At 38.0% G+C, this 144,179-nt stretch overlaps 2 protein-coding genes and 1 long non-coding RNA gene across 4 annotated transcripts; 1 reads left to right on the top strand and 2 right to left on the bottom strand.

Annotated features, from left to right (window-relative positions):
* Positions 1 to 30,438: 30,438 nt before the first annotated feature.
* LOC123864261 (sodium/potassium-transporting ATPase subunit alpha-like) lies at positions 30,439 to 33,559 on the bottom strand. The gene has a single exon (XM_045904566.1). The coding sequence runs from the start codon at positions 33,481 to 33,483 to the stop codon at positions 30,439 to 30,441; it is 3,045 nt and encodes a 1,014-aa protein (XP_045760522.1). The 5' UTR covers positions 33,484 to 33,559.
* A 21,435-nt stretch (positions 33,560 to 54,994) lies between these two features.
* LOC123864479 (T-box transcription factor TBX20-like) lies at positions 54,995 to 114,851 on the top strand. Of its 2 annotated transcripts, XM_045904959.1 has the most exons (7): positions 54,995 to 55,530; positions 59,217 to 59,502; positions 97,891 to 98,164; positions 98,915 to 99,079; positions 113,000 to 113,076; positions 113,892 to 113,966; positions 114,046 to 114,851. In XM_045904959.1, exons 1-7 carry the CDS (start codon positions 55,326 to 55,328, stop codon positions 114,479 to 114,481), a joined length of 1,518 nt encoding a protein of 505 aa, XP_045760915.1. In that variant the 5' UTR covers positions 54,995 to 55,325; the 3' UTR covers positions 114,482 to 114,851. The 2 variants fall into 2 exon arrangements, with proteins under 2 accessions (XP_045760915.1, XP_045760923.1); XM_045904967.1 differs by lacking the exon at positions 113,892 to 113,966.
* LOC123864503 lies at positions 104,733 to 125,008 on the bottom strand. The gene is made up of 4 exons (XR_006795798.1): positions 124,998 to 125,008; positions 123,886 to 123,889; positions 122,312 to 122,319; positions 104,733 to 104,801 (listed from the first exon to the last, which is right to left on the bottom strand). It is a non-coding gene; the product is annotated as an uncharacterized LOC123864503 (long non-coding RNA).
* Between the last annotated feature and the right edge of the window lie 19,171 nt (positions 125,009 to 144,179).

Raw genomic sequence — 144,179 nt, 5'->3', positions numbered from 1 at the left:
AACAACTATAATTGATAATAATTGTAAAAGTGCATGAAGTATTCACAGAGTTGTGACTTTAAAATCGCCCGCCTTTTCTTGGATTTTAGACCACAGTCCCGTAGCTACTGTTTACCGCCCGGAGGCCCTTGAAGACGTTTAACAGCACTCACTTCGGCATAACCATCTTTGATCTTTGACGACACTTCAGATTCGGCGTAATTTTAAAATGTGTCTGTTTCTACGGGTAAATTCTGATTAAATTATTAATATTATTGTGTACGTAACCATTAGTTCTTTACTAGGAATCAAGCTTCTCTATGATTGATCTGAGGAAATAAATGTTAATGTTTTAGTGTTGTGGCAGTTAATGAAAAGCAGGTTAAAGTTTCACTTGATATTCTATTCTCTCCTGAAAGAAAATCAAAAGAGCTTTTTGGCTACTTTTCGCTGTCTAGAAAATATACTTGCCTAAATTATGGAAATATAGGTAACTACCTACCTGACTAAATCTGACTAATGGCCAAATACCAAAATATCAACTTATGGGCTGTTTTACTATTACGTGTCTGTAGCGCCTGTATTTTGACAACGAACTGCTAAAAACAAGTCAAAATTACTTTTGAGCTTTTTCAGGATTCAGGAGTTATATGCATATGAATTTAGTAAAAAATAGTACATATTAGGAAGTCTTTGTTTTAATATAACGGGTCCCATATTCCAAACACATATCAATTCCAAATACGCCAATCAAATAAATCAAACGAACCCATATGAACAGAAATTCAAATGCTTCACAAGAAGTGAACACTGAAACCAAAGAGAGACTTATCTCGCTAAAACGATTCCCACATAAATAAAGCTCATCGGATATGAAACCGTATTTACATAAGAAAAATATAAAGAGGCCTAAACGATAGGAGCATAAGGGCGTCGTATCGGAACCCGCACTTGCGACTCAGCGCACGTCCGCGGGGAGCGCTTCTAATAACAATACGAAATATCAGTTCGTTCCTCCGATCGCAAATCTTACGTCAATAACATATCCAATAGTGGCGCTCAATTCATTTCTCCATAATCTAATATGGCAGGGCACGTTTCCCGCCTAAATCTCCCGCCACATGTCGCCAAGATGGCCGCTCGACCAAAACGCGAAACTAAAGAAAAAGGAGATCAGGAGGAGGAATCGGTAATATCTTTCGAGTCCATAAACTTAAATGTTTATTTGCAGCTATATTTTGTCCTTTTGCGGATATTGCTTTACTAAGTTTAGTGTTGGGGTATTGTTCACATGTAACATGTGGATTGGCGCTTGTCTGATGTAATATGCGTATGAATTCAGATTGAGCAAAACAGAAAATACCTAAGTTAGTACAGGTAAGTACTTACTAACAATAAAAAAATTCCTTTTGTGATAAGTCAATTAAGAGGGCTCTCTCCGTCATTCGTTTCATACAAACGTAGTTCCAATTTCATTTGAATATTAAGCAACCAAAGTCCATGAAATTTTGCAGACATATTCTAGAAACTAATATCTATGTCTGTGGTTTTCCAGATTTCTGTTAAAATATTCGGTTTCAAAGTTACGCGGTCTTAAAAATTTACATACAAATCTTTGAGCCCCTGTAATTTTAAAACTACATATTTTTAGAAAAATCTAAAACACCACAGACACAGGTATTAATTTCTAGAATATGTCTGCAAAATTTCATGGACTTTGGAACTACGATTGTATGAAACGAGTGACGGAGAGAGCCCTGTTAAGAAAATTGAACTTACGATTCTTTGAATTGAATTGAATAAAGTGATTTATAAGAGTGGACCAATCATAATAAGATTGCAAACTGTTTTACTAAGTTTAACTTACTTATAAATTAGCTTTCAGTGTCAAAGTTTATCTGAGCGGAAATAAAACAATTAAATTAATATTGGTACGCGTGTCGCATAACATTGCAAGCGGGGCAAAATAGCCAGTAGGTATTCTTTAAAAATAACATATTTTCAGTTTTTTTAATAGGTGCACTGTATAATGTATATAATACATCCATATAAGTATCTAATGATGTACAACAAAGAACAGAGAAGTACATACACTTACAGGAATGTAGGTATATAATACTATCCTTACTCCGTGCTTACACTAGAAGTACAAATAAATCGGAATTGGCACAATTAAGCCCCTTTCTAATGCTCGATTGATCAATCATCGGACACCGACGATCGAAGGAGCGCTGCTTTGTCTGTACAACCGCATTGTCCGCGGACGTGTTCACTGAACATTTCCAATGCGTCATAGACTAAATTATTATTCAAGACACAGAATGGATACACTAGATATTATAATGCTTGCGAAATGAGATCTCACTCGCCATTTTGACTTTGTTTCAACTGTCATGTCAAGTACGATTTTAGTTCTTATTTTAAAGGTGAAGTACTCGTATGTTGTGCTCATAAGAGATCTCAGAGTTTTCAATATGCGCTGAGGGTTGCCACCGAGTAGGTTTAAGTAGGTGACAATACTATAAAACTGTGTGTTTCCCAGAAAAATCTGATATCTTAATCTGATATCCCCCCAATAAAAAAAAAAAAATGATATAGTGAGACACGACAGAGGCACTAAAATCTGTTTGGTTTTCATTTTTTTTTTGCCATTGCAGCTAACCAAACAAGTGTTAAACACCGGAATTAATATGTAGGCGAAATTGAGGCGGACATTTACTTAAAAATCCTTACTCTCTCATCATAGTTTTCAAATCAATGTTAAAAATTATGTTTAGAGTTTTTTAACCTTTCGTTAAAACAATGTTAAAAATTTAACGAAGTTAGGTACTGAGTAGGTATTGTAAAAAATAAATTATAATTAAAAGAAAAGACGGTTCTGTTTTAGTACATTTTCGTGATCTATGGTTGTAATCGCTAGCGATTTGGATTGATTCCGTCATTGTGTTCGAGAATAGTGATTTCAGCAGGAATTGTTCCATCGGACTCCCGTACAGAGATCCGTCTAATTCGGTCTTACTGCCAATTTAAATCAATGAAGTCAGGCGGTATTGGGTTTTATATTGATATACAATTTGAAAAAGAAACTTACAAAATAATGTTCATGTTTTGTTGCTGATGTCAGATTTTTTTAAACTTGTATACATATATGGTGAAAGTAACTAAGTTTTTAAAAGCTTTTCATCTTTTTTTTGTATAAACTGTTTAAATAAACTGCGTTGTATGAATTTATCAGAAATTTCCATTCTTATTTCTTATACCATTGTATAACTAACTTTGGCGGTGTTCCCTCACATGAACTTATTCAAGGAACGCAACACATCTACAAATTCCTGAAAAGTCGCTTGCTCGTTTGTTCGCTAAGTATTTATATTTAAAAAAACTGTGTACCTAATGCAGAGACTTGGCTTTAGTATTTACACGACTGCCAAAAAAGGAGTGTAATGTTTTTGAGTTCATATTGTATGCATGTGTGTGAGTGTTTTATTCCACCAGAACTTCTAAATGCTGAAATGGCTGAAATAGATTAGATTTGGATGAATGCGGTTTTTCAGAATCCTCAATCCATCCCGAATAGAGTCCTACTACATCAATGATCCTGAATGTCACTGTCTATATAAATTTTACATCTCAATTTTACTACTCTACATCTTCGCGACTAAAGCTTCTTTTTACTCACAATATGACGCTAGACCACAAGTCTTGGTACAATGTATAAAGCTAATCTTCAGTATTTCAACCTAATTATACCCCACATTTTGTTGAATAAATTGATTGATTCGATTTAGATATTTTGAATGATTGTTTGATTTGAATGTTCTTTAACTTTGCAAGCACGGCAAGTTTTACCAACTTTATTAGAAGACAGTTTCCTTATATCCAGCTGCAGAGTTGTAGCGTCGGCAGCAGCGCTGGTAGCAGATGATGAAGGGTCGGCGGTCACGTCGGCGATGGCTATTGATTTCCATTTAATCCGGCGCGTGCTGCCGTCCGCTGCCCGCAGCCGACAAATTGCTCGCCGCCTTCATTATGACTGATTGGAGGGCGTACTATGTATTGAGATTTGTTCGATCTGTGGGCTTCCATTTTGAAGCTATGAAAGTCTGTAATCTTTTAGGGTTCTGTAGTATGTACCCGAAGGAAGGAAATACCAACTACAATTCAACTACAATCCAATTATATTATTATAAGACCATCGATCGGCCATTGTGAATTTAGTAGACTACGTTTTGGAAAATTTTAAAATTGCATTGTACCTCAATGACAAATCATGTAAAATAGCAGACTTGGGGTCCAGGACTCTTATTAAACCTGCGTTATTCGTCCGTCTGTCGAATCATTTGCAACTTTAATTTAACTAATAAACGCTGATATTTAACAGGTGGTTTTTCACTGAAAGTTTATATTATGTATTTTCACACTTATGGCTGCAAATTGTTAGTGCAGAAATTCACGTCAAACGTTTGTTTGCTACGTATCACGGATTAATTTTTAATGTTCAAGTTTTCAATGCATTATTTAACTAGATGTTTGTTTGTTTCTAACACAGTGATGAGAGTGTACTCGCTCACGCGTTCTTTATCTGCCATGCTTTGGGTCGATAAATAACGCACGATAAATAACTTTCAAACTTTGTAAAGTTTTGCGTTGTGATTTTTCAAGGCTATTTGAAGTGAGGTAGCTAGTTTTACATAATATGAAAAGGCTTATTTTTTACATGCTAAATAGGTATTTTTGGCATGCTAAATATAGGTACCTGTGCTGGTTCATCTTTACATGACTCATGACTTGAAAGTATGTCTATATTTAAAGTTTAAGGGAAAACTGAAGCCGGAAGGACACTGGAGCTGGAAGTGCAGTGCAGCAGTTTGTACTAGGAACTAGGAAGCAAATTGCTTCGTAGGTAGGTACTTATTAGGTACGTGTCCATGAAAAGAGGAAGAAGAATGAGTGGGAAACAAAATTCAAATATGTAGTTTCAATATCGTTATTTTCGTCATCGTTAATTCGTGTATCGACTTAATAATAGGTAAGTAGGTAATCCCAGATATAGTATGATTCAATATAGGTTTAGAAATATTATGTGTTATTGAAATCGCTTCATTGTATAAACACCTAAACTGATTGTTTCATTCAATAAACTTTAGACCACTCGCCGCTACCGAACTATTTTCTAAGACAATCCTCCATTGGTAACTATATTATTAAGTATATCGCCATTATGGGTTGATTGATACCTTCTAAAATCAATGGTAGATACAATCATCATTCACGTTTTTTTTTAATTTTATGTTACAAAACAAAAAAGTTTTCCAATTAGACTGATATATTTTTTCATGTTTATTACATCAATTACACTTCAATGTCTTTTTTTCGGAAGCAAAATGGTTTTTTAGTAGCCTTTAAATTTGGAGGCTTACGCTGCCGAAAAATTAATTGATCGAATCTCGTTTCTGAGAGGAAACAGCGCGGAAGAGTTTTAATTAGCGAGAAAAAAAGGCACCACAAAACTTCCGACGTAAAAAAAGCTGGGAGACAAGGGTGGGCGTAACGAAGAATAAAAATCTCCCGCTCGTAATGCGGGCAACATTTGTGTGAGGAAGACGCTCGGTAATGGAAGACAAATTTCAATATAATTTGCAATACATAAGCGTGTTACTTTAATAGCCCAGAACCACCCTTCAAATTAAACGGGGCTTAAGTTTTATTTTATTTTTTCCTCCCCGGCTGGCGCGGGCGGCTGGATGTGGCTGGATGTGGCGCGATCGCTCGACGCGACGCCGCGGCAGGCGTCTGGAAAAATATAATCCGACCAAATTAATTGCTGCAACTGGCAATAGTGGCGGGCCGCGATGCCGCCAAATCAAATTAAGGACGCGCTATAAAAACCAAATTAGTACTCGCTTTAACCGTGAGGGGGTATTTAGTTACAAGACGTTAGTTCAAATCCCGCCATTTTCATTAACAATAAATATCCCCTCGCAGCCGCACGGAATCCTTATTGTTTTACTTTTTACACCCTTGTGTCCCGAGCGGGATAGCGCGGACGTCTTCTTCTAAGGCTCCGGCTAATTTGTTCTTTTTGTTTACTTATAGGGCGTAGGTAATAAAAATTTGTGTTGCGCGAATTGTGTGGACTTTAAACTTTATATAACCACCGCCGCGCCGGTGCCCCGGACGAGTTTTGCATTTAATTGGAGAAAAATTTAGGGTCGGCGAAGCGCTTCTGTGAGGATTCTTAAACTAATTGGATGGTCGTTACAAACTTTTTTGCTTTAACTGTTTACGCAATCGAAAGTTGGAAAGAGATTTCCTAATGCCATTCGTTGTGCCGCTAGCGCACCGAGTAGATTTTGGGGATTTAAATTACAATAAACATGTCATAATCATAGCCTTTGCTTAAGTTTACCCCATATATTATACAGATGACTTAGTGAAGGGGTGAATGTGATATTTTTTGTCCGTTTCTGGTGCGGCGGTTGCCATAATTAGAGGCGATGCTCGGAATTAGAGGCGGCGGCGATTTAAAACAATAAGCTGGCACTGTCATTAGTTCGCCGCTACGTATTACTGGCCCGGCGCGGCGTCCTAATGTGACGACATTATGTATTTATTACGTATTACTACTCAGATTGATTACAAAGATAACAATATAATATATTATTACAAATTAATATTAAATATACAATGGTAGGTGCTGTCTTTTGTAAGCTTTGAATTAATTAAAGACGGTTTTGTCTACTTACCTGTCTATAAACTCTCAAAATCTTTACGTAGGTACATTTTTTTATTTTTCAAAGATTTTTCTTTTCTCGACAAAATATTTATTCTACAAAATCACTCAAACCGTTTAGTTGTTGTGAGCATCCGAGGAATCTAATTTGGTGGATATAGAGACCGTGTCTAAATGTAAATAAATGTGCTAAGGGTGTTCTTAAATGATTTTATTTTTTAACAAAAAGAACCATAGTTAAGTAGGTAACTTAGCACTTATCATGTGGTGAAGATCCGAATAAGAATCAATCTACCTTGGTTAGATTTAAGTACCTACCTAGCTATATACCTAAGTACTTAATTGTTTCTTCAGTCCAACCAACGGTCTACAGTTGATTTTTTTGAATCTAATATTCAGGGGTTTTTATAGGTAACCTATATGCCAGCTCCATCGTTGCACACCAAATTCAAATCAAACTACGAATAAATCTTAATCTGTAACAGTTTGAATTGAGAGAAACACTTTCATTGTCAGAAATCCTGGATACAGATGTATAGGCCCTATCCTATAATATATCCTATCCCTATAGGTATATTTTATCCCTGAAAATCAAAGAAAATAAAAATGATAATAGGATTTTTAAAAACGTAAATCCTTGCAGACGAAGATGCGGCAGTCATCAACCTCGAATTCGAAACTACTTATGATAAAATTTAGATTCTTAGGTATAACTTTACAGCAAGACGTTTTCTATTTCCCTGGGTCTTTTCTTAACGTTAGTCAAATGTCACGTAGGTAGGCGTGTTTTGCATGTCCCAGGATAAGCTTTAGTTAGGTGTAAGCCGGGTGAGGTCGGCACATTCGCCGTAAATCAATCCCGGGCAGTTGAGACGACGCGGCAAAAATAAGGCGCTTCGCCGCAACTTCGCCCCGAAAATCCGCTTACACGTCCGCTTTCCTAACAATGCGGACTTACGGTCAGCTGTAGCATAGTTTAAATTGCTTTTGGAATTGGCTACAGATTCTGACGCGTGAAGGCTCTTAAATTCCCTACCACTGTTCAAAGTTCTATTTTACCGTTAAATAAAGATTTCACCCATACCTACTAATATTTTAGATAGGTATAAAATGCTATTATAAGTGGGTTTGTTTGTTGGTTTGTCCATAAATAATGTTGCAACGGAGCAACGGATCGACGTGATGTTTTGTAACTGGAGACAGTTTTTATGCCGGAAAACAAAAGTTCGTAATATGGATTTTTTAAAAACCTAAATCCACGCTGAGGTCCATCCAAGTCATAGGTAGGTCGTTAAAGCAAGTGATACTTAATTGCTTAAAACGCACATGCTTAATTAACTCTGAAAAGTTAGAGGTGCCCGCCCGAGTTCGAACAGCGGATCCCCGACTAGAATATCGACGTCTTGACAACTACGCTATCACCGCTTTTATCATAAATAGGACATAGAGATAGTTACTTAGGTCATAGTATAATTACTGTTTTAGGTATATATTATGTTTTTCTTCACTTTTAACCGACTTGTAATAAAAGTAAGATATTATCTATTTAACGTGATTTTACAATGACATTATTAGATACTAGCCGATGCCCGCGACTTCGCCCGCGTGGATTTAGGTTTTTCGAAATCCCGTGGGAATTCTTTGATTTTCCGGGATAAAAAGTAGCCTATGTGCTAATCCAGCATATTATCTATCTCCATTCTAAATTTCAGCCAAATCTGTCCGGTAGTTTTTGCGTGAAGGATTAACAAACATACACACACACACACATACAAACTTTCGCCTTTATAATATTAGTGTGATCAGCTATTCTTATATTCACAAATAAAGTGATTCTGATTATATTTCCTTATTAGAAAACGTGTACCTACCTATCTACCATCAAAATAATTATGTAGATATAAGACGATACTGCAACAATAACATTATTGAAACTGAAAGGTTTGCGCTAGGCTTGCCCTTAAAAAATATACTTAGTATAAGAAGAATAGAAGATCTAATAATATTATGTAGAATGCAGGCAATGAGCATACAAAGCCAACAACATAATTATCAGTCCATTGTCTGTTAAATTATTCACGAAATGTATGTAGGAAGGCACTCAGTATCCAGGGCGTTTTGGAGATCGTGCGATATGTGAAATTACATGCGTTTCTATTAATGACATGATGAGTGAAACCCATCTGATGACAGTCGTGATGTCGTCATATTTATCCCATTGTACCTACTAAATTACTTTACCAGATTTTGTCTGCTACTACGCCCGTGCTATTACTTTCCAATTTCATAGTGGTTCATCATCATCATCAACCGACAGAGGTCCACTGCTGGACATAGGCCTTTTGTAGGGACTTCCACACTCCACGGTCGTACGCCGCCTTAATCCAACGGCTCCATGCGACTCACCCGATGTCGTCCATCCACCTAGTGGAGGTCTTCTAACGATGCGCTTTCCGGTGTGAGGTCGCCTTGAACCCCTACGTTTATGGGTTTTAATTGCAACCGTTTCATAAATTTTAAAAAAAAGAAAAGAATATTAGCCATGCTATTCATGGCTAATACTCCCCTTTACCCTCCAATTAAGCGTAAAGCTTGTGCCAGGAGTGTGTACAACAATAATAGTGCAACGGGTGGGGTTTGAAGCGCTAACCTTTCGGAATTCAGTCCGCTCCTCAACCGTTGAGCTATCGAGGCTCTTCACTAAACTACTATTAGCAACCTACTAAATATGGAAAAATATGGACTAAGTAGCGTGCAAGACTATAGAATGACACAATTAGATACATGTGATATTATGTTTAAAATATTTACAAAGAACCTGTAGATAAAGATAAAATGTAAGCGCTTTTCTACTGGATATTGGATATTCAAGAGAAAAGACTATTAAAAATTAATCGTACATGCATCGATATGTGGATAATGCGAGTGCGGGCATCCGGCGCGCGCGCAGGTCTTCATTACGCTCCCGGCGCGGGCGATTCAATTCGACACATCTTCGGGGTTTCACCTCGCCCAATAATTACTCGCACTATCATTAAGCCACCAACAAAACGTAATAACCTCGCAATTAGACGGTGGCTGTCATTAGATTGTAATAGAGTTTCGTACAATTTGTGAGTAAAATCGTCAAGCGTGTCACATTACCGGCACCCATTAGGGCATTTACACAACATGGAATTGGAACGAGCAGTCCACAGATTATCGTGATAGACAAACAAAGCGCTTTGTCCTGATAATAACACCTTATAGTGGGTGTTCCTTTCTTCTACTCGGTTGATGTACTCGTAATGTCATAATGACACTGTCGCATTCCCTGTTTATTTAGCGTCTTAATATATATCCTCCATTCAAGGTAAGTCTTATGACCTCATGTGAATCCGAAATGTCCAAGCAAAGTAAAATCTATCAATATGATTCGGTCGAACTTAATCATCTTCTTCTTTGTCTTCTTATTCCATCAGTTGAATTCATTGAATATATCTGTCTAAATTAAATTTGGTATATGTTAAGCCTGACTCTACTACTAATAACTAATTCAATATTTATTTAACTGTCCTGTAATCACTGTGAATTTGTAAGAATATAAAGATCAAATAAAAATATAGACCTAACCTTATAGTTTTCTAATTGTATTTTCATACCAGATTTGCCCAATAAATTTTAGCTTCAATTATTACATGTCCATAAGCAACTTTTGCAGAAGTCGCTGTCATTTATATGACAGTCAATTTCTGCTTACTTGGCAAATCATTATTATTAAGTTAACTTGCTGCGAATATTTACACAGTGCAAGTGACTTGCCAGAGCTAACTTCTGCGTGTTTTATTGTCAGTGGATTCTTTCTTAGTATGACAATGCTGCCGATGTCATTAGGATCACGCTGTATAAGAATATTAAACAAAATATCGGATATCCATACGCGACCACTTTTCGGCAACTCTATAATACCATACTTCGTGAATTAGGATCGTCCGATAAGATACTATCTGCGTGTTAAATAACACGTTTCCTGTAATAATTGCGGTGGTTCTATAATATAATTACCATTTTCGGACAACGTTTCATAGCGACTGATATCTACAAATTACCTGTCGATTAAACGCAATATGTTTTCTATTTTTAAAATTACTACGATGAAAAGGTCAACAAATACGAAACACGAGGCAATCCGGGGATGTAAAATCTTGCTTTGCTTACAAATTTTGTAATATATAGATAATTAATAAAGTGGTAAGTGAATCCGACAGATTTTTAGTCTGGTCACAGGCATTTAGTAGTTATGGTGGAACAAAGAAACTCACATATAGACAGACATACATAGGTAGGTAAAGGTATACATGAACCCTGAACACATTACACCTTTTGGGGCAGTCGTATAAAAACAGAAAATAGTCTCGATATATATTGACGCTGTACTTTGATTGGTGTCGAGACGATTGCCTTGCTTGACCGTTCTATAATAATACCTACTGGTAACATTCAGCTTTCGAGGGTCCTCCATAACACCCCTGAAACATCACGCGCAATTCATTATTTAAAGACTTACCGAATAGAATAGATACGGAAGGAAGTTTAATTCCAAATCTTGAGATTTTATTTAAGTTATGACACCTATTAAGCACAAAGTGGAAAGACACGTTCGGCCATTAAAGAGGTCTGGAGGCGGACGAGGAGTAGGATATTATCGCACCGCTTGTTGCCCGCGTAAAATGTAGCACAAGAGATGGCCCGAAGAATGGTTTAAACGTCCTGATATGAGTAGATGGATCAAGGAATGGAACATCAGGTATGTTGATTACTGCGGCCTATGAACATTTGCAGCACCAAATGAACCGCCAATACATTGCCGGCTTTTGAGCAATTTGTTTTAATTGTGAAGTCCTGAAATGAGCAGGTAGATCCCCTGATGTTAAGTGGTTACTGCCGCTCATAATGAACATTTGCAGTATCAGAGGAACCGCGAATGTGTTGCCAGCTTATGAGTAATTTGTTTTTGCTTTTGTATGTGGGCAAATAGCAGGTGCTCTGGTCCAAAGGTGTGAACCGTGAACTCCTCAGACTCATAATATGGGTCCAAACTTGCGCTTTTATATAACAGAAGCCTGTGCTCGAGTATGAAGTATCTTCGAGGTTTTTTTAAACATGTTTGCCTTTTCCTTCCCGTTTACAAAACTAGAATTCGTTCAATATCTTAAAACAAAGGATCCTAACTAAGGAGGAAACTAAGGAGCTGTTGGGAATGTTCTGGATAGGTGTGCTACAAGAGGTTAAGCGGATAGATTAATTAATTAGATTTTGATACAATACTTATTGTGGTTTTAAGCTCTAGTGTCTTAAGATAGTGGTGATATGACATAATCGACTAAAGTGTTTTTGAAACTAAGTTATAGTGTTAAAAAAGGTTAACTAAACCATGTTATCTTATTTTTAAACTAGGAAGTATCTTCTAGGTTTCACCAACTATTTGTCTTGTATTCTTTCCATAGGAAATTGTATACCCGTCTCTTGCTCTAGTTATAATAATGGCAGAACTTCCGGCCCCGGCAGCGTGGAAAACTTAAGCGAAAAAAGCGAACTGCCCCCAGGCCACGCTTAACTTTTTTAACCACCCGGATGTAACGTCACTTAATTTATTAACACGTTTCTACCTGGAGAGTTAATTTTTACGGCTAATGACAGTTTTCACATTGCGTTTAAGAAGGTAGTTGATATTTTATTTTGTAAATTATATAATTATTTATCCACTGATGCAGCAGAAGAACCATAGTAACCGATTTAGCTCAACGGGTTGCGAAGCTGAATGTGAATGAACCATGGGCATGGCGCATATTAGTGTATCAAGCTAAATGATTTCTATGCCTAGTATCTAATGAAAAACCGAAATTTGAAGCCTCAACAAAATGATTATATTATAAAGGAGTACTTAAAGCATTTTCCTAATTTTATATACGGTGTCCCTTAGATAATAATAAATTAATCACCTGTCGTTCGAAGAAAAGACTAATGTTCAATACGTTAGTGTCACATTGTTGTACAATACCCAAAACAAGCAAAAGTTCAGTTGTATTTTTCATTCGAAGTGTCCACCGACATTACTCTCAGCTTGGCATTAGATGTTGCAATAGATCATGTCACGCGTCGAGTCCGGCGCGATATCGACAGGTGAAACTTAAAACTGCGACTCACAACAAACAGGCACGGAAAATCAATAAACGAAACCGCACTCAGTGCCACCCAAATAAATACGGGTACGACTATCCAATAAAACACAGCAACGGTTTACAATTAAAGCTTTAAATCTGCAATAGGTGTTGCCATAAATTGGACGAGAAAACAATCAGCGGGCCAGCGTCGTTCGCAATTAGCGCTGCGCGGCTCGATAAATTTGCATTAATGCTCTCGAAAAATCCGAACGGCAATAATTTTCACGTGCCGTGTTGTGCGCTGGCTGGATGGAGCGGCCTCGCGCCCGCGGCCCATCTACTGTGGAAAACATATCATACGTTTTTCTAGTTCGCCGGTGTCCCGGGGAATTGATTTTGTTTATTGTTCGAGCTTTTGAAAAAATAAAGCCTTTTTAAACCGTTAGAAGTTCATCCGAAATGAACGTCGAGTTGGTTTAGCCAAGGCTTATTGCAATTTATGATGATATCAAATATTACTTCATGTTTTTTTTTTAATTGGTATATTTAATGAATTGAAAGGTGGTTTCCATGACGAAACTAATAGCTTACCTATCTATTGTAAAAAAAAACACTGAAATAATGAATGACTTTTTATATAGGTATGCGTATATTATATTCATATTACATATAGATTATAGGTACTTACATGTAATAAAACCAATGATCTTAGAAATCACTAACAGTTCAAAAAATCAATCATAAATTCGATGTCTTTAGAACGTCTCTATCTAAACTCGACGGATTTGGCTCTTTGGAATGAAGATAGATTATATCTGGATTAGCACAGGCTACTTTTTATCCAGGAAAATCAGTGAGTTCCCACGAGATTTTTAAAATCCTATATCCACGGGAAGGAAGTCGCGGGCATCGGTTAGTTGTTCATAAAACGAAACCTATCACTGACTTTACTAGTTAGTGACTATAAAAACAAAACTAGTTATAACATAAACCATGTAGAACTGTACCTACCTATCTACCTATACTTACGAACACCGAGATTATAATAAAGAAAACATCGCAAGAGCAATATTGTAATTTTTTTTCGTATCAACTTACGTTAATATCGAGCTTTTATGGCACGTTTAGTTTCTTAATTGAATCGTCACTCTGTGTTAATTCCACCCACATTAATATTATAAATGCGAAAGCTGTCTGTCTGTTACCTTTTCCCGGCCTATCTACCTAACCGATTTGGAAGAAAGGAATATTTATTCGAATATAATAAATATAATATACCAATATAAGTATTCGAATTCTCGTCTATAATTATTATTATTGTGAAAGTGTTTCTGTCATCTGTTAACTTTTCAAGCCCCATCTGCATTTAGTAGGTACATTTTATAGAGATAGCCTTACATCCTGAAGACGGACAATAGGCTACTATTTATCCCGGAAAATCAAGGCTCTTACGGGATTAAAAGAAAAACTTAAATTCTCGCGAACGAGTCGCGGGCGCCGGGCATTTAAAAAAATCTAAAAATTATATTATGTTCTAAGTTTCACTTAAAATCCAAATGGTTTTCACATGCGATATTTTACATTCCGATTGCGGTCACAACTCAGGGCGTAGGCGTTGAAACCCATTTAGCAGACAAGTCACACCAACTCCCGCCGCGAAAATGTTTAAACAATGGTAATTATTAACTTAGTTTCTAAAAGGTTTCTAATTAATTACCATAATATACTTATCTATACTAATATTTTAAAGAGGTAAAGTTTGTTTGTAGAAAGTAGTCTATGGAACTACTGAACCGATTTAAAAAAAAATCCTTTACCAGTAGAAAGCTACATTGTTTCTGAATGACAGACTAAGTATTATTCTTTTATTTAAAAAAAAATGAGATCCCTACGAAAGTTATAATAAGCTACCCGTGCGAAACCAGGGCAGAATAGAATTAGTATTCTAACAAGTGTAAATTAAAAATTTATTGCACCCCCGACAAGTGAAGGTTACAGGAACTAGAAAAGAGCTGATAACTTTCAAACGGCTGAACCGATTTTCTTGGATTATAGCTAAGAACACTTTCGATCAAGCCACCTTTCAAACAAAAAAAAAACTAAATTAAAATCGCTTCATTAGTTTAGGAGCTACGCTGACACCGACAGATACACAGATACACACGTCAAACTTATAACATCCCTCTTTTTGGATCGGGGGTTAATTTAATAAATGCTAAAAAATAATAATGTGGCATCTGTTACAATATGCGCTTATTACGCAATAAGTAGGTTTGTTGTAGGCAACTTTCGATTTAGAAATACTGAGGACCTTTATTCACTCTTAATGGCGTATTTATTTAAAGTGCTATTTCATGGATTCCATTTAATTGAATCCTATAGTGACAGATAGAGTCCGTCATGCTGAGAGCCTACTGCGATACGACATTACTTTTAGGGACCCTTACTTGCGTGGTATTACGTAGGTAAACTCTGAGTAAGTTCGATTACAAAACTACATGACAAACTTCTCTCATTCAGTTTAGTACGTTAAAAAAGTATGTAATCGATTCTATTGATTGTGTTTCCATAGAATCGATATCTTTACAAATTACTAATTGAAATCTATTGCTCGATATCATACCTACTTAAAATACTATACTCATCTGTGTATAAACTACTTAGTTTTTTTCGTAATTCAGTTATGTTAGGTAGGTATATATATCACTTGTAGGTATGTAATCCAAAAATATGGAGGCAATGAAAACAAAAAATATAAATACTTACCTATTTGATCGTTCAAAACCATATCTTTCACCTCGATGTGGTTTATGGGGTTGTTTGGAGTAATGTCTTGAAAGGGTCACCATACACGTCAAAAAGTTATACGCCGTGTATTCTTTTATATTCCAAATATTTATTGGATATCATAAAGCTAGAGTGATATGAGCTCGACAAAAATAGTACAAAACATCATCTTTCAAATTTTGTGGAGACGTTAACAACGATATTAAATAACGTCTCTATCCACATAAAATGTATCATAAAAGTCCGAGTATGGACGGACATGACGTCAAGCGCCGGAAGAGCTTCGCTGCGGGGACACCCTAGTAGGTGCTTAATATATGAAAATATTCAATTTTATAACATTCCGTTGAGATAACATCTGAGCCTGTCGATTTGATATTTTCGGCGGTAAGGTAATTTTATACTGGTCGTGAATGGAGGCTGGAGCCACGCTGCGCGCGCGCTGCTCGCCTCGTAACTTAGCACTTAATCATTTACATGGACACTTTATACGACCTAAGGCCAGATAGAGCGTCGGCTGTAACGTCACTTCAACTAATATAGGAGCAGTAAATGAAATTTGCTACATCGTCTCCAAGATTTTCCAGAAATAGGTACACGGCTTGTTCTAACTCGTTTCTTACTGGTTCTCCTCTGTATGTCTCAGGGCATTTCGATCCAGATGGTGGATTCACTTGACTATTTACAAGAACTTAACAGCATCCTTCACTTAATTAGCATTTACCTAAGAATGATTTAGGATATGAGATATACTATATTGTGTATTATACTGTGTTTTAAAATTCCTGCAATCTCATTATACAAGTACTTCGATGAGAGTTTGGCCAATACTGTAAGTATATTCTACATAGTACCTATAGTCTATCTATACATGCAAAAAAGTCGAGAGTTCACAATCGGCGATCGGCTACATACCACATAATACATGATTTACATATACCTACGTAGTTATATATCTTTTATTGACGTGGAACCATATACATCGATTGTACGTTTCTTGAGCGAGAAAATAGTTGATAGTAAGTCGCTTCGTCGGTGGCGCGGCGGTGGGAAAACTGCCATAGGTAAGATAAAAATATAAACAATGGCTTAAGAGTGTAAATTACACATTGTCGATCTTGAAGGTGCCCAGTAGCAGCAGTACCACGACAATCGGACATTGCAACGCAGATAGGTACATAAAGGACTGGCAGAGCGGTTGTCATAAGTCAGCGAGCTGACTGAGGTAGACGATAAATAAGTGGTTGTTTTGCTTGTGAGGTAGTTTTGTTCCGTGAGGTTATTTTGCCCTGTGTTGCGAGTAGAGACTCCAAATATAAGAATTTAACGAAATAATGATTTTTTAGGTTTTATACCTTTTACCTAATATTGAAGCAGAACTTGAAAGAGTGGGATTCTCGTGGAACCATATCAAGGCAGTAGCCAAAGACAGGGAAAACAACTGCTGCAGCCCTAAATTCCACAATGGAATAAAAGGACATACCTACCTGATTATCATCATATTAATCTCTAGTTTAGTTAGGCTTAAATGCGATCTTTACCATTGTTTGACAGTAATATAAATGTGAAAGTGTGTCTGTCTGTCTATCTGTTCACGGCCCATCCGCTTCACCGATTTTCAGGAAAGATATAAGTAGAGTCGGCTTGAGTTTCGGGGACGGACAGGTAGGTACTTTTTAGCGCGGAAAATCGAAGAATTCCCGCGGGATTTATAAAAACCTAAATCCACTTGGATGAAGTCTTGGTGAAGATATGTACTTCATCTATTTGGTATAAAGATAGCTTGCATCCAACCGTCATCCATCATCCAAAACAAATGGCTTTCTACACACCATCGACACTAAATTTAAAACATAAAACTAAGTAAAAAGTCGTAATAATATTGGCAATAAATTACTATGACTGAGGCTTGTTGGGTACAGATGACAGCTTTGCCCAGCAAAAAAAAGCTGAACTATATGACGAAGACAAAAATGTGTTTTTGTCTTTATCACTCTTCAGAGATTTTCCATAAAAATGGAATAATAATAATTTCCATGCTCCGGGATAAAAGTTGCATGTCACTCTCCAGGTCTTTAACTAAATCCATGCAAAAAATCACGTCAATGCGTTGCTCTGTTGCGACGTGATTGAAGGACAAACCAACAAGCCAAAACACTTTCTAGTAGTGATGAGTTTAGATCCTTTTCCCCTTGTAACGAAGCGTGAAGTTTGTCCTAAAGGCTAAAGGTTAGTAGGAATGACAATGAAATGGACGCAGAGAATAAATAGTTGGTTCGGCCTTTCAGCTTACAGTTAGATAAAACTTGTTATGCCCGAGCTCCAAAAACGGGCCTAAAATTGACATCTCTCACGATGTATTTTAGGTTATCTACTGAAAAGAAAGGTCAATAAGAGTGAGTAAATGCTGTGGCTGTTGCCAAAAGTACCGACAAAGTACCCGTACTTCGCTCGAAGCAACGTTTTATCCAAACGTGCACCGGGCGCTCACTTGCAGCGCCACATATCATGGCACAAACTGAATTATACGTCTTGCGACAAAACGCCTGTTAGTCAACAAAACGCTGCCCACCGCAGACCATAACACAGTTCATTATTTATATTAACAGTTTAGCAGTCAGTGGCCAGAGCTCTGGATCCGGAATTATAGCTGCGTGAATACGCGTGGGCATTATTTGTACCCTTGTTAAGCGCTGAGGATATTATAAAAATGATTCCTTTATCCGCGCTGTGACATTCGCTGGAAATTGGTCCTTTAATTTATGATCACCATAAAAAAGGATTCGAATCCGTGCCGGTTGGAATTTCATTCATAAGAAGGCAGAGGCGTTTGAGGCTTTATGAGTGGATGTTTTCATTAATTCAACGTGGATTTGGAGAATGTGGAAGGTATCGGGTGTTCCATGATGGTGGTCGGATGATCTTAGGATAGGTTGCCAGCTACTGACTACTGTTTGCAGTCTTCTTTTTTTTAACTAAATAGGCATGCGCTTGATTGCTATCACACCAAAGTAGGTGTGATGACGCAGCCTGAGGTGGAGCGCGCTTGCCTAGAATGTGCAAACTTTTTCACTTTTTTTGTAGTTCTCAAAGTTTTGAAGGTTTTGCGTCAATGTGTTGAGTAAAAGGTCAACATCGAGCTTATTCTTAATGTGATCTTACACTAGAGAGTGTGCAGTAAGTGCCTTGCCTGATTCGAGTGCAATTTGGAATGAAATATGATTATTGCCATTTGCATATTAAATCGAACATCGTTCCTCGAGAGTCAAATGCGTGACTTAAATGATTACCGCGATCAGTGGTAACATTTGTTAGACGTACAGAAGAGTAGTCATTACTCATTAGTCATCGGGGTATCGGTGGCGACTGGCAACGCAGCCCGCTCTGTGGGAGCCCGCGAGCCGTGTCTCGCTGACCGAGGCGCATCATCAGATAAGCGACAATAAGTCGATACGCGCTCCAAATAAGCTCGGGTGCGCATTAGTCAGCACGGTGACCGACCGCCGTGGCCGACCCGACAGTTCGCCTAATCCACTCAAAACATACGGAGACATTTGTCGGCCCGCCGGGGATCGGGTGATCGATAGCGCGACTCGCCACAAAACGATAGATAAAAGCCGATAAGTCAGAAGAAATATGACGCGAACAAAATCGGGAGATATACGTAATAAGATAAAAGTCAAACAATGATTCGACCGCGGATTCGCCGCGGCATAATTTATGTGACAACGCGTGATGGACGAGCGGCGACTTTCGGTAAACTATTTACATACGGCGGCGGCCGCGCTGTCGGATTGGGTTCCGTTGTGACAGAGGGTGGGGCTTAGTACCGAAAACAAATGTCACTGTTATTTATTAGGTTACAGTGCTATTAGGGCTAAGAAGGGAAATGTGGTTGCCTTCGTTAAAATTCTCTAAAAAAGTGAAAAAGACATTTGCGGTTGGCGTAGCGTTAGATAGCAATCTGAGCACGCGAAAGTGGAGTGACAGGCGTCACTTCCGAGAAGGTCCCGCGGCGATTGTTCTAATTGAATCAAGAGTCGGGCTCGCTCGCTGGCCAATTCCCTTCGCACGTTGACTTGGATTGCTTTCTAAAACTCTCGATGTTTCCTTAATCTTTTATTGCAGATAATAGGTACCTAAACTAGTCTTTTGATCAAATTAGTATCATCTAGCCATTTGCATATAATAAATCAGATTTTAGAGTCTCAGTTTGGATAGCAGTGATAGAGAAGGTAGAGACCATTACAGTCCAACTTTTAGTTATTTTTAAGGGTGACATGATAAAGAAGAAGAAATATTAGGTAGGGAAGTAGTTATTTTCAGATTAAAGTGAGGTTTTAAGTAGGTACCCAGAGTAAAACGAACGTAAAGGACGGGTAGGTGAAAATGTTAGAGCGACAATCCCCGCGGAGACAGCAGGCAAGTTCACTTTTTATCTGCGCTGTGCCGCGCGCTCGACCGTGTAATTGGATGAGAACGACGCGATCCCAATAGCGCGCCCTTATCTGTTCGCGGCGGATCCGACCCCCGCCCGCCCTGCGCCCGGCGGCGCTCGGCAATAAGTTTTTAGTGAGTAATTCAAGATAACCCCTTGATGTTGTTCATTTTCACACTTCCTTCCCCGAGAACAGCTCTTTATTGCGTAATATGTAACTGTCTCTCGCCGACGGGTGTCCCGGGGGCGCGTAGACAACTTCGCCCCTTTTATGATGTTAATGCGATCGCCCTGCACCCTCCTATCCGGATAATGATAATTGCTTTTTCGGAAATTATTGTTTGATGTTGTCGCTTAATGCCATCCGGATGATTTCGGAGCTCGTTCGGGTTTACAGCACTAACAGTTGTTACATTTAATTAAGTTCACCTTAATTCAAGACTTGTAATTATCTATGCTCGATAGAGACGGAGGGTGCGAAAGGAGAGGCAAACAAATTTACGTTTGCAACACCAAAAGTCACAACAGATCCTTAATAATATATGGTAGTCGATTGGAAAATCAACTAAGAAGAAAAAAACAATCAAAGAAGAATAACTAAGTAAGTATATAGCCTACTGCAGAAACTTTTTTGCACTATCTAGAACTAAGGTCCACTTGCATAACAATTTACGATACGGTTACCGTTAAAACTTACGTCGACGAAAGAAAATTGTAATTATTCATATTATTTTATATAGGAATAAGTACTAACTTGTGCATCTTATTTGATTGATACGATTATTATCATGATATTACTTCTACACGGTAGGTACGGGTGTAGTAACTTTTCTTCTAATGGGCAGCTTAGTTACCCTCTTACAGGGGCTAAAGGCAACGGTTCTACAAGGTAAATATTCAAATCGTACGTACAAGTACTTAAGTACTTACGCGTAATCGTAAACGTAGGCCATAGGTATCTAGGTACCCAGTCTTTAGATTTTTAGATGCAGGGTTAGAAAACCATATAATTACTACTGCCTTTATGTATAAGTGTTTACCTAATGTGATAAATTAACAAGGAAGTACCCAAATAAAAGAGAATTCAAATTAAGCGACACAATTAGAGTACTTTCTCACGTACCTTTTTTACAATCAAAACCGAATCAATTAATACCGAAGAGCTACCTAATCGGGAGTTGTTACGAAAATGCAATTTGGCTAGAACGTAAAGGAAGGAAATGGATTAAAAAATCCCAGCTCATGTGGAGGGTAGTCCTTTATTTGCGGAGCGAAGCGGGAGGCTGCGAATTGTCGTCGTATTAGTCGCTATCAGATGGGCGCCGGCTCTCTGACGCGGCTATCTGGCCGCTTCCCCAACCCCTTCGCCCCATCTGTTTTACTTTTGCTTTACTGACTTCTTTAGCTTTCGTTTTACGTGTAGCGTCACAATGTATTTTTAACCCCCGACCCAAAAAGAGGGGTGTTATCAGTTTGACGTGTGTATCTGTGTATCTGTCTATGGCGTCGTAGCTCCTAAACTAATGAACTGATATTAATTTAATTTTTTTGTTTGAAAGGTGATTTGATCGAGAGTGTTCTTAGCTATTATAATCCAAGAAAATCGGTTCAGCCGTTTGAAAGTTATCAGCTCTTTTCTAGTTACTGTAACCTTCACTTGTCGGGGGTGTATTAAATTTTTAATTTACACTTGTGATATAAGTAGATGACCACCTGCTAGAAATTTCAAAAGTATGTAACTATCTTCTAATGTTGGATGCAAACTGGTAGTTAATTAACTAGTAGGTACTTAAGAACAAAATAAAAGAGATCGAAAAAAACCCACTATAAATAGGAATACATTTTTATACTCAAATTGTGTATGGAATAATCTGGAAGCAGGGTTGCAAACTGTCATCGTTCCCAAGCCTTATCAGATAGACCGCGGGACATCACAGGCTCCCACATTCAAACTGCTTTGAGCTAGGTATACGTGAATATTTTTGATAAGGGTTGTGACAATTTCTAAACTGAACCTGGAGTCTACAGTGGCGATGTTTGAAAGAGATACCCAGCTGATTAACCCTGGCTGGCTTACCTATTCGTAATACCTACATATTAGACTAAACGTGAATTACTAATTACCAACGGATATCATAAACTACATACCTAGGTACTTAGATGATGACTGCGTCCGCATGGATTTCAGTTTTTAAAAGTCCCGTGAAAATTCTATTTTTCCAGGATAATTATGTAAAGGATCATGTCCATTATGCAAGCTATCTCTGTACCAAATGCAGATGTACCGTATGTAGCAGATATAGTAATATAGTAGGTACAATAGGTATTAGGAGATGCTCGTATTTTCATCTGCGAGTTTTTCAATACTCCCGCGGGAATTTAGATTTTCCGGCATTTGATTAGCCTATGTCCGTCTCCGGTATGCAAGCTATATCTGTACCTTTCGTCGCAATAAGATGCCCGCAGCTCTTCCATCTGGTTTTTTTAAATCCTGTGGGAATTCGTTGATTTTCCGGGACCAATATATATTAGCCTATGATCTTATCGGGATACAGGCTATCTATGTACCAAATGACAGACACACTTACGCATTTATAATATTAGTATGGAAGTATGGATTAGTAGACACAGGCTAGATGGTAGTAGGATTACAGCTAACAATATATTATAATGGTGCTTTATGGTAGAAAAAAAAAACAAAATAAAAATATTTCGAAGATAATTGTCACTTGAAAGTTGAAACTCGAGAGCAATTCGAAACAGAATATCTCTAACAAATTAATTTGATGCTAATATGTGTTTCAGTGTTCGGGCGGCACCTCTGATTACAAGGCAGCGGGTAATGGTCCCTTCCACCCTACACTCAACTTAATGCTCTCGCAATTTCACTCAAAATAACGAACACAATAAAAAACACCGTTTTCGGCGCATCTCCGAATGAGGATCGGTGGACGTGATCGTCCACCGTGCGGATATTGATTTACTTTTAGACGTTTTTTAAATTTATTCATTCTTGCTTAGATTACAGATGAACGGCGTATGGACGATCTCTATCATCTTTCGGCTTCATTCGCACGAGCGTTAAAAAAGCGTTTTAAAACCCGGCGTTGCGCTGAAAATACAAAGTGCGCGTTGACGTGTGAACAGATACTTGGGAATGCATTTGTTCTATTTGAACGCTTTTTTAACGGACGTTAAAAAAGCTCTCGTCCGAATGAGGCCTTAATGTAGGCACTCGTAATACGCAGAGATGGGTCATTCCGAACAAAAATCGTGTTCTATGAAGCTGTCAAAATTAATTTATTTATGACACTTTTGTAAGCAAAAATGCAGTTCGAAAAAAGATATACCTAGGTACTTATATAGACATCTATTAGTGAATCTAATGCAATTCAGCAGAGGTTTCCAAAATCCATTAGAATTTGTGGTTGTACAAATCTCGTAGTTTTTGATATAAATCTTGGGTGGTAATAATAATTAGTGAACAAGCACTTTATTATGATCTAAATAATGATTATAAGTGGGTGAGAGCGCGGCCGGTGGCGCGTCTTCGGCCTGTAATCTCACGCCGGCCCCCAATCACGCATTTCTCACCCGGACGCGTTGAAAAAATAATACCTCATCGAGATTTGTCTATAATTTGCTGGTGCCGCTCGACTGCTGCACGCAGCCTCTCGCCCTGCCGCAGCAGGTTACACTCCTAATAAAGCTCTGGTCAAACACAAAGCGAGATGGCAACAGCTCAGCACAGCACCAAGCTGATTGCGTGTATAATCTATTATATTTTCCTTAGCTGACTTAAAAGGTAAAATGCCAAGGTAAAGAAACTACTTGTTTCTCTGTGAAATTGCGTAAGAGGCGCACTATATGCAGCTCATAGGAGTCAAAGGACCTTGTCACTGCGAACTGACAGTGAAATCATGATATGAGTGAAAAACTTATCTCCAGAAGGTATCTCGGGAATTTAAAGAGTTCCTTAGGATAAAAAATCTAAATAAGTAGGTATACGCAGATAAAGCCGCAGGCATCTTCTAGTTTGTAATAGTTTGTAATAGCACCAGATGTTTTTTGTGCCGTTTGATAAGACTAATCACTAAACGATAAGATTCACACTTCAAAATCGTCGATAGTTTACGCCAGCTGATAACAATGTTGGTTTAATTCAGTTGATAGTTTAAAAGTAGATAAAATAAGCAGTATCATCGGAAAACCTTCGAGTTGACGACATTTGCGATTTTGATGATGACAGAGCACGACTTGCCGGCGTTTCTCTTATGCACACTCTGCAGTAGGAACGTCTTCATACAGTTCCTTGTTTGTACTTACAACTAACTGTACTGTACCTAATACAATTAGTAGGAGCCGCGATAGATGCCTTATTACTATCGCGTTTTGTCTCTCCAAGTCTTTACTGCTGTTGCCTTTTAACCGGCGCGCACGCAGTCACGGTAACACTTCAAATAACTGTTGAGTCACTGGCGTTTCTCACTATTTAGACAGTAAGTAGCTTTCTAATACGGTGTATAATTTTTTTATTGAAATTCGATACTGCAATCAATATCTTCGCCTCCTTTCCAAAAAAAAATATCAATGGCACAATAAGAGCACAATTTATATTGATCATGAAATAAATATCAAAGACGAACGTTTTGAATTATAGTCATTGTCACTTGGGATTCTGATGTTAGTGATAGGATATAAAACACTTTTATAAACCTTTTTACTTAACTGTTCACTTAATTATTAATTTACAAACAGAACACAATCGACTAACGCTATTCCACGCGTCACCAGAGAGTCTAGACCCGACGAAAAACTCTCAACAAATCCCACCTAACGGTTGGTACATCCAAATCTGTTCAGGCATTTAGAGGCTAAATGGTGGAAAAAATGTTCTCACCTACATACATATAAATTATAAATTTACATGCACAGTACTACATGCACCCTGAAAACATTACCTACACTCTTTTCTTTTAAGCAGTCGTGTAAAAAGCAACAATTGCAAAATGCTTCGGCAATCTGCAAAAGATATTTCTCTGCTAAATTTATAATACGTGTTATGAATGATTGTTATCCATTATTTATTCGCCACAAGCTGTGACCATAGCAAATATTGCTAAATGCCAATGTTACGGAAAATTAACCAAAGCATCAATGGGCGATGTTTTGACGTTTGACTGACGTTTACTTTCAATAAGGAATTACGCGGAACTGACGACGGAAAGCCAGTCTAACATTTTGGTGTCCCATTGTACACGTTTCGATGCAATTTCGCACAATGAAATGTATTTATGAATAACACAACATCTAACTGTAAAAGGACTCTAACCACTTTTCAAGTTAACAGCTTGATAGAATTTCAATCGAAATAAAAGATTTTTAATTTGGTACTTACCTAAGACGTAACAATGAGTAATATGAGTCAAAACTTTTCAGTAAGTCATCAAAATTCTCTAAAAATAATCGGCATAATATTATTATATTTGATTACTAGCTGATACTAACAACACTGACTTCGTTCGCGTGGATGTAGGTTTTTTAAAATTCCCGTGGGAACTCTTTGATTTTCCGGGATAAAAAGCAGCCTATGTGCTAATCCAGGGTATAAACTATCTCCATTCTAAATTTCAGCCCAATCCGTCCAGTAGTTTTTGCGTGAAGGAGTAACAAACATACACACACACACACACACACACACACATACAAACTTTCGCCTTTATAATATTAGTGTGATGTGATGTTCCTTCTCTTGAACTTAAAAGTTTTAGAAAAATAATTACAACTACTTATGTAATATGTACCTACAATAAAAGTTACTATAGACGAACTTTACATAGCAGGTGCGACACTAACATAATGTAATTTTTAAAACAGAGTTTTTTTGCCGCCTCACTAAACTTGCTAAGCCAAGACTTGACAGTTGCACAATGCTGTCAAAAATATTTTGAATGATCACCAAGTTTTTGACCACCAATTCAATATGAATAATTTTTTTATCCTTTTTAACTACGAAGTTACCAACTTAATACTTACTGAATATTATGTTTTAAAGCAGAACAGTAGGTACTTAATATTTTCTCATTTTGTCAAGTCCCTTTTTAACTTTAGAATCAAATAGTTAGGAAATAGTTAAAAGAAGTCCTATTTTACCCGACTGCCAGATTTTTACCAAAAGAAGGGTAATGTTTCTAAGTTTTTAATAAGCCCATTGAAAAATGGGTAGGTTTACCTAGATAGTATGCGGTGTGTTGTTATTTTCTGTTAGGTAACTGTTTTACCACCTATTTGTATTTCGTGTATTTTACAATATGTATATAAAAAGGGGAGCCACGATCCTCAAAATTGAGGAAACGACGCAGGAAGAAGATATTAAAAAAAAGATTCCGACGAATTGGGAACCTCCTCCTTTTTCGAAGTCGGTTAATTAGGTATATGATTATAATTAATTTATTATCTGCACTCGGTTCTTTGGGCATTTGCATGTTGGTTACCTTCCTACTTGACCAAAAGACTTCATCATTTTCTACCAGAGTAATGTTAATTAACTATTATCGAATACAATGTTCCTTTGCGGATCTATTAAACAGAAAAAATTAAAAAATATATGCACTTGCCTAAGTATATAAAAAAATCTATCAGTCTGTGGTGGTGCTTCAGACGGTCTTTTGTGCTCATGTCAAGCATGTCGTGTCGGTCGGTGACGGATTACCAACTGTTAGCCGCTTATGTCTTTTGTATCCGACACCTTTTCCGAGCCGACAATTTTTTTCTTGAATTAATAAGCCAACTTCGAATATATTTTAGGGTGGCATGGCCTAGTTCGGGATAGTTGTTAGGAAATGGTTGTGTTCATGTCATGTTCATGTGTGATGAAATAACCGCGAAATTGAATAGGTAGTTTTAGGTCTTCAACCGACACACATCTTCCTACTGCTGGACATACCCAGGTATTTTGTAGGGATTTCCACAGGCCATGGTCTTGAGCCGACTGAATCCAACGGCTCCCTGCTACTCAGTCCTGTTCATCTAGTGGGTGGATCTTCCTTGCGCCTTCCGGTGTGAGGTCGCTATTTCAGCACCTATGGGGAGGGACCAATGAACGTCTAATGTCTATCGGTTTTTAGGGTCCCATACCTCAAAAGAAAAAGGGACCCTTATAGGATCACTTCGTTGTCTGTCTGTCTGTATGTCGTGTCTGCCAATAAGCCTAAAGGGTAGGTACTTACCTACTTCCCGTTGAACTAGAATCATGAAATTTGACAGGTAGGTAGGTCTTATAGCATACATTAGCAAACAAATTGTAGAGAAATCTAGCTAGTGTATTTTTGAACAACTATAACCCTTGAAGAGTTTTCTGAACAAATAGGTATCTATCTTTTAATCTTTTTGTTTCAATATAAATATATCACAAAGTCACTCTACACAAAATAAGTGTAGAGAGACACTGATCGCGCATATAAGTACTTAATATCTTTATCGTATAAGTACTAATTTCGTTAAGAAAAATGTGTTATAGGCATCGATACGAACATCAAACGTGTTTATGGTATAAAGCCCACCACTTGTTTCGATGACGATTGTTAAATATTTCTTGATTGGGCCACTACTGTGCCAGTCATCCAGGCATCTCGGCGGCGATCACAAATTACAAACAAAAAGCTAGGAGCGCCGTAATCTGACATCGCATCACGTCCGATCAACGGCTGATCATGATTTACGAACACATCGGACGGTGATAGGTGATCTGGTCTTACAATTTCTATTGTCGATAGCCGAATTCGTTGCCACAAAACGATTTTAAATAGAAATCGAACAATGAGGTTTATTTTTTGTGAAATATTCAATTGTTATGTGTTTTCAAGGCTGATAGTAAAATGTGATCGATTGGTTTAATGTAGCAATAATTAACATACCTAGTATATAAGTTATTGTTTTATTGCATTTACATACCTATGTATCGACCCATTGAAGTATAAATAGATATTTCAATGTATCAACTTAAGACGTTATACCTACCTACCTAAAAAATAATAAGTACCATCAAACAAAAATTGAATGTATTGCTTACAACAGACAGGCAATAAAAGTAAGTAAGTACTTTTACATAAAATTCAAAAATTATGAACTCGCACACCAAAGATCGGTCTAAGTAGGTACCTTGTAGGTATGCTAATAAATAATTAGTCAACGTAGCCCCAACTTTCAGCTTTTATCAAAACCTTCTTCAAACTAACGGCCTGTTAGACCATACCTTCATTATTTATATTTCTATAGTACGCACCTCTGCTGTAAAGGTGAGTATTGCAATAGGCTTATTATTTTTAAATTCCGTTGAGTTCATCAAAAATCATAACTGGCCCACTACTGAGCACGGCTCTCTTCTCAGAATGGGAAGGATTTCTTCACGATGTTTTCCTTCTCCGTGAGTTCCCCGTTAAAGCAAGTGATATTAATTACTTAAAACGCACAACTCCGAAAAATAAGAGGTCACAAGGCAAAGGGAACAAAAACCCGAACTCTCCGAATAAGAAGCTGATATCTTAACCACTAGAATGTATAATGATTCCCTAAAACTGCCCTCATTTATAAAATAACAAGCTACGTTTATGGTTCTCAAATTAGACGGAGATACGAGTGGAAGGGCTAACGTCAGCCCACCTGTCCGATTAGTATCACCTACTTTGAGTGGGTCACGGACGAGCATGCCGTTCCACAAATTGAAATCTTTTTCGTTATGCCGTGTCAAAGATTCCAGCCGACGTGAGATGCCGCTGGAAATCTGGATTAGAAGCTGACTCATAGCACTTTACGATACCAAAGCGTAAGGGCAACGTTGCGCGTTTTTTAAATCAATCAAAATGATAGCCAGCACTCAACGGTATCAACATTCCATTATCGTATCATAAATAGACAAGCTGGCGTTTAATTGACTAGAAAACAATGTTTGTAGCGGATGTTAGAGCTTCCTAAGTATTATCATCATCACCTCATCTACTGAGATCATGTCTTCTCTCAGTGTAAGAAGGATTTAGTCCAACACGCTGGCCGAGTGCGGATTTGCAGACCCCATACACCTTTGAGAATATTATAGAGATTCACACTTAGACATGCTAGTTTCTTCACGACGTTTTCCCTTACCATGAAAGCATAATCAGATAATCATGATGAGCAAGCTGTTTAACTTGAAATAGAGAAAATGCGGCACCAACGGCAGCGCGGCGCGAGGAAAACTCCACGACACGAACGGGTATACGATTTGCTGTGATACAAGAAACGATTAAAGCAAGTCTTGCTGAAACGTGTAATGCTCAAAGATGCATTACTGCATGATCGCGCATTTGAACGCCTCCATACAGCTGTTACATAACATCTTCCAGAAGCTGCGATGAATATAAGTACTTAGTTAAATACGTCGCTATCGCACTGCGCTTCCGTCGCGGGTTCTGTTTGGTTTAACCTTTATTCTATCATACATAGACAACCCAGCATTTAATTGATTACCAAAACAGTATCTATAGCGGATGTAAGCGCTTCCTAAAAATGTTAATCTAAATTAAAAGCAGGGACTTTTAGTGAACGGGCCACGGCCCTAGAGACTCCATTACAGGCAATAAAATGCCTATTATTATCGAGGGCCGAAAAGTCGATGCACGCGATGCAATTACTTGATTGGCGGTGTTCTGGCCGGCTCTGGGTGAGCAGTGATTGATGTCGAACATAATTAGAAAACACTTCAGCATGTGTCTTCATTGGTGCAATCTTAATTGTGGGCAGCACTTACCTCGCTGACTCAAACAACACGCGCCAGCCACGCCGTAATCATCTCCGAGTTGATTGGTATAGATAGCATGCAAAGCAAACAAATAAATCTTTTGCAGGGATATTATTTATTGCAACTAAGGCAAAATACTACGATCTATCGGCTATGACTATCCAGGTGTCTAGTTGTATCAGCTTTAATCAGCCATTGCGCTTGCTAAGTCAACATCCAAGTCTAAAACTTTGTGACCGACGTCAACTCCAAGGCACGGAGGAAAGGTTAAGAGCAAATGGTGAGCATCAACTCACAATTTGCTCTTTTATTGCTCCATGCCTTGGAGAAGGCATCGTGTGCTTCCGGTGATAATCGTTAGGGAATAAGAGTTAGATAACTTCAACTATAGCCTATATGAAACACAAAATGATTGAAGCAATACCAATGAAAGAAAGAATAGTTTAAGTTAATTTTATTATTATTCTTAAGTAATAAAAAGAACCAAATTATCATAATATTTTCTATATTAGGTAAAACGAAAACGCAACATCTTTTTCCGTCAAATAAACTATAATTATTTATTTCACTATAAAATTAAATTTTAGTAATAAGTTTCCTGTTCTAACCATTTCGAATACGCACGTCTAATCAAATATCTTCTTAATTCATCACCAAGAATCATCAGAATGAAAAATGGTATTGATAACAAAAAGTCATACCAGGCTATTGGTTCGGTACCGAACACCTCTTGACATATAGGAAGGTAAGTGACCAACAACGCGGCTATAAAATCAACAAGAATACTTACATTCAAAACGTGATTTTTCATTCCTTTTTGGAGCAAAGAAACTCGGCGTGTTTTACATATAATTACATCAGAGACTTGCGTCCAGCACACAGCAACAAAGTAAGCAGTTTGCGCCTTTTTTTCCAATCTCATACGATCTGCATAATACCAAGTACGACCTATAGTGTCCTTCACAGTTGTCGTGGCGGACTCCCATTCCTTGCGAACAAAAAATAAACTAGAGGGGAAAAAACCACTTTGTGCAAATACTACGAAGTAGCAAAACATTCCAGCACAAAACTGAATTAATCCAATTTGAAAATATGCCATAAATATCAGTACTCTGTTGACGAGGTGTTCTGTAGGTTTACGGGGTGGAAGGTTCATTATGTCAGATTCTGAAGTTTCATAGGCAAGGCTCACTGCAGGTAACAAATCTGTTCCAACGTTAATGACTAATATCAAAATAAGAGTCATAGGCAAAGGCACTTCGAAACAGGCATAGAGAACAAACGGTAGCATTTGAGGTGTATTAGACGTGAGTGTATACGCTATTGTTTTTTTTAAATTATCAAAAATACGCCTGCCTTCCTGTATTCCCAGGACTATGGAGGCAAAATTATCATCTAGTAGGATCATATCGGCAGCCTGTTTTGAAACTTCAGTACCGGTAATTCCCATTGCAATTCCAATGTCGGCCTTCTTCAAAGCGGGAGAATCATTAACACCGTCTCCCGTGACGGCAACAACGTGGCCTAAGGATTGATAACATTCCACAATGGCTAGTTTTTGTTGAGGGCTGGTTCTAGCAAATGTAATTTCATCATATCTCTTTTGACATGCCTTTAATTCGTGTATGCTCATTTTCCGTAATTCATCACCGGTAATGACAGCTGAACGGAACTGCTGCTTTATATGAGGTGGTACGTCGGAAAGTTCTATGTGATGTTCAAAAGCATAGTCATATGCAGTAGGATGTGTTATAGTACCACAGGCCTTTGATATCGCTAATGCTGTTACTGGATGATCACCAGTTACCATTATTACTCGAATGCCTGCTTGACGGCAGAGGGCAATAGATTTATCAATATCTTGTCTAGGCGGATCAATCATAGAAATAGCGCCCACAAATCTCAGATTTTCAAGTGGAAAATTACGTTCTTGTGTGTCGAACTTAAAACCAATTGGATATTGTGCCAGAGGAAACTGATAGTCACAATAGCCAATCACACGTTCACCCATATTAGCCAGCTTTATAAAATTTTCCTTAAGTTCTTTTTTTGCTTGTGGTGTCATTGGCTGATCCTCTTCATCGGTAAGCACTTTGGTACAAAATTCTATCACGATTTCTGGCGCACCCTTCATTATTAAATAGTAACTGTGGGTGGCGTGCATTTTATGTATTGTAACTTGGTATTTATAAGCTGAACTAAAAGGTATTTCAGCTTCTTTTGGGTTATCTTGTCTAGTTTTTGTAGCAGATCGATTAATTTCCATATATCTCAAAATCGCAGATTCTGATGCATCGCCAAGAATTTTCCGTTTCTCAATAGGTAAATGTAGCGTGTCAAAAGCAAATGTAGCTTTTAAATTGAGGGATGCAGCCAAGCTCAATGTTGCATACGCATGATCAGAAACGTGTGTATGATCTGTTTTATCGTAAATAGTATAGTCGCAAAATAAATGTGAAACCTTCATTTGATTCTCTGTAAGAGTACCAGTTTTATCCGAACATATGCAAGAGGTAGAACCTAACGTTTCTACAGCTTGTAGAGTTTTTGCAAGGCAGTTCTTTTTTTTTAATTGATTAGCTGATAGCGTCATACATATTGTCAACGTTACAATAAGACCTTCGGGGACATTAGCCAATACAATACCGAGCATATATTGTAATGCTGATAGCCAATTTTTTTGTGTCACATACACCATTATAAAGAAAAGTATACCAAAAGTAAAAGCCACTCCGCAAATAATCTTAATAAAATGAGTTATTTCTTTAGCTATCGGGGTTTCTTCCTTCTCTAAGCCAGTTACTAAGCCAGCTATTTTCCCTATTTCTGTTAGCTCACCTGTAGCTATTACGATTCCTTTTGCACTACCTTCGGTTATAGGACACCCGAAGAATACCATATTTTTGGATTCTAATGGGTTAGCGTTGGTGCACTCTGGGCTGTGTATAATAGGTTCTGATTCCCCTGTTAAAGACGCCATGTCTGTTTTGAAATTAGAGCAAGTTAAAATTCTTACATCCGCCGGAACGATTTCTCCAGCTTGCATCTCCACAATATCTCCCAGTACTATGTGATTATTTGGTATGGATTTTTTTATACCATCTCTTATAACAGTAGCATTTGGTGGTACCATTTTCTCGAATCCACTCATTACAGCCATGTTTTTTGCTTCTTGATAAAATCCAAAAAGGCCAGTACCAACAATAGTAGCTATAATGACGCAACCTAAGTATAAGTATTCCTTTTCAGAATGTCCATCTTCACCACTACTATCATGTATAGCCAGGAAATATCCAACGAAATTTAAAACAGCTCCAAACCAAAGAACACACTGAAACCATCCAAATAAGTTATGACGGAAAATTTTCCAATAACTATTTCCTTTCAGTTTCTTCAATCTATTTTCGCCATGGGCTGCCAATAACTCATTGGCAAACTCTTCAGTAAGGCCAGTGTTTAGGTTAGTCCTGAATACAGCTTCCAACTGAGCCGGTGTAAGAAAATGATCACCTGTATGGGTTTCTTCTTTTAACACTGTAAGTTGGGAGCTCTCAGGATGAACGCGTTGCCCACTTAAACGTCGTCCACCTATTGAAATACTGGAATGACGACGAGCACTCTGAGGCATTGTTATTTTTAAAAGCTTTAAATTCACGCAATAAAATACATAAAATTGATAACACTATTTCTATGAATAACTAAAGTTCTTCGAACTCATCTATCACAGTTGAAGTTGAGCTGTCATTGATACCAAAATGATTTAATCATCTACGACTTTTGAGCATCGAATTAAAAATCAAAATTCAAAACTAGAAGTAGATATTATACTTGCGGATCACTTTCCTCATAGTTTTAACCGGCACAACTCACAAATAGTTAACAGGTTATCAGATAAACATAATATATAGTCACATAATAAATTGCAAAAATCATACAGACCCTAATAATTAAAGGGGAACAAATTTTAAAGAGATTTTTTTGATAAATATAGTTCTCATAAAAAAAAAAACGAAACACTTCCAAACTAAAGGTGTTGGGGTGTTTCGTTTTTTTTTAATGGAAAATATAGTTTGCATATAATATTATATCCGCTCCTGGTGCATTTTCTGGTGGCCTATATTATCTAAATCGTTTTTGGAGTAAGTAAATGTTTCAATAATGGGAAAAAAGCGAAAGCACGATAAAACATTGAAACAAAAATTGGTTAAGTGCGAGTCCGTTCCGTACCATATCGTACAAGATATTATAGAGTGATATATTTTTAATTTTCCTTTTCATGGTTATTTGTTGTTGTAGCTGCAACAGAAATAGGTACACACTGTACAAATTTCAACTCTCTACCTATTATGGTTCGTGAGATACAGCCCGCTGACACACACACGACATACACTCAGACAGACACACAGACGCGACGAACGGAAAAACGGTCGGACTGCGTAGGCTAGTAATAGGATCCCGTTAAAACCCCATAAATGATTTGATTGCATTTATATACGAAAAATGAAATCTCGAACTGTACATGGGTACTTTTAATACTTCGTGTGTTGCTTTGCAAATGATACAAACCATCACGCGGAGAATGAGCGTCAGATAGGGGCCGACACCTCGCAGATTTATAGCCGCAGTGCCGATACGCCGGCTATTTCCGAACAATATTGATATTTTCGACTCACTGCACCTATCAACTTCCAACGCGTTAAAGTACTACAAAGTGAAATAACCAACACGAAAAACAATCAATCTTTTAAATGGGTTCCAAAATTTAAACGCTTCTTTAGTGCTTAGTGCGGCTTTAGATCTGGTAAATGCAGTTGCATTTCCAGAGATTTTCCTAACGTTGTCGCATAAGATTCGTATGGCGGTTTAGCGTCCGTCTTGAGCCGCCGGCCCGCAAGTAATCAACCTATTAATAAGGGGATCAAGTATAATGCGACCAATTAAAACGGCGACTCTCATCTTAAGACGCCCGCAGTTTTTGGGTTCGTTCCAATAGGATTAAGATCACTCTGGCGACACTATAGTATTAAGTCTAAGTGAATCCTGAAAGTGAGAGAGTTTATTTCAGAAGATTAAAATAATATTAATCCTCTCAAACGAGTTCCTTTATTTATTTTACTTTAAGGTTTTAGGTAGGTAGGTATATCAATAGAAATCCGATAGCCTGAAATGGCCTGAAATCGAGTGGCAGCACATCTACACCGTACTACACTTTTAGTGACGGTTTATTTTGCTGTTAAAAGTTTATAATTTGTATCTGTCCGTATTACATCATGTCCACTTCTGTATAAACTGCACCTAAAAGTAAATTAATTATAACATTATGAAAAAATTACCATTATAGGTAATACAAAAACTAGGTAGGTACCTACTCACCTACCTTTGGGCACAATAATTAAGCTCTCAAAAGATTTTTTGCATAAAAATTGATTTCACGCGCATAGAAGATACGCGATTTTTCGCGCTTAGCATCGGCATGGGTATTTTATGCTAAATCAGGTCATTAATATTCAATCGCCTGTAAACTCCGTTTGCCTCGATGTTGGCTGCAGGCAGGCATTACGTATTAACTGTGACCGCGTTGACAGGGCGGGAAGAGTGGCGCGGCGCCTTTGTCGGTGTTCACCTTTGATCCAATGCGCGGGCGCCGGTAGCGAGTTCGAGTGCCAGTTTACGACAACCGATGCATTTTATTACAAGTCTGCCAGCATCAAGGTAAAGACAGACTGGCTTCACATACGCAATACACAAAATACAACGTCTTACTGGTTTACTATTATATACATTGGACCTGAGTATTCCACGTAGATAATAATTATGTTTTGTATGTATTCTTCTGGATTCTGACGTACTGGGATCCAGTGGTCGATTCCGACAAAGCTGCATCAATCATTATTACAACCTCAATTGTTGTGTTTGGCTGAATTTATTGTATTCTTGCTGCAACAATGCATTTTAGCCAATAGCGAGAGAGTGTCAACCAATCAGAGGAGATTGCAATCGCAACACTGGGAACTTTTGACAAACTTCCGCGGCAGGGAAGCTGGTCTTTAATTAATATTTAGGTGGAATATCGTGTGAACTCACTTCTACCTTCACGCTCCGATCTAGTAGAGATCGCAAATCGACATTGCTTGTGGGACGCGGCGGACTGCGTTGCATTTACCTATATCAGTTGTTTCAGTATATTCAGTTCAGTTCAGTTTCAGACATAATGTGTTTCATACGATGCGTATACATGAGCTCAGTCTGTCTTTGCCTTTAATCAACAAGCGTGAACAGCTATTAGCCAACCTACGCAACAGCATTAAGCACCGAGGAGAATTCGCACGCACGTTGATTGCCTTTGATTTTAACCTGCCTAGGTAGGTAGATACTAGAGTACTTAGAACTATTTGTGTGTACCTACATGAAGTGAATTTCTGTTTTTTGGAGATGATAGCTCCTCACTAAAATGTTAACTGGTGAGAGAATGGCTGAGAAATGCATTTAGCGTCATTAAGAAGGCGTATCGTTTATACCACAGGTTTAAAATCGCTGCCGTGGATCAGTACAAAAAGTTACGGTCCGAGAGCTTATGGGAAATAATATGAGAACTTGATAAATCTTGGAAGTTTTATTTGAAAAAAAGATAGAAAACTGATTCCAATGTGCATGAAATACTAGGCATATAGGTAATACACCATGCATGGTTAATTACTGTTTATTAAACTATTACCTATTATCCATTTTGGAGTTCTGTCCTTCATTTTTGAAGATATTCTCCAGATCTTCACGAAATTTCCTTTCAAAAGAAAGAGATTTTTTTGGAATCAGCTTAGATTTGACGAAGATATGGATTAACGACGCAAAACCCCCACTTTTTTGAAGTGAGTTAAAAAGTTTGTACATGGTACCTACTGCTGACTTCCTAGAATTTGCAAACAAAACCTACTAGAAGGTCTGCGATGAAGTCGTGAGCTGTTATGGACATTTAAATTTTTTTCCTGTTTGGAAAACGTTTCTCGATAAAAGCTAATGGTTCACCTTCAGAAAATTTTCCCACATCTCGCTGGCTATTATTTCATCAATGCCGGCAGTGTTCAGTAAATAATAATTAATAATTAGTTTTCATTGTAATGATGGTATTATGCAAGAGGGAATTTGAACTGTCGTAAGAAGTCTTATTATGTGGCAATGTTATAAATCCCACTAATTTCAAAGAATCAAAAAGATGATGATTTAAATTGAAGAATGATCTACTAAATATAAACGTAGATAAAGTCCAACCGCTTACGTCTGGATTACAACAACAGAATTAACCGAGCCTTCGTGGGTGAATTAACGATACTCTCGCACTACGAGACAACATGAAATAGCAACCTTCAGAGGTTTTTTATCTGATAATGATAAGTACTACGATCTCACCTGGTAGTCACTGTTTGATAAGAATGCAGTCTAAGATGGAAGTGGGCTATCTTGAAAGATACGATGAATATATACGGATTTTCCCTTTCCGAGAGATACTAAGTACCTAGAGATAGATATATTTTAGTATCGGTGAAAATCATCGGAGGTGAAAACAGTCACATCAGCTGTGCTTCTAGATGTGGCTAACTTGCTAAGCTTGGTACCAATGGGTAGGTATCCATGAATTGTTATGGGAGAAAATTAACTTTTTTTACACTAGGCACCGTGGGAGGACGACGGCCAAGAAGCCGTTTAACCGCCACAGGCGCGTAAATTGCGATCGAACATAATCGCACTGCTTTTTGCTTTCAACCAAGTAGGTACCTACCAATAATGTCAGATATAGGTACCTACATACTAAACTTGTAAAGTACTTATTAAGGAACGATTAGGTACTGTTTTGTCTACGTTTCGTAGATATCTGCCGTGTTAAACTTTAGTTGACTAAAGTAAAAAACCGGTCAAGTGCAAGTCGGGCTTCACTCTTTTAGGGTTCCGTACATACTATGAACATTCAATGCTAAATATTATATCATATATTTTAGCATTGAACCTGCCTACATTAATCGATACGAATTTTTTTACTAATTCATTGGTTAGGTCTTTCTACTACCTATCTATTGTCTATTAAATAAAAAAAAAATATATTCAATCCACCAGTTTGTCATAATATATATAATTTAATTAGTAAAGTTATTAAAGTAATTATTAAAGTAAAGGAAGACATATTTTATTTGCCTAAATGGAGTGCATGCAATTAATATTTGTTTTCTATAAGGAAGAATACTGGTACAGTATAAAAGTAGCTACTTCAATGGAACCGCCATACTTATATCGCTTACGGCTCTTGCACCAAAATAGACATGTAGAAAAACTGCATATGGCCCGCTTATCTTAAACACCGACCTGCGTGCACTTGCTTACGCATGGATAGGTAGCTGTATGTTATTTTGAATCAATAAGATCTAAATTTAGCTTTAGTCATTGCGTAATAAGTGGAATTATTACAATGTAAATAAAAAGGAGATAAATGTAGATGAAAATGCTTTATTCAAAGAAGGAAACTCTATAAAATGCTAGTTAATGTTGTCTTATTCTTATAATAGGTAAATTATTATGAGTAGGCCACAATATCGCTCCAGCGCAGGTTAGACGGTTACACATTTCAGAATTCACCCCAAAATGAACAATAATTTATCATTAAACAGTGGTGGCGCGCTCTTGGGAAGACCTATGCCCAGCAGTGGCCGCAAATAGGCTGATTGATTGATTGAATATTACTATATGCCCACGACTTCGTCCGCGTGGTTCTGTTCATTTTCCGGGATAAAAGTACCCTATTACTAGTAGTCTTTGGGATGCAATCTAGATCTATAGGTACTCTGTAGCTTTCGTCTCTATAGGATGGACTGTGAAAAGGTCAGGAACAGATACCACTGCCACTTTTGAACATAACAATAGTCCTACGTCAAAATAACAAAACAAATCGAATCAAAATAAGCAACATCTGTTGAGGAAACATCTCTCTTCACTGAATGGTTGATGATCACCATTGTCACCAATTAACGGTCCGCAAAAAAGACCACCAGAGTGGAAACACCTTGGCTAATGTGCGAGTTGACAAACCAAGGAGGGAAAAAAGTTGGAGCGCGCCGCAGGCGGTGGGGTGCGGGCTGCTAATGGTGGGTGACATGTCCAAACAGACCTCCGTAGGCGATCACGCCACGTGGCGAATATTGAGTTCTTATGGGGTAGCCATGTAATGAGGAATCCTAGGACTTGCACGATTGTTTCTTAATATGCGTGGGGAAAAATAATTAAGGAAAACCAATCGGCGTAGTTACACTTCTGATTAAAATAAGAACTTTTTTTTCTTTACTAAATAACTTTCACTAAATATAAACTTGAACTCATCATCAAACAAAACGGCTAAAACGGCACTGAAATAGAGTCCAAAGTTTATGATTTCGATCAAAACAATACAGTAAAGATTCAACAGCTCCCGTTCAGGTTTTTTCCTCCTGTATTTTTTTTTTTCGTATAATTTTATTTACCATTTCACTCTCTAGCTCCTCATTATTCTTCTCTGCGGTTGGTAATTGAATTGATTTTTTTAAAATTTGTGTCATTAAACTTGGTTAGGTTTTAGAGGACTATAGCTGATGAAATTCGATGCTTCTAGACCTCGGTACCTAGGTCTATAAAATATGCTTTAAATTATAATAAACTAATAATTATTACTCTACGGAAACTTTAAACTCATGGTGACCCTATGTTAAGACGTGTGCAAATCTGAGTCGTTCATTAAAAACCTATTAAAAAGGCAAATATCAAAAAAGTTGAATTAGTACGTACAAAGTAAGAAATTGAAATGAGGAGACTTGATACTTTACGAATTAGTTCGGACTAACTATAAACTACGAAAAAATATCTGCAACTACAATACGCCCACCCATATTCATTTCGACCGCAGGGTTCTCTAAAGGCCATTATAATATTTATGGAGTGTGTAGTGAGAAACGCCCTTTATACTTCAAAGTACAATGATATTGTGTGCAAACCTCTTAATTTAGTCTACAGAAGATGAATAGATCTTTGTGGGAGCTAATAGAAAATATACCTACTCGTATGACTGTGCGGATATGTGCGAGTGAATTTGGTGTGGTTCTGTTTCTGCTCTAGACGATTTGATTCGTTGAAACCACCGAAGACATGCTATCGACACTATCGTGGACTTTAGAGACTAAACCTTCACATTAGGTATAAGTAGGTAGGTATGCGAATGTGCCTAGCAAGGAATGTAGGCTTTTAGAATTTTCGGTTCAATGGATGTAGGCGTGAAATAAGACCATTGACTGATACAACTACCGGTACAATAATCGCTGAGTCAACACTCCACATGCCGGTAATCTCGTGAGCCAGGTCCAAGTATTTCGATATTTTTCCTGCTATGACAAGTGCTTTGTCAGTGAAGTGCATAGTTTTTTTTGTATTTGTTTCAGTCTATAGATAGCGAACTTTGAAGTGAGACATAGCCTTTTTTGAGTTCAATATTTCTGCATATATCATGATCAATTGCACAAAACATTACAAACCACTATGTTAAAATGCTATAAATAACAACGACCTCTAGATTGTAAGAAATATATCTTTTAAAAGTTTAAATAGCTTTTAAATACCCAAGCCTCGAAGTGAAATATTCAACAAATCAATCTTGTTTATATTGAGTCACAAAATGTCTGTCACAACACAACAATGAACAATTGTATGAGCATACAATGTTCTTGAGGGTAATTGAGAATGTATTGCGATGTACATGACCACTATAATAAAAGACATCAAGGAATCAAAAGTTGGGAGGAATAGATACACCTGGTGTGAAGTCGTGCTGAGAACGATTTTAATTCAAGGGCCAACCAAAATCAAATTAATCACTATTTTTATGATATTGCTAGCTGATGTTCGCGACTTCGTCCGTGTGGATGTATAGGTTTTTCAAAATCTCATGGAAACTTTATGATTTTTTGGGATACAAAGTAGTATTTGTGTTATTTCGGGGTATAATCTATCGCATTTCTAAATTTCAGCCAAATCCGTGCAGTATTTTTTGCCAAGCTTTCACCTTTAGTATGATGCGATGGGTACGTTCTGCTTATGGCTTCGTTCAAGCTTTGTAAAAAATCAAAAAGTTGGAGTAGGTTTTAACTGCGAAAGATGATCTAATCTGATGATGACTTTCAATCAGTGATGTCAGTGACATTTTATGAATTATTTAATAATATGAAGTAGGCTCCATACAATAATACAGACTGATAATAGAGATACAATATTGTCAGCTGTTTGTTTCTCATTTAGGTTTCCCTGGGAACGGGGATGGGCTCTAATATGGAGCTACGAATCAGCTTAGCTTATGGCAGATGGTTCTATAAATGTGGGACGTAAGGTGCGTTGACACTTTGGCGCCGTATCATATCAGAAAGGCAGCATCAATATAGAAATCCGCAACAGATAAAGACTGAATGAATAAGTGGCGCAAGTAGGTATTAAGGTTGGTAGGTAGGATCCCTGCAAGTTACATTTTTGTTACGTTGGGGACCATGGAGTCTATTAAAAAACTCTTATGAGACATTTCGCCGAGGTTATCTAATCCCTCATTCTGTTTTAAAAATCGTGTGGCAATACCACACGTTTTTTAAAAGCCTCAATCCCCGCGGATAAAATCACGAGCTTCTAGTTAGATAATAAACGTAATCTTGCTGTATCTAAAGGGGAAAAACTTTGAGTCCGTCATTACATAATCATTTAAACAGAAATTGTCGTTGAGGATAGCGAACTTTAACATTATTCATACTGAAAACACGATTTTATAATAAGCACAGTGCTTGTGGTTTAACCAAAGCGGTCATGGAATGTAAGTCGTGTGGAGTGAGCAGCGAGCGAGCTGGCTAGATATGTCTTCGTCACAATTTACATAAATGATATATTTGATCCGCCTAATACTGTACGCTGGTCATTTATTAAGGCAAGAGTAAAAGGTACAGTCGCATAGCGCGCGTGCCTGTGCGCTTGCGCCGACAGCGCCGTGGACCACACTAGAAGCCTTTATGTTAGGGTCTTCATAAACCTATCAGCATGAAATCGTCTTGAATCGGTTCTAACTTTAGAGATGGTTTGTGTTAATCGTATGCTGGAAATTGGAAGATCTTACCGTGAAACGGAACAACTTGTAGACGGCTTAGACTTAGAACATTCTATTCTTATCCTATGGGCTCTACTAAAAACTACTTAAACTGAAAGAATGACCATAAGTACCTACCTTTAGTTTATTTTCTCCGTGCCCGAGCACTGATATGATACCTACCTAGAGTTGAAAGAATTTTAGTAAGTCTTATGTAGTAATTCATGTAAGATCATAGATAAGTAACTTACCCGTGTCCTGCTCTTGCGTAAATGTATTTATTTATTGACAAATCGAATCTATTGTGGTTATAGTTAGAATGAACTGATATGAAAGAATGAACTTAGGATATGATACATTTCGTTTTCAGTCAAAGTCATTATGTACGGATCATCGGTGCTCTTCCGGGAAATGGTCTCTGCAGAAAGGTGATTCCAGTGAGCTTAGTCAATCTGATAACTACGGATAAGTTTGGTGAGACTCCGATCCGAGTGGCGGCTATGAGAACGCTGCAGCGTTCTGGGTCAACCCTGTTGACGTATGTATATCGTCTAAGTGATCATTATCTTAAAAGAGACTGATAACCGTACTTACTTTTGTATTTAACCGTGTGTGAGAACAGGTTAAGCCCGTGAAGCCTTATTAGCAAAATTGTTGTCGCAACATCAGGATTTTAATAGGCATATTATATTTAGATCACGATTGAGATAATACGACGTAGATAATTTAATTGAACTATCATTTGTCAAGTACAATTTATGGATGGTTTAAGCTGCGTTGAGCAATAGATACCTAAATGGGCGTCGAATCACAACTAACGGTCTAGAGTTCTGATTTACCTACACCGTCTATGCTTCTGTACTCAGACTTTGAATTCAACAGATACATAGGTAGGTACATACCTATGAAATAGTCATACCACCACAGTCAAATAAGCGGGAATATCTAAGGGGTTTTACAGACAGGAGAATACCTATCAAGGACACCATTCTTTTTTCGCATTTTGCCTTCTTTGCACTAAATAACCCGATACTTATATTAAGTGCTCATACGGGAGGTAGTCTATAGATTACCTACTACTTACCTATGCGTCGATCAACCTGACTAATCAACACCCAGACCAGGCCCTAGAAAGCTGCAAATGCACAGAGATTCCCTCTATAATGTAGACAAGGAACACGGCCAAATTTTTCCCATGGGATTTCCCATAGGAAAAATACCGAATAAAGAGGATTTATATTTTCGCTTTATGACTGAAGCGTAAACAGACCAATAGCCGGAGCCAGTCTCTAATAAAAAGACTGGTAGATGTGAGATCGACACCTAAATTGATGTTCTGAGAAATGAAATTCAAATAATACTATTAAAAAAAAAAATCGCTAAAAAACTCGCATGTGCTACGCACACGTCGTGCGTCTGCTGGGCAGCGCGGGTGGTCCGCTCGCAAGGCCCGTACCTACAGGCTCAGTTTTACTACAGGCCACTAGGTACAGGCTGTAGCTTTAGTACACCTCTAATACACTACGCTTCAAATGTTATACTTACTACATAATATCTCTGTAGGTATCTAACGCTTCCTGGTTTTCTATAGGTAAGACATGTTATTGCGACAAAAAACATTGAAAAAGTTCAATTCCAATGAAAATGACAATTTTAATCGGAATTTGTACAAGTGCTCAATTTTTGTCCAAAAACTCATGCATTAGATACCAATAATTTGGAAACCGAAACCAAAGAACTTAATTCATACTCACTCGACTGCTAAACTCATAGTCATAAACAGAAACCTCCTGAAGTTGGATTAAAAAGACATGAAATTTTAAATCAAGAAGGAAATCGCCAAGGAGGTCATAAGCAGTAGTGTAAGTAAATTAAGGTACAAATAAGTGTTATTGTGACTCATTAAACGTAATAAGCAAGTCCACTGTCCGCGAGATTTGGAGTGACCACCAGATGGGTGCTAATTACTATCATGAGGCGTCATAATTATTTTTTTGCCATCGATAGTAATGGAAGTTCCGGGCTATGAATGTTTTTGTTGAATATAGGCAGAGAGGTGTCATATTATTAGAGTCTGGATGTTTCATAAAATGGTCTTAATCTGACTAATGAAAAGATTATAATTATTCAATGATTGATGATTAAGATATGATGATTAAGAATGATGAATGATTAAGATATTAATTAATGATATTATTTATTTAAGTATTTAATTCAAATTGTAACGCTACAAATAACAGACTTTCCGCCACACCACCACACAGTGTCCGTTATCATTATTATATTATGATGCAAACTTTAAGCATTCTTCACACGGTACAATTTGGTAGACACTTTACAAGAATGGCCAATCAAATTGTCTTTGAGGAGATCAGTTTTACTCACACACAAGTGAAGTCCTTTTAAATGTATGGGCCGTGTAGGAACGCTCTTTTGACGCCTGATGTTTGCTCCTCTAGTAATGTGAATCATAACACCTCCTTGGATATAATCAACTCGAAATCAGTGGTTTGGCTAGATCGTGTGAGGTACAGAGGGGCCTCAATGTGAGGAAATTATTACTTTAGAGAATCCGTTCCCAGTAGTTTTGTTGGTTTTTAAGAGTTGAATGAAGACATTAGAGTCGATGTTTATGATCCGTTGCGTGCGTTGGTTGTTATAATTGTGATTGCAGTTAAAGTCTCATGACATTACGATAACAATAGATAAGTGATGCATCGAGCCGTGAAGCCTTCAGTAGTTAAAAACTAATATCACTTATTTGAAGGCGATCGTATACTTACCTACTACAAGACCACCTGCAAAAAGCGAAGGAGGCGCATTTTTGACTCCAAATGAGTATTAGCGGTAGAGCAAGATTCGGACGCATAGAATCGAATCAATCGAAGAAATGTAGAGAATATCGATTTTATATTGAGCAAATAATGTTATCCTAAACATTTAATCATTAGTCCACTTGTGTGTGTGGCAAAATAAATATTTCAGTCGTTCTTCCTCTCTGATTGTGTCTATAAGAAAAAAAATTAACGATGTTCCACGTTTTGGAAAACAATTTGTAATGGTTTACGAGGCGTAATAAATCACAGATGAAACTCTTGTTTCGAGGGAACTTTGAATTGCCGAAATATTTGGAATCGTGTCTGTCATCCCGCGGTTTTTTGGTCGCGTCAAGTTTTTGTCAACTTTTGCTACTGCCTGAGGATGGCGCTAATGAGATTACGGAACAGGAGGAAACTGAGGGTGTAATATTGTGCCACATGATATAGCTTTATACACATCATTACATTTCCCTGAGTTGTCTACTTAATTAAGCAAATATTCAACTTAGTTGTTCAGCGCGGAAATGCAGTATTCTTGGTACTATTCCACATAAGTAGATGTAGAAAAATAGGTGCCTAATTAGAGTACTCGTAGGTTAGAGTTAAATACTCGTATTACGTTCTAGCAAAGCGACTAATTTCAATCTTGTCATAAGAACAGTCTTCCATGAACGACTTACTTAGTCTACAAATGTGCAAAAAACATAGGAAGAAATAATAATTTAAAAAAAAAGTGCAAAAGTCATAGGAAGAAGTAATAATTTCGTTGTAATCAAAATAATGGAATTAAGTCCGCAAATTACCTACTAAAAGGTAGGACCTAACTACAGCCCAACACGGTATCTTATGAAAATATGCCTACCTATTTAGAAATATGGTAATGAAAAGATGGCATGCAATCCGCACAAAAACAAGGAAATCATCTTGTAAATAAATTCTGATAGTGCGCGGCGGGTCCCGGCCGATGTAATCGCAAAACCCACTATTTTCCATCGGTGCCAGCCATATTTTTGTCAATTTTTCGTCTGACATATCCCATTTCAGAAAAACACGGAGTAGACATGAAGTTGGAAAACAAGGAAATGGAAAAAAAGGAGCGTCTCGGTCGAAACGACGGATAATCGTGTTAGCTGGGCGCGCGGACGAATAACTGATGCGAGCCGCTCGGTGCACCGACCCAATGAGATTGCGGTGTTTTTTCCGCCGAGACTCCGCGGAGACAAACAAGGGATGCAAATTCGTGTTGACACCGCGATCCATCTTGTTCGCCTCTCGAGAGACCAGTTCGAACAAATAGAACCGTGATTGAGATTCTCGGAGGTTTATTTACCTGAAGAGGTAGATACTAATAATTGTTTTCTATTCATTTGCTTCTGGCTACTTATATTGAACACGGGGTGAGCAGATATTTAAGAAAAAATCGTCCATTTTTATTTCATAATTTTGGCAAGAATCCAGATCAAAAAAAGTGGTTTAGACGACCGCTTTCTATTCGGGGGCACAGGATTTGATCCTAGGCAAGCACCTCTAACTTTTTGGAGTTGTGTGGCTTGCTTTAATGGTGAAGAAAAATATTGTGAGTGATCCCTACAATGTAAGATAGGTATACTTACTTAAAAATGATTAAACAGATGGGCCGGCAAAGCTAACACACAGACAGACTGACACACTTCTTCAATTATAATATTAGTACCTATTGATAGTGATAATACAGAAATTGTGATACTTAAGAGGGCTCTCTCCGTCACTCGTTTCATACAATCGTAGTTCCAATTTCATTTTCTAGAATATGTCTGGAAAATTTCATGGACTTTGGTTGCTTAATATTCAAATGAAATTGGAACTACGATTGTATGAAACGAGTGGAAATGAGTGACGGAGAGAGCCCTGTTAAGTGTTGAGTTTTATACGACAGCAGTTTAGTGAAACAAAACTGCGGTGTATCAAAAACAAGAGCAGCGTTGTCGGACGGGTCACGGGACGACGCGACTCGGCAGCGGGCTGCAGTGCAAACTGTGACCTTCTGGAATGAGGGACGGCTTACGCTCAGCTGCACTACGTACGAGTACTTACTTACCTAGGTAGTACTACTATTAGGTACATGTTCAATTCATATTCTATTCCTAGTATTCTTTTTATTTGCTTCAATATAGCCATATTATTTAGATTATAGATATAGATAGGTATATATAATATAGATTTTCTTGTTCCTGCTTTTGGGAAATAGATTGGTCAATATTTTAGATCATGAAAAAAAAAACCAATTTAAAAAAATAAGCGGAGATAACAAAATCTTCTATTGGTAACGTTACATACAGGTCTAAATGAGGTAAGAAAATATTGAGCTTTTCCATGATCTTGCTATCTAATAAAAGGTATTTATATGAAAGGCTTTACATACCTAGGTAATCCAACTAAGTACTATGCAAAGGTAATTTTGAAAAACGAAAGTACGAAATTAATTTCGCACAATCCTATAGAAAGTTATAGCTAAATGTAAATATATTTGTGCTTTTAAAATATATTTGTGCTTTTAAATATATATATAGGTCTTGTATGGCGACCTGAGTGTAAAATCCAGCCTCTGTCGCGGCGTTCTCTTTGGGAAGTGTGCAGAGAATATATAGATCATCCGCCGCATCGCCGTGCCGCGTGCTACTGTCCAATAAATATATTGTTTCGCGCAGAGCCAGCCGAGATAAAGCAAGCTCGCGCCTCGCTCTGCCTCGCTGCCTTCGCGGTGGCCTCAATGCTAGCGATTTCTTTCAACAAATCCCAAGATTTGTGGTAAGAAGTTCTTACTAAGGACTAATAGCTTATCGAATTGAAATTCGTTCTCTATCAACTCAACCTAAGATCCATGGTAACAGGTTCTGACTAAGAACTAAGTAGTAGCCTGTCGTATAGCTATACTTACTTACGAGAGTTACGAGTAAGTAGATCTGGTCTGTTTTGCGAAGAACTAGCGAAGATGAAGCAAGCTCGATCCTCACTCTGCCTCGTTGTCTTTGTTGCTACCGATGTCTTTCAACACAACCCAAGATTCGTGGTAAGAACCTCTTACTTAGAACTATTAGGTTGTCGAATAAAGTTTATATCACGAAGAGCCAGCCGAGATAAAGCTAGCTCGCGCCGCGCTGCCTGCGTGGTGTCCTCGGTACTATCGATATCTTTCCACATAACCTAAGATTCGTGGTAAGAAGCTCTTACTAGAAAAGTGGTAGCTTTTCGAATATGGTATGTTGCGTGTAGAGCCAGCGGGAAGAGAGTAAGCTCGTACCTCGCTCTGCAGTCGTGAGTCTGGATGTATTTCAATATAAAATTCTGAGGAAAATTATTTTCATAAAATATAGCGCCTCAAATAAGACCCAACCTTACAAGCGACGTGGAACACTGTCAGCCAAACACGGAGAGCTTGGCGTTTGCACATTATGACTATGTGGACGCTGTCCTATTAGAACATTGCTCCTTGGACAAAATGTTTAAAATATTTATGCTTCCGTTGTTGCCTAGCTATGAAAACCTTTATTTAATTATCTAATTATTTTGTTTCGAAAATTTTCGGTACATTTTCCTTGGACCAAGGTACTTACTCTAAAGTCTAATTTTATTATGTAATACTTTTGTTTCTATCAGTTGCTAAGCAATCTTATAATCCTTGAATAACCATTTGTCAGATCAAAAATGCCAGCACCAACCCTCTAAATCTAATTTGTACGAAGGCAGCTATCTCAACCAATAAATTTTGGCTTGTTAAAAAACAAAGTCTTTTTAGGAAGTCTTGGAAAAGTAAAATGTACAAGGGTATTTGCAGGGGAAATAAAAAGGCAAGGTAACCGCTACGATTTAGCGAATCCCCTGGGCGAGGTATGTCTGCCACACCGAATTGTCACCCTGCACGTAAATCCCCAATTCACACGGTAAGCATATGCGAAAATAAATTGTGTTTCCGAAATGTTTCTTAGTGCAATTTACTGACACACACGTGCTGGGTGTAGAATTTAGCGCTTTAACGGTACAACTTTTACGTTAGTGTTTAGTTCCTAAAAGTATGTCCTATGTCCTGGGCACTTTATGTCTAAGTAGTAATAGGAGATTGAACGCAGATAATAAAAATATGTGTAACTCAACAGAGACTCAAAAATTAAATGCTCAATCAAACTCAAAAATTGAATCTTGAGTCACACAAGGTTCCAACTGCCAACCTATACTGAAAATTGGACTCTACAAAGATCTCGATGATACTAAGGTAGGTAGGTACGTATCTACTCACCTTTTTTTCGTTAAAAAAAACAGGCTTAGTTTCTGGTAGTAGTACCTACCTACTTATTCCTGGTATAGTCGTTTCTGGAGTCTGTTATATGGGAATCTCCAATTTTCTTACGGTATAGGAATAATGGTAGGTACCCATATTGGTGATAATACTTAATTATAAATAAGTAGAAAACTGATTAGTACGATGTAACCAGAACGCTAAAAACGAAGACAGGTAAAATAAAACATCTTACTGACGCTAGAGGAGGAGACGTAAATAGGTCACTCGGAGTCAAAGGTTGGGCACTGACCGAGTTTTGCACGCTATAATACAATGCCGGTTTAAAAAATACTAAATCACTAAAACTACAAGCTGGCAAATGGTTATTGGCATTGGTAGTATAACGATAACGCTAAGTTTTTGTTAGCGTTCTGGTTAAGTACACCCTGTATTAATGGTGTTTATTAGGAGTTTATTAATTGTAAAACTGCCTAGAGATGCCAAAATCACTAGATACCTAGTTAGGCAAACTATGTACCTACTTTGTCATTCTTTGGCGTGACATGCTGATTGAACCATAATTTTCCAATGTGAAAGTTAAATAATATTTAAGTAGGTATGTTCCTTTTGAACGAAATAGGTATCTAGGAATGGGTATACCTATATACCTACCTAATATCTATGCTATTAAATATTCCTAGCCACCATCGCGACATCGAGTATCTACCTACTTGGCTAATAAAATTTTAGCACCAAGCATGATATTGAAACAAGTAAATCACATTTAGCTTAAGATTGTGCAATATGCCATAAACATAAAATATAGAAATTGGATATTTTGCCACATAGGAGCCCACCTGCTTCTTAGTTTCTGGTAGATAGGTAGGTAGGTAAACATGTGGTTTATATGAAGGTACCTACCTATTAGATACTAGATGATGCCCATGGTTTCGTCCGCGTTCATTTAAATTTTTTAAGAATCCCGTGAGAACGTAAGATTTTTCGGGATAAAAAGTTGCCTCCGTGTCTAGAATGAAGGCTATCTCTGTCTGCACCATAGAACTGGATGATAATGCAATCTTTCGCTATCTTGTCTCTGCGTTTGTTTGTTGGTTCGTTTGATCGGTACAAAGCAAGAGTGAATAGTCGCCTATGTAAACGCGTCTCATCTTAGGCCACATCATCACTTTCCATCAGGTGTGATTGTGGTCAAGCGCTTGCCTATAGTGAATAAAAAAAAATAGTTTTCCTATACATATAAGTAATGCGTTTACTTACCCCATAGAGGTGCGCACGATTACCCACAATACGGAGCAAGCAATCTTATTCCAAACTCTTTTTAATTGTTTGCTGCCCAAAGAAATATTTTTGACTTCTTGAATTATGTTTTTATTTATTTAAGTGGTACCTATAGATAAATAAATACTCTATCTCAAGAACATGTTTTGGCTGCCCCAGCTTTACGTTGACCTATATTATGAAAAAATTGGCTGTCAAAGGCATTGAAATGGCAAGACGCGTGATTATGTTTTCTGAGCATTATGAATATTTTTGTAAAAGTTTATTTTCACTTTTTATTTATCTATCATACAGCTCTTATTATCTTGAATAAGTAGGTAGGTAGGTAGGTACCTACCTAATAGATTTTTGAACTTTTCGTGGCATCTCTCCCCTACCTACCTATGGAACAAATTATGATTAGCCTTATGGAACAAATTTTTAGCCTTTAGACTTAAAATGTTGAATAATTTAATTAGGCTTGCCAACTAGAAAATTAGTAGTAGAATTAATGAGTAGATATAAATCCAAAATACCCTCATTTTGGTCCCACAATAATAGCAAAACCGATGTCCATCCAACCAAAGGAAAATCCTGAACATTACAATGGGGGTGCACGATGATATCGCGAAAGGCTAACGAAAAAAACTCTACCAGAATGCTTATTACGCTACTTAGCAAGACCCTCGTTCCAACACAGCTTGCACTCGATGCATCCACTTTTCTACAGCTATATTAGCTTTTCAGCACATAAGTATAGAGTTCTTTTTTGATTGTTATACCCCTGGACCGCCTCTAAGGGGCGTCGCTCCCCTCTCCGGGTATCGAGTGCGTTCACACAACTTGCTTACTTTAAAATTTTAATCACAAATCGGCCGTTGATTTGTATAAAAAGTGGAATGGACGTGTCCAGTGACAAGATAAAAGCTTGGCTGAGGACTTGCCTCTTATTAAATAGTAAATAAGGTTATGCATGGCATCTTTCTGTATTGATAGGGGAAAATTACAGGCTCTATACCCTCTACGAGCTCTACAATGTGAATTCAATTATAACGATAGTTTGTAAGAGACGTTTTATGTTCTTGTCTGTAATTATAATACCTAGCTAGTTTGTCCATCAATCTGTTATGTTGCCGTTAATAGACTGCAATTTTTTTAATCATTGGACAATACTTAATTGTTTATTAAAAGGTTTTGTGTTCTGAAGTCCTGTATAAATAATAATAGTTTTTTCTGTCTATTGTTACATCAATCCACCTAATTATCTAATTTTTTCTATTTAATTTGTGATTTTGACGAAATTTTGTACTTACAAAGACAGCTCGCATCTCGCAGATGGACATATCCGTAGATAGATAGGTAGGTACTAGGCAAGTACCTACTTCTACGAGGTTTTAAAAAAAAATCATTTGGACGTCAAGTTTTTATTTTGAAGTACCTAAGTAAGGTTTTACTTACAAAACTAAAAAAGTAAATTTTTCAATCCTACTTTAACAAAATTGAATTTGAAATAAAAATATCAGATAAGTAGGTACCTATAGAGGAAAGTCTACTAATTTGGACCACTTTTTTTCTGACCGCGTTTTTAGTAGGTATACTTACTAATTTAAGGTTTACCTAAGCACATAATTTTTATATAAAATGAAACAGCCATTTATAGACTCTGTTTTTATTAAGTCTCAACCTAATACATAATTATCACAAAATATTACAAAAATCCACAAAATGTGAGATCGGAGCTTTGTTTCAATTTAGCCAACTGGTGCTGTAAATTGGACCACAGGGTCGCTAAATTGGACTTTAATAGAATCTTAACCACAAAACAAAAAAAGTAGATGAGTATTCCAGACTATCAAAAGTTAAATATCTATTACTTAATAGGAATAAAGTTGAAAATTAAAACCCGACTGCGATTGTCTTAATAAACGCTAAATATTATACTAAAATTGTTTTTCTGTGGTTTGGTATATTTTAATGTTGTAGTACACATGTACTTATTTATGAACTCAGAATGTTTAGGTACCTCTTTCATTTGACATCCCACTAATAGCAAAAAAAAATTTTGGAGACCCCGATCTTTTTTCATGTAACATCCGTTAGGTCATTTTTTTGGTATAAAATATAGCCTATGTCACCCGGACCTTTACGACGAATGGATTGACACTTCATTCATCAAAATCGGCCCAGCAGTTTAGGTGCTACGGTGGAACACACAGAATCTGGATACAAACATACACACATACATACATAAATACATATAGGTATATATCGACTGCGAAAATCATAACCCTTCCTTTTGACTTTGCCACAGTCGGGTAAAAAATAAGAAAGTAAGTACAAAAAATCAGTCATTATTTCAATGACTAAAAAGTAATAAGTTATACGAAAAACAATCATCACATTTATTATTATGTCAGGATTAGGGATAGGTACAAGTAACAAGTTTCACGATTCCAGTTGTGGCAATGGACACACCGAATCCTGACTGGATTCGGTTTGTCCACTTTAGGCCATGCTTCATCAGAATAATTCCCTTTACATTTTTTTTATTTTTGTTTTGTTTCCTTAAATTGGTCTAATTACAGATTGTATATTAAAAAAACATAAAAAACTACTCTATGAATTGTTGTTTTGAATACCTATTTAAAAAAACTATTTCTAATTCAATATTCAGTTTCGGGTCAACGTTCTACACTAAACACCATAATAATTTCAGGTTTGTAACTCATTACGTCTACGAGCTACCTGTGACATGTGGATTTAGACAGACAAACAAACGGAGAGACAGACAGTAGAGTGACATTATCTAAGTATTTATAAGTACCTAGGTACTTAGGTACCTACCTAAAACAACTTTTCCTGACTGATTGACCGATCTATCCAGAGCCTTTCACTGAGGTAAGAAACTTAATGGCATTACTTAGGCGAAGGGCGTTCACTAAAAATTAAACAGTTAAATAGGGGATGAAAGTTTGTAAGAAGGTTCGTAATTTTTTCAAGTTAAGTATCCATAATAAAAATTGGAATTTGGTTTTCCGGTCAAAAATTAACCTACCTACGGGATTCAGGATTTTTGGAAATTCAAATCCCTCACCAATTTTTAAAAATTCCACTCAAGTGAAGCCGTGGCGGTTCAACTAGTAAATTAATAAAGAAATGCCTACCCAACTCTTGAAGTAATCAACTCGATAAATAATTACCGTGATTCGTCACAATTCGCATCGTTCGAGGGCGACCATTTGAACGGCATTACCTACCTACCTTCATAACTTCCGATAACAGTTTACTGCAAAACGACATGGTTAGTTTGCACCCTCACATACTAAATTATTATAAACATACTCTACAAGGCATGTTGTCCAATTTTACGCAATTTTCATTTAAGTACTTACTCTTATAAATACGCAGAATTGATTGTAGTAACTCATAAATTGTTTTCTTTTGATGTTTAAATGCCTAACTAAAGGTGAAAATGTGACTTTTCTAATACAGCACTGATTGTTAGACAGTTTAGTTAAATTTACCTACTTAAAGAAAAAGGTACTTATAGGTAGGTACACTATCGAAAATATCTACCAACTAATTAGCGCCAATTGGGGTAAAAGGACGCAGGGGTAAAATTGATGACTTTGCTACTTACTTTTTATTCCAGAAATCAAAGAGTTCCCACAAGATAGTCTTAAAACTTAAATCCATGTGGACGAAGTTAAGGGCATCAGCTAGTATCGATAAAGATAAATATGTGTATCACTGTTACCTATGTAGGTACCTACTTATAAAATATGATAGTAAATTTAGGAATTTTATGAAGTAATTTAAGCAAGCTTTAGATGACAAGGAAAATGAAAATCGAGTACCTACCAGTAGCGGATTAATCTTTATGAACATGAGGTGCTATGCTAGCCTTGGGCCTCTGCTTCTTTGGGCCTCAAAGTCCAAATTTTGAAAAATCCCTTTTAATTAAGTCTCAAATCAGGGTGAAAAATAATGTTATTGCTATTGTACTTACTAATAAGTAGATAGGTATAGTACCTATGGCTATTTTACAAATAGGTAGGTAGGTAAGTAGTTTTGCAATTCTTTGTTCGTTAAAAACTTTTCAATTTCTATTTTTATAGGGTGTAATACTGGAAGCAGATTTTATACATATTTTTAATGTAAAATAACGTAATATGATAAATAAGTAGGCATAATAGCTTATTTATGATATACACAGAGCACTCAAAATATTTTTAACAGACAACACATTTGATCTTTAATGGCCAATAATCTCAAAGTGCCGCCATACATTTCGTATAACATCTAAGAGGCTATTAATTTGATCATAATATAACTGCAACGCTCGAATCAATCGCAACCAACCGATCGGCGAGCTTTTAAAATGCATAAATAGTGACGTGAACGAGAATAAGTACTTCGATATTGGCTCACTGTTTAACCAGAGCCTTTTCAGTGCCGCGGTGAGCCATTTAGCGAATTTCAATAGTTATCGCGCGGAGAAAAACTCGCGACAGAGACGGCGTACGAGTGAAGAAGTCAGTGGAAGCGAGATGCATGTAATAAGAAAGAAGTAATAAAAAAGCGGTTGTGTGCGTGGTCGGAGTGTGGTGGCATAGGGCGGCATCAGGCCCCTCCCTGTGGCGCGTCGCCGCCTCACGGTCGTCAGTCGGGTTCAAATCGCGCGGAGTCGCACCGGTCCGATCTATCGACTTGGTTTCGCGTAAAAAGTTTCACCCACCACGAAACTTCCGAACGCTGTGAAAACACTGAAACTTATTTTAATTATGGCTTCAAAATAAGTTGCTTAAAGTTTGTAGGCTGTATTTTTTGTTGTGTAGAGTTTTTATTTCTTGGTGATTGTTTTACAACTTTGTTTCTAGTAAATTAAAAATTTGACTGTAGGCGTAACGAGTATTAAAATAATCAGAAAAAGCGAACAGTGGTCGCCAAATAAGACACATATTTAGGCCCCCTGATTATGGTCTGCTCCACCGATGGGATGTTCAGTTGGTGAGGCGTGGGGCCGCAGGTTCTTGATGCTGCTGCAAGGTGAAGGCCGAGGGCCTGTCATGGAGGAGGAGTGCTCGGCGCGGCCCTGCGCCACGGACTTCTCCATCGCTGCCATCATGGCCAGGGATCGCCAGGAGCGGAGGGCGCGGAGACACAGGGACCCAAGGGAAGACACACTTACACCTTTAGGTTTGTCTCAATCTCCATCTATAAAAATTGACATTACTTACCGGTGCTCAAATCGCACAAACTACTTACTGGACCGATTGAGATGAAGTTTTTGCAACCCAAAAGAATAAGTTTGCAGACGTGTACTTACTCTTCAAACTTTAATCAAAATTGGTTAATTAGAAACCTGAGATGAATTAGAACCTACCTACATAATTTGAATTTCAATACCTAGAGCAAAATTATGAACCTTTTTCAGAGAATAGCGTAGAGAAGCTTTATTTTACTGTACCTAAAAGAAACTAAAATCAAAATAATAAAATAGTAGAATGTTTTTGTAAGTTTTTTAACATTTTACATTACAACTATTGAATAAGTACCTACCTATCTTAAGTAAAATACCTACATATTTTTATCTGGTCAGAAATTTAGGGCAACTATGCGCACTTTTGCCTTTTAAAGTATGACTACTTAAGTACCATGTTTTAAATATTAAAGCTAACGAAATCAAAACATATTCCTTAGATAGAGCATTTATTTGTATGTAGGTAAATGTAAATTGAAAATTGTGGGTAATCCTACGGGGTAACGGGTAAGTAAACGCACACGAAGTAAACACATTCCCTAGTGAAAATCGATCACAAAGTTTGTACCAAACAGACGAACAAACAAACACACACAGAGTCAAGAAAGCGAATCAATATTGCATATTGTCACGTTTCAAATCTATATTTTTAAAATTTTAAGTCTCCATCTCATCGGGAAGTTAGTTTAAACGATTGCAAAGATTTTACTGAACAGACGAACAAACAAACTTACTAACTAACAAATAGAGAAGCAAGAAAGCAAGCTTATGTTTATTTTCACCTACTTAGTTCCCACCTATGATTAAAATTTCAAATTTATTTCGAACAGACCAACAAATAGACAGACCGACAAGAATAGAAGGTTAGCCAAGAAATCAACTAAGTCATTACCTATTTATTTTTTACTGAAATATTGAACATGGGGTAAGTGTACGCATACTTACCCGCGCACACTTTCCCAGGAAAGCAAAATACAAATTAATTTTGATACTGGTTTAGCAACAAACATAACCTCAATATTAAATATTTGTCACATATCAATAAATATATGCTCCTAATCAAAGAAAATATGACTTACCAGTATTGGATTAAAACTTAAACATGACAGGATTTGCCAAAATGCTAAAAATTACCAATGAAAGTAGTTTTAATTAATTGTGAATAAAAAGTTAGCGAAACAAACATACATCACACGGTGCAGTGTGATGTCAAAACTAGTTCACCACTCCGGTGTCATTAGTCACTCAAACAACCCCCCCCCCTCTCCACCCCCACACTTATTTGTGGAGATATACCTAAGCAGTTCGCTCACTTACCTACCCACTGCGTTCAGTTACCCCTGCGTTTTAGTTAGAATGACTATCTAATGTTTCTTAGTTTCTTAACAGGGCTCTCTCCGTCACTTATTCCATACAATCGTAGTTCCGATTTCATTTGAATACTAAGCAACCAAAATCCATGAAATTTTGCAGACATATTCCAGAAACTAATATCTGTGCCTGTAGTGTTTTAGACTTTTCAAAAAATATGTAGTTTCAAAATTACAGGGGCTCAAAGATTTGTATGTGAATTTTTAAGACCGCGTAACTTTAAAACCGAATATTTTAACAGAAATTTGGAAAACCACAGGCATAGATTTTTGAATATTTCTGCAAAATTTCATGGACTTTGATTGCTTAATATTCAAATGAAATTGGAACTACGTTTGTATGGAGCGAATGACGGAGATACCCCTCTGCTTACCTACAAATACAATTTTATTATGGCAAACGGTCAAAAAGAATGTTTTTATAGGTTAGTTTTATATTTTGTATAGTTTTATATTGCTTAAAATTACACCTAAGTAAAAGTAGGTACCTACCTACTTACTTAATTGCACAAACTTTGTCGAACTACCTTATAGTCTATACTTTGTATTATATACTTTCAACTATGATTAAAATATGAAATGAAATGACATAGGTATTGTGGTAAGTATCTGAAATTTTAAGACTAGTTGAGGTGACAAATCACAAAAAAAAATATTGTTTGAGTAGGAACAGTTGGTATTTAGGTAGGTAGATAAGTAACTATCTCAATTTTGCATACAGTCTATGCAACTCACCTACATAACATAGTATAAAAAAACCGGCCAAGTGCAAGTCGGACTCTAAACAAAATTACGTGAAAATAATAATAATTTTTATCATATCTAGTTATTTAAATAAATGGTCTAGTAAGTACCTAATACCTCTTCAACTACCTACCTGGTTGAACCGCCCGCGCCCCGCGGACTCGTGCGAGTGGAGTTTTTCCAATTCTTTCTAATTCGAAAGGGCTCTACCAGATGTTATTGAGAAAAAGTTAACTACGTAAGTACCTACATATACTTACCTAGTTTTGACGACCTCCCTGGCACAGCGGTAAGCGCTCTGGTCTTATTAACTGGAGCTCCCGGGTTCGATTCCCGGCAGGGATTTGGAATTTTATAATTTCTAAATTTCTGATCTGGTCTGGTGGGAGGCTTCGGCCGTGGCTAGTTACCACCCTACCGGAAATGCCGTTCCACCAAACAATTTAGCGTTCCGGTGCGATGTCGTGCAGAAACCTAAGGGGTATGGGTTAAAGAACTGTCATACCTACCCCGTCCAGGTTAGTCCACTTCCATCTTAGACTGCATCATCATTTACCAACAGGTGAGATTGTAGTCAAGGGCTAACTTGTATCTACTTAAATAACAAATATAAAAAATAGCTAAGTATAAAATAGAATCAAGTTTCTGGAGGTAGGTAGGTAGGTACATTGATATGACTGTCAGTCAGTGTATCTTTTATATCGAAAAGTCTCAAATTATAGTTAAGTACCCACCTATTTCTAATTTATAACTTAGGTAGATGTTTATTTTTTTAAATATCGTACAATGTTCATTTTTTTTTTTAAATCTTACAAAATAATCTAGTCGAGGTGGGCAGGTAGGTGTAGGTAGGTACGTACACTACGCGGTGTTTCAAACACGCCCGGATATGAAAAAAAGCCCACAAGAACCTCAGCGGGTATTATATTTAACTAGAGGATGCCCGCGACTTCGTCCGCGTGGATTTAGGTTTTTAAAGATCCCGTGGGAACTGTTTGACTTTCTGGGGTAAAAGTTGTCTATGTCAATTACAGGGACGCAAGCTACCTCGGTATAAATTTCATACAAATCAGTTAAGCGGATGGGTTTTTGGGAATCCCGTGGGAACTCTTTGATTTTCCGGGGTAAGAAATAGCCTATGTCCGTCCCCGGTATATCAGCTAACCCTATACCAAATGTCGTCAGAACTGGTTAAACTGTTGGGCAGTGAAAAGGTTGCAGACAGACAGACAGACACACTTTCGCATTTATAATATTAGTATGGATTTTAAAGCTCTCAGAGCTACATACTTAATATAATAGAGCAACTCGTTCCCAAACTTTCTTGCCCTTTGTCTTAGCATATTAGGACAGATATTAGTCTTACCGCACAGTAGTTCTAGTCGGCATGATGCTGAAGTGATTTTCAACGTAATATTTTTAGTGATTGGTGGATTTCTTAAGATACCTACTCGTAGGTATGTAGGTAAGCTTCTTACTCATAGATAAGCTTAGTTTCTTTCTTACAGAAAAGTTCGTGGATGCAGCCGCATCCGCCTCCGGGTCCCCATCACCACCTCTCCCCGAATACGAGCGGGATTCCCCCGTCGATGTGTCATCTACCTCAGAAGCAGGCTCGGCGAGCGGCGCCCCGAGCGGCTCGCGAGCCGTCTCCCCCCCACCCCGCAACCCCCAGCTCGCCGAGCGCTGGTCTAGTGAAGAAATGAGGCATATACAGTGCCATCTTGAGACTAAGGAGCTATGGGATAAATTCAACGAACTAGGCACGGAAATGATCATCACGAAGACTGGGAGGTAATAAATTTTTTTTAAAAGTAAAGATGCATACTTTTTAAAGAGATAAATTCATTCTGCATCTATGTGCAAAAAAAAATGGGACTAACTGGTCTCACATCATAATATGCAATGAAAAGAAAGAAAGGGAAAAATAGCACTCTTCATCATTTTACCTTCTTTACGAGTAGGTTTTTAATTAGGTAGAGATATCAAGAATAGAGCTTTAAATTATGATCACTTGTATTTATATTTCTTTAAACTAAAATGTAAGTAGGTACCTAGGCAATAAATAAATGTTATGTATTCCATACTTTTTAAGTACTTTAAAGTCGTGCCTAAAAGCATACTTAATTTTCGCGTTAAATCACTGCTCTGTTAAGAAAGCACCATTATAAAACATACCTACCCCAAATTATTCCCGTGTATAAAATTCGTGGTAGTAGGTAACGAAAAGTAAACTTATTGTTTAACGAGATGAGGGTAATATTAAAACTGGTAATATCGAATTGTCGATAAGGTAGGTAGCACACGGTCGGCCGCGCGAGGCGTGTCGGTCGCGCCTCGCGGCAGAACAATGGGTAATCGCCGTCGCGACACCAACATCGCCCGCCCGTGCACTTCAAAATAGAGTACCTACCTACCTATGTACTTTATTTGGATTTCTACTATATCTAGGTACATAAATCCTACTCTGATATGTGAAGGCTTTAAAATAATGCGTCAAGTGTTAAAATAATACAAAAACTTATTAGCTAGGTCTAGGTACTCAGAATATAAGACCTTTAGCCACAGCGATCATCAATCTCTATCCCTGCTATTAGGGTTAGCTCGCACTGCGCGATTTTGCCCGCAAAATGCTTTGGTATAATGGAAATTGTAGTTATGAAGTCGTACGCAGTGGCAAAAAAATTAGTCCCGTCTATAAAACTCGTGGTGGTAGGTAACAAAAAGTATGCTTATTGTTTAACAAGATCAAGGTAATATATCGAGTTGTCGATAAGGTAGGTGGCACACGGTCGGCCGCGCGAGGCGTGTCGGTCGCGCCTCACAACAGAACAATGGGTTATCGCCGTCGCGACACCAACATCGGCCGCCCGTGCTCTTAATGAATAGAGTATGTACTCTGTTGAACTTCTACTGTATCCGCGTAATTATTTGAATGTCTTTGCTTTGTGAAGGTTCTTGCTTTAGGAAGGCCTTTGTTTTATGAAAGCCTTTGTTTTAAAATCTTGGTTATAGACTTTAGAGATTAGACCTTACTGACCAAATGTCAGCCATGATGATCAATTTCAGTCTCCGCCCCCTTTTAGGGTAAGGCCGCATTGCGCGAATTTTAACGGAAAATTCTTTGAAAATATATGGAAATTGTATGCAGCTGCACGCAGAAAAATTATTCTCTTCTATAAAACTCGCGGAGGTAGATACCTAACGAAAAGATAAATTATTGTTTAACAAGATGAGGGTAATATCGAGTTGTCGATAAGGTAGGTGGCACACGGTCGGCCGCGCGAGGCGTGTCGGTCGCATCTCGCGGCAGAACAATGGGTAATCGCCGTCGCGACACCAACATCGCCCGCCCGTGCTCTTAATAGGAAATAGAACTCTGTTTGATATTCTACTGAATACACGTAAATCTTACAGGATTATGTGAAGGCGTTTTAAAATATGTGTCACTATAGCTGATGCACAAAAAATTCCGCGTTAACTCTTTGATTTTCCGAGATAAAAAGTGACCTATGTCACTTTCTAGGTCTTTAACTAAGTACATATTTCCATGCAGTCACGTTGATCCGTACCCTTGCGGCGTGATTGAAGGCAACACCAACAAAGAACACACTGTCACATCATCATCATCCCAACTCATCGTTGGCCTACCTAAGTACCTACTGGCACCTCTCAAAATGGGCTCAGAAGCCTCTCACAATGGGCCCAGAAGATGGGATAGGCCAGTACCATAGCCCACCACCATGCCATCGTACTGGCACAGTGCGGATTGACCAACTTCACTCACGTTTGAGAATATTATGAAGCACTCTCAGACATGACGGTTTCCTCACGATGTTTTCTTTCACCGTGAAATCATGTGAAAACCCCATAAGTAGAGGCATATGAGTAGATGTAGAGTTGCGTGCCCGTCTTTATTTTAAAAATAAAATTTACCTAAATGAAAGTTACATCCATGAAAATTAATACTTAGGGTTTAGATTAAAAATATTCAGGATTTTTGAAAATTCCACCCTTCCATCGATTTTCAAAAAAATCTACTCGAGCGTTGCCGGGTCGAGTCAGATAGTTTATGATTCAAAGGTAATCGGGCATTTTGGACCCACTTTGCGAAAAGTTGATGACCTGAACCAAAACAGTTATAATCAAAGATATTATTCTAACCTTTCTGGGGAAAAAAGTTATTGTTATTAAACATTGGAAAGAGGTTGAAATCAATAGGTTTGTCTTTCATGGTACAAGAATTATTTCAATTTTTTCGTGATTCCCATGACCCACAACAATTAGACTACGGGCCCATGTACAAAAATGGATGGGTCATATGAACCACCAGATGACGTATATAGGACGATATAAGAGCATAAAATAATACGATTCAGCACTATGCCGTCACTTGTAAGCTGTCCAACTGAGTGCTGGTGAGAATTCAAAAGTGCAGGTAGAGTGAGTACATTTTGGTCATATATTTTTGTACGGCATTTTTACCATCGATAGATCCATGAAAAATAGTAAGAAAGCGCGCAGTGCCGTAAAAAAATGGTGCGCCACAAAGTCGGTAAATTTTTTGATTTTCTGATAATTTCCGGAGTAAATTTGGTCATTTCATTCTGTACGGCATTAGTTTCATACTGTTTCAATACAGCCTCTAATCCATTATTCCGCAACGCCGTACAAAAATCATGCGACAAGGGGAAAAAATCGAGGGTTGCAACCGCCTCTCTTTCCGTGCTCCAGGGGGTGATTTGAAAAAGAACGGCTTTGGTTCCAAAACATTATCTAGCACTCAAAAGTACTATTAAAAATAATGCCGTCAAAAAATTAGTGTTCATTTGAATGTGTATCAATAATTATCTTAATTTCATGGTATACTTGATTTTTAAAGCTGTAAAATCATTTGACTCTGTACGGCAACTTTTTTTTTAACATGATAGTGTAAAATACTATTGTTATATAGTATTGCCGTTCAAAAGAAACTGTTCTAAAAAAATTTATTGAGAAATACAAAAACTGAAATTTTTCAAATTATTGCAAAAGTTTAAATATTCATAGATTAATAAAATATAGCAATTTTCTTCATTCTCCCCTTGTTTTAAATACTTAGTATTAAGATAAATGAATTAGGAAAAAATGATGCCGTACATTTTAATGCAGTCCATATCTTTTAGGCTGATGAAAATGAAACAACTATTTTTTAGATAAATTCGATATATTTAAAGATGATAATACAAAATAAGGTTTTTATTTAAATTAATCAGTATCGGAATCAGCCGCTGAGTTGTTATCGGAGTCAACGTCTTCATCGACGTCCGAATTATCTAAAAAAAGTATATATGTATAAAAAGAACAGCATACTAATCGAACTATGTGTGAGCGAGCGCAAACGAACACCTTACTCGGGTCCAAGCCGAATACATCCGAATAAAATACGTTATGACCCACGACTACTTAGCACACAGTACAGTATAGGCAGGTGTACTGTATATTTCTACAAATGCTAAACGTCATAACAGAACGTCGCTCCGTAAACGATATATATGTAAATTATATTTATTTCATATTTTTATTACTTTTTTATCTATATGAACTTTCAGATTTGTACGGCATTAACTTTTTATAAATTACTAGAGGATGCCCGCGACTTCGTCCGCGTGGATTTAGATTTTAAAGATCCCGTGGGAACTGTTTGATTTTCCGGGATAAAATGCCTATGTCACTTACAGGATCGCAAGCTACCTCGGTACCTTTCATACAAATCGGTTAAGCGGATGGGTTTTTGGGAATCCCGTGGGAACTCTTTGATTTTCTGGATAAAAAGTAGCCTATGTCCGAAATTTGGTACAGGGTTAGCTTATGTCCCCGGGATATAAGCTAACCCTGTACCAAATTTCGTCAGAATCGGTTAAACTGTTGGGCCGTGAAAAAGTAGCAGACAGACAGACAGACTGACACGCTTTCGCATTTATAATATTAGTATGGATTGCATTAAGTACAAATAAACTATCTAAATGCCGTATAAAAAAATATCGTCATAAATTTCACTTTACATTTCGTTCTATGGATTTTTCCTTGAGTTTTTTTCCCCTACAAACCTTTGGACCAACGAAAATGTACGGCATGTAAAAAAATATTATCTATGCATAAAATACTTTCAAAATAAATTAATTTTATGTTGTTTCAAATCACCCCCCGGAGCACGGAAAGAGAGGGAGTTGCAACCCTCGATTTTTTCCCCTTGTCGCATGATATTTGTACGGCGTTGCGGAATAATGGATTAGAGGCTGTATTGAAACAGTATGAAACTAATGCCGTACAGAATGAAATGACCAAATTTACCCCGGAAATTGTCAGAAAATCAAAAAATTTACCGACTTTGTGGCGCACTATTTTTTTACGGCACTGCGCGCTTTCTTACTATTTTTCATGGATCTATTGATGGTAAAAATGCCGTACAAAAATATATGACCAAAATGTACTCACTCTACCTGCACTTTTGAATTCTCACCAGCACTCAGTTGGACAGCTTACAAGTGACGGCATAGTGCTGAATCGTATTATTTTATGCTCTTATATCGTCCTATATACGTCATCTGGTGGTTCATATGACCCATCCATTTTTGTACATGGGCCCGTAGTCTAAATGCGACCTATGTCAATGTAGATCGTTGTAGATGTAGTTCCATACTAAAGCGCCGTGTTTACCTTTGAGGAGATTTTTGCAAAGACAAAAATAAAATAAGCTTTGGGTAGGTAGCTATAGTACCTACTTATTTGATTTTTCGTGTTTATAATAAGTTATTATTAGTTTAGCCTTATCATATTTAATCGTTTTGTTCTGGTATATCGAATCGTCGATAAGGTAGGTGGCAAATGGTCTGCTGAGCGGAGCGTGTCCGTCTCGCCTCGCGGGCGAACAATAGCTATTACTTGTGGGTAATACCAACAATACCCGTGCAACCGATCGACAACGCGACCAACCGCCCGCCCGCGCGCCTGAAATTATGCTGTAGTAATAACGAACTTACCTGTAAGTGAAGTTCGATCATAATTATACGAAGGATTCGTCCGAAGAGATTAAATTAAGTATATAGTAACGTGAAGAAAACTACCTAGATGTTGAAAAAAAAAAATTCTAGACTTACCGTGATCCATCCGTGATTTAATCACAGATTGCTTATTTCAGGTAGTACTAAAACAATTTTTTGGCCCATTTTTGGGAATTCCCATGTTTTTAGCCATAACAAAAAAAAACCTTTTTTGCACTTATGCTTTAGGTAGATAATAAAGGAGGCCAGGATGGGTACAAATGCTATTGAATAAGTAGTGCTTGTCCAACTTTATTGCAAATGGAACAATTTGAAAAATGTTTTGATTTTCACTGCTAAAGGGGAGGTTGAAATTTTAAAGTTTGATAGTTACTGGATCAAGTGGGACATCATATTTATTATGGAAAGAATTTCATTTGCACATTCTCATAGTAGTTTATGAAAACAATAAAATATCTGTAGGTATTATACTTAAATATTTTTATTTAACTAGGCACAGTAGGTACCTGGGTTATTTATACCTTATAATGTACTGGCGACGTCAGTTTTTTCTTCCATGCGCCATAAAAAACGACATTCGGAAATATTACAGTTCCATTATTTATTCTCAAGCTAAGCAGTGCATAACAATCGCAATGCTTGTTTAATGTTGTGTTGATTCGCAATAAAAAACTATAAGTAGAAAAATCATGTTTTAGGTAGGAACCTTACCTACCTATCACTAACTGCTCACAACTTCGCTTGCAAAAAATATTCTAAATGTGAAAGTCTGTCTGTCTGTCTGCCAGCTTTTCAAGGTCTATCCGATAAGCCGATTTTTACTAAATATGGTACAGATAAGTACCTATAGCTCTCACCTCAGGGAAAGGACATAGGCTACTTTTGGTCACGGGAAATCAAAGAGTTCCCATGGGATTTTTAGAAACCAATTTTAGTTTTTTTTTATTTAGTTTTTTTTTTTTTGTTTGAAAGGTGGCTTGATCGAGAGTGCTCTTATAACTATAATCCAAGAAAATCGGTTCAGCCATTTGAAAGTTATCAGCTCTTTTCTAGTTACTGTAACCTTCACTTGTCGGGGGTGTTATAAATTTTTAATTTACACTTGTTTCAGTAAAGTTTTATGTAAAACAGTGCAGAGTTAATAACACTAACTTTTCAGAGCTAGGTGCGTTTTGAACAATTAGAAATAGCATGATTTAACGGTGAAGAACAATATCCTGAGGAAACTTGCCTGTCTAAGAGTTCTCCATGATGTTCTCAAAGTTTACCAATGCGTACTTGGCCAGCGTGGACTATGGCTTATATCCTTCTCATTGTGACAAGAGACCCGAGATGCCCGTGTTTAGTAGTGAGCCGACAAGTGAAATGGAAAACCTCTTCTTTTTGGAAGTCGGTTAAAAAGATTAAACGCTCAGAGGGGCTTTCAAAACTCGTATCGGGAGACAATTTGCCACACGCCGTCACGCGGACTTATCCGAGTCGGCCTCGTCGATTAACATAAATCTCGCCAACTAACCGTCGCAAATGAGCACACGCGAGCCCCTACAATGCGCACATTCGGTTAAACAAACAAGATTTGACTACTCGCTGTAACGCAGGAATTGGCAAATAAAGCTGAGGGACACCAGGCTTATTTATTTTAGACGCCCTGACGCTTTGTTCAGTTTTTCGTTGGTCAAGTTTCAGTCGACTTTGCATTATTGCAAGATAAGGGTTTTTAGGGTTCCGTACCTCAAAAGGAAAAACGGAACCCTTACAGGATCACTTTGTTTTCTGCCTGTCTGTCTGTCTGTCCGTCTGTCGTGACTCGTGTCTGTCAAAAAACCTATGGGGTGCTTCCCATTGACCTAGTCAAATCATGAAATTTGGCAAGTAGGTAGGTCTTAAGTATATATAAATGAATAAAAATCTGTTTTAGAATATACAGGTAAAGCCCTTTCATAGGATACGCCACTTGGTATTTGTCTTACTTTGAAAATTGGAAATACTAATTATTATTATTGTTCATGAACACATTTTAATTATTTTTCGTGATGTAACCATAAATTTACGGATTTCGGTTTTTTCCTTTACTGTGCTATAAGACCTACCTGCCAAATTTCATGATTCTAGGTCAACAGGAAGTATCCTATAGGTATTATTGACAGACACGACCTCCTACGGGACGACGACGGATGCTATCAGGATTCCGCTTTTCCTTTTGAAGTGCGGAACCCAAAAAACGAAACGAGAGTGTGTATCGGAACAAAAACGCGGCATTCACATGTCACGGCGACGATGCGCGACGAATCGCGACCGTCGTCCGCCGAAATAAATCAGCATTATCTCGTGAGATAGCCGCGCGGACTCACCCCGCCATATCGCGCAGAGCCCTGTGTCGTTCGAAAAAATTAATGACTCGGAAAAACGATTCGCTTATGAGGGATCTTTCAATGTAATTGAATTGCCCTACTGAGATCTGCCGAATTGTCGCGAATGCCGAGTCAGGTGCACACGCTAAATTCAACGGGGTTTTATTGCTGTGAACTATGTAGATAACATTTTCTTTGTTGACAGGTCCAAAACCAAACTTTTCTCAACTCACTACAAGTTAGTAAATTTTTAAAAAGATTTGACACTAGCCGCTGGTCTCCAAAGGTCTAGGTTTGGACTCAAATTCTGACCAATCTTGTTGGTGATCAACTTTTTAGGATTTTTTTTCGATTGGTCAGTATTAATTGATAGAACTCTGAATAAAAATCACTAGACCTCACACCCCTAATGTGCGATCGATATGTTAATTAACATTGCAAAATAAATACAAAGTTTTATGTGTGGACGTTAGGTACTAAGTAGCTACTTAGGTTCGTTAATATACAGAATATGTTAGGTTAATTTTCTTAACTGTTACATATTTCGGTATTAAATACTGAAATGTAGATAGGTGGTAATTTTCAGTCAGAAATTAAGGTAGCAGCACGATGCGACAAAAATGAATGATTCAAATTGCATCCACATCAGGGCGAGCAAAAATGCGGTGACGCTAAATCCGAGCACATTAGCCGCATCCACCCCTAGAGATTATCATAACAAGCGTAATAGAATAATTTATATCTCAGTTGCTAGTTGCCATGTTAATCTTGCGCAGATCTAACACGATAAGCTGTTATTAAGCGGCTCTTTTGTTTGCATCTAAACTTTGTTCAACGTGGGACCATTTTTCATTCAGTCTGCAAATATTGTGATGTTTTAGGGGTAAACGTTTTAAAATCATTATTTTACTGTGCAAATCTTCAACACGACTTTGTTTGTTTATACATTACGTATATATTTGCATACCTCCCTATCTGAAATACTAATGCTTCTTCATTAAGTATAGGAAGGATATAGGTATGTATCTTACGTCCAGCTCTTTATGGTGAAATAAACTTTAAAAGCTAGTTAGAATTATCAGAAAATTTTCCATGAACGAAACTATCAATCACCCTTGATTAATATTATACCCCTTCACTAAGAAAATACTTAGGTATTTCTATGGATTATGTTGGCAATTGATTTCATTTGCTCAAATCCAAAAGTTGCACTGTGACAACTCTTCCAAATTAAGCCAATTTTGGTAATGACTTCAATTGACATTTTGGTAATTAATCTACAACCGATAGATAGCTAGTAGGTACCTATACTTTTAACTAGCATTTATTTGAAATCGTCCGTCAAAAGCGATAATCGCTACGTAATCTTCAATTAAATAAACCTGATCAAATCACTCGTGAACGCTATTAGAACCAGATGAAAATAAAATTCAATTTATAACGCTCGTAAAACTCATACTTCCACTATTACTCATATTTGCTCCTTTGATATCGCTTTGATATTAGCGATCGGCGATTGTAAAGTTGTCTTAATTGATTTAAATTAACATGTTTTGATATAAGAGTCTATCGCAACAGCGGAGCGTGGTTAAGATGTTCGCCGCCACAATGTTTGCCAACGCTGTAGCTACTAGTGTAAGAGTCCACGAGATTTTTCACCGACGCCTTACTACAATTTTATTAACATCTCACATGAAATACGCTCATTCTGAAGAGAAGGACTATTATAGCCCGTCTCTTTTCTATTTTTCGAAACAAATCTTCTATTTTTGTTGTACCTTACTATTCCTCTTCTTTTACAACCTCTTCCATTGCCAAGGGTCTTAGAAATCTCTTATAGATTAAGGCTTTCCTGTCCACTTTTTATATTATTATACACACCTCTTTCTTCCAGTGTGAAGTGTTTGGTCCATAGATATAAAATTTATTTGGATTTCTGTGGTTTGGTCATATGCTCAGAATAAGGGGTCTCTTCTCAAATCAATGGTCCTGTGCTAAGACGCAGTAGGCGGCTATGGCCGTAGCGACCAGTTTTAAATGCCCACTATTAATAGAAGGTATGAACTTAGGAATTAGGATTAAGTGAAGAAGATACGCTATGCGAAATTGTAGAACTACGTCCCTAAGCCCAGACTAGCGATTAAAAATTTATTTATTTTATTGATTTAATTAAAGACTTAATAAAAAGTGAACATTTTACACCAAACTTTGTAGACCAAAGCACTAGATAAAAACCGAGACTGGTGTTTGCAATTTGCAGCCCAAATAGACCCATAGTCTGTGCTAGGGCCGACAAAAATCATCGGCCTTAGAAGACTTATTTATTTTAATGAAATACTTATTTAAATTTTCTGGTCTTCTCTGAGACTACACATAATCACAGACTTGGCAGACAACAGCTCCTTTGATTTACTTCTCACTACCGTTCTCTTTAATATAAATATTTCCCACCCGAATGATAAATAGCTTGTACAATATTTTACTTCGCCTAAAAGATTTTGTATTCTTTGAGACAAAACTGTATTGTGTTCTTATTGTTTCTTTGAAACACTTTGATGTCGCGATGATTTCGGCGGCTCAGCAACTGTTAGGTGAATTTTGCCACCTACGCAAGTGCCGAATTTCTGACGGAAGTTTCGCAGTGTTGTTTTTAGTTATTAGATGTTTAGTAAAAGGCCCGTAAAGTAGCCCTACAAACATTCATAAAATAGATGGAGTTTGCCTTTAATTAAGTTTTGAGTGATATACATCTATACTAATAAATAAAATTGGAGTGTCTGTCTATAATTTCGAAATAACTACCTCATATTAAGCTTATATGGTTATTTGAACGATACCAACACTGAATCACGCGTTTTTTAAATTTTTGTCTGTCTGTCTGTCTGTCTGTCTGTCTGTCTGTTTGAAAAGGCTAATCTTTGGAACGGCTGAACCGATTTTGACGGGATTTTCACAGACAAGTAGAGAATTGACCAGGGAGTAACATAGGCTACTTTTTTAACCGACTTTCAAAAAGGGAGTTGTGTTTTTCTACCTATGTACACCGAAATCTCCGAGATTTCTGAACCGATTTGCGTCATTTCTTTTTTAATCGATAGAGGAACTTTGCGACATTGTTTCATAAAAAATTTGGAGTCCAACTCCTCAATCCTGATGCTGCAGGAGATCTGACCAATCCACGCGGGCGAAGCTGCGGGCATCAGCTAGTGAAGAATAATTGCGGTACTCTTGTGTATCTACAAGTAAAATCGTTTTATCAACTGGATACAAAAGTTTGAGAACTTTATGCTGATAATTTTATAGTGATGCTAAAGAACTAGAAATAGTATTAAATAATTGAATCATCAGGTTGACGATAATTTGAAATGCCCTTCCTATCGAGAAAAACTAGCAGCAAACTCGGCGGTTGCTCTTTTTAATCCCCAACCCTAAAAGAGGGGTGTTATAAGTTTGACGTGTGTAGCTATGTATCTGTGTAGATGTCTGTGGCATCGTAGCTCCTAAACTAATGAAACGATTTTAATTTAGTTTTTTTGTTTGAAAGGTGGCTTGCCTGGATCGAGAGTGTTCTTAGGTAGGTATAATACAACAAAACCGTTAGAAAGTTATCATCAGCTCTTTTCTAGTTACTGTAACCTTCACTTGTCGGGGGTGTTATAAATTTTTAATTTAGACTTGTAAAATGCTAAATTTTCAGTCCACGCACTCCACGCAGATAATTTAGCAGAATTTAAGAAAGTAACAAACTCTTGATAAAATGATAGCAGAGATGACGTGATGTGCCAAAAGAATTTAAACTATATCATCCGGATTATAGAGCTATAGAAATTACTTTGATGTCTTTTTTATTTCATCTCGGCAACGTTTAGATGATGTTTGTTTAAAAAATGTCGCTACGAGTGGTATCTGCTATGATCTGGATCATTATCGTGATATATATTGGCTTTGCGTAAATTATTATAAACGGCATTTTGCCGCTGCTTACAGTAAGATATCATATCTTTATACCTAAGTACTGTTTTTGGGGTTGAGATCCCAGGATCATTAATTTCTTATGCAATTGAATACTTACTTAATACATTCTAAAAATGTTAGCAAGCTATTACCTATCAATCAATCCTTTCATTTACCATCCATTGCTCACCATCGATGGGAAAGATGAAGGGGTTCATGACGCGTTTTTTCACGCGGCCGGCGCGGCTATGGTGACGGTGCCGGCTAGTGGAAAAGCGCCTATTATGGCACTGGTTGATAATTTTTCATGTACCCCTATATATAGATTATAAAAATATCCATTCTTTATTAATGCGAAAGTGTGTCGGTATTATCTGTTACTTTTTCTTGGCCTATCGGTTCAACCGATTTTGACCGGCTGAGTTCACTCACGGTCATTATAAAATAGTTATATTATTTGCCGAAAGAATACTGACAAAGTCATGATACTTTTTCATCCTACTAATATTATAAACGCGAAAGTTTGTAAGTGTGGATGGATGTGTGGATGTTTGTTACTCTTTAACGCAAAACTACTGGACGGATTTGGCTGTTTGATTATACCCTGGATTAACCCATAGGCTACTTTTATCCCGGAAAATCAATGAGTTCCCACGGGATTTAAAAACCTATATCCACGGGAACGAAGTCGCGGGCATCAGCTAGTATTAGATAAAATTAAATAGATAATCTAATTCAGCCAATAACTTATAAGGGTAACAGGGCAATCCACCGTGGATATTCACAGGTCGCTTGGGTGCACCGCGCTTACACGTACTCGGGCCCGCAGTCCGCCATTTGTCGCACTCCACGATAATTGTTGATATACGATCGCGATCCAACACAGTAATTGTCAACGCTTTATCTTCTAATTGGCTCGCATTTGCCAATGCCAGCCTGCACTCCTCTGTTCGCGATAGTTCGCATGCAAAAATGGGTTATCGATTATGTTTACAATCGTGTAAATGCAACTGCTCGCGTGTGGATTTCACGGAAACTGAATGATTTGCCTTGCTTTGATATTCAGTAGGTAAATGCGTGTATAAAAACTAGTGAGGTAGGTCAAGGAACACAATTTCAGTAATTGTCATCATTTTATAAAATTACAGGTCTAATTAATGTATTTCTAACTCTTTTATCGTGCTCCCTGCGGAAAAGGATATTAGTTACTAGATTATTTTAGACCTGTCTATTGAGAGATTGCATACAATAGATGATTTACCCTTAAACTACTTTACGATTCACGAATTCTTAAAATCGTAGATATAATAAATTCAATTTTTTTTTTCATCTGTTTGTTGATTCTTTACGCCTCAAACGATTTCAACATAAGTACTCTCAAACAAAGCTACCAATTCGCCTACCTAGAGAAAACCAAAGATTTCCGTGTGATTTTTATAAAACCTGAATACACACGGACGAAGACATGCAAGAGGAAGTATTGAAATAAACTAGTGAGTATTCATTGATCGAATTCATGAAACGAAATTCCACGACGCACTCCGTATAAAAGCTGCGAAGAAGAAAAGCAATTCGCAACGCCAATTTTGAGAACAGTAAAAAGTGAGATTCACAAGTGGAAGTTGAAACGGCGTTTAAGAGCGAACCGACGCGACGCGAGGGCGGCGGCGCCCACCGGGGGCGAGAAGCAGCGATATGAATGTACCACTAGATGCGGCGCTTCATACTAACAACATGTTCCAACGAACATCGGTGTTCGCACTCTTTTCAATAATACAAGCCTCAATAGCTCAACGGTTTAAGGGGCAGACTGAAATCCGAAAGGTTGGTGGTTTAAACCCTGGTTGCATTACCTATTGTCGTAGATACCTACACTTAGCACAATTTTTACGCTTAGTTTGAGGAGGAAGGCAAATATTAGTCATGAAACATGTAGCATAAAAACAAAGTCTGTTTCAACGATCATAGATAAGTTAGAACAGGCTATAGGTACTAAAGTTACCTATGTAAGATATAGGTAGAACATTGAAAAATTTAAAGAATTAAAAGGACTCCGACTCCTATCGGAGAGGTGCAGCTGTCTCCAAAAGAGGAGATTATTATAAAAAAAACTACCTTAGATAGGCTATGTAAATAATAATTAAGAGTTCTCACACAAGTTTAATTTTTACAAACGGACTAGGTACGTCTAAAGGTTCTAAAGGATTCAAAGAGTGCGGACACCGATGTTCGTTGGAACACGTTACTAGGAAGTGCCTCATCTAGTGAAACATTTATACCGGGGGCGGGAAACAATTTGGAGTTTTATCGGCGAGGTGGCGGGTCACCGTGTTGCTACTGATTTATGCCCACATTAACTGCGATCCGGCTAGCGCGTGAAATGCACACGCAGGTCGATCACCCTGCGAACTCAAATCAACCATCGAATCTCCAGGTACTGCTGGATGTTGGTGCGGCGAAGTTAAGTAAATGTGGAAGTGCATATGAGCGACTAGCTGATGCCCGCGACTTCGTTGGCGTTAAGTTAGGATTTTAAATCCCGTGGGAACTCTTTGATTTCCGGGATAAAAAGTAGTCTATGTTACTCTCCAGGTCTTTAAATCTACCTACTCCTGAAAAAAATTACGTCAAGCCGTTGCTCCGTTGGCGACATACTTAATTGAAGCGACCATGTCTTGGATCCATATGACATTAGGTATACTGGTACTTAAATGGTTGCGAGCTGAAGTGGCAATGTGCACAAGTTCTAAAAACCGATAAATGGGGGTCTCAAGGTGCTAGAAATGGCGACCTCTAGCGGAAAGCGCAGCGTTGGAAGACTCCCACCATAGGTGGACTGATGACATCAAAGAATCGCAGGGAGCTGCTAGATTCAGGCGGTGCAAGACCGTGGCTTATGGAAGTCCCTACGAGAGACTATAAAATATGTCCAACAATGATCGTCTATTAGTTGATAACGCAGAGAGAAATAATTTACAAAAGTACCTACCTAAATTATAGTTAAGTAGAGGTACCTAACATATTTATTTTTTAGGTTCTAAAGAATAAAATTTAAATTCTAAAGTTAAAATTAACCTAACAGTGAACCTACCCTACGTCTGTAAATTTCGCACCACTGCTCTAGAAGTCGTCAAAGCTTCAGTTAGTCCTCGAAGTGTACCGTTTCAGCTTACAATTCTAACTCGTATTAAAGGCTTAGCAGAATATCCGACATTCAGTTCCAAAGATACGGGCTCCCAACTTCGGCACCAACCGTCTCCGGATATTTTAATGTCATCCGAATCCAAAAGCTAATTTCACTAAAACCTTAAATGAATCGAGTTGGCCGGGGCTCGCACATTATTTAACTTGCTCCAAGTTTAAATTGAAAACGCCACCGAACTCTTTACGTAGTCCGAGGCAAATTTTGAACTTTGCCGCTGAATTGGAAATTTCTTTATAAATATCTTACTAAGCTTAAATTCAGTTGGTGTCACGCTGCCGACACTAATTTTATTCGTGAGAGACGGCGTCGGGCGGCCGGGGCGCGGGCGGGGCGGGCGGCAGTGTAAATGTATGCAAACGGGAAACGCGATATTTGACGGAGCTGAAAACGACAAAAGAATTAAGGAGGCACCTCTCCCCAAGTCGGAGCGTCGACACCGCCCTCGCTCACCGTCACCTCGCGAATTCACTTTGCTTTGTGTCTTATTAAGAGATTAGCTGTCACTCCGGTTGACGCTCTTTCATTTGAATAAACAGACTTGCAATAATAATGAACCCATCAAGCTACAAACTTAAATGGGCTTTACTTACTTATTCTTTGAACCGTTCTAGTACCTACTATGGTTTACGTCTCGTGGAAGACGTCCAGAGGGTAGGGTATCCTTTTCAGTATTTAAGTGAACCCAATGTTGATAACCCTTAAGGATAACCTGCTTGTTAACTAATTAGTTGATAGGTAGGCAAAACTTTACACTCTTTAATCTGCTCTCGCATAATGTAGTTTTACCAGGTGACGTTGTTATTTATTCGGCATTCAACTCATTACTTACTTGAAAAAAAATACCATTTAGTTAGGTACTAATGTTAGTAACAATTACATGAATTTCAGTCCTGTATTGAAGTATAATTTTGTATTTAAATAATAATTATAGATAGGTATAGGTACTTACTTAAATTTCAACATACGAACAGTAGTTAATAATAACAGTATCATAATGCGTACAAGCAGACACATTGTTTCAAAATCCGATCCATTTTTAATAAAGGCTTACAACCCTATCTGTTTTGTAGGTTATGTGAAGTGAACACATGCAGCCTACTCGAACACAGCGTGTAATAGATGTGTGATTCATGTAAATGTACCCTTAGCAAGTGTATTGTGGACTAATCTCGCCCGAGCGCCCTCTCCCCCACGCAATATGCCGGGCGGGGAGGCGGGCGCCACGGAGAAAACGTGTAAACTAATTATGTACATTTTCGTAGCCACTTATTTACATAACCACGGGCTGAACCCCGCTTTCACCGTGAATATTTCATTTGTAATCTTTACTTTGACGGTTTAATATGACAGCTGCTGGTTTGTTTGGAGAAAACTTTTAATTTTCGTCGTTTTCTTCCGGTGCCAGCTTTTGTGTGCGCGTCGCCGAACGCCTCGCTCCTGTAATGATAGGTGATTGTCGTAAGTTTTTTACAGCTAAACGCCTGGCAAACGTTTAAAGAATGGTTTAAGTTTAAAGGATATAATTTTATTTTTGTTGTGACGGGTTGTTGGGCTGTGATAAAGGCACTCATTAAACAGGTAGCTTTATAAATAACACAGATATTATAATCACATAATATCTTTATAGTTTTTGCTAGTAAGTAAGGCGTGTTAGTGAACCTGTTTTATAAGCTCTGTATTTACCACTTTGTTGTTGATAAATAGTGGATACATGAATTACTAAATAAATATACCTAAAGTAGATATATACCTAAATGAAGGCTTTTAGAAGACTAATAATAACTACCACTAGAAGATGGGATATAATGTCCTCGCATTTAAATATTGTCTAAGGATGAACAACTGTAGCTAGGTATACTCTTTACTGTATCATGTTATAGGTACCTATATCTATAAGTGTGTGACTAACTGAAAATATGAAAAGGTGTCTCTATCTACTAACTCACATTTTACTATTCGGTCATAAAATTAAAGCGAATTTTCTTTCTTCTTATTGTTTTATCGTTAGTAGTAAACAGGAAATCAATAACTAAAGACTATTAGATGTAATGAGTGAGTGGCCATGCGCTTCGCGGTTATTTATACCGCGCCTTCGCTGAAACTAATTTATGGAAGTAAGTACGCGGAAAATGTTTATGTACGCACTGCAGCCCTCCCGCACTCCGTTGACATCCGGTAGCCTCCCTATGTGCATACCAGGAACATATTATGTAGCCGTGTAATGTGAAACGCTGCCTCAATTATTACTGATCAACATGGCCGAGGACACGCGAGCGATTTATGTACCAATTTTCGTATAATGACGCTTCTGTTGCTTTTAGAGAGATTGCTAGACGCAAATAAAAGCGAAACATGCATACTTAATAGGGAGATGATGAAACCTCTAGTCTGCCTTTTCACTAGGAAAATGCGTTGCGAGGGATAAATATGTTTTTCGTAGCGAGATGAACTCTCGCTTATCGACAATCATGCATAGTAAAAACCGGCCAAGTGCGAGTCGGACTCGCGTACCGAGGGTTCTCTGGTTCTATCTTACTACAAAAGAAGTAAGTAAACGGTAAGAATCACTTTTGCTAACGAACTGCAAAACTTTTTTTTATGATAGTCGAGCGTTAGTTTTATTTTGCATGTAAAATAGACATAAAAAACTTCAATTACCCATAGTTATTTCAGATTTTCAACTGGTAATTTCGAAGATAAGGGGCAAGAAATGGTATTTTTTTTGGACATTTGCACGATAAATCACAAACTAAGTAGATAGGTATTGTGCATAAAAATAAATAAAATCTGTTCTAGAATGTACAGGTAAAGCCCTTTTATATGATACCCCACTTGATATAGGTAGTAAATCTTACTTTGAAAATGGAAAATAAGAATTTTATTTATTTATTTATTTTTATTTTGTACCAGAAAGTTCTAAAAATAAAAATAAAAAGAAAGAAAAAGTGGCCAGGGAAGCAGGGACACTGGTAGAGATCTCTTATAGAGATCCCTACCAGTACTCTCTACTAGTAGTAGTAGTAGAGACTGGTAGGGATCTCTATAAGAGATCTCTACCAGTGACCCTTGGCAGTGCGAGAGATTGGAAAGGGAGTAGAATAGGTACAGCATTATTAGTTTATGAACACATTTTAACTTATTTTTTGTGATGTTTTTCCTTTTAGGTTTAAAGAGTTTATTTCTCAGAAGAACAATGTTCACTTATATGAGAATAATTCTAAATATAAATATAGTTAAAACATAATTTTTAAAGGTACGGTGACTTTATACAATAATAATATTTCAAAACATGCTATATCCTAAGTTAACAAAACTAAAATATATATCTATCTATCTATCAATCTATTGTCTGACAGTACTTTTTTAACTCGGTTTTAAATTTTGGAAAGGATTTTTCCTCCGATATGTGTTTTGGCAAGTCATTATATAGTAGCGCTCCCTCAAACTGTATAGTTTTGGTACCATAATTAGTCCTAGCTTTAGTTAATTGTAGCTTGTGCTTGTTACGTGTACCATATTTATGAGATTTTGTTTTAAAAGTGATTTGTGTATGTACGGAGTCCAAAAGTATTTTTCTTTTGAGGTACCGAACCATAATCTCAATTAGCAAATTCATATGTATAGGAATACCTAGACAGTGGTTTTTTTCTCTGTGTACCTACCTACTGAGATGTTGCAGTATATTGTATGTTAGTCTGTTATTATTAGGTACCTAGGTACATCTCGTCAATTAGATAGTTACCCCTTTGATGTCGGACTTCGGGGAAAGCTGCGCCGATCGTCACCTCTGTTGCATTAATATCTCGGTATTGTAGCACTTGTTGGCAGATTTAGAAGCTAATATGATGATTATTATGCTTGTTATCTGAGCGACGAACTTGTCTCTTTATTTTCTTTTACATGTAGCGTCTTTACGTCGACGATAGATATGATGTTTTCATTTATTAAATGTGTAGGCGTGCTATTTACATTTAAAACATTCCGACTGATTTTTCGATAATTTCTTTTTTGTAAAGTGTAAGCAAATGTAGCCATTTTGTTTTGTCTTCTTGGAGAGCCATGAATCGTGGATATTTCTATCATTAAAATGTAAATAAAAACGTAAGAGTCGAGTTGTATGCGGAAAAATTTAATAACCTACCACATTTATAATCCCAAGAAAACCATGACCATTATGTTTTTAATGGAAAGTGGCGGGACCCTCAGTAAATGAAGAATACGACGTACCTATTGGACGGTATGGATATACCTATTATAAAGCACAATACCGTGCTTTGCCGATACCGTGGCTTAGCGGTCAGAGAGATTCGAATTCTGTCGGTTTTTCAATTTTTGAGTTATTTTAAAAAATATTTATAAAGCACAATAAGTATTTTTATTTCTGTGGCTATTAGTATGGATTATTTGGATAGGATAAAGAAGCGGAAGCGTACAAGAGGGGCGTAGAGCTCATAGAGGCGTAAAAGCAATGCTTACCTTAGAAATAGTTACAGTAGTTGAAATATTTCAATAATCGTTATTCTTTAGCCAGTAATGGCCTCACTAAGGCCTACCCTGGTTCTAATCCCTGTGCACGCCACTATACTATATTATGTAGAGAAGAATATATATACCTCTTCTATCTGTATCAAATAACCCTGTATAAATGCACTAGTCATCAAGCTTCGGGTTACGTAGGTGCCTCGCTACCGGGTAGGTAGGTAGGTAGGTAGGTAGGTACATCAACGTCTGGCGGGAACGTGCCCTATGTCTGCGGCTGGTAATGTCGTCGGTGGGGGGTGGTGGAGGCGCACGTAGGGGCTGTTAAACGCGACATGTCAGCGAGGGTGGAGCCTCCTCCAACCTGCGATGGAGGACCGTTGATTGTGTCATGACCTTGCTACTTCATTGTTGGATTACACTCACCATTTTCAGTAGAAATATTGACGCTGATAAATATTGAAATTCATTCAGAACGAGGACTGTTTAACCACTGGACATGTTAAATAGATGCCAAAATATGTATGAAATTATAATAGGTAACTGTGGCGTTAAATTAAAAAAAATATATATATATTATGCCATAGAAATAACAAAGCTTGCCTTCAAAATAAAAACTACATCGAATTGAGAACCTCCTTCTTCTTGTTGTTAATTAGTTTCAAAAGTTTTACATGATTGTAAGAATGCGTAAAAAATACTTGTATTTGCCTACCTAGCTAATTTAAGTAGGTATTGCTATTATGAATAAAGCGAATCGCACATTAACACAACAGACACAAATGGCGCGACGGCTGCATGTAACGCGTTTTTCAGTAGATGTAGGTCGATACTGAAAAATCAAATGACGTCAGCAACACACGGCAATTTTTTGTATAGGTACCGTTTCGTAAATTGCAATCAACTTTTTACTTCTAAAATATACCTACCTAATTTGTCCGGTTCTTTTGACCTTCTGGAGTTAAGTTGTCCTCTCGTAGCATGACTTTAATGATAGTTCATGGTAACAAGATCCCATGGGCCACGTATAGTCCGCCACGCATTTCAACGAGAAGCAACTAGTTTACCTTTTAAGTAATTTAAGAAAAAATAGATTATACCCACACATTTGCACAACCATTCCATTCCTCTATAAAATCCATAAGTATGTAAAAGACTTTCTCGATTTGTTTAAAGTTACGCCTCACCGTACAAGAGCGAGTTCACGCCGTCACAAGGAAAACGAAAACATCCTAACTATAGACTGCACGCATTGTGCTAGCCCTAAACGACACAGTTTAATAATATACCTATTTATAACCTAACAGGCCCCGGTTACGCCTGCAAAAGCCGCGGTTAGTAGCAATTTTGTATCATTAGATAATAATTAATGACAACGTGTTAACGTAGCAACACTAAAAACTTTTTTTTTCTTGAGAATGTAACCTATGTAAGGAAGAGCTGAAAATGCAGGCATATTTTAATTTACTTTAATGATACTTTTGCCTTTATGACCCTTTATCAACATGAAATTCCTGTCTCATCATATCAACAGGTGAGATGCAAATAATTATTATTTAATTCTATAAAAGTAAACTATTTATATATTACATTGTACCTATAGAAGAAAAAAACTTTCCTACTAGGTGGACATTTTTTTCAGTTTCCTTTTGCCAACCAAATACATAGGTATAGCTAAACCTGCAATAGTCATCGGTAAGGTTGGTAAGTATAAGACATTACAGTTATTTCCGTCGCAAAGTAATAATTTGCACAAAATAATCTCACTGCGGTTTAGCTAGTCTTTCTTACGCAGATAAAGACGTTTTACTTCAAAAAATCTTAGCAGTAATAAATGACATTTAACAGGGCTCTCTCCATCACTCGTTTCCACTCGTTTCATACAATCGTAGTTCCAATTTCATTTGAATATTAAGCAACCAAAGTCCATGAAATTTTGCACACATATTCTAGAAACTAATATCTGTGTCTGTGGTGTTTTAGATTTTTCTAAAAATATGTAGTTTTAAAATTACAGGGGCTCCAAGATTTGTATGAAAATTTTAAAGACCGCGTAACTTTGAAACCGAATATTTTAACAGAAATCTGGAAAACCACAGAGATAGATATTAGTTTCTAAAATATGTCTGCAAAATTTCATGGACTTTGGTTGCTTAATATTCAAATGAAATTGGAACTACGATTGTATGAAACGAGTGACGGAGAGAGCCCTCTTAAATTCTTCTACGTGGTGTACGACTTTTGCCGTGCAATCTAAATAATTCGAGATATGCTAGAAAACTCCATGAAAAACGGTAAATTTTATCTTTTGATTAAATAAATTCATAGCTAAATGATAGCAGGTAGTTTTTTAATAACCTTGTAGAATGTAAATACTTACATGCGGTTTGAAAACTTTAAGCGAAACGCAAAAACGGCATCCCGTAAAGGCGACAGTTTTGGCAATATTATCACCAACTTCCCAATATCGGTGTCGACTTGCGAAACTCCGCGCCAAGTAACGAAAACACAGGTGCGACTCTTGAACACAGGCGCAACTATGTAAATTATATGCAGCGATATATCCCTGAATCTGCCGGCTTTGTTAAAATTAACGAAGAAGCTTCTTATTTTCCAAGAATGGAATGATATAAGTATCTTTTTATTACCGTCATAAACCCATTTATTAATGCTGAAGTGTCTGTTTTCCAGGACCAAAACGCTGAACAGGTCTTGATGAAAATTTAAATAAGTACATAAATGCATTTCTTCTGACAACCACTACATTTTATATCAATAATAATAATATATTTAATATTAGTAATTTCGAAAAACAGTTAATAATTTACTCGAAATCAAAATACATTATCCCACTTCGGGTCTGACGATTGATTATAATTTGGAATATTTCCTAAACCTTTATTCAACCCTGGCCACCATTTTTTGAAACACGTTCAAAAGGTATGTAGGTAAACAATACGCCAATATTTATGTAGTCTGTGCCACTAAGAGTATAGCACGCACAAACATACGAATTTTGCCTTCACATCAAAATACAATAATTGTATGGGCGTTACTCATCTGGAGTTTTTATATCTTTGGCTCTATCGTCGAATACTTGTATCAAAACTTTTCGTATCAAAACATAAGCTTATTCGCCGCCCGAAATAGGTATGCAAAATACGCAACGCAATGTGACACCATTGGCGCAGTAAAGGCAACACAAAACAAGCAAAAGGTTTCGGAATTTCGCACAGTGCTGGGCGGATGCCGATCGTCTGCGATTTCGTCGCTTCTGTCACCATTGCTTTACAAAGCGTTTTGTTTCAAGATTCCGATTGGAATCTCTTTCCTTTTTTTTGTAGAGACTCCTGTTCAAGTAGGTACCTACTTACATGTATGTGGTTCAGAAGTGTAGAGATATTTTACGGAATTTCCTTTGAGCTTTTTCACGACAAACTTTCAAATAGTTGAAAAGAAAATAATATGATCTAGTTAATTGATTATGTATTATTATTATTTAAGGTTTCAACACTGTCTCAATAGTCATTGATGAGTATGATTTTGCAACTCGTCAAAATGAAAATTTAATTCAGTATTTCATACAGGACAATTTGTTTCGTGCTTTCTGTAACGCTGTTTACGTGATAACTCAAGCAGATTCTACTAAGGAAAGCCGTCAAGAAACCCAGCCTACCTATCTACTCTCACTACATACTTCTACTCTTTTCGAACAAGTGTAAATTAAAAATTTATTACACCCCCGACAAGTGAAGGTTACAGTAACTAGAAAAGAGCTGATAATTTTCAAACGGCTGAACCGATTTTCTTGGATTATAGCTAAGAACACTCTCGATCAAGCCACCTTTCTAACAAAAAAAACGAAATTTAAATCGTTTCATTATTTTAGGAGCTACGATGCCACAGACAGATACACAGATACACACGTCGAACTTATAACACCACTCTTTTTGGGTCGGGGGTTAAAAATTATTCCGACGCAAACAGGGAGTGTTTAATTACATAAGTATATCTATGTATCTGTCTTTTGATCCAAGCGTAGTGGTGTCGGTCATTCTGAGAGAAGACACGTGCTCAGTAGTGGCCGGCGACGGGTTAATCTTGACGATGCTGCCACACTGTGTAGGAATGGGCTCAGTTGGTACCCCATCTTCTTTGGCTAGGTCCACATCATGCAATGTCCAAGATGAAGTTTGTATTAAATTATAAAAATAAAGAAACCATGTCATATTACAAAATATACCTTGATTACCATGCCGCTAAGTAAGGGTTAGAGCGCACTGTGTCATTGCCTCACCACGCAATTAAAATTGTACGCTTAAGTAATATTTGTTTAAAATCACTAATTATGCGCCCTGTAATAAATACTTACATGCAACATCTGCTGCGGTAATGGCTTTGTATTGCATTGTAGATATGTTTTATTTGCTACGCGCGCCGCTCCAACCTTATAATTTGCTGTTCGTGTGAACATGGCTTTTACGTGTACGGAGTGGAATTTTTATTAAAATAATTGTTTGCAAATTGAGTTAGGGGTTAGGCTTTCAGAACGTGTTAAAATACTACGTACCTATGTATCTAAATGTAAATATAGACTAAAGCGGCGATATATATGCATACTATTACTCTGTGAAAATTTCAACTCTGTACCTATTATGGTTCATGAGATATAGCCCGCTGACAGACAAACAGTTGGACAGCGGAGGCTTAGTAATAGGGTCCCATCGGCACTCTTCGGGAACTGATCTGGTAGGACGCTTCGGCCGTGGCTAGTTACCACCCTACCGGCTAAGCTGTGCCGCTAAGCGATATAGCGTTCCGGTACGATGCCATGAAACCAAAGGGGTATTGGTTTAATAAAAACCCATAACCCTTCCATCTTAGACTGCATCATCAGTTTCATCACTTAGATGAGATTGCAGTAACTTGTATCTGAATAAATAAATAAAAAGTCTAAAAAGGGGTTGGCAAATTACTACCCAAGCAATTTACACTTGAGGCTTAGAAACGATAGCTAGAGATTTATTGCATATTCATATAGGTTTTTCTTGACAGATACGGCAGACAGACATCAAAAAGATCCTATAAGGGTACCTTTTCTCTTTTGAGGTACGGAACCCTAATAGAAATACATCCTTTGTACTCTGTCAAAATTTCACCTGTCTACCTACTAAGGTTCGTGAGATACGGCCGGCTGTCAGATAGACGGACGGACATGGAGGCTTAAGTTAGAGTATGGAACCCTAAAAAAGAATTGGTAAATTACTACGCAAACAATTTATACTTGAGGCTTAGAAACGATAGATAGAGATAGATTTATTGCAACTTCATTCTTCTTGCAGCGTCAAAGTTCCAGTGTCATATTCCCGTCACGGGCGCCGTGTCATGATGGATGAGTGTGACACGACAAGCGACTCTGACGCGCGAGTCGGTCATGACTTGACACCTCGCATCCGATGCGTTTGAAACTATACACCGGCTTCTGTTGCACGATTCTAGGTCAATGGGAAGCATCCTATTGGTTTTTCTTGACAGACACGACAGACAGACATCAAAGTGATCCTATAAGGGTACCTTTTTTCTTTTGAGGTACGGAACCCTAATAGAAACACATCGTAGGTTCTCTGTGAAAACTTCAACTCTCTATCTCTTAAGGTTCGTGAAATACAGCCGGCTGTCAGATAGACGGACGGACATAGAGGCTTAAGTTTGGGTACGGAACCCTAAAAAAGAATTGACAAGTTACTACGCAAACAATTTACACTTGAGGCTTAGAAACGATAGATAGAGAACGATTTATTGCAACTTCATTCTCTTTACAGCGTTAAAGTTCCAGTGTCATATTCCCGTCACGGGCGCCGTGTCATGATGGATGAGTGTGACACGACAAGCGACTCTGACGCGCGAGTCGGTCATGACTTGACACCTCGCATCCGATGCGTTTGAAACTATACACCGGCTTCTGTTGCACGATTCTAGGTCAATGGGAAGCATCCTATTGGTTTTTCTTGACAGACACGACAGACAGACATCAAAGTGATCCTATAAGGGTACCTTTTTTCTTTTGAGGTACGGAACCCTAATAGAAACACATCGTAGGTTCTCTGTGAAAACTTCAACTCTCTATCTCTTAAGGTTCGTGAAATACAGCCGGCTGTCAGATAGACGGACGGACATAGAGGCTTAAGTTTGGGTACGGAACCCTAAAAAAGAATTGACAAGTTACTACGCAAACAATTTACACTTGAGGCTTAGAAACGATAGATAGAGAACGATTTATTGCAACTTCATTCTCTTTACAGCGTTAAAGTTCCAGTGTCATATTCCCGTCACGGGCGCCGCGTCATGATGGATGAGTGTGACGCGTCAAGCGACTCTGACGCGCGACTCGGTCACGACTTGTCGCCTCGCATCCAATGCGTTTGAAACTTTACACCGGCTTCTGTAGCACGCCGTGATTCACTGTCGAATGCATCGTTTAAGTTCATTAGTTAATTATTATTTATTAATATGTTAAATTACCTGTATGTGTACATTATATACTTGTCCGAGATTTTATCGCTTTTTACACTAGATTTTAAGATATTTAATACCCATAAGCTATCAAAGTCCTATCTCAGTGTTTAATAGGTACAGGCTTTACTCTTGCGTACGTTAGTTTGAGTTTTGTATTTGACCCAGTAGATACCGTCTTCGTAGGTAATAGGCCTGCTTTCATGTAATTTAGCCAACCTAACCTAAGTAGAATTAAATATGTCATTGAGTATTTATCGGCAAATAGGTACCTACTACCTACTTATGCAAAATTTAGGGAATCTCAATAAAAAAAAACTTGGATGTATAATTAATCTAAATCCGCCAAGAAATAAAAGCACGATTGGACACAGTTACCTGCATAAAAAAAAAAACCCCAAAAACGATCCATTACGCATTTCAGCAGAAAGCTACTTGCTTACCTTTTAAGTAACCTAAGGAAAACTAAAGTATACGTAATATCTGACTTGATGTTTTGCGTTTCGTTGCGATTACAGAGAAGGGCGTAACGGCGCCGACGTGTGAGTGACGAGATGACAAATGACCGCATGTCATATGCAGTGATCCAGACTATAATAAGAACATTACACATGTATAGTGCTTGCATATCGCTGTACATGCACATACCTACGTAGGTAACTGTAGGTAAGTACGTAGAGCCCAAACTTAGGCGAAAGCAAGAATCTGCAGTTCTTGGTTTCACAACTGGTCTGGAGAGTACAACTAATGAGGTACCTACCCCTACGATACATTCAAAGCTAAGCAATGTTTTGGGTGTTTATACACAACTGCCAAAAAAGGGGTCTAATGTTTTTGGTGCTTATTCTAGGCTCAGATTCTACTGCCGGCTCAGAAGCAGAATCAAAAATAAATTAGGCATTGTGACTGCATCCGCGCCGCATAGATCGTTTTTAAAAATCCCGGGCGAACTGACTATGTCTGTCCCGGGGATACAAGTTATCTCTGTACCTCTTCAAAATCGATTAAGTGGACGGACCTTGAAATGCTAGCAGATGACAGACAGACACGCAAAAAATTTATACCTTATTACCTACTAATATTATAAAGAGGTAAGGTTTGTAAGTTTGTTTGTAGGAAGTAATCTCTAGATCTACTGAACCGATTTTGAAAATTCTTTCACCAGCAGAAAGCTACTTTCTTCATTTTCAATCTTTTCTTAATGGTAATTATGTAGGTAATATAATTTATAATGCACCTAAGTTTCCACTTGCGAGTAATACTTCTTCTATAATATTAAGCAGTAATTAATATTAGTCGATAATATTAAGCATGGATATACCTATATTATTTGTGAAATCTTCCTTTCACGGTTAGATATTACCTGAAAACACCTAACGAAAAATGAAAATTTCCAATACTTATACTTACTCAGTAAAGTTTTTTCTGTGCTGGAATGTGTGAAAGATTGATGTGTATTAGTTGCTTAATGAGCTGACGGGGCGGGGCAGGGCGGATGGTGCATAGGGTGAAATATTGTCTTCTTGGGAGGTCCGAGTCGAGAACTCACCTAATTTTGGGTAGAAGGTGTTATGTAACAAATCAACAAATTCTTCTAATTAAACCAAAATATAAATCACTAGCTGATGCCCTCGACTTCATCCGCGTGGATTAAGGTATTCAAAAATCCTATGGGGAACTCTTTGATTTTCCGGGATAAAAAGTAGCCGATGTTACTCTCCGTCCTTTCAACTATCTCTATGCCAAAAATCAAGTCGATTGGTAGTTTAGTTAGGGCGTGAAGGAACGTACGGTCTACCTACTTACGCACGCATTTGTATAACTCTTCAGAGTTAAGCATGTGATTCAAGTTTTAATGGATTGGGAAGATTTCATATTTCCTGAGAATAAAATGAAAACTTTTTGTGTAGCATCATTGAAGGCAACCCGTAACAAAGCAATTAAATATCACTTACTTAGAGACATTGTAAGAGGTCTGAGAGCTTTCCATAATTTTCTCAAATAGAAACAATCATTTTATAGAAATAAACTTTTATATAGTGTTTTTGAATCGTCCAGAGAATCTACTTACCCCTTTTTCGGAATACTTACCTACCATTCCCCGAAGGGTGTGAACTGTGAAATCTGTCAATCCGAACTTTTCCAGCGGCGCGCGGCGCCGCGGCGTGGTGGGCTATGGCGTAATAGACTACAGGCCCATGTTTAAAAATGGGTGGGTCATATGAACCACCAGGTGACGTATACAGGACGATATAAGAGCATAAAATAATAAGATTCAGCACTATGCCGTCACTTGTAAGCTGTCCAACAGAGTGCTGGTGAGAATTGAAAAGTAGAGTGAGTACATTTTGGTCATATATTTTTGTACGGCATTTTTACCATCGATAGATCCATGAAAAATAATAAGAAAGCGCGCAGTGCCGTAAAAAATGGTGCGCCACAAAGTCAGTAAATGTTTTGATTTTCTGACAATTTCCGGGGTAAATTTGGTCATTTAATTCTGTACGGCACTAGTTTCATACTGTTTCAATACAGCCTCTAATCCATTATTCCGCAACGCCGTACAAAAATCATGCGACAAGGGGAAAAAAATTGAGGGTAGCAACCCCCTCTCTTTCCGTGGTCCGGGGGGTGATTTGACAAAGTACGGCTTTGGTTCCAAAACATTATCTAGCACTCAAAAGTACTATTAAAAATAATGCCGTAAAAAAATTAGTGTTCATTTGAATGTGTATCAATAATTATCTTAATTTCATGGTATACTTAATTTTTAAAGCTGTAAAATCATTTGACTTTGTACGGCAACTTTTTTTTTAACATGATAGTGTAAAATACTATTGTTATATAGTATTGCCGTTCAAAAGAAACTGTTCTAAAAAAAATTATAGATAAATACAAAAACTGAAATTTTTCAAATTATTGCAAAAGTTTAAATATTCATAGATTAATAAAATATAGCAATTTTCTACGCTTTTCCCTTGTTTTAAATAGTATTAAGATAAATAAATTAGGAAAAAATTATGCCGTACATTTTAATGCAGACCATATCTTTTAAGCTGATGAAAATGACGCTACCATTTTAAGGGTGTAGTACTTTATGGCCATCTGATACTGTACGGCATTAACATATTTTTGAAGAGAACAATTGATAATATGATAAAATCACTATGCCGTCTAACTGAAGTGAACGGGTGTGTATATAATATCCACATCCCCTACAAACCTTTGGACCAACGAAAATGTACGGCATGTAAAAAAATATTATCTATGCATAAAACACTTTCAAAATAAATTAATTTTATGTTGTTTCAAATCACCCCCCGGACCACGGAAAGAGAGGGGGTTGCTACCCTCAATTTTTTCCCCTTGTCGCATGATTTTTGTACGGCGTTGCGGAATAATGGATTAGAGGCTGTATTGAAACAGTATGAAACTAGTGCCGTACAGAATTAAAACTGAATTATAAAATAAAACATAAATTATGAAAATAATTATCTTCTGACACAATCGTGGCCCGTGTATGATCATTCTCCTTTACCCCGGAAATTGTCAGAAAATCAAAACATTTACTGACTTTGTGGCGCACCATTTTTTTACGGCACTGCGCGCTTTCTTATTATTTTTCATGGATCTATCGATGGTAAAAATGCCGTACAAAAATATATGACCAAAATGTACTCACTCTACCTGCACTTTTCAATTCTCACCAGCACTCTGTTGGACAGCTTACAAGTGACGGCATAGTGCTGAAACTTATTATTTTATGCTCTTATATCGTCCTGTATACGTCACCTGGTGGTTCATATGACCCACCCATTTTTAAACATGGGCCTGTAGTCTATAAAGCCTTCTTATACGATTATATAAATTCAGATTATGAACCACTGTTTATACATTTCCCTTCCTAAAAAATAAGGGTTCCATTTTTCCTTTTGAGGTACGGAACCCTTAAAACCAGTTAAGTGCGAGTCGAAGGGTGCCGCACCATCGTACAAGGTATACCTAACACCTTTATGTAGAACACTGCAAGTTAATGACGGACTACGCCATGTACGGATTTAGTAAATTAATTTTTCCGTGAACACATTTTTTTTTGTGGTGTAAACACATTCGGATTTTTTCCTTCAATTGTGCTAAGTATAATACCTACCTACCTGCCAAATTTCATGACTCTAGATCAGACCGACAGACAGACAGACAACAAAGTGATCTTAAAAGGGTTCCTTTTTTTCTTTTGGGGTACGGAACCCTGAAAATCGTTGGTAAGCCAAGTGATTTTGTAATGCGGCTCTCAGCCACTGGGAGGTCCAGTTACAAGCTTCAATTTTCGACACTCGCACGATTTTGTCAATCGCACAGATCGTATCTCGGAGAGATCCGAGATAACTACCGAGCCTGTCACGGACCACTTACAAGTTAAGTTGTAGCATTGATTACTCTGTTGATAAGAAATAGCGCTGTACTTTGTTGGTGATTTTTTAACACCTTGTTATTGTGATTATTAATAAAAACTACTTAGGAAGCATTTATTTATTAATTGTATTTAGGCGCTGTTGGATTTTTGCAATTCTCTATCTTGCCTACCTACCTACTTGTCAGCTTTTATTTACACAAGGTTCAAATTGGCCACAATTATTTTAATAAACTATTCACGTACCTACTTAGCTAACATATTTTGAAAATTATGTTTATGATTATTAATTATTATGTTGTTTATTATGTACCTATATCTTGAAAACACTATTTACCTAGATAGTGGCAATCATCATCTTGCAGTGAGTTATTTGGGTATCGTCAATATAATTTCTTAAAGAAATACGGAATAGGTAACTTATGAATCACCTCGATGTTATCTAATCAGTTTATTTGTTGCATATGTTTCATTATTAAAGGTAGCAATATTATTTGAAAACTAAATTAACTAGCTAGTGATTTTGTCAAAACCACCAATCATCATCAACATCATCTCACCCCATCGACCCACTCAAAGGTCTCACCTTTGAGTAAACTATGAAGAACTCTCACTTCTCAGGCATAAAAGTTTCCTCGCGATGTTTTTCTTCACCGTCGATCAATTAATATCAAAATTAAATCAATAATATGCATAAACCTACCTGCTGCAGTAACTCGTATGTCTATGTAGTATACTACTATGTAGGTAGGTACCTAAGTATAATTTCCATAGATTACGGAAGGTATGATCACCGTTAGACATGATATACCTGTGACCATAAAATTAGCCTTAAGTGGACCATTATTGATATGAAATATTCATCGGCCACCAGCGAGGATTGTTGTCACTCGGTATTCAATATTCAGCAACTAGCTACGTAGCTATTAGCGCCATTTGAGCTAATGTTGATGTGGTGATTGGAGGCGTATAATCTTTTCAATTTAGGACCTCGATCATCTCGAAGTTCAACGACCAAGGAGCGGATTTTTTCTTATGAAGAGCTGAAGAGTGACAATAGGCTATTTTTTATCGCGGAAAATCAAAGAGTTCGCAGGGTTTTTGAAAAATCTAAATCCACCCGGATTAAATCGCGAGCATCATTTAATTCTCATTCATCTTAAAAAGTTGCAGATAGGTATGGACTACAAGCATGAGTGTACCAGTGGCGTGTAAACAATTTGAGCCCAGGATAGTTAAGTAGTTGTCTTTTTACTGGCAGGCATATTATAGCATAGAGCTTTTTCAACTTGGATAAGCCCTGCTTTTATGTCTCTATGACCTGCACGCCCCTGGGTGTACTTCACAAGTTTTGCAGCGTCAGTTAAAATAGAGCGTGTTTGTTGCACAACGGTGCACATTTGCTACAACATAACTGCGGGCTACGGCTCGGTGTTAGCCACGGAATTTGAACACCTAGATGCCGCGTGTTCATTAAGGTCCATGAGACGGGTCTGCCCGCGAAATTCAAATTTAATTTGGTTTTTCGGAATTCGTAAATTAATACGACAAAGTAGGCTTATGGCATTCTAATTCCGACAGTGGCAGTATCATCTTCACAGGATTACATAAAAGTCTTTACTTGAAAGTGTTCAGTTTAAGAAATTAGTCAAAATAATGAGTTTGACATGAGTTACTCACAAATTAGTCGATACTATAATTAATTTCTTAAACTGGACCCTTTCAAGTAAAGATTTTATATAAACCAGTGAAGATGATACTGGCATTGGCGCAATTAAAGTGCCATAAGCCTACTTTGTCGTATTAGTTTACAAATTGCGAGAAACCAAATTAAATTTGAATTTTGCGGGGAGACCCGTCTCATGCACCTTAAGAACTAGCCCGCATAAAAATAGTTCGGTTTTTTTTTCGCAATTCTGTAACACACTAGACTGTTTTAGACTACACAATCCAAGGTAGGTACTTATTCTTGCGTGCATTGGTCTCAGGTTTGATGTTAGGTTCTCATCATCATCATCTCATCTCTAGCTCACTACTGAGCACGGGTCTTCTGTCAGATTGGAAGGGTTTGATTTTTTTAATGTATGTTTTGCTGGCAACCCTTCAACATGGTTATCGGAGACTTTGGCCGAGTGCGGGTTGGTAGATTACACACACTTCTAAGAACATTATGGATAAGTCTCAGGTGTGCAGATATCCTAGCGATGTTTATCTTTACCCTTGAACAAGAGATATTTTAATTGCTTAAAACGCACCTAAGTACTTCATTCCGAAAAGTTACGGGTGTGTGCCCAGAATCGAACCCTTTAGGTAAGGTTGGATCCTACAAAATAAACTCGCCATAACATAACATTCGGTACACTTCTTGAAGTCGGCAAAGACTTACAACTAATGACTTCTACGATTAGCTCACTATTATGTGTAGGTACAGATTAAAATCTCTCAATTTAAATAAATAGCAAGTAAATGTTAATATTTTCATCAGTACAATTAAAGTTAACTACGATAGAAGTTAGAACTATAAGGTATAATAATTAACATACAAAATTATATCAAACGATTATTATTATTGCTGATTATATTGCCTTAGATCGTAGACCGACGCGCGACGTGACCGTCCTATAGAACGACACCAGCTTACCGCAACAGCCCATTCATGCTGGGAAAATTGATCAAGTGGCCATTTTGAAAATGCGAAAATAAATAATTTAAACTCAAAGAATAACGTTTAGATCGATGTACATATTATGCCTGAATCTTTTCGGCGTGACTATAAAACGGGGTTTTACGTTTAACATAGTGTTTAAATTTGTTGTTGTTTCATTTTGGAAAAGAGACTCTTTTCGCAACTGTTAAACATTGTCTGATGTAAAACACCGCTAACACTGACCTCTACCAACCTCTATTAATACCAACTTGATCTTCACCATTTTGGCGCTGATAACAACAGTGACCATCATCTGAGCTTACTCGAAACTAAATGTTAATCTTCATGAAGACCATTTAACACAAACTATCAAACTTTGACTCTCGGTATGTTTGATGGGGCACTTCGAATCGGCATAAAAAATAACTGTCACTTTGTATGGCACATCTTTTCCAGCGTACATGTATTAAATGTCCATTTCAGTGAAAGTTAATGTTCCTTACTTTTCAAAGTATTGCGCATTGTAGCGACAAATTATTTTGTGTCGGTGTGTAGACCGGTGAGGGACCACTTTGTGCAGAATTTTTGTCACAGCGCACGATGATGTTTCCAGACGGGTTGAGTCGCCATATTCACACTCAAAGCCTCAAGTGTGCTAATGAGCAAAACACGCGCCATCTGTCGCTAATCAACGAATGGAGTAAATGAAATCGGCGGCAATATGGCGGCGGCGTATAATTGCTAATAATAAAGCGCTTTCCTGTATAATTAGACGCGCGCTGATTGGCTGTCGGGTATCATGATGTGATAACATTGCGCTAATGTTAACGTTTGACTGCCTTAGAGCTCTGAAATTTGGTCACCATTAGAAACAAAATCTTTAATATTTATGGGATTATGATGGGATGGGAACTAGCTGTTACCTACAAAAGATCGCGTGATGGAATTTTCTTTTTAGCCAACTTCCAAAAAAGAGGAGATTCTCAATTCAGTGTAGAAAGAATTTGACCATAGTCTACCACGCTGGCCAAGAGCGGGTACGCCGATTTCACACACCTTTGTAAACAATTTGGAGAACTCTCAGGCATGCAGGTTTCCTCAGGAACTTCCTTTGCCGTAAGCATTGTTTAAAATGCACATAACTCCCATAACCTCCTACCTATACTTAATCCTAAAACTAAAAATAAAATAAATAAAAATAACTCTGAAAGTTGCTTGCCCGGGATGGAACACCTGATCTCCCAAGTAGAAGGCCGACGCAACGCGACGTCTTAAACTCTAGTCTAGATCTATCACCGCTGTGGTAGATCCTACTTTTGTTACATTTACCTAATAACTGCCCAGGTTTAAATAAAAATCAACTCAAAATTGATTTCATTTTGTGAAGAGTTGCTTCACACTGCAATGTTAGTGAAGCAATAATAGCTCGTGAAATTATAGCAGTTCTTGGCGCATATCGTCTTAATTAGAGGCGGGCTTGCGAGGCCGAGGTGCAAACTCGTCAATCATTGTTTCCCTGCGCGCGCGACGGCTTGATGCATATCCTCAACGCGCTATTGCACGGCTCTCGGCCATGAATCCTTGTCATATTCCTTTTATTAGGAATAGCCATTTATAGAGGTTAGCGTTTCTTTTCTCGACAAAAATTATTACCAATGGCTTGCTCTTATTATTATCAAACGCCGGTTTTGTCACTTTTGCCTATTCTTCTGTACTTACTTAGATGTCTTCGGTATTTTCCAAGCATTGTAGTTTGACTAAAATAATATATTACTAAGTATATATATTAAAATAATAGATACTGATATCTAAATGCAAAAGTGTGTCTGTCTGTTTGTTACCTTTTCACCGCCCATTCATATAACGGATTTTGACGAAAGGTTCAGAGATATTCATTTCAGGAAATGACATAGACTCTTTAACTTTTCATCCCGAAAAGTTAAAGAGTTCCGACGGAATTTACAAAGTTGCGGACACAATCTAATACATTATTATAATAATAATCTAAAGGTTAAAAGAAAGAACTAAGTAATAAAAAAAATTACGCACTAGTTACAAATGCGGCTACCTAATGCATTGGTTTTCTAATAAAATATGCTCCCATAATTAGGTAGATACGTCATGGCTGCATCTTAATCCAGCCCATAGGCATTCACTTTAACAATGTCATAACAATAACGAGGCGCGCTGTAAAACGGTCACCCCTTATTTCTGTCTTCGGTGTCTGCTCATTAAAACTGGTGTACGTCTCGTGGTCCTTTTGCTGGCACTCGCTTTCCCGCTAACTTTTGGGTGGTAGAATGATGGACGACGTCGGTGGCCATATATCATTGGAGCAATATATATCAGTGTGCGAGGAGTGTCGCCATTAACGCACGCTTGCAATTGCCCGTATGCAAACATGCGCTAGATACCTAAAGGAGATCGCACATGACTGTAACCGCAAAACCTACACATTTTTCTATACATAAGAATTTACAAAAAATGTTAGTAACGTCTACTATAGCGGATGCGTAGCAAAAATGCTAAATATGCTAACAGTATAAATCACGTCAGTATCAACGCACATGCATCACACATGCACAACACACGCTCCAAAAACACAACTCACACGCGCCACATGCGCACCACACGTTCACCACACATGCTCCACACACGCTTTACACCCGCACCACACACGCTCCACAGATGTACCGCACACGCTCCACACACACCACGCACGCACCAGACGCGCTTGACACATGATCCATACACGCACCTCGTACGCACCAGTCACGCACCCATACACACCACACATACATCTTACACGCACCACACACGAACCACACACGCACCACACACGTCCCCCACACGCCAGACACGCACTCCACACAGGCCCTAATATTCTCTACAGACACTCCACAAACGCCCCACACATTCTCCACACACGCTTCATACACGCTCCACACAGTCGTGTAGGTACCGCAATTTTTTTTTTCACAAATCGATGCCCACGAACCATTTGCAAAAGTTATATTTACAATTTGCTTATTAAATAAGTTTCTAATAAGAATCGTTATGATTACAATTATATTATCAAATTGTTTTAAAATTTATTTAATATTCTTGAATGAGATGTAGTGCGGCCAGTTAAATAATTTATGCAGTAAAAGATATAAGTAGCAACAATCAGGGATCTTTTATTATTCTCAGACATCCCGTTCACACAGTAGCAGTAAACATTAGTTTAATTAAATCTAGCAATCTTCTATCTATCCCGTTTATGATGCGTAGTGCCTTGAGATAGCGATATTATGATAGAATAATTGGACCTACGCTGATAATAATTAACAGGCCGAAGATATTTTTCGATATTATTAATACTTCTCAATAGATCGGTTGACGAATAAGTGAGAAATAGGTCTTAACGTGCATAAATCTTATTAACTCTTATTTTGGTTCTCTCCCGATCTTCTACGTAAAATCATTAGAACGCACGGTGCTAACGACGCGGACGGCTGGCTTTTATTGTGCATTCAGCATTTACTGCTAATGCTATGACCGCGAAATGGAAAGATACCAATAGAAAATCTTTTCCAATCAAAATTGTATTGTGGAATATACAACAATGATTGCTAATAGTGCGGTATAAGCTTGGGTGGTCGCGTATTCAAAGTTAACTTATAGTCATGTTGTATTCGGGTCACAAGTTGCCTTCATCGTCATATAGCAAATTATCAATTGCGTTTTGGTCGTCTCAACGGGTACATAATGCTAACAAAAAGTGAGAGACCGCTATACGGTGCTTCTCAGCTTACGGCAAAGATTTGTTGTTTCCGTTCTCGACGCCTCAATGACTACCATTTTATGTCGATTCGAAGATAGTGTTACACGCGCCCGCTACCGACACCACTTTTTGTGACACTCCTTTCTTTGTACAACGAGTTTATTATCTTTGATCGGTTTCTTTAACATTTCTATTTTGAAGCTCTGTTTCTCATTAGTTACTTAGAACTTAGTTGAGATCGTTGAGTGTTTTGAAACTCCCTCCTATTTGAGTGAAAAAATGATAGCAGGAAACCGCAATGAGAAAGAATAGGGTAATAAGACCCATTACTTCAACCAACCACAAGCAATTTCAGTAAGAGTAAACAAAAACACACACCTATATAAAAATGCCTGCCCATTCATCTTTCTGCAACGGGAGACATTAAAGAATGTCTCCGTTAAGAAGGGGAAGGGGAGCTACAGTGAGACTTAAGAGTCATAGTCGTATAAAGTGTAGCACCTTGCAAGATATGGTTTTGTTTGTGGTTTAAGAAAATTGTTAGGGTATTTTAAACTTTATTGGCTCAGAGCATTGGTACATTTTATTGTTTTTTTATTCTAAATATTTATTATTGCTGACACCGCTAGGGCGAAGGGAAGTAAAACACTTTTCTATCTCCTACAACCAATCAACTGACATGACAAAAATAAACCAACAAAATCTCGCAACGTAAATACCTAAGTATTCTTCTTCATACTATTCGTAATATTATACTGTCTGTCTGTCTGTTTGCTAGCTTTTCGGGGCTCATCCGTGTGATCGATTTTAACGAAATTTGCTACAGAAATAGCCTGCATCCCGAAGAAGGTTACATGCTACTTTTGGTCCCAGAAAATCAAAGAATTCCCCGAATTTTTTTTAAATACAAATCCACGTAGTCGCAGCTATCGTCTAGTCTATACTAATATTATAAAGAGGAAACCTTTGTATTTTTGTATGTTTGTATGGAATAGGCTCAGAAACTACTGGACCGATTTCAAAATTTCTTTTACCATTACTTAGAGGGATTCTTCCGAATCCGTATAGGCTATATTTTATCCCGGAAAATAGAAAAAATAAATGTCCACCCGTGCGAAGCCGGGGTGGGTCGCTAGTTCAATATAAAGTAAAACTCTTAAAGGTACGGGCAGAGATGCAATTTATAAAGGGTAAGTCTAATTAGTTGCGATAATTTGCGATAACATATAAACACTAATGAGCAAAAGTCGATTGGTGCCGGACCGAGCGAGCTATAATTATTCCAACTCAAGCAAGTAATTTTCGAATAATTGCGCTAATGTGAAAATGCACGCTTTAACATAACAAAAGAACATGGAAGTCGATAAAGAAGAAAAAAATACACAAAACTTGCGTTTGACTGACGATTTGACTGAGGTACGATTTGGAGCTGTGGCATGTAAAGCAATGATTTGTATATTGATATAAATATAAAAATTATTTATAATTCGACTTGACTTCTCCAGCATGCAGATTTCCTCTCCATTAACGTTCGTTTGCTACATTTCACTTAAAGCGAAATTTCACTCTTACAATCATAGGTTCACTCTTACAATCAAAGATACACTTTCCGTGAAAACCCTCATATCACCAAATAAAAATGTTTTAAAAGAAGCAATAATGCCCATATATTTTACACCTTACTGATTTTAGTTTGAGCTAATACCTAAAGTTTTATTAGTAATTCTTAACCATATCGATGTTTACATCATACATGATATGTTGAGAGAACAAGTATTCTAGAAAACAAAACAATGATTATTTTGATATACAGACGCATGTTCCCGACGGTTCGAGTGTCCTTCGCGGGGTGTCGAGCGGAGGCGCGGTACGCAGTACTCCTGGACGTGGTACCAGTAGACGGCAAGCGGTACCGCTACGCCTATCACCGGTCCTCATGGCTGGTCGCAGGCAAGGCTGATCCACCGGCGCCTGCAAGACTATACCCACACCCTGACTCACCCTTCTCCGGCGACCAGTTGCGCAAGCAAGTCGTCTCATTCGAGAAGGTCAAGCTCACAAATAACGAAATGGACAAAAATGGACAGGTATTTTATTATCTTTTTTTAATTTTTTTTTAATTCAGATACAAGTTAGCCCCTGACTGCAATCTCACCTGGTGGATAATGCAGTCTAAGATGGAAGCGGGCTAACCTGGAAGGTATAGGTATAGCAGTTTTATGTAGCCAAAAAGTAATTTTATCATTAACATAATTTTCACTTCAGAATCATTTCATCATCATCGTCATTAACAACAAATAGATGTCCACTGCTGAACATAAATCTTTTGCGGGAACTTCCACACGCCATGGTCTTGCGCTGCCTGAATCCATACCTACATAAAGATACAGACTCATCTACCTATCCCTAAAAATAAGCTTTTTTGTGGGAAGGCATAGTTACGTCCGATTGGGTTTCGTAATCAACTGATAGACGTGCACTGCTAGACACAGACTCTTGGTCTTCCACAAATCCACACGCCACGGTCTTGCGCCGCCTGAATTCAGCGACTCCCTGCGACTCGTTTGATCTCGTCTGTCCACCGAGTGGAGGTCTATCAAAATTGCGCTTTCTGGTGTGAGGTCGTCATTCCAGCATATTTGGACCTTAACATCTATCGGTTCATCGAACTATGTGCCCTGCCCATTGCCACTTCGTCAATATCGGTTACTCTGGTTCTTCTACTTACTCATTTCTGTTTGTTTACGTAGAGAAACTGCAAGCGAACGTCAAGTACAATAATTTTATTGTCATTAACATTATTATGCACTAATAGAGTAATAATTTTATTTCCATAGTTGGTGCTGAACTCAATGCACAAATACCAGCCACGTATCCACCTGGTCTTGCGACGGGAAGGTGCAATCAACGCGCCCATCACCGATCTCGAGCAAGAGGAATTCAAAACATTCATCTTCCCGGAGTGCGTGTTCACCGCAGTGACAGCCTACCAGAATCAACTTGTAAGTACATTATGCTACATAGTTGAAATGAAATGTGCGAACACATAAATAAGATGTCTACCATTTTATTTGGCATCACCAGTTAGATATCATTCGATATCTAAAATAGATCAGAGGAGCCAAACGTTTGAAATCGCGGTGCGTTGTCGGCCGACTATCGACGTGTTCTATTTCTGGCACACTAATTGCATCTCGCTGAAAGGTATGTCCAGCCTGAACAAAGGGAGGTGGCACATAATTTTTTGAGTATCAAGCGGCCACCGCGGGCGACGCCGACGATGGACGCGCCGTGCGGGTGACGAGCGCGCCGTGCTGATGATTAAAGTTTTCACCGAGCTAAATTTAGCGTGGCTGGATTGTACAATCGGCTATTGTTGCTAATGTCTTTTGCTATCTAGTTTTCTTTTCTAAATTGGGTTAGGTCTGGGTAATTTTTTTAATGCGGGACTTTATCAAGGCTAATATTATAAGGCATTTTACCTTAAAAACCGTACCACCAAGTAACCATACACCTTTAGCATTATCCACCAATCAATAACGAAAATGCCTAACCTAACCATAAAAGTATTTATAAACACGAACATCACTATGATCAACCCATCTTGGCCAACTACCTACTGAGCACGGGACTCGTCTCAGAGTGATAAGGGGTTTAGGCCATAGTCTGCCACGTTGGCCCACTGTGACTTGGCAGACTTCACGTACCTTTGAGAACGCTATGGGGAACTCTCAGATATGCAGGTTTCCTCACGATGTTTTCCTTCACCGTTAAAGCAAGTGACATTTAATTGCTTAAAACATAGCCACGAAAAGTTAAAGGTGCGTGCCCGGGACTCCAACCAGTCGGTCTTCTAGCCTATTCTCCTAGTCTAGTGGTTTGACGTCGCCACGTCTTGACCACTAGTCCGTCGTCCTAAACCGTACCACCAAGAGACCATTGTACTAATTAAACACCTCTAGCTTCCGAAACTGCCTCACTATAAAGGCGTCTATACACACGAGCGGAGTGTCGAAAATGTTAATACAAGAGGCAGCGGAGTGTAGACACGGTCACAAGCGTTCCCGCTCTCCGCTCCGCGCGTAAGCCCACCCGTGTCCGCACGCTGCATGTGTCGCCACGAGCAATTAATTCCCTGTCACAAGAGCGTTTGGGCGTCACGGCTGCTCGTTTTGTTCCTCCGTGTAGTAATTAGGACGTTTTGAGGTTCATAAAGGAAGCGTTACTTTATATCGACAACGCGGTACATAAATCTTCATTCGTTCGTTAATTGGATGTTTCGTTTCGTGCATCTTAAAATGTGGATTCGGAGACGAGTTTGGACAATTCGTAAATTATTACACGTAATACGATTTAGTGAGGTGGAATCAGACTAGGTTATTTTAGATTTGATGAAAGCGTTAGTAAGACGACTTTAATTTAGTAAGTGTTGGTTTGTGGCTTTCAGAAAAACGACTTCCGTATAGAAAGACTTTAAAAATTATACTTATACATAGTTAGACAAGGAGCGGGAGCTAAGTATTAAAACTGCCATGTTTTTTCTAAGTTAGCCCGCTGCTATACCTATTAGCTGGGAATATGGCAACTTTTCTGTGGCACAAGCTGTTATGCCTACATGTAAGCTGTATGGGGCCAGGGGAGTACAACCTCCAGGATGAGCAAAATGGGCGTCGCGCAAGAAAAGCATCGGCGCTCGTTCTTTAGAGTTCCCGGAGCCTCTTAATATACCTACGCTGAGGATGGCCACCGAGTGGGTTTACTGTGCACCTATGTTAGGTACCTACCCACTAAATAAATAAATAAATAAACGTTTACTTCAGACATTTCCATCCATAGACTAAAACCCCACTGTTATGAATCCCGATCTCTCTCCAAAGAGATCGGGTAACGTAAAAAGATTTCCCCCTGACAATAAAAATGTAGGTAGGTACTTACAATTTTTACGTCTTGTAACTTGTACGTTTATACATACTCGTATTTGTCACAATCATTTTATGTTGTTGATTTGGTAGTGCATAGAGCGTCAATGTGCTATAGTAAACGGCCACGCCTATGCGATTCGCAACACGAATGGCTCCCCGGAGCCGTATTATTGATATCCATTGATTCTAACGCGCCACGAGATTTACAGCTAACGCCTAATGATAGAACTATACGAATGGATCGGTCCTGAATAGAAATGATTAAGTACGCAACGAGAGAATATTAATTTAATATACTTTTGTAGTTTCTCATAGTTTTGACAAAAAATATATTCCCCATTTGAGAAGTTGGATTCTTGAAGGCTGAAATAATTAAAGAATGATTTAGAATGATTTTGAATTAGTTCCAAATTAAAATTCACTTTCAACGATTTTTTATGCAGGATAAACTACAAAAGGACAGGTTAAGACGTGGGCATTCTATTTGAGCTGGGATCGGGATTTCGATTCCGGTTATGCACCTCTAACTTTTCTGATGAAATATCACATGATTTGACGGTGAACAATAAACATCAAGAGGAAACCTGTAGGTATATCTGAGATTCTTCCATAATGTTCTCAAAAGTGTGTGAAGTCTGCCAATCTGCACTTGGCCAGCATGGTGGACTGACTTTTCATGACTGTGGTATTCTGAGAGGACCCCTTGCTCAGTATTGGACTGGCGATAGATTAATTATGAAAATTTGAGAAAAATAAACACGAAGCAAGGTCATGTAGCCCAAAATAAATAATCCAAAGTCACTACCTCAGAACGTTCAAAGTGGTATCGGGCCTGGATCACGACAAGGCGGGCGGCGCGGGCGCACCGATTTGGCTGACGTCACAATTCTGACAGCCCGAACATTTGTCGAACCAGATAGTGTCACTGATAACCCAATCCCTTACAACAATAAGAGCACACTTAGCTTGTTTGCACCTGCGCCGCTCCATATGTCTTGTGCCCACATAGGTTTAATTTTGACAAAAAAAGTTGATAGAGTGTTTGGTCGTTTTACGTGATCAATCTGTGATGTGTATTTTCGGTCTATTACTGCTATTAGCTTTCTCATTCTGATATGAGACCTGTTCTCAGTAGTGGCCCGGCAATGGGTTGATCATGATGATGACAGTGATTGCTATCAGAATAATAAAAGGAAAAGCTTACAGTTATTTTTCTCTCATATTATACAGAGTATGATTTTTTGGGATCATTTAGTGAACTAGAGTGAAAATAGAAAACAATTTATTGGCTCAAAAATAAATTGACCAATGGATCCAGAAACCTCGAAGAAATCGGTGTACAGACCGATAAGTAGGTAGGTGCATAGAAGACCCTCCGCCTTTTTGGAAGTCAGTTAAAAATGATAAAAATTAAATAAAAAATAGCGCATGGTTGGCCTACATTTAGAGCTACAGAAATTGACCCTAATTTCAAAAGTTTTTAAGGAAGTATAATCGGGTAGTTTAGGAACAAAAGTCAAGTTTTCCGGATAAACATGTTTCAAATCGTCGATCCGTCACGGCAGGTTGCCATCCGCGAGATTTTTTCTCCCGAAGGCAATCGATCATAACAAATTCACTAGTCATCGGCTATTAAAAAACGCATTGTGTATCGTAGAGACGTAAACTCTTACAAACATTGTCACCTCACCCCGAGGTGGACACCAGGACAAAGGCTTGTTCACAAAACGAACAACGGAGTGGTGGGTGTAAAACGTTAAATATTGAAGCAGGTTCGATTTCCCGGGAAACCACCCCGCGGCGCGCCTCGGCGACGCGTAGTCTCACGCCGTGGCAAAAAAAAATACATTTCACTTTTTTTTCCTTTGAACGATCTTATCTCGTCTCATATCAGCGTCCCCTATGATAAAGCACCACTAAGATGTTATATTTTGAATCGATTAATATACAATGTATCTGTACAAGCGGTGATATTTTATCCTATTAGAATTTTCAATATTATACTTATACCATTTATTATGGATGAGACGTCAGCCTTTAGGTCGGAGGATTTGGGGTTTGATTCCGGGCACGCATCTCTAACTTTTCAAAGCTATGTGCGTTATGTTTCAGTTAGGTAGGTACTTAATACAGCTAGTATTTACATACAACTGATATTAATTGAAGTAGTGGCCATCTTAAGTTACATCAGCAAACGTTTGCTTAATCAACGCTTGTCCAAACTAAGCCATAATACGCTTCGTAAATTCTCAATTTATTATATTTAATGCGTTTTAATCTTGACGCAAATACCATACTAATAGGTAGCACGAGGTAGAACGTACAATACGCCGATTAGAGAAATTATGACACTATTTCCGTTAGTCATACCTTCGAGCGCGTCTTGAGATGATAATCACGGAAATAACTGCCCTATCAGACTTACGTGTACGCGTAAACACGCTCAATAGCTACTTAATTGAAATTTATTTCTCATTTCTCAGTATCAACAATCAATATTCTAAAATGTTCAATCCACGACTATTCTCACATTGAGCATCCACAAACGAGTTCTAACCAGACATAGTCGAACAATATAAAGAAGGAGTAAAGGCAAACACAATTTCAATAACAAAGGGCACCATGACAAATAAACATATTTCACGGGCCAAAATGGCTGCGGTCAGGTGTCACGAGTGTCCCTCCCCCGCACCGCTTACTTCTCCCCCGCTCTTCTTTTTCTTTCCAAATAATCGATTCATTCTTATTGAATACGATCCTTTTATATTTGTCAACGTACTACCATTATTAATAAATTCTTGATAATATCATAAATGAGTAATCTATAGGGGTTTATTCAACAATCTGCAAACTCAAATGAGTTATTTTTGGGATTAGTGACCGTTTTGTGACGATACAGGTCAGTAAGATACGTGGATATACCTAAGTGATGATGAAAAAAGAGAACCTGGAAGAGGTATTCCATTTAAAGGTAACTTTTTTAAAAATCGCGATAGGTAGACGCTTAACTACACCATACCTTAGGAAGTGCTGATGTGGCCTAAGATGAGATGCATTTGCTTAGAAGATGCCTATTCAGATACCAGGATTGTGGGTAATTAGTAGGAAACACAGTTTGCGGAAGAGTAGAGTACCCTTGCCAAGCTTATATGTTCTAGTGAGAAGAGGGTGTATAATTTCATAGTGTTAACACTTAGGTAGGTATATGGTATCAGAGATTACTTAGTCGCAGCAGATAAACATTATAATGCTGACACTAATGCTTACGATCCAATAATTACTATAAAAACATCATTGCTGTTAGATTTGTCAGTTTTTCAGCAAACAATACGGCGCGATAACACGACAACATAAGTCAAAAATACAAGGAGTCAACGTACTTGCTTATGAGAGGATTTAAAATAATTTAACATGGAATTATTTATTGGTGTTTGGTCCCGCTCTCTCTTGTGTTGGGAGGAGGGTGGTAAAGCGTGATCTCCTTCTCGCCTGCCATCGATCACGCTGGGTGTGACGTCACGCAGAGCCGTCGTGTGCGGCCCGTCTCAATTTATTGCGTCTGCGCACCGAGCCACCTCAGGAGAACTACATTTATCGTTGGCACTCTAAGTTTAAATTACTTAGTTAATATAAAATGTATTTACTTATAATAAGATTCCTGTTTAAGTTAGGCAAAACCTCAACAGAAAAATAAAATACCTCGCCATATAGTTGCGAGCAACTAATTTGAGACAGGTCCATATGCCATAGACCATATACTAGTGGCGCCCCTAGGTCAAGTTTTTTTTAATTTCTGGTCAGGCTTACCAATCTTTTTCCATCGTCACCAGTTTTTCATCATCGTCGCAAGGTCACATAATTGAGCGCGGATCTCCTCTCAAAATGAGAAGGTTTTGGATCTGCAGATTTCACACAACTGTTAGAACATTACGGAGAACTTTCAGGCATGCAGGTTTCCTCACGTTGTTTTCCTTCACCTTTTAAGCAAGTGATAATTATTTTAATTTCTTAAAATGCAATTAACTCCGAAAAGTTAGGGGTGTGTGCCGGGGATCTCCGATGCCAGGCCTGACAGGAACAATTTAGAAATCATAAATTCCCAAATTATTGTCCTTGCCAGGAATCGAACCTAGGCCTTCCCACTTATAATACCACTGCCCCAGTGAAACTTATAATACCACTGCCCCAGTGAAGTCGTCAAACCTACTCGTGCCTACGAGATTTAGATAAAGTCGCGGTTTTAATTTTTTCACAATCCATTTTCAATTTGCACACGTTACGGAAGTGTAAACATTTATTTTTTCGATAGCTATACCTTGTCCAGTTCACCCACGCACGTTTTTGTCACGTAAATATCAATAAAAGGCCTCCTTTTCAAATAAAGCACTTAGCCATAATCGTATTTTAATCTGTAACAAGCAAATATCAACCCTCGGCCTTCACATTGACATGTGTCAATTCAAATCCTAGTTTTTTGATTTGGCCGCAACTTTAATGTTTATTTAGAAAAGCTGTTTTAATTGAAATGTGGCGGATCGCCTACTCCCTGATCTTAAGAGTCTACAGTCGTGATTATGGACATGAATGTAAGATCGACCTCATTTTGTCAGTAGGCCCCATCAAAGAACTCTTGGCCCGTATCAACGATACCAACGAAATACCACCACTGGTTCGAATATAAACAAAATGATTTGGACGTTGCAAATAAGTCAGTTTAAAAATAATATTAATGGTCTAAAGCTTTCTCAAAGAGAAGAAATATGAAAATAAATCTTATGTAAATAAACTGTATAGAAACAAATAGCAAGATAATGTGGATGGGCAGAGTCCTAATAAAGATTGCAGCAGAAATCACGGAAGATCTCTATAATTTGTATTCAATATCCCTTATATTGTCAATAGGTACGATACATGATAGCTTACGTTTGATTGAATTGTTAGATGAAGACGAGGGGATATGATTAATTAAAAATTATATTCACTGTATTATTTATTCTATTTACTTGTATGAATACGCCACAATTTACAATCATAATAAACCTTCAGGAATCAATAATCATGCAGATGATTTTAAATATTCTTCATAATTTTATTATGACATCGAATCGCGTTACTTGCTATCTGGTAAGAGATGATATCAAGTCAAAGATGGCATTCTTGATCAAATCTGTATAAGTCGACGAGGGTACGAAAATTAAATTATATATATATAAATATTGTGGAATAACAAATATTTAATACCTACTCCTAATTGAAACTGATGATAATATAGTAAAGTACTGGAAATTAAGTCATTTAGTGAACGGCTTTGCTGGTTCGCAAAAAATAAAGTAGACAAAATAATTTCTTATGTGGACGTAACTGGCAGGCGTATTTGCAATAATATTTTGCGGAAGTATACAGGAAATGAAAATTCTAGTTTGCTGTAGTCTACGTACACTATTTTTTTAATTGTATTTATTCAAAACCTAGGAATTAGCGGGTTTCACATACTTATCGAAGCCACATGCATCAGCAGTAATTTCGGAACACTTGCAAAATAATAAAGCATTGGAATTCTCGAAAACGTCGTTTACAGCTCACACAGCTGTTGGTCGTTTTAAATTTATTGTCTCAGCGGAGTTCCTACAATCGATGAGACGTTAGGATATTCGCAAAGCTGTTTATAGAAAGTAATCTTTCAACACAACCGTTTAGGGGTATGCTGATTTTGCATGTAATTAGGCAGTTTGTCAATTTATTAGCTTTTTACGCTTAAACTGATGAACCGTTGATTATTGGTACAGAGATAGAATTACATTTACAATCATTGGAAGTTTATCTGGATTGTTTTTAGTCATTTAGAAAAACAAAAGTTCTGGAGAGTATGTAACAGATACATACCTATTTATTAATAGGCAATGTAGGTATATATTGGTTGTTAAGAATGTACCTACAGTTAAGAGAGTCAGATAGGTATCTATTTGCAGTTTCCTTGTTTGTATTTTTAAATATTGATCATCATCACCACTAGTCAACCTTGGATAAATTTATCCAAGCCATCAATCCATTACGGGTCTTCTCCTAGATTTTTCCCAAGGCTTACATACCATCAGGTTTAGACCATCACGCTGGGCAAGTGCGGATTAGTCAACTTCATGTACTTTTGAAATCATTATGGAGAACTCTCAGGCAAGCAGATGCCTTCAAAATGTTTTCTTCACCGTTAAACCCAGCCAATATTTTTATTTATTTATTCAGATACAAGTTAGCCCTTGACTGCAATCTCACCTGGTGGTAAGTGATGATGAAGTCTATGATGGAAACAGGCTAACCTAGAAGGGTGGTTTCTACACGGCATCGTACCGGATCCGTACTTACTCCAAAAATTTAATTACTTATATCTTTATAATCTTGTAAACATCTATTAGAAATGATGGTTCAAAGAAGAAACTCGCTGAAGATTCGTCATTCCTGGCCCTATATCAATCAATAGGGCTATAAAGCGCACGGCGACGGTAACACGACATTTATTTATTCCTCGGAATGCTCCTGTCATGTCCCCCTTCTCGTCCCGCCATGTTTCACGACTCATTATCTATTTTCCACCTCTAAATACGATGATGGTAAATATCTATATCTACTTCTGAAATGGTAATTTTTATGCTTCAGAGAATCAGGACTAAAAATAATATTTTGCTACTCGTATACTTAATGCCTACTTGTCAGTTTTCAATTTTCAAAATAAAGAATAGGTACCTACGAGTCGGTACCTATGAATACACTACTAATAACTAATTAGCGAAAACCAAAACAGTTCAAAATTAAAAAAAATCCCATCATTGAGGTAAATTATAAAATGCTTTTATGCAATACAAACCACAAACTATAGATATTAATACACCTAGGTATTTTCACTGATATTTTTTTTCTGTTAATTATTCTATGATATAGGTATACAGTCTACCTACCAGAAATAAATCATTCACATACTTGGATGAATTAAACACATTCATCAAAGTTCACATATCTACTTAAAAACATCACAAAGATATGCATAATGGTAGACAATATCATTTTTGGAGTGTCATCTAAAAACTGACACTAGTAGGAATGCACTTCCCCAAATACATCATAAATCACGACAATATAGTACGTCCTGAAGCTAGGCATGCGCCAGCGCCGTACAATTTCTTTCCCTCCTTGACGCTTTTTTCTTGATCTTTTTTGGTAACCGCGAGAATAATGACATTAAGGGCCGCATACACTGTAAACATTTTCCTGAGGATTTTCTTTATATAGGGATGTAAAAATACAGAGCACTTTTAATCAAGTTAGATACTGAGTTAGCCTACTCCATCCTAAACGTCCATAAAATCAATTTTGACCAGTTTTAGATTCTATTTTCACGATTTGTTTAATTGTTTTTATCTCCTCTTTTATCATTATCATCATAATATTGTGCTAAAGAGCCTATAGCCTACGCACTAATCCGATTTCTGATCCAAGCTATTCAGTGGACATCTTTGACATATCTACGTCATACGTCCGATTTAAATCCGAGGCATATCCGAGATATTCTCACGGATGTTGGAGGGGAAAGGGGAATGTTAGCCATAATTAAAAATGGCTAATATTCTTTTTTTTAAAAAAAAAAAAAAGAAAAAAAAAAAAGAAGAGAACTCGAATGACGGAAGTCGGACGTAGTGCGTAAGCTGCCATACAAATAGTTCTATAACTACCTTCGGAACGTATTTTCACGGACTCAGATCGGATGTAGTGCGTTATTGCCCTTAGACTTTTTGTTTCCCACCCGGGAATAATGTCATTAAGTCGCCTTTAATGTTGCCAGGGAGCGGGAGCGCCGCCGCCCAAGGCGAGCGTTTGTTGATACTTAAATTAGGTTGTTTTGACACGCCTCGTCCTTATGTTTGTACTAAATCTAATAAACGTCCGTTGCGTGAAAGCGATCCATTCATTATCCTTCTGTTTAAAGTTTATTTAATAGATTGTTAATTTCAAAAGTTACGATAATAATAATATAATAATCTGAGCTCATAAAGTTACCTATTGATTTTTTTGGATCACTATGAATCATGATCGACCCATCGCCAGCCCACTACTGAACTCGGATTGGTAGGCTTTGAGTAGGTACATTATGGAAAACTCTAAGGCCCGGTATGCACCTAAGCGGAGCGGAGAGGAGATGTCTACAGTCAACCAATCAGATTTTTAAAAGATGACGTGATAATTTTTTCATGTCATCTATTATGAATCTGATTGGTCGACTGAACACATCTCCTCTCCGCTCTGCTGAGGTGGATACCGGGCCATACGCATGCAGGTTTCTTTACGATGTTTTCCTTCACCGTTAAAGCAAGTGATATTTAATTGCTCATTAAATTGCAGTTTTTCTACATGAAAGGGTTAAGTATATCTTGTACAATGGTACGGAACACTTCGTATGCACACTCGCACTTGGCCGGTTTTTTACTATGGTAATGAAGCTTTTTTTATAAAATCATACAACCAACAATGCATCCAACCGTTACCCTTCAGACTTGTCAATATTATCAGCTACCTACTAAGTAAGCTAAGGCGCACTCATTACGTCGAACCCAGTCTCCATTGTAGTCAATCGCTTGCCAGGTGGGCGTGCAAGTATAAGTAGCGCCGTGACCCTCGACACCTCGTCCTGGTTCACCCGGACTTTGAGGGGCGAAGGAACATGCTTTTTGGACATTCACGCGCGAGGCAGCATTGTGTCAAAAATCATATTCATTTCGTGACAATGCACTAATTTTGAGAAAATTTTAATTGATTTTATAACTGTAAACGAAACCCTAAAACTTTAGGGTTATGGAAAATCTAAAACTAAAATGAGTCGTCGAATATAGAGGAATTACACTACTGGGTGATGCTCGCAACTTCGCCCACGTTGAGTTAGGTTTTTAAATCCCGAAAAACTCCTTGATTTGCCGGGATAAAAGGTAGCCTACGTCCGTTCCTGCGGATGTGAGCCTATTCCTCTGTACCATCAAAATGGGTTAACCGGATGGGTCGTAAATAGCTAGCAGACAAACAGGCAAACTTACAGATAGACAGAATTTCATATTTATATTTTTTTAGAATAGATATCATAGAATAGAGTATCTTCAATTTTAACCACTAATTTTGTGTCGCATGAATCTTTTCATATTTATTTCTTTGAATTCCCAGATTAAATAAGAACAATAAAAGACGGAAAGATAGTTACCACTCTTTGTACGTAATTTAGTACGACACCGGAATGGACAGTCAAAAGTCACGACTATTTCCGTCATCATTACCGTGGATCAAATTCATTCGGAACTGAAGACTTGACGTATATCGCTTAATATATTCTCATGTTTACTATTTCCCTTTGATCTGTAACAATACTACGCCTGTATCAAAAACTTTCGTAGATTATCGCTCGCCGTGACGCAAGATCAAACAAATTCATAAACATTTTTAACAGTAAAATGGGCGGTTAATCGGTGCCGCTTAAATTATTTTTGGTGGAACATTCTAAAAAGATTTTGAGTCATTTCGTCGTTAACATTGCAATTTCCTACAGTCATTCGTCGAGTTCATCGTCCTAAATTACCTACCTGTCTAGTGCGAACTCGTCAAAATATCATGCAATTAACTCTTGTGTAGGAAGTTGTAAGGTTAACCGCACTTTGGATGCGAATTTGTATCGTACATACCGACTGGTCGTACGAATTGAGTCGCACCTTACGTTTTTCTCCGTCAAAAAACAGCGTTTCGGTGACATCGCTTTTGTGAAGTTATTTTTGACAGACTTCTTCTTTCTTTCAGACATTTGTATGCTTAAACCAAGTAAGTAAATTTTTTACTTCCATTTTTAGGGTCTGTACCCGAAGAGTACGTACGTATTGCTAAGCCCCTGCTGTCGTCGGTCCATCTGTCAGTCAGTCCATCCATATTTTGTCCGTCTGTCCGTCTATCAGTCAACGGGCTCTATTTCATGAATCGAAATAAGTAGGTAGTTAAAATTTTCAGTGTGTATTCCTATAATAGCCGCTCTAGCAACAAATAGTAAAAAATTCAAAACGGCTGTCACGCAAATTAAAAAAAAAATGTTATTATTATTTCTTGTACCACGGTGCGGAATGTCATTTCTATGTTCAACGCACGAAAGTGTATTTAAAAATCCCAAATCGGATTGCTTTCGAATGTCGGAACTGCATGCACACATAAGTTTTACAACAATAGTAGTTAAGTACGACAACTCGCATCTAGCCTGCGCACTCCATTAGAAGGTCGGGTTAATTCACGTTCGCACGACTTAAATTCGTAAAAAAACGCATCCAAAGTGCGGTCGGCCTAACTGTCTGCGACATTTGTAACGCTGGCAGCAGTTTAGCAAAAAGAGTAATGAAATATATGAGAGCGAGGTTGCAGCGCTCTAGTCTGCTAGAATAGCTGAGCAGGTTGGCATAGTGCGGCATCACTCGGCAGGTAATTACTGGCGCGTCGCCGGCCGCCGCAACGCGCGCTGCTGAAAGATTGACACGGGCTCGATGGCTGCCCGATGACTTGTTTATTGCGAATACTGCTCTACCGAATTCACACTTCGCCAATTGACTTGGCGAATCAAATCATCAAATCGACTATTCGAATAATTTAAAAGTGCATCTCCCCCTCCCTCATCTTTCTCCTCCTTGGTGTAACGCTGTGTTTTTTTTTTATCATGCAAATATTCCCCTTTCCCCTCCAATGAAGTGTAAAGCTGGTAAAGGTACGACAATCGTGCAACGAGTAAAGTTTCAACTGCCACGCCGCCGCGCCAACCTCTTGGTTTTCATTCCGCTCGTCTATTGAGGCTATATCTTATAAGTTCTAAGTAAGAATATCTTATAAGTTAAGGATTCTAAGTAAGATTTCTGGTAGGGGCAATTTAGTTATTTATAATTTCCAAATTAAAAACCGCTCATGATACATATTTAATATCTTACACCGAAACATAACAGCATCATCAAAAAGTGGATCTAATTCAGGAGGTAGTGCCCAAATCTCGTAAAGTAAAAATTGACAATCTAAAAGAAGCGCTAATTATAATTTATGGCTCTTTCAAAATCAATGATTTATACAATAATCCCTGTGAAGAGAACAATATTAGGTACATATTTTTACAAAGACCAGTCATTATGTATATTTTAATTAAGAGATTTGGTACAACCGAATCAGAACCAATATCTAAATATAAACGAATAAAAAAAACATGTAAATTAAGTATGTATCTAAATGTGAAATTCTCGGACCCTATCACGGGTATTTTAAATTCTACTGTACCTAAGATTACCAAAACTTTGTTACTTAATGGCATTGAAGTACTCAGACATTAGGCCAGGCGAGGCTTGAATGGCACCAGGTTGCGGGAGATTTGTCGTAAATATATTCACAAATTGTGTGAAGCCCCAGCGTGCGCCCGCGCAGCGAGGGGGCGATTTCTCATCACACTGCTTGGCCTCAGCCAAACACATTTTTTAACACCTCGCTCTGTACCTAAATCAACAGTGTATTTTATGAGTGCATCGACTCAATTTCGCTTACATTCTGAGAAGTTTTGCAGGAACTACTCACTGCAAATATAAGCACAAACAAAATTAATTGCATTTCTGTTTTGCAAGCACGTTATTAATTTTGATTTAGGGACTTTAAGTTATACAAAACATTCATATCGAGTAAAAATTTTTGGTTTTTTTTTAATCTGTTTCCGGTCATTTCTCATCATTCACATAATGTGTGGGTACATGAATGCATGGATTACGTTATCAGAAGTAGGTTTAGCCCGGTCACATGTAAATACTACTTATATTTGCCTTGTTATCGCTATCACTTATACTTTTAAGCCTACCAACATCTACTCTTAATTCATCTACTTAAACTTGTTCAATTTACGTATCGTCTACATTGATCTATAACATACAAATACAAAATTTGTATTAAGTAAAACCATTTCTTTTGTTTCAGATCACTAAGCTCAAAATAGACAGCAATCCGTTCGCTAAAGGATTCCGAGATTCTTCGCGTCTCACTGAATTCGAAAGGTGAATATCTTCATATATCTTCATAAATATTTTAAAACTAGGGTTCAAATAATCATTAAGATAGGTATTGAAACTGACCAGAACTTATTGATTCGCATAAAATCGAATAATAAGGTAGTTGTAAATTTAAAATTGAAAGATATCTACAAAGTATTCAGACATCCACAAAAAATCAGTAGTTTACATTTAGGTTAAGATCAATAAAGCGTACTTCGAATTTGCTCAGACTGACACTGTTAAAATGACACAAAGTTATATCGCTGGCATAATTAATCTTTCTCACTCTATTAACTGAGCAAACTCAAAGTAAATTTCACAGACCTCACCCTTAGAATGCATTTAGAAGTACATTTCCAAAGTTTTAGGCACACAGATTGGGTTTCGAAGAATTTTAAATAAGTTTTTGAAGATAAATGATGAAATGCGAACGTGCGTCATAATCGCCCAATGCCCGATGGAACGATCGCCATGTATCATTCACTCAGCCGCGCGTATTCATTAGCCCTCATTACGATATGACAGAATTTGGTATCTGTTCTCTAATCGAGCATCGGACACGCTCTCAGAAACAAACGCAGCGACACTGATTGATGCCTAGGCTACTCAATTACGACTATATCTCTAACTCGTAGCTAATCGAATCGAGATAAATGTAGGCCCACTTTGCATTCGCCCGATGATTTATAATTTGCTCACGATTTCTCCAACAACTCGTTCATTGCTCAAATACACCTGACATACGTTTTCCGCTTCGGAACCGGCTTAATTAAGTCTTAAGACGTTTATTTTATTTTTGAATTTTGTTTCTTTTTGAGATTCTATATCACGGGGGAGCACGAAAGATCATCAGTCTTCCCCGATGACGCGCGCTTCAGCGCCGCCAATTCTAGGTAGATACAACATCTGAACGTTACTCATGTTATTGTTGACAATTTGACAAATATCTGATATTGAATTCAATTATTTCAGAGAGACGATGGAATCGATGCTCGCGGAGCAGCACTACTTGCGCTCGCCTCTTCGACCGTTCGATTTGGATCAGCACAACAACAATTTGACACTGGAGGAAAAAGCTATTCTGGCAGCTCGGTCACAGCTGTTCCTACGTGCGGCGTACCCTTTGTACGGCGTTCCGGCTGCAGCGCTGTGGGGACAGTGGGCCTGCCTGGCTCCTCAACTACTCGCTCAACAGCATTTGGCATCCGGGTCGGGGCTGCAGTTGCCGCGACCGGTTTACCCCGGCGGGGTTCCATCGTTATCCCAACACCGGTTCTCGCCGTACCCGCCACGTCGCTCGTCTCCCGGCTCGTCTCCGGACTCCCTCCGTGACGCGAGCCCTCATTCATTGCCGCCTCATCCCCCGCACACTCCGCACACCCCTCACCCCCCTCACAGTCCGACTTAGTGCTTTTACGGTAGCGTTTACGACTCGATCTCTTTCACATTGCAAACCTAGAGGTTATTAGAATAATAATGGAATGGCGCTGTAATTATGGTTGCACTTACGTTTGATTTTTAGTGCGTAATATGTTATAAACATTGGAATTTAGTGCTTTCGCATATTAAGTGGGTGGTTGAATAGACTGTGAAATGAACATTTCGACCCGATGTCAGGTCATTGTTGTACAATATTGTAAAATAAAATATTTAAATATAATTTAAGAATGTAATTAATAATAATTGTTATAATAGCATAATATTATTATGTTCCTAATAAAGTTTTTAGAATGATTTTGCGTTAGGTTTATGAATTATTGGCATTCATGGATGGTAATTATGTAGAAGGGAGTGAACGTATTGGAGACAATATCAACATATCTGTTTTTCTTTAAATATGTAATTCATTATTTGGCAAATGGTTTATATTGATTAGGTAAAAGTGCAATACATACAAAGGAAAAACATAATGTTCCAGCAAACATAGTTGTTTGTAGTAAGATAGATGTTATAAATAAATTGTAGATATATTCACTGTCTGTGTTTAAGATAGGGCTCTACGGAATTTCAGTTCGGCGGATAGAAGTACCTATATTTACTATGTAGTTAAATTATAGTTACTATAAATAATATATTGATAAAGAAAAAAAATTAAATGTTTGTTAACATATTTTGTTTGGTTTTATTTGCTTGCATGAGATACCCACGACATGATAGACAATCAACAGAAATGAGTTTGAATAAAAACCAGACGGAATGGTAAAAGCAGCAGCTACTAAATTCTCCTAGTAATTTAGCTAAGTACTGAATATCACCCATATTATAATGCGAAAATGTGTTTGTTTGTTGTCCTTCAATCACGCCACAATGGAGCAACAGATCGACATGATTTCTTGAATGGGTAAGTAGGTAGGTACCTATAGTAAAAGATCTGAATAGTGCCATAGACTACTTTATCCCTGAAAATCAAAGAATTTCTACCGGATTTCTAAAAACCTAGCATCCACGCGGACGAAATCAGTGACATACCTAGATAATTTAGTATAGGTAAGATGAACCTTCCAAGTCTTTTCAAAACAGACCTGAACCAGACGTTAAAAAGTAAAAAATTATAAACAGCGTAAATAAAAACAGCTAACCATAATTTTTTATTTAAAAAAAACTCCTTATGACTTTGACGTTTTTGGTATTTTAAAGAGGACTTCTTCCCCTTTTCGCACTTACAATTGACTATAGGTTCTACTTGCAGAGTAACGTATTGTATTGCTCTATTAAGAATTTTGACCAGTCTCTACCTAAGTACTGTCATAGATAGGTGCCTTATCATACATACTTTTTACCTCGTTGCACCTTACCTCGTACCTTAAATTGATAAACCTATTGAACACTATTTCGATAAGTATCAGAAAAATCAAAATACATAGTCACTAAGTAGTGCAAGTTCTGCCTATAGAAATAAATGCACCTGCATCCCCTGCACGGGGAAGCTGGAAGAAATCTCTGTTTAGAGATAAGCATTTCCTTTGTACATAGCTTAATTTATCTTAACTTTGTAACTACAATTTTGGTACATGAAAAATAAATATAAATATAATTAAATAAAAAGTCGATAATCAGTCACATATATTATATAACTATTGAAATCTGTGGTTGAAAAGCACCTAAAGTTTTAGCTTAGAAATATAAAAAATGGAGCCCAAAAGCTCCTGTAACCTTGTACAGCTATCAATTAGCTTCCCGGGGTCCGGTTACTTAAACCGGTTCTCCGTTGTACACGAAACCACCGCTAGATGGCACTACAAGTATTATAAAAACTCGAAATCTTTACAAGTTTGTTTACCGTGCAGTTTGAGTTGTTTGTAATTTTGATATAATGTTAGTAAATAATTCTCAGGATTCTCCACTTTCGAGTACGGAAAACTAAGGATTTTGTATTAATTATTATTGTATAGGTAGGTACTTACCATCCAAATTTTGTTGGTCGGTAGGCCTACCTACGAAAGCTTTCTTTTGAAATCTTATTCTAAAGTAATTTCTTATAGTATATCTAAGTACAGTACATAATTAAAAAGAGGAAGTAAGTATTTTTTCATTTTTTATACTATATTTTATAATGAGCAGGCAGGTCACCTGATGTTAAGTGATTGCACCCACCCATGATTTTTCAGCGCCAGAGAAACATTCAGTGCGCTGCCGGCTTATCAGGAATTTGTTGATACGTCCCTTGAATAACCCTCGTTGAAATCTAGGGGAAATACCGCAGTTGGTTCTACAATTTGCACATCAGTACATCTACTAGGTAGTTAATTTTATATATTAATTATGTAAGTAGGTACCTAATTATTTATTGGACAGTAGGTACTTTATCAATATATCCACTGATGCTGAAAATATCACAGAACTAACCGAGGTTATCTTTTTACTTAACGTTCAAGCTTTTATTGTTCGAGAAACAATCGCTGATTTATGTCGGAGACAAAGCGTGACAGATTGCGAAATTGTTACAAATTAGAGCGACTCGACCCGCAATTATGCAAAGCGACTATGAAGTTATCTAGGAAAACAACCCCACGCCAACTATTCAATTAAAATGAAACAGTGCCGAGGCGACATTCAAGTCACATAGAGGAAGGGTCGTCTCCATCGAATTAGTTCGGCGCGTGGCCACATTACTACGACAAATTTCATCTCCCGAGGGCCGAGGGATGCAACGCTAATCTAATCTGGATTGTAGCTAATAAATGTTGTACCCGCCGACCGGTTGCAAAAATTTATTGCTTGTAAAACTGTTTCCAATCGCAGAAATTGTACCAGTGACGCCGTACTTTCGACATGGTCTGATTGAATTTGCCATCTCACTGACTTTCTTGTTTCGTTTTCGTTTATGATATATGATTTTATATAATTTAGCAAATTGAAAAGTACCTGTGTTATGAATATTTACTCCCTGTAACTCAAAAAATTCATCATCATCTTAATCATAGATAAAAGAAAAGCTTCTTGATTTTATCTATGATCAACAACTGACAAGCCGGCGCGGGTACAGAACTGAGCACTGGTATCTTTTCTGAATGAGAAGGATGTAGGCTATATTCCATTACGCTGACCAAGTGCAGATTGGCAGATCTCACGCACCTTTGAGGATTACGGAGCATTCTCAGACGGACAGGTTTCCTCACGATATTTTTTTCACCGTGATATTTACTTGCTTGATTAAAACGCACATATCTCCGAAAACTTTAGATGAACTCTACTAATATCGGTTTCTAACTCTATTTCAATACACAACCACTTAATTTAACCGGTAAGTAAACTAATTCCTTCTAAAAGGAACTTTGAAACAAACGTGGCAAATACCACTGTAGGTTTAAGGTCGTAGCCCATTTACACAACACCGCAGCAACACAGGTCCTGCACAATAGCACCTGTACAGCTAGCAGACAACTCACTGACTCCGAGTCTACAGCTAACAGCCTTCTAGTGCGGCGGGCCGGGCGGGTGCATCTGAAGTCTGAACCCGCGGAAGTACGCCGACCATTAGCACGCTTCAAGCGAGCAGACGCTGTGCTCACAGAGCGCGTGCCGCTCTCTTGGAGTGTGCGGTACGCAAGATGTCAACTATTGAGTGGCAAGGTTGCGGCAAGCTCACTACCTGCGTGCTATTTTGTGTTGTTACTGTCCAAATGACGTACGCGCGTCGCGGCTGGAGAGAATATCGTGCGGGGCGCTGACGTGACGCGCAGTTCCGCTACAGTGCAGTTCGAGTGCGTGGGCACCTTAAGTCCATATTTGAATGCTCATACTTAGGTTGGATGGGAGCGGACTGCGGAGTCGTGTAAGTCGGCTACGACCTTAAGCTGCCTAATAAGGCCTGTGTCTCACTCGCCTCAAACAAAACGTACGCGATGGATTATCGACAGGCTCTTTGGGCAGAGGGCGTAGTAATGCCGTGTTATTGGCCACTCCGCTCATAATCCGCTTTTAACTGCGGCAACCCTGGTGAACGTGATCCGAATGTTTACGCACAAATTTTTCTGTTCGATAACATTCGCTTTTCTTAGCTTTATTGTAGAGCCGATAGATTTGTTGAAGAGATAAACGGTACATGTGTACAACGGTCATGGTGTACTTACGGAAAATCTTCCTTTTTTATTTATAGGATTCCGTACTTAAAACGAATTTCTTGAATAACAATTAAATAAATCAGTCTTCATATACCTACTTACCTGCTTTGAATTGATTATGACATGGTTAAAAAATCTAATGAACGTATTTTGAAACTATTTAATAGAAACATTTAACCATTGTTCATGGTACTAATAAGTACCTACTACTAGTACTTATTAGTTCCATGCCATTGTTTTACCAGCCATTTCTCATCATAGATTATTGTAGTCATAGCTACTCATACCTCATAATATTACGGGCCTCCAATACCATTTCATAATTTATGCGTATAGGTCCGCACCATGAACGTCCATTAATAAAAACGATATTTTAGATCGATCGGGAGGGTGAAAATACGAGACATAAATTTAACACCTAAATGAATTACGCACGCCCATTTACGCGAACGTTTCCAAAATGACGCACAGCAATGGATAGGTAACTGCCAATAAATAAAAATAATCAATTCAGTAACGATCCGTTTTGATAATGTTCATAACGTAGCGAAGCCTGGCTTCGAATTTCGATGTCAGTAAGCATTGACAGTGATAAAGAGGTAGAGATAGAGGACTTAAGAGGGCTCTCTCCGTCACTCGTTTTATACCATTTCATACAATCGTAGTTCCAATTTCATTTGAATACTAAGCAACCAAAGTCCATGAAATTTTGCAGACATATTCTAGAAACTAATATCTATGTCTGTGGTTTTCCAGATTTCTGTTAAAATATTCGGTTTCAAAGTTACGCGGTCTTAAAATTTTCATACAAATCTTTGAGCCCCTGTAATTTTAAAACTACATATTTTTAGAAAAATCTAAAACACCACAGACACAGATATTAGTTTCTAGAATATGTCTGCAAAATTTCATGGACTTTGGTTGCTTAGTATTCAAATTAAATTGGAACTACGATTGTATGAAATGGTATAAAACGAGTGACGGAGAGAGCCCTGTTAATTGTCTAAGAGCCAGCGCATGCCAGACCTTCGTTATTTTATAAAAGCTGAAATTTTCTCTGCGTATTGTCCCCAACACAGTGAGGGAACGATCAGCGACTGTGAACTTGTGAAATTTGGATCGTAGTGGCTAATGTTATACGACATAGTAAAGTACCTAAGTTCGCATGGCTCTGAAAACTACATTCATGAAGTCAGAGGAGAGTAAGGAGAGACCTATATAGAAATAGTCATTAGTTTACAGGAATCAGTTACCACTAAGCAGTAGTAAATGGCACGGGAGCTTCGTCTTTTCAGAAAACGCCGGACTGTCGTTTCGTTCCGGTAGCGACTGCCAAGGCCTGCGTTACGTACATTTGCGGTAATAAACGTGAATTTATTACCCGGTTAGGTTTGCAGTTTTCCTGAAATGTGGAGACGTGTGGAGAGACATTAGCGCTGGCTGTTCACCTTCCTCCCCTTTCCGCCCGTGTGCGTGGCGTAACACCTACCTTCAGCATAATAAAACTTTATTTGCACGTTTAGTACCTACCAAAATATAAAAACCATCCCGGACACGTCTCCGACAGCGACTTATAATGTCGTTAAACTGTTTTATGCCGGCGCTCGGCGTTACCTACGCTTTTTTAAGGAAAATTCATAAGGATGCAAACACATAAGAAAGATATTATATACCTACATACTTACTATGTTGTTTTTATCTGATGTTTTGAGAAGCTTTTGTAGGTAACTAGGCATATGCTGCCTCTTCACTTCAAACTAAAGTAAAATCAATCTACAACTACTTATACTTACTATAATATGTATCAGAATTTGAAGAGCGACAGTTATCACTAACAAACTTCTTAGGTACTTTGTAACTAAGAATTTTGATGCCCAAAACGCTCAAAATTTTGCTAAAAATACAATTGAAAACAACACAATTAATTTAGTTCACACTAATTGTGTTTGAGAACAGATCCCAATAGAACCTACTTACAGGTAAGCGTGAAACATCATCCACAAGACTTTACCACATCCTTAGTCCCTATAACTGCTATAACCATACTATGTTAACTAATTGGGAAACCCCTCTCTGTTCTCACTGGAATGATTAAGTTTGGCATTGTTTACCTTCCTACTGGTAAACAGCGTAAGCTCTATACCTACTATCTAATTTAAAAATACCTGTCTGTCTGTTCGTTATCTACCTACCTCACGAATCGTTAATTTGATTAAGTTAAAACTTTGGACAGTTGATAATGATCGTTAAAATATACCTAAGTGGTGAGCGATTCGCATCGCAACTAGGTACTTTATCATCAAATGAAATAAACAAAATAATAGTGTTCGGACATACGATAAAAATTTCAATACATAATATTATGTATTGAAATTTTTATCGTATAAAAAATGCATTCTTTTTAAATATCGCGTTGTAGAGTTTTCCACTCATTAACTCCCAGTGTTTTACAAAACGGTTATTAGTTTTTTTAAATAGCCACTTTCTCAAAAGGCAATTTAAACCCGCCATCTCGTATCGCAGCGCATATTGCAACTCGATAAAGTTATTTGTGCTCAATAAGGCGAATGATCTGACTTTTCCCATTTTTCCTCCACGAACCACCCCCTACCATCCCCTTCACACCGATCTCCCTACCTCCCTTTGTGGTGCAAAGTTGAGGGCATTAGCGTGTTATCAGTGTGAAGAAGGCGCCCACCTGAACCTTTACCACTAAACACACAGCGACTTCACCAAATTATGTTCGAAGTAAGTATTTCTCTGTCCATTACTTCCTTTAGTTTAACACTTTCTTCAGGCTAAACAAAAACAGCAATGTATACCAAATTAAGAACTTCAATATACTGCTGCGTATGTTTAATAAGTGTAACAGATAGTATCTATAAGCGTTGAGATGTGGGAATAGGTGGGAAGCGTGAACGTGTTTTGCAAACCAGCCGAGGAAATAAGGTGTCCCCAATTTTACTTTGTCGACCGCCACTGATAGCGGCTAATGCACGTCCTTTGTTCCAATAGGATTGTTTTCCTTTTTTGTTTCTCTTTATTTTCTTTTGTAAGAACCATGTAAAAACCAGTAGGTAGTAGATAGGTAGGTAGGGCATAATAATTGTCTTTTGCGAACAATGTAGGTACGTCATGTAGTACATAATAGCTTAATAGCTCAAAGTCAATAAGTAGTTCGTAGAAATGCTCTCAAAGAATAATAAGACTGCATAATAGGTACTAGATGATGCCCACGACTTTGTCCGCGCGGATTTAGTTTTTTTTTTTTTTTTTTTTAACCAAGTGGGAACTCTGTGATTTTCCGTGACAAAAATATGTCCTTCCCTGGGATAGGTACAAGCTACCTCTGTACCAAATTTCGGATGGGCTGTGAAACCACTGAAACGTTAGCAGACAGACACACTTTCGTATTGATATTTCTACGCTGTTGATGAAATCTTTCGATATCTTAAGTAGGGTAGATGCATCACCTAATTGCCAACTATGAACAGATTGCCTAACTATACCTACTCGAACTTGAATCTGAGGCAAGATTCAAATACTTGTACCTAGTTCAAGTGCTTAGGCATTTTCAAGAGGTCAAACAGCAAACACATACGAGTAGGTAAGTACATACCATAGGTACGTCAAAGTATTATGTTCTGTTTAAATCGTTTACCTAAAATAGGTACCTACCTACCTGTTCCGGTAGTTACCTACTTACAGTAATGTTAAGCCTCCCTTTCATAGAGGCACGTGTAACTCCACCATTAGACAGCACTATTCACGCCTCTAGCTACTATCAATACAACGACCTGAAGAACAAAACGACACAACTCAAGCCTAACTAACACACTAGTTACTCTACCGTGTCCTCATAAAGCTGTTATTCGGCTGCGAGCGTGATTCTTTTCAATTTTCCACCAATCGAATTTGGCTGTAACATCAATTGAGTTCCCACATTTTCCGGGCGCACTTACACAATATCAATCAGGTTTTATTGGTGTTATCGAGGCGCGCTCCCGGGGGGAGGGTGGGGCTATTTGTATCAATAACCTGTCAATGGACCCCTGCTCCTTGGGGACGAACCACCTCGGTTTCGTCTGTGACCGCACTGATTTGATTACGAATCTATTGCTTCGGGCGTGTGAAAGATATGTTTTGATGGGCTAATAATAGTTGACGTGGACTGGCGCGGTATTTTATTTACACCATGGATTAAAAAAATCGGTCAAGTGCGAGACGAACTCGCATACGAAGGGTTCCGTACCACCTTACAGAACTAACGCAACTTCTTACGGAAATAACACTTTTTAATTTTTTAAACTTTCATGGCAGCCGTTTCGATATTTTTTTTATTGTTTTTATAGCGACAATAGAAATTCACATTCACACATATATTACGGTTCACGAGATAGGTACAGCCCCCTCACTGACAGACGGACGGACGGACGGACAGACGAACAGTGGAAGCTTAGTAATATAGTCATTGGTCCCAACAAGGTAAAGTTCTGGAACAAAAGCCCGACTGCTACACTTTTATTTTATATAATGACACAAGAGTATTATGAGTCTGTGCTGCCAGAATCATTAAAATTGGCTCACGATTTTTTATCTGAAGCGCTAAAAAAGAACAAACTCACTCATTTACATCGTTCAGGAGAATTAAGCATTTGGAACGCAAAAACCTATAAGTTCCTAAACTACAAAGTTCAATTAAACTATCTACTATACTAAACGATATACTTAAATACCTATTTAATTCTAATAAGCTGCAGCAAGCAGTGAGTTGCCTTCTGAAGGGCAAGACGGAAGCTTGTACCATCCAGAGTCCAGAATAGGTACCTAAGCTACCTTTCCGACTCTCCGTGATTCGGCTAAAATTCAGCTGTAAAAACCTGTTTACTACCGCTACTTAAGGAACTAATTAAATTTTGTAAAAAAAAAGGTTACCAGTTTTATTAAGCAGCATAATAAAGAAAGAAAACTAAAATCAATTGAAATGTAACAAGCCAATCACATTAAATTCGCAATAAACCAATTGAAAATAATCGAATGATTATTCGTGCTAATAGTAAAATTATTCCTTACAGCATCGAATAATGGGAGAGCGAAAGTTAACAATGAATGGAAGCCAGAGAGTTGTCTTATTGTTAGAGCACCAATGTTTTGGAACAAAATCGCGGATTAACCTGACCGGTGTATAGGATTTTCATTCATTTTACTCTATTTTAACTGTAACAACGCTTTACTTTTATCATATGACACAACTTATATAATAATGTAACAAGTAAAATAAAATGAAGCACATACTTACTTCATATGTTTACTTCTTTTACTGTTCTAAATACTGTTATTCTGTTGTTTTTTTTTTACATTTCATTAAAATATTTAACGATGATTAACTAATGTAAAAAAAACTAAGTTAGGCAGGTACTTTTATTTTAATTATCATAGGGGTTTTTACCGAACTACACCAGAAAGAAGGTAATGTGTTGTATGAATATATCTACTCGCAATTACCTATTCAAAAATTAATTTCTATATGGCTGATGTTTGCTTATCTATGATCCAACTCAATGGCGAAAGTCAATAATTTTGCTTAGTAAAACTCTCGGGCTTAGAATTTATTCCATTCCGATCGTCCTTTACAACGCTCCAGAGGGTTCACGGTGTCGATGGCCACCCCATTGTGGGAAAATATCTATTAAATATTTATGATCCTCTCGCCTCATGTTAACGCGTAAAATTATAACTTCTTACATGGAGCCCATAAAGACCATAAATAAATATTGACGGTCCATTCACGAGACCGAGCGTTTTATTCCAGAGTGTGGATTGCTTAATTTTATTTTATTGTTAGAGAATTATTTAATAAGAAAATTTATGGAGTGAAGGTGGGTTTAAACATAGTTTGATAACTTATGCTCAGGTAGGAATTCCTTGCTAGTACATACCTAACTAAAACCTATACAAATATCATGGTGCTTACTTTAACATTATTGTTAACGAATTTAACAGATGGCTAAACCATTATAAGTTCTCAATCGCTTTTACATTATGATCCCCTTACCAAGAACAAATTAATTTTATTAGATTTTTTTTATATTATTTTATCCGTCTTGGATGAAAATAAGTGAACTAAATTAAATAATTAAAATAAATATAACACTGTTTTACTATGACAGTTGTAACTTCTAAGGCCCATCTTGATGGCAGACTGATTTTGATCTTATTTTTATGATGACTTATATTTATGACCTGTCGCATCCAAATCTGTATCAAAAATATTTATAGGAACACGTCATATCGCCCGGCGGCGGCTGCTCTTGGGGGCTTAGCAGGTGATGGATGGAGGAACCCGGCCTTGGCATCTACAATACAATGCCCAGCTTTACCCAGATGTGGGACCCGATAACTTTCGGCGAAGGTGCGAAGTCACCTTACTGATAGCATCGAGTTATTAGTTAATCTTTCGTGATTGCTGTTTTTGACAATGCTTTTCAGAATATGTCACGGTTTCGTAACGTGTTTTTTGTTTTTATAGACGAAGCGGGAGCATAGCTGCAACATTTTTTTTTTTTGATTTATAAAAAAAAGTAAAACACTTATAGGTCTCAGACTCGGAATTCCTGCGTAGGTAATTATTAAATGCAGATATTTATAATAAGTATGTATAAACAAGAACCTAAATTAGATGAGCTATTTTCTCTGAACCACAACCCCTTCGATTCGATTCGAACCCTTTCGATTCGAGTAACAATTTAAAGTTTTTGTTCAAGTTTAGTATTTTCTCAAGCCTTCTCATTCTGACTGCTCTAGGAGGAGACTGCTCAGCTATAATGAGTTTGCGTTGAGTTGATGATGATGTTGATGGCGATGTGGTTAATAAGTATAGAAAATGGACATAATAATCTTCCACGAAAGGTCAAAATAGCTTGTAGTAGCAATTTTACTAATGAAAAAGCGGCCAAGTGCGAATCGGACTCGCGCACCCGAGGGTTCCGTAACTCGTGTAATTTTTCCGATATTTTGCATGATAAATCAAAAACTACTATGCATAAAAATTAATAAAAATCTGCTTTAGAATGTGCAGGTCCTTTATTACCTTTCATATTATGACACCCCACCCCAAATTGAAAATTTAAACACTTTTTAATATTTTTTTATGATTTACCAACCACAAATTCACGATTTTCGGATTTATTCCTTTACTTGTGCTATAAGACCTACCTACCTGCCGGATTTCATGATTCTAGGTCAACGGGAAGTACCCTATAGGTTTTCTTGACAGACACGACGGACTGACGGACGGACAGACAGACAGACAACAAAATGATCCTATAAGGGTTCCGTTTTTCCTTTTGAGGTACGGAACCCTAAAAATCGAAAACTTGTTAAGAGTTTAGCGCAAAAAAATACAGAGTCACTGCCATTTTGATCATGCTTCAAATACCAATTCGGCAATCGTGTGTATTAAGTGTACCTAAGGTGTGCAGCATTGCAATAGGATTTAGGAATGGTGCCTATCGGTTAAATCAGCAACTTCTTATCAAACGTAAAAACGCTCGCTTTGTATGGGAGTTTGTATTATGAAATACATAAATGTGACGTCATAAACATTTGACCCATATGACGTAGTTTTTTTAGTTAAATCGATCATTTAAAATGCAAACTTATAACTAACAGTTGCCATGGATTTAATGAATTTTGCGAGACCTAGGCTTCTACGATCTGTCTAATAATAATTTCAAAGAATTAATTTAATTTTTATTAGGCTCTACCTATTTTCCTAACCTTAATAATATAAAATAAGTAGGTACTTACGTCAGTTTCTCAAACCAACGTAGGTCGTTAGGTACAGTACTGTTTTAACATACTAATCAATTGCTAATTAATCAACTTATTTTTTCTAGATATTGGAATGTAATAAAAGGTTAAAGTCGCAAAGAACGAAAAACTATTCATAAAAGGAACAGCTAAGTAAAAACGTAAATAGGGTACGTTCGGTTGGCCAGCAATAAAATAATGAATGATGTGATGGCTTAATTGGAGCTTCCGGAATGAGGCCATAACGCTGCTCGAGTGCCAGCACCTTTGAAGTGGCGCGACTAGCTAATTACAGGACACCTGGAATTAAGCCTTTGACACACGACCCTTTGTATAAACCATTCTGTACAAAAAATATGCCACAGACACTTTTTAATTATTTCAATTTAATTCTGTTTAGTCTTACGATATCATAAGACAATGTTCTAATCTAGGTGAGAAAGGGCTTGCCTAGAAATTTTGTAAGCGAGCGAATCTCGTACTTAAGTCCTTTATTTTCCGGAATGAAAATAATAATAGGTATTTATTATTTATTTACGTTACAATCTTAGTGTTATAATTGTAAGTATGTTCCTACTTGTGTACCTACAATAAGTAGATATATGCTTAAGTCTTGGATGAAAGGCTGTCTTGATAACTTTAATAACTTAATTATTATGACTTAATATCCATTAATAACATCAGCTGACACCATAAAGGTTAAAACAACATTAATATACAACCATATTCATAAACTATTAACGTAGTCGAATGACGAACCCTCACGCATGATATTGTTACGATTCATCATTTTTATGAAACATAATTTGACGCTATCGATGATAAATATAGGATAAAGCGTAATCTATTTTATTAGACAGCAAGGAGTTACAACCTAGAAAGGATGTAGTATCTCACATCGCAGGAAGGACAGACAGTCGGAGGTCTGATCACCGATATGACATAGAATACATTGCCTGTAGAGGCGTGCCTCCGTTTGCCTCAACACCGGAGTAACTTACCACTAGGTAATTGCAACTGGAAACAAACGATGTTAATATTTTTTAATACCTGTAGATATCGAAATTTGCGGAACCAGCAAGGATAGACCCCTGCATCCCAGTGGTTATTGCAGTGTCTTTAATCCGTTTAGAGCACTACCATAAGGTTTCTTCACTGCCGATGACGAAATCTCTGTAAGTAGATAACATGATTTTTTTAACAATCTAAGCGACTGGTAGTGACATCTAGTAGCTTTACAGTTGAAGAACTAGGTTGTAGGTACTTTTGATGACCTATATCACTTACTATGGAACAAAACAAAAGGTGATGAGAGTTAATTTCCTTTAAAGTATAGGGAAACAGTATAATACAATTATAAAATAAACGATGTCTTCAATCTAATTGATTTATGCAAGCACCTCTTCTATATTCGCTATACTCAATGGTTGTAGGTACATAACGATTCTCAGCCGGTGATATTGCAATCGGTACGGATGCTGCATCGATACTCTTCGTCTCCTCGGGCGGAGGAGAACTGCCAGGCATTAATATGTCGTACGGTCGAGATAATAAGGTATTTACGGCGCTAAATGGTAATTTGGTGAACGTTTATACGAAGATAAATCAGTTGCACCTGCTTGGACGTGGCTAACATCGCGCGATCTCTGGACGCCTAAAGAAACGACATTAAAAAAAATCCTAACAATTAAACTAGTAGCGGCATTCTATTTGGGGGGGGGGGGGGGGGGCGGAATTCGGTTTCGGGCATGTTTACCTTCCTCCTATAATTTACCACCATTTTACCAGCGAACCGCAAGACGTCGGGCGAGTTTTCATCCTTACGTCCGCGTCGCGTCGTCGACATTCCATCTAAGACACGCACAAAACTTTTTGCGTCATCATTCCTCATACGCATGGCTAAGGTTTTGAAATACTCATTACTCTTCCGCGATCTGTATTTCCATCCAATTACAATCCGGGTACCTTTAAAACAAGAGTGAATAGGTAATCTTCTAGGTAAACGCGTCCCATCTTTGACCACATCATCACTTTCTGGTGTGATAATGGTCAAGCGCTTGCCTAAAAGTACCTACCTACCTAATGAATTGAAAAAAAAGTTGCATCTTAAGACTAAACGATCTTGCGATGACTGTTTAACAAATTCTGGCGACTAGACTTACTTACCTACGTGTTCGGTTCTGCACAGCATTTTATAAATGGTCAAGGTCAAAAAATAATGCAATAGAGTATCTATAGCTGTAGAATAAGAAAATAAGAATATCTGCGAATAAAAATTTAAGCAGGTCTTGACTACAATCTCGCATAAAAAGTGACGATGCAGTCTAAGTTTTAGGAATAATTAATCTAATTTTTAATATAGTAATTATATTGCTCTCGATTTCTTGTTTGTAAGTACCTACCTAGTTGACAGGAGTGGAACGATTGCTCAGATCTTATCTTAAAATATTAAAGTTTGGATGTTTGGTTCCTTCACGCCACACTGAAAACTAATTTGGCTGAATCATAATAGATTGGAGATAGTTTATACCTCGAATTAACACATAACGCTACTTTTTATCCTGGAAAATCATAGAGTTCCCGAGTCGAGAGATTTTTAGAAAACCCTAATAAATCTCCATGTGGACGAAGTTGCGAGCATTATCTAGTTAGGGTATAAAGTAATAAAGTTCCCTATTTATAGTTGCATTAATATTATAGGTACCTATCAGTCGTTACAAACGTTAATATTAAGTACCCATTAGGCTCTACCAATTTTCTTCACGGTTCGTAAATCTACACTTTGTAAGCGAACCTTCGATGTTAGAACTGTTAATTAATTTATAACTTAATTACATAAATTATTATCTTTTGAAACTCACCAAATTTCTAAATTCGCCCTTGAGTTTTTTTACTATTTCTTAAGTACGTATTTTTCTTAGGTACGTAGGTACCTATTTCGTATACTAACCAAGCTTAAGAAAGATTTAAGTCCCCAAATAAATGATTAATTAGATGGGTGAATAGAAAAGTTTTGTGTAAAATTCAAATTCAGGAGGAAATTGGTGGGTTGCTTTAAAAAGACAAAATCTTGCAACGGACAATACTTTCTATTCCATCAGCCTTTATGACCACCAAAGACGGTCCTCCGCCTTCCTCGTCCACCCGCTTCCCGCCACCTTCTTCTGGTCATCGGTCCAGAGGGCTGGAGGTCGTCCCACACTGCGCTTACTGGTACGCGATCTCCATTCCAGAACACGTCTGCCCCATCGGCCTGCGAGAGACATGACCTGCCCATTGCCACATTTTCAGCTTGCTAATTCTTTGAGCTATGTCAGTCGCTTTTGTTCTTCTGCGAATTTCCTCGTTCCAGATTTTATCTCTGAGAATAATTCCCAACATACCTAGCTCATTCCGTAGCGCGCTTATACTTAAATAGTATAGGTACGAGTAATTACGTAACCTAAGTATGTTTTACGTGTACGAATGTCTACAATGCAATTCAGATTCGCACTCTGCATACGTTATTATGTATTACGCTAAAAGTATATGAAATGCTTTTAATTAGCGTCGATCAAATACATTACGAGGCTAAAAACGTTAATAATTAACTGTTAATGTTTCGTGTAATAACAGTGTCGTGTACATCGGCACATAATCGGCACGGACGTTTCCACGCCTTGGCACATAAAGGACTCTTCACATTTACCGAGATATTACAATAATAATTTTACTATGATTGTGTGCAGTGAAAAATTCCTATCAAGAGTTTAGACGGGTATCACACAAAATTAAAACCTACCTTCTTGTTGAGTAATAGGTACGTGATTAATATAACTATAAGTAAGTAAGTAGGTAGATTGAAAAAAAAAACGCTTTTTTGTAAGTATGCAAAGCGACAAATAAAATGGTAAATAAAACTAAACTTACAGTCAAACATTTGAGTGGCCCTCTTCTGCCTACAACATTTCCTTCATGTTACATTATATATTCATTCCAAAATTACAATTGAGTAAGTACTAGGTAAGTAGTCAATGTAATTCAGTACTTCCATAACCGTCCCTACTCTATGTAACACAGTGATTAGATAGATAGGTATATTTGCATGATATTTTCAACATAAGTCTCTAATAAAACAACAGTCGTTATAGTCTCTAAGCATATGCTCAAAATCTCTAAGCCATCTGAAGCGGTTCCATCAATATTGCAGTTTGAGGACAAAATATAATTGAATTGCCCTTGGGCCAAGATGTACAAGTCGTACCTACCTGGCATGCGAAGCTTTAGGTAAGTACTTAGTTCGAAGAAAATCTAAAACTCATTGTAGAGGGCGATATAATAGGTACTTACACGGGTGAATACGGACGGTAGTTGATTGTCTGCAAATGTGAAAGGACCTTAAGATCATGAGACTCGTAAAATTAAATATGCATATTTTAATTGCACCTAAAAAGTTCCCTGCTAGCCATTTTGATTGCGATATGATCGATTTATAACTTGATTTCCGCTCTGTAAGAAGGGTTAAGACAAAGTAGCAGGTAATTACGGACATAATTATAAAATTATATTGATAGGTAAACAGCAGTGCCTTTTAGTCTGTATGGAGTCACTGGTACTATCATCACGAACTCTTTCTAATACTTAGCATTTGTTATACTTATTTTGTGAACTTTGTGAACATGACGATACGAAATGTTGTCTTGAACGTTAGCAAAATTTCAAAACTGGGTTTCTTGGTTTTGATAAGGCTTAAAATATAATCATAGGTAGATACTTATACGAACGATATCTAATAAAATCGCTTTTTTTATTCACAGACAGACAGACTAGACGCTTCCAGATATTTAGAGTTTTGAAGTCTCAAACAGACAATTCGGATTATATGTGCTTGTAGATTTTTTGTCCCGTGTCATCAATTTTTCATTGTTTGTCAAGCCATTTGTTTTGAAATCATGTTAACAAATCTGCAGCCATTATTCGTTGTCAACAGTTAAGAATGCGCTTTGGCCTGGGCACCGCGATGCGAGGCTGTTATCACGGCTCGGCGCGCGAGGCGTGGTCGCGCGATCTTATCACTCCCATTAGCGAGCGCCGCGCCCAGCCACTATCTACCGCATCACTTGCACTTGAACACTGTCAAACATCACATTTCACACCAAAAACAGGCAAAAATCAACTTTACATACAACATCGTACAGTCCAAGTTGCAGCAGCACCAATAAATTACTTAGTAGACGAAGGAAAAGATGCAAGAGATGAGCCTCATCTTTCTCTGCTCAGACTTACAACTTGGTAATATTGTTCGAAGTGTTTTTTCCGCGTTAGTAGATTTTCGTATGGGCATCCAATATCTGTTCTATCTCGATATGTATCGCGTCAGTAATTTGCGTGATGCAGCCGTTTTTGATGATGATAGCATCCGTCAAAGGCGACGGCCTCCATCAAACGTTGTCATTCTCTTGTTAGAAAGTGATTCAGGGAATGTTTCACCCACGCTCGCCTGATATGTGCCTAATGCGTTTTCTATTAAATATTATAATGTCCGATATCGATCTTTTTCTCAGAATCGGTTGTATTTTGTAAGGTAGAGTATTATAAAATAAAGGTATAATAGGTATAAACATTAGCAGATGGTCGGCAAAATATAAGAAGTTAGGCACCTACTAGGTATTTATAGGTAGGTAGGTACCTAGTACCTACCTACTTAGTAGGGCATGAGATTCGACACTCTTATAAAAGTGTGTGTTGCGTTTAAACATGGAACCAGACAGAAGCTTACTGTAGTTTCAAAGGAGTTGTAAAAAAAGGTCAATATAGGTATATGTATATCAAATAGATAGGTACTTACTCAGATCAGTTTTTTTAGATTAAATGAAGCATGCAAAACTATTTTCCTCGGAGTATTGATCGATATCGAGAATGGAAATCACGAACGCACTTAATATATGAAAATTATCAAGAATTATGGTGTCGTTGCACTTCCTTCCACCGATATCATTGTGCTTAGATCGATATCATCTTTAGGTGCGAGCTAACGTCAAATAGCTGGAATTTATGAGTCGCGGCGCTTGCGCAGGCTTCGTGACCGGATCGTGTGGAGAACAGGAGAAGCGGGGAAGAGGAAGGGGGTATTTGTCGGCGAGAACAAAGAGCGGCTCAAACATGCCGCTGTGTTCCCACTAATAAGCAATAAACAAGGGGGAGGAGTTTCGGCGCACCTGAGGGATCATATCGCGATATGATTCTGGTTCCTCGCAGCGTACCTACTAGATCGTATTACTTGGAGTTATAAAGAGTTTTGCCATTTTCGTAAATATCCATTCTAATTTTATTATTATTATAAATGCGAAAGTCTATCTGTCTGTTTATCTGTCTTTTTGTTACCTTTTCACGGTCCATCAGCTTAACAGATTTTGACGTTTGGTAGGGCATCCCGGGGAACGACGGAGGCTACTTTTGGTTTCGGAAATTCAAAGAATTCCCAGGAGTTTTTTTTAAACACGTGATGTGCGGATTGTATCTAATAGGAAATATTTTCTTTATTATTTAAATTCTAATTCCTATTTTAATATTATCGAAGCAGAAAGTTAGGTAGGTACTAGGTAGGTAGGTAGGTAGGTACCTATGGCTAATCGATTTGAGTCGATATAAGTTTTTTGATTCGGCAAAATATTTATCGATTTTATCAATAGCGAATGGTACAAAAAACTTCGGCGTCCGACTTGGGGGTCCGGGGTTCGATCCCAGGCACGCACCTCTAACTTCTCAGAGTTATAGTACCTACGCTACAGGTCGAGATGGGAATCGGGGTATGAGGCGGGGAGACGCTCCGTACACCCGCACGTCACCAGCGCTATCCCGCACCGGATTAGCACGGGGGCTGTGCGGGTGCAGGGGCGCAGGGGTTGGTCAGATTGTGGTGAACCAGCCTACTGCACCCTTCTCATTCTGAGAGAAGACCCGTAATCAGTAGTGTGCCGGCGATAAGTTGATACTGATGATGAATGGTAGGAGAGCGGGACGAGACATTTTATACTTATTAGCACAAACTCTGGACGAGAGTCTTAAGGTTAGGGTTAGGACAGCAGGTTTCATGTCATGAGGAAATTTTTGCTACATATCTAGAGGGCCGTCTATCTTATTTCAATAAATACTTATAATTTTGATTCTATGTCATGACGTGGTAAAAAATAAAGTTAATTTACCTTGTTCTTCATAATCATAATCATAATTTTATTTAGTGCAATTATACACGTTTTACAATTTAGGTAGTACAAAAGTTGTTACACATCTTGTCTTCACATTTTACCGCCAAGCATAACGTAACGTTTTGTGTCATTGCAAATAGAAATCCTGGTTTGTAAAAAGTGTAAACAGTTTAAGCACGTAATTCCGGATTTATAACCGTCTGGCAGTAGGAATTCTACTTTTTATCAATATAAAGCTTGAACAAACAGAACGCGAAGCGGCTTAGCGATCATCGTGATTCCTAAAAGTTGTACTTAACTCTACCTAGTACAAAAATTGTAAGACAGCGTTCACGCAGCCTACGCGCTAAGTACCTATGTACCTTCATCAGATCCGCTGTGCAGATCATTCCGCAGTGTGTACCTAATTTTTTATAGATACCCCTAGTCTTATGTTGAAATCTATAGAGCGGACTTTGACTTGGCTTAGACTTAAGTTTCAGTTAAAACGAGACAGATTTATGGCGAATAAAAGCGAGCGTTACTTTGCTCATGTTATGTCCATGGTATAAAACACAAATTATACACACGTTTAATGTGTCCTCCGCAGGTTTCGCATTCTTTTTTAATTTTTCCTTTTAGCACTGGTCTTGATTAGGCCGCCCATGCATTTCTGTAATTTCATAGTCAAATCTCAAGAGTTTGTCCACGTGAAAGTAGTCCGCATCCGTTCCAACCCAAGCGCGGATCCATCATTGTGGGCACGAAGGGCATGCCCACAACCCACATGACTCTTATGAACCCGTATGAACCTTCACACTCATTGGAGGGTTCGTGGTGTATGGAACTATACACCACCGAACCATTCTACCTATTTTGTGAACATCTCCTTAGTATGAATGCACTATATCAATCATGAGCGAATTTATACTCCGACTAAGTATCTCTTGGCCGATTTTCGCCTTACTATCGGCATACTTGCAGATATACAAATGAACATGAAGCCGCTGATTATTTACGAGTTACAATCTCACGCAGTCACAGTCGAGTGGCGCGGCCAGTCGACCGTGCTGCATGGTTTTCAATGCAATTAAAAAGCTATAAATGTTGAAAGAAATTCCTGTGGATATTACACTGACGTTGTAAAATAAGGTTCGGTAAAAGAAAAATGAATTTTTGCTGTTAAATTTACAAAAATAATTAACGATAAATTGTGAGAAGTTTTTTTATATAGGTAGGTACCTAATGTAGCGTTTAGGAATTCTTTGTGTTGAAATAATGTGTGGCAAGGTAAAAGCAGGTACGCGTCCCATCTTAGACCACATCATCACTTTCCATCAGGTGTGATTGTGGTCAAGCGCTTGTCTATAGTGAATAAAAAAAAAGGTATCATGATTTTAGTACCAACATAAAATAATATAGATTTTATTTACAAATATAGCCGACTGCTTCAAAAATTAATATTTACAAAAAATATGCACTCGATAAAGATGTCTAAAGATGGATAGGTAGAACAGAAAAAATGGGAGCGAGAAATAGTGCACCCAACGATTAAAAGTTGTACTTTCAATAAAATTGCAAATAAAGTTCAATATGTGTTAGGTAAGTATTAGTAAAAGAATCAACCTGTTACTAAAAATATTTATCACCCAACATCTCTTACAACTGTAAACTGACACAAAAACTCGTGGCATGCATCCACTTAACCGATGTGGCAATATTCACCTGTGGAAAACCGTAGAAACCGACACTTAGCACAGATTCAGTACAAGACTGGTATTCAAGGATATAAGGTGTATACAAGTGCACAGTCTATAATTGTGTGTGGTTAGCACTGATTGACAGAGCAGTTGGCGCGAAGTGGCACGATTTGGACCTTTTTCCATTGCCCGACGAACAAACGATCGGGTCCAAAACCGCACAAAATAAAGATTCAGTACCCGGCAGAAAATATTGCACATCGAAGTTTAGAAAGAGATACCTAATGGTTTCATAGAGCATTGTCTCTGTCGTGGAGACCGACCGCAAACGTCACATAGGTAATGAGTATTAGGCTCTCCGACGCAGAGATCTCTTTCATAAAGTTCGATGTGTAATATAGTAAATATTACACATCGAACTTTAGAAACCGGCACCTGAACCTAATATAAAAAACCTAGATGATACCCAAATCAGACTTAGGTTTACAAAATTTTCGTGGGAACTCTTTGATTTTCCGGATTATAAATCACTATATCCCTAATCTATCCCTAAATAGCCTATATGGGTAATCGTAATCATGTATGCAGTGGCGTGCATAGGGTTTAGAGCCAGGGTATGAACTTATTTTCTGGCAGGTCATAATGGAAAATAAGTATTGATTTATTACAATTAGGGTAGGCAGTAATTTTATACCTCTATGAGCTGCACGCCACTGCATGTATGCAATCTCTAAAATAAACTTAAACGACAGGTCTGAATTTATTGTGATCCCGTTCATAATGCTTCCTGGGAAAAAGAAAATTTAGTTTAGATCCTAGAGATTGTATTAGCCATTATGTCCATCTCTGGTATGCAAGCTATCTCTGTTCTAAATTTTTTCATAATCGGTTAAGCGGATGTCCGTGAAAAGGTAAGAGACATACAGACAAAAATACACTTTCGCTTTAAATATTACTTTACTTAGTATACCTAGATTTTTTATCCACTGATTGGTTTAGATACATGTCTAGGTCCTAGTAGCTTGGTTTTTATTCTCTGTAGTTCAATAACGAAAATGGGAGCCAATTGACGTATAAGAGGAATCTATTACTGCCGTACCGTAACAGTGTAATGTAAAATGACCTTTTTACCAGTCAGTTTTCTCGTGACTCGCGGATAGGTGCCGTCGTTAGGATCAACTCTAGACAACCTAACAGCCCAGAAACAGATACTAGTGTCAAATGAGATACATTAGACAATTTAAACATTAGTCTGGGAATGCTGAGCGGTGTTAATTAGTTATTTACGCAGGCAATGGGTAACTTCTTTTAAAAAACCGAGCTTTTTGACACCAGGCCAACGACACCTATAAAAATCTAATAAGTAGTGACTTAGAGATACATTTTCGTAGATATTTATTCTCTAAGATTATTAAAACCATATAATATTTATACTTATCGGTTAAATTTAGTTTTCATTAGGCTTGCAAATAAAGAATTCGTCATCACTTACCTCTGACCATTTAACTAACTAGATATTATGTACTCTTACAAACAAACTCTAATCAAAAATTACCACCTATTTAATTTGGTCCATTAAAGAATGTCTCCCTAGTATATAAATGCGAAAGAATTTTTAAAACCCCGTAGGACAAAATTTTTGTCCCATTAAAATATAAGTATTGAATCAAAACATTTTTAGCTAAGACGTCACAACATGATGGAAACTTTTTCCATTTGTTAATTCGGATGTATTAATATCACATGGGTTCTGCAGTGTCGTTGAAGCTTCAGTGAGGCCGGGTGAGACCATTTATCGAGCAAGTCACGAAAGCGTGGCGTGAACAGCAAATTAAAATCGACGCCAGCCAGACCGCATTGCACATTTGGTGATAAGTATCAAACAACTCTATCTTTTATGTAAGTTCAATCAAACCGACAGAATTGTAACAGGTAGGTACAACTGAATTATTAACGTGTATATTTTTATATTCCGCTCATTTTTTATTAAGTAGATAGTATGGGTAGTTGCTAATGTCTGGTATGCGTTACATGCGACTCGCGGAATTGATAAGAGATTTCAACAAGTGTAAATTAAAAATTTATAACACCCTCGACAAGTGAAGGTTACAGTAACTAGAGCTGATAACTTTCAAACGGCTGAACCGACTTTCTTGGTTCATAGCTAAGAACACTCTCGATCAAGCCACCTTTCAAACAAAAAAAAAAAAAAAACTAAATCAAAATCGGTTCATTCGTTTAAGAGCGACGATGCCACAGACAGATACACAGATACAGACGTCTAACTTATAACATTCCTCTTTTTGGGTCGGGGGTTAAAAAGGAAAATTAAAAGTCTATCCAATTGGCTTTCTGCAATAAAAAGACGAGTTACAAAGTTACAAATCAGTCTAATTAGGTCGTGAGGAGAGCGCAATTGATTCAGCACAAAGTTCACACAGGTGTTCCGTTTCGCATCAGGCCGGGCATCTATCGCCGGACAAAGCAATCGTTGGGCGCTCCGTGACGTAGTAATTCGTCGTTTCCCTTCGACGCGACGATTAGCCTCCTCTATTTACTTGTCTATCGCGCTAGAGCTGGCAGCTGACGCCGGAAACCCAGACAGACGGACACCGTTACAATTGGAACATTGACTTAGAAAAACGTTTGCCACGGACAGCAAGGCACGGGCATGTCTGTATCGACATCTAGACCGAACGGTACCGCACTGAAAATCGGTGCTAAACGTGAATTGTCTCACTTTTACGTCTGTCCTAACAATTTCCCTACATTATTTACCTATAGTTCACTGTCATTGAGCTTAACCAGCGATACATAAATCTTAACAGACCTAGGTATTCGTAGTTAGAGTTAGGTTATTTCATGGAGCTGTATGAATTAGCTTAGCTTATTACTAAGGGTTCCTTACTATTGTGAAAGATAGATTAAAGATACCTAGATACTTTTTATTCGTAGCAGGCCGTCAGCTCTTTGTGTGTTCCTTCTATGTCAAAGATCTCTTAGGAGTTAACTTTTTTATTATCATTAAAGATACATAATATCTTTTTTTAAATTTATAGACTAACGCTTGGTTGCAATCAGACCTGCTGGCAAGTGACGATGCAGCCACACAGTTAGTATCTACTATCTAATTAATTATCACCACAACCTCTACGGCTTAGAATTATTAAAAGTAATTAATTTGACATAGGCCTATTAGTATGGTAGAACTAAAGTCTCAGAATTGGTAGATACTATTAGTAACTAAAGGTCGCGCTCAGAAATGAAATTCTTAGAAGCCTAGTACATATTGGTCCAAAGCACATGGTGAACGAGTACAGGGCCATAAAGAAGAACGCACACTTATCCAAGCCGAACGCGTCGAAAGAGTCGAACGAAACGAATTTTATATACAGGATTCTAAAATTCGTTTCGTTCGGCTCGTTCGACGCGTTTGGCTCGCATAAGTGTGCGTTCACCTCAACTGTCCGTACTGGCGCGGCTTGCTGACTTTTGAAGTTTTTCATACAGACATCAGGATCAGGTTCCATACAAAGATCTTGGCGCATTGAAGAAACATCGTGGCCTGCACTCACCGAGAACACTGCACCAACGTGTACTGGATCCTTTATAGAAGAAATATTACAGATCGCGATCTCGCGTACTTAGGGCATGACCAGACGGAGATCGCACGTGGATCGTATCGCTTTAATCACTGATAAAAATCTGCACAGAGGTATCTACGGCGGGGCCTGGGAGTGGGAACAATACCGGCAAAGGCACAACAAATGAGTGCAATTAAAGCCAAGAAATCGTAAGGTTCCTGACATAAACAACTCACAACCAATGCTCATAACTATTTCAAAATAATCTATAGGCAGGTAAGTACCTAACAAACCGCCAAAGTAAAATTAAATTATCAGAAAATAGGATTTTCTATAAGTAACTTTAATAAGTAGCATCTTTAATATCAGGTTACCTACCTACCTAGATAAGTTAAAGTTTTTCCAAGCGAATAGCAGGGCATAGATTTACATGGGCTAGCACGAAAGTTGTGATCTCATACTGCGACAATCTCAATTGTTTTATGTACTTAATTGACTCAATTAAAATGGGTTAAGTAATTAACATATATGGCATGCTTATAAGCAGAATTTGGCTGTACCTACCCTTTTTGTTTTTGTAACACTCCACACCTGTTTTCCCATATTTGCAATAAAGGAAAGATTTGATCTGATTTGATTTAAGAATTATGGTATTCCAGCTGACTGCAATTATGTATTTATAGTAGACAATAAGAGAGAGTTATTTTGCAGTCAGAGATAATATTGCATACTCACTATATATGTGAAATTTTGGTGAAATTGATTAAGTAGTTATACTTATAAATCAGATTTTGTATTTAAAGAAGGTAGGTATTTACGTAATCAGATTATAATGTAAAGCGTAATATAAGTACCTACCTAGTACCTTTATGTACTTACTTACATGGGAATAGGAAGCATCTCCAAAACACTCGGCCTTCAGTGCTGACTGCTGAAGTATATTTAAGTCATGACATTAAATTCTCGAGACCTTTCCTCGAACTAGAGTTTCCTTGAAAACTAATCAACGCCAGCCATTATTGTATCACGCTCTGTCTTTGCACGCACTTAAGCCTGAAACACACAACACCATAACCATAGAATGCATAACAGTTCCTGACCTGTAATACCACATACATGACCATTTATACATACTTTATCTCGGAATACCATAAAATACTCAATAGTAACTTATAAGTACCTAAGGCTCACTCCGCAAAAATGTTTAAAAAAAATGGCAACTTCTGTACGTCGCATTAAAGTACAATTCAATTCGCACAGCACTGCGGTCTAAAATGTTAATAAACGCCATTCTTTCTATCACATAAACATACCTATCTCTTTTATCCCTCTCTCGATGTGAGATCGAAAGGGATCAGGAGCCACTGAGGACTCGCGTCGCCGTACCTCTCATATATATTATATGTATATTTCTCTGATCAACTGATCAAGTGAGCCCAACCTGGTTACAACATTATTACAACTTACAAGGAATTGTGTGAAGGCCTTCTCTTACAATCGCGTGACGTTGGCTTCACGCGCTGCAATTTGACGTGGTTCTTACAGTTCTTCAGAGGTAGAGTGTTTCCATTGAAGCAGAGTTTTTAGTTTTCGACAAAACAGACTATTGAAAGATGACGTGATAAACTATCACGTCTTTGTATCTAGTGCGTAGTTAGTACCATCCATGTAGAGGTCGTGGTTTCACACGTTTTGTGTGTGTTTCAGGCTTAATATATCTTGGACCTCGGGCGAGGAGAGCGCTCGTCCCCAAGGAATTAACTTCGACAACGCCACAATAGTCCATAATTATGAAATGTGTTGTGATTCCGAAAGGATATGTAATTTTTCTCTCGTGCCGAACAATGCGAGACGGTAATGAAAGGAGTCAATCAGTCGGTGTCTGCGAAATACGCCTCGCGTTAATTTATGCGTCGCTCGGCGCTCACAGCTCGCTGTTATGCCCTTCTTTTAATGCACGTCCATAGCAGACAAAGGACTATGAACGTGCATTATGGGTATGAGTTATATGAGTGCTAAATTTTAGATAATATGTGCTAGCTGTCACACGCGGCTTCGTCGTGGTGATCCCTATATTTTCCAAACTTATGAAATTTTCCGTAAACAGTTTAATATATAAGGAATATATCTAAATCATTAGAGCAATCTATTCTATACCTACTCCTTATCTCTCTCTACACGGTCAGATTTTTTTGGCTATGGTTTTTAATGTGAATTACACAGAAGACGAATTTGCTAACCATTCTCAACCATAGAAAAGTGTTCTCAACCGACTAACATAAGCAAACTTAAGCTTCGGTATGCCTATGTGTAAACTGCATTTAAGTATAGCTACATGTTATCAGTTAGAGGACCCAGAAACGGTCCAATTTTTTGCGAATTTTTCTGCGTTAATTTGCGAAATCTCAAGTTTCTTGACCGTGAGCTGTGTTAGTCAGTGGAGTCAGTTTCTTGACATATAGTAAGTATAGATAAATAAATAAAATGGGTACATAATATATTATTCGATCTTATGGGATTAAACTTGATGACTTTGGCTTTAGTTTGAAGCGAGCTCACGTGTGCACGCGTGAAAGCAACACTTATGCACTTAGGTGTTAGCCCGATACGAATTTATAGTGAATGGCATATTATTTACTAGCATTATACGCACAATTTGCGAAGCTGTCGCGAGGCCAACTATAATTTCCCGATGGCAGGAGATCCATCAATACGCGCCTCGGGCCGCGGCCGCTTTCAATTTGTAGGCCGCTCCATCGCCGGCAATTACCGTCCGGACGGAAGGCTGGCCATCATCGATATATTCGCTTAATAATGCCTTTTTTTTTTTTTTTTTTTTTTTTTTTTGTTGACGGGGGGGAAATCTTCACAAGATACCCGACCTCTTTGAGGAGAGATCGGGTTATGTGGGATTTGTACCCACTAAAACCCCCTCGATGGCCATCCTCAGCGCATATTAAGAGGCTCCGGGAACTCTTACGAACGTGCGCCGGTGCCTCCCCTGCGCGACGCCCAGTGGGCTCATCCTGAAAGATGCACTCCCCTGGCCTCGTGCACTTTGCATGTAGCCACGACAGCTTGCGCCATAGCAAGCGGTCGTCCTTCCAGGGTCGCCAGCCAGAGCTCCGCTCCAGCCACTAGCGGCCCGGTCCCAGCGCCTGGGACTACTGAATGGGACGATCAGGGCGTTGATCAGCGCCGCCCTGATGTCTCCGCCTCCGAGAAGGATCGGCTCGCTCGCGGTCCCGCTCTGCGGCCTCCTTCTTACACATTACTACTTCACAGAAGGAGACCACTGCCCTCCATGCTTCACTGTCCTCCAGCATTGCCGCTATGACAGCAGGTGGTGACAGGTCTCTCCCAACGTAGCTGACCAGGATGCGCCGCTCAGGTTCCCAGGCAGGGCACTCTTCGAGCGTGTGCTGTGCGGAGTCCCGGACCTCCCCACAGTGATGACACCGCGGTGTCTCCTCGCGACCGATCCGACACAGGTACTCGCCGAAACAACCATGTCCGGTAAGTACCTGTGTCAGTCTGAATGTTAAGCTGCCATGTTTTCTCCCCAGCCAGGCTTCGAAGTTTGGTAAAATAGCCCCGACAACGCGTTGACGTGCGTTCCTATCCTCTTCCAAGCGTATACGCCAATTTACTAAGGCTTGTCGGTGCGCTTGCCGTCGCAGGGTACCAGTGTCCGGCCCGTCTGCAGTCCTCTGTAAGACTGCGCGGGTCTGGGTGTACACCCTCGCATCCATGTCCGCCAGTATATCCAGAGGTGGAAAGCGAGCCAGTAGAGTAGCCGCCTCAAAGGATATGGTGCGGTATCCACGCGCAACCCTTATAGCCATCTTTCGCTGTACGCTATTAAGTTTCGCTCTGAGACGCTTTACACCAGAAAGCCTATGCGACCATACCGGCGCCCCATAGAGAGCTATCGATCGGACGACCTCAGCGTAAAGTCGGCGAACTCCTTCTTGTGGTCCCCCGAGATTAGGCAGCAGACCATGCATTGCTCCAGCTACTTTCTGAATTTTGGAGACTAAGCGCTCGAAATGTTCCTCAAATCCCCATCGGCCGTCCAAGGTAAGACCCAGATATTTGAGGTATTGCCCTACCTGGACATCTACGTCACCCACTCGAATCGATGAGCTGGGTGGTTCCAGTCGCCTAGGAAGCCCATGGAACCATAGTGCCTCTGTTTTATGAGGCGCTATCTTTAGTCCAAGCTCGTGGATTTTGGCCACTACGCAGGCCACGCCTACCTCTGCGAGCCTTGATGTCTCCTCGAATGTGTTGCCTTCAGCTAACACCATAGTGTCATCGGCGTAGCAGACTAGGGTGATACCAGAGGGGACAGTGACACGAAGAACTGCGTCGTAGGCCAGGTTCCACAGAAGTGGTCCTAATACGGAACCCTGTGGAACACCACAGTTTACTTCTCTCCTGTGCATGCAACCATTCCGCCCTGTGTAAGTGATTGATCTGTCGCTTAGGTACGCCCCAACTATGTTGCGCAGGTATACGGGAATGTTATGGTGAGTTAGCGCATTCCTTATAGTAGCCCAAGGAAGTGAGTTGAAGGCATTGACAATATCTAAGCTCACCGCTAATGCCACCCCACCCCTGCTAAGGGCCCGTTCCGAAGAGGCGCGTACGCAAAGGATCGCATCGACTGTTGATCGGCCCTGCCGGAAACCAAACTGACTTTCGGACAAGTCGGGGCCCACATGTGATAGATGATCGCTGAGACGGGCAGCTATAATCCGCTCGAACAGCTTACCTGCTTCGTCCAAGAGACATATGGGTCGGTAAGCTGATGGGGACTCCATGGGTCTACCTTCCTTTTTAAGGAGAACTAGCCGCGCTTCCTTCCACCTGGATGGGAATATGCCTGATTGAAGACAACTGTTGAATAGGTGTCTCAACCTGTATTCTAAAACCTCCAAAGCTAACACCCAGGCGCGGCCTGGTATGCCATCTGGCCCTGGTGCGGTATTACAAGTTGCGAGACGCCTAACCGCTCGCTTTAGTTCCTCTTCCGAGACATCTAGTTCATCTGACCAGGCTTCTTGCGGTGCCGCGATGGTGGAGGGGCTGTTTTGGGATCTAGGAAAAAGAACATCGACTATTCGCTCTACCAAATTTGGCTCAAGAGTTTCGGTCAGTGGAGGGACCCATGGTCTGAGTTTGCCCAGTACCATTTTGTATGGGCGTCCCCATGGGTCCCTATCCAGCCCTTCGAGCAGCTCTCTCCAGCTCCGCGCTTTAGCGTTTGCAATTGCG

The sequence above is a fragment of the Maniola jurtina genome, chromosome 1 (genome assembly GCF_905333055.1).
Source record: "Maniola jurtina chromosome 1, ilManJurt1.1, whole genome shotgun sequence".
NCBI lineage: Eukaryota > Metazoa > Arthropoda > Insecta > Lepidoptera > Nymphalidae > Maniola > Maniola jurtina.
Note: the sequence above shows the minus strand (reverse complement) of the source record. Positions and strands in the feature narration are given on the sequence as shown.

What these genes read in the sequence shown, in the direction of transcription:
- LOC123864479 (XM_045904959.1), top strand. Translation starts at nt 55,326, where the DNA reads ATGGGATGTTCAGTTGGTGAGGCGTGGGGCCGCAGGTTCTTGATGCTG. An exon ending in AGACACACTTACACCTTTAG is followed by an intron (nt 55,531 to 59,216) that starts GTTTGTCTCAAT and finishes TCTTTCTTACAG; the next exon opens with AAAAGTTCGTGGATGCAGCC. An exon ending in AAATGGACAAAAATGGACAG is followed by an intron (nt 98,165 to 98,914) that starts GTATTTTATTAT and finishes TTATTTCCATAG; the next exon opens with TTGGTGCTGAACTCAATGCA.
- LOC123864261 (XM_045904566.1), bottom strand. Translation starts at nt 33,483, where the DNA reads ATGCCTCAGAGTGCTCGTCGTCATTCCAGTATTTCAATAGGTGGACGA.